We start from the raw sequence: 139,400 nt of genomic DNA, 5'->3' as shown, positions 1-139,400 counted from the left end.
AGGGGAATTAGTGTCGCAGCTGAAGTTACCTCCAGCAAACACACCTGCCCTGACGGCGAGGATGGGCACAGCCAGTGGGGCATCACCAGTGCCCCAGTCCTACGGGCACAGTGGGGGTGGGGGGACAGCGGGGATGGGGGCGGAGAAGTGGATGGACTTAATGGGCAACATACCGATAGATGGATTGAGGGGATGAATAGAGATGGATGGATGGTAGGGGGTGGATGGGGATGGATGGATGGATAAAGGATGAACGCATGGACAGATGGAGGGGGTGGATGGGGATGGACAGATGGATGAATAGATGGGGCGGATGGGGATGGATGGATGGATAAAGGATGAATGCATGGACAGATGGAGGGGGTGGATGGGGATGGACGGATGGATGGGATGGAGGGGGTGGATGTGGATGGATGGACAGATGGCGGGGTGGATGGGGATGGATGGGTGGAAGGGATAGATGGGGATGGATGGGTGGAAGGGATAGAGGGGGACAGATGGATGAACGGAGGGGTGGATGGGGATGGACGGATGGACGGATGGATGGATGGATGGACGGCTGACGGGTGGATGGGAATGGATGGGTGGAGGGGATAAATGGGGACAGATGGGTGAACGGAAGGGGTGGATGGGGATGGATGGATGGATGGACAGATGGATGGATGGGAGAGGGGTGTACGGGGATCACAAGGGTTCCCTGATGGCAGAGCTGAGCTGGGCTTACTCTAGGGGGGATTCTCCAGTGAAGCTGTGAGACCCTGCGGTTCCCTCAGGCTCTCCGGCCGCACAGGCTGCGCTGCCCACTGGGTACTGCCAGGAGGGGTCCTGTACACTGGGGCAGTGACACTGGTGCCAAACTCCCCCAAGGGCTCCCTCTGTCCCAGTGCTGAGCACTCTGACCCCCAGCACAGAGCCGGGGGCTGAGCCCTCACCCCAGGAGCCCTCCTGAAAGTCAAACACCTGCTGGGTCTGTGTTAGGGTAGCACTAGGAGCCCAGCCATGGCCCACAACCCCGTTGTGCTAGGTGCTGTACAATATTTATTAGGTGTATTACGGAAGCACTAGGAGCCCAGCCATGGCCCATGACCCCACTGTACAGACACAGAACAGAGATAGTCCTTGCCACAAAGGGCTCCTTTGGCCCAGGGTGGGATGGGCAAGGGGAGTCTGGCTCTCTCAGGGCAGTACTGAGCCCCCAGCCCTACAATGTTTATCTCCGCACCACACATATTTTCCCTCCCAACCCAGGGCACCAGTACTATCCCCATTGCACAGTTGGGGAAACTGAGGCCCAGCAAGACAAAGGCCAAGATTAGGTGCCTAAAGAGGCAGATAGGTGCCTAGTGGGCATTTCCAATGTGCCAAACTCTCATTGATTTCAGCAGGAATGAGGAAATCCTGCTAGGCTCCTCGCCCCACCATTAGACCCCGAACACCTTTATATACTGGGGCCGAAATCACTGCTAAACGTGGGGCTTCCCTGGCTGAGTCACACAGGCCAGCTCCTCCAAAAGACACCTAACTCCCATGGGCTTCACTGATGGGAGCTGGGCACCTAAACCCCTTTGACAGTTGGGGCCCGAGTGACTTGGCCAGGGACACAGAGGGTAGAACGAGGGTGAACCCGGGCTATCCAGGGCCACTGCACCACCCTTCTGGGCTGAGCCTGCCTGTACCCTGAGGACACGGACACCGCTTGGGCTGGTCCCAGTTTTGACCGGTGCTGGATTGGATCCCACTGGGTGCTGCTTTGGTTGGGAAATGGCCATGCCCCTCTGGGAGCTCGTTATGGCCCAGACGCCAATCAAACACTTGGGAGAAACCCCAAATCCGCTGGAAAGCCCCAGAATCTAGAAAAAGAACTCAGGGTTTTGACTGAGGGTTTTCAACTAAGCCAAGCAACCCCCAAAGGCAGCTCTGGAGCTTGCAGCTGTGGGGTTATTATTAATTGTCCATAATCACAATTAACAGCAATATAAGAGTGAAACAATCAGTCCTAATAATGGATAGCAGTGGCAATAATTGCTAATGAGGATGCCAATAATTATGATGTTAACAAATAATAATGATGCTAATAATTATGATGCTAATGACCAGTAACAATAAATATGCTAATAATGGTCATTATAATAAATTATAAGGATCCCAATAGTTAGGGTAAATAATAAAAATGCTAATAATTAGAATTGTAATAAAGAATAGTTATATTAAACAGAATAAAAAAGCAATAAAAAAGCTGATCATTAGAATTATTATTAATAACAAGGATGCAAATAATTATAGTTAGAATAATGATCCTGATTCTAATAACTAGCAGTATACTGAATAATCCTGACACAAAAATATAATGAATAATAAGGCTAATAATTATAATTATTATTATTAATAGGAATAATAGAGAATAATAATGCTGCCCATGACTATAATTGATACTAAAGAATAATAATTAATAATCATAAATAAAAGGTTCAAACAATAATAAATAAAGGGTGCAAATAATTATAAATAGAAAGAATTATGATAATGATGCTAATAATTATAATGACTAATGATGTCAGTCATTAGACGTTTAAGAAAGAAGAAGGCTAGTAAATATAATGAACAATAAGGAGTCTAATAATAAGGATGAAAATCATTATAATTAGAAAGAATTATGATAATAAAGAGGCTAGTAATTAGAATGAAAGCAAATAATAATGTTGCTTATCATTGAAATTGTAATGAACGACAATACATATGCTAATCCCTATAATGGCTAATTACAAGGATGGTAATAATTATAATTATGTCAAATAATAATGAGGATAGTAATAATTATAATGAACAATCAGAAGGGTCCTAATAATAATTAGTAATTAATTGAGGTTACAAATGATTAACAATCATGACAGTAATTACTAATACTGACAATAAATATCCATACCAATGGCAATGCTTTAACCCCTACTAACACCCCTAATTAATTATCACAATCCATCACAAGAACCAATAATAACAATGATTAATACTAATTATAATTACTAGCACTGCTCATAAATATTCACACTCATTGCGATAATTACTAACTGTTCTAATTAATTATGAGCCATGACATTGAGAATTGATGACAACATTGGTTAAGAACAATAATTATTTATACTAATGCTAATTGATAAGATTAGGAGTAATTAATAAGCAATAGCATCAATAATTAGCACTAATTAATGCTATTATTAAGTCTGAAATTAAGCCCTGTTCTAGTGCTTTTCCCCCATAGATCTCAAAGCACTTTACACAGGAGGGCAAGAGTCATGAACCCCACTTTACAGATGGGGAAACCGAGGCACAGAGCGACCAAGGCCCCACAGTGCCTAGAAAACCACCGCAAGCCACAAAGCTGAGTTAGGTCCCCGTGCTCCCAATACACTGACTGGGAGAGACGGCGCCTGAGAACAGGATCCACAAAAGACAGCGCGCTAAGCGGGGAGCTGCCTTCACTAGCCAGCAGGGGGCACCCATGAGAGGGGGGTGTCCCGGCCTAGTTCGGTGCCGAAAGCCGAGCTGCAGCAATGGGCTGGCGATCCGAAGCTGGCATTCGGGATGACCTGAGGGCTGGAGCTAGCGTTAGGCTGCCACCAGGGTTGAATGCAGGGCCAGGGTCAGACCTAATCGATCCCGGAATTTAGCGAACACTTTCTAACGAGCGTTGGAAAAGCCCAGTGTAGACGCGGCGCGCGGAACCCTTGGCCTGAGCTGGCCCAGCCCGGGTGACGGCAGGGAGGGCCCCAGGTCTGCGCCAGACGTGCCACGCGTGGCAGTTAACACGCGGTAACGTCGCACCTTTGGAGCCTCAGCTCGACACCGCTTTAGGGCGAGGGGCCGGTGTTTGGTAACAGTCCAAACGCAGGAGACATTTTCTGCTGCCTTACATTTTCCCTGCATGTGTGTGCGTGTGTGTCTGCGCGTTGTGTGGCTGTGGATGTGTGTGTTTGTGTGCATGGGTGTGCGTGCACACATGGGTCTGCATCAGTGCGTTTGTGTGTGTTGCGTGGCTCTCGGCTGTGTGCCCGTCAGTGTCGGCGCACAGTGTGTGTGTTTGTCTCCTGCTTGAAGATCTAGTGGGTTGGGGCGTGCAGCCATTAATAAAACATCCGCTCCCGGCCAGACGGAATTAAGCAAACAGCACCGGGCTGGGACGAGGCTGGCTCATGAATATCTCATTACAGCCTAGCCAGGGAAGGTAAAGGACAGTGCATTGTGGGAGGTCGATGGCAGGTTAAGCCGCTCACTCTGGAGTGAGCCTCATAAATATGTCAATAGCGGAAGAGGGGTGGCTCTGGGGTGGTGGGAGAATTCCTGCCTCTCCATTATACCTAGCTTTGGCCTGGGTCTGACGTCTATCCCCCGCCCCTTGGCTCTGTGGCGCCACCCAGAGGCCGGTGTGGGGAGGGAGCCAGGGCAGCTCCTGGTTGCGCTGGGCGGGTGATGGCCTAGAGGGAGGAGGTGGCCAGGCAACCCGGGGGCTTGTTCTGTCCTGCTCCCTGTGGGATCCTGTCCATCAGCCACTGAGGACACAGGACAGCCCAAGCCAGGGAGCGGGGTCCCCATGGGCAGGAATCGGTGTCACTCAACTGCCTTCAGAGCTGATTTACATGGTGTGTTTGTACGGTGCTGGGTAACAGTGAGTATCATGTGGGGTAACTGGGGGGATTGGCTGAGTAACACTGAGCATCGTGTGGAGTAACAGCGAGTATCACATGGACTAACTGGGAGTATTGGATTGAGTATCACCTGCAATAACTGGGGGGGGATTGGCACAGTATTGCATAGAGTAACGGGGGACTGGTAGAGTATCGCCTGGAGTAACTGGGGGGATGGTTGAGTATCACCTGGAATAACTGGGGGAACTGGCGGAGTATCACCTGGAGTAATTGGGAGGATTGGCTGGATAACTATGAGTATTGCATGGAGTAACTGGTGGTATCGGCTGAATAATTGTGAATATTGTGTGAAGTAACAGTGAGTATTATGTGGAATAACTGGGAGTATTGGGCTGAGGAATGATGTGTATCATCTGGAGTAACCGGCGGGGATTGATGGAATACTGCATGGAGTAACTGGGGGTATTGTGAGTATCACACCCACAGGAGACCCCCACAGACAGACACAGCGCTCAGGGTCTAACAAGGGGCTAAACACACACACACACCCCCGTTCACATTCATACCCACTCACCCACACACCGCCCCTTCCACAGATCCACACGCATTCTCCCTTCTCAGGGATATGCGCCAACATGCCTGCTCCACCAACACACATTCACATATGCACTCTCTGTACCCAGACACACACAGAGTCAGGACAGACCCCTAGGTTTTCACACACACACACACACACGTCAGGACAGGCCACCCTGGGGTTTACACACACACACACACACACACACGTCAGGACAGGCCCCTGGGGTTTTCCGGCAGCACTGCCTTGATTCTCAGGGAACTAGAGGTGTGGATGGGCCTGGGCCAGCTTCCAGGGTTCCAAACCCGCTTCCTGATTGGCCACATGGCCTTGACCCTGATTGGCTGGAGACTATATATAAACGTCCTGCTCCCCTCTGGCCTTGTCTGAGCAATGAGCTGTTGTCTGCTAGTGGCTGCTCGAACCCACCTGATCCCGCCAGCTGCCTCGCTCGCTGTACCTCCAGCTTGGGCTGCGTCGCCTGGCCGTCGGCTCCCTTGCGGGAACTCTGACCACTGACCAGGACCGGCCTTTGGCTCGCCTGCCTCCCGGGCATTATGGTTTGCTCAGACCACCCTTCGGTCTCCTCCTGGCCTCGCCCCTGCTCCATGGAAGCGGGCATGGAACCTGCAGGGGTAGCGTCACTGGTGCCCTCGAGAACAGCGAGTCCCCAGGAGAAGGTCGCCTCCTACAAGTGGAAAACCAAGTCCTACCGGCCAACATGGACCGGCTCCAGATGGAAACCTGCACCCTTCAGACATGGATTACAGGGCTGCAGATGGGGCCACCTTCCCCAGTCCCATGGCCCACAGCTCCCTCGGTATCCGAGCCCATGGTGCCTTTACAGGAACGTTATGATGATACTTGCAGCAAGTTTTGTGGTTTCATAAATCAGTGTAGACTCCTATTTATATTTTGGCCTCATGTCTACGTGACAGACCAGGCCACCTAGGCCTGGTCATTAGCCTCTCACTGGCGAAGCCCTAGATTCGGTATCTGCTCTGTTAGAACAGGTTCATTCTGTAATGGCTCCCTGGGACTCCTTCCTGGGGGCTTTTGCAACAATTTTCGATGACTCACGTTGGGCCTGCACCTCGGAGGCGGCCTGACAGAGGGTCCATCAGGCCCCAGGGTCAGCAGCGTCCTATCTGGGCCACTTCCAACACCTGGCAGCAGATATGCTTAGCCCCCATGAGGGAGTTGAACCCTACTGGGCAAGCCCTTCCAGGGATCCACCCACCTTCTCAAAATCCCTCCTCTCCTACACCTCTGACTTCAGGACTCCGGACAAGCTGTTCCCCTCCAGTGGGCTTTGATTCACTCCGGGGATGGAATAATTTCATGGATGCCAAGTACTTGGTCTCCCCATACAGCCAAGGCCACCAGGTATCTCCCAGCAGTGGCCCATCATGACGTGTAGCTCAACTATGGCTGAACCACTGCCTTTTGGCTCCCCGGCCTAAGTTCACAGAGTTCCCGGCCAGACTTCCCACCCAGGCTTGGGTATGGTGCGGGGTGCACAGGGTCCAGCAGCAGGATGGGCTCTCTTACTTCTAGGGTCAGTTGTGTCTCTCCCTATGAGGTATACCAAGATTTCACAGACATGTTCGTAAAAGGGAATGCATACACCTTGCCCCGTATCCTGACTCTGACTGCCCAATCAACTTACAGCTTGGCGCCAAGATCCCGTTTATGTGAATATGCTCCAGGTCTGAGTCTGAACTGATGGCTAGATCTAAAAAATGATTTCATCTGCCAGTCCACCTCTCCAGCTGGGACCCCCATCCACTTTCTCAACAAGAAGGATGGATCTTTGAGGCTGTGCATGGACTACCGTGTCCTAAACAAAATCACCACGTGAAATTGATACCCACTACCCCTGATCCTGGAGCTCCTAGACTGAGAAAGAACAGCCCAGATATTCACTAATCCGGATCTCAGGGCAGGAGGCCTACAGTCTGGTCAGGATCCAGCCAGGGGACAAGTGGAAGACCATGTTTCGTACACGATATGGCCATGTTGAATACCATGTGATGCCGTTGGGCTTTACCAAGGCACCTGCCCCCTTTCAGCACCTGATCAGTGATGTTTTGAGGGTATGTTGGAGCACTATGTAGTCGCCTAACTATATAACATGATCTATTCTGAGGATCAGCCCCCACACAAGCAGCATGTGCACAAAATACTGGGAAGACTTCGCCAACAGGAAAATGTATCTTCAAACAGCCCCGTAGATTTCCTCAGGTATGTACTGTCCCCGAAGGGATCCCCGTGGATCCTCATAAGGTAGAAGTGAAGCATTTGGGAAATCCAACTCTGTACTGGGTTTGCAAACGTCTACAGGCACTTTATACAGGGTTCGTCTAACATTCTGGCTCCGATCACCTCCTTGCTTCCCAAACTCACCAAATTCATCTGGCCATCAAAAGCCCAAAGTGCTTCCGAAAGCCTGAAAGAGACATTCATCGCCGTGCCCGTCCTCGTGCACCTCAACCCAAGTCTGCCCTTCAGCTAGGAACCCGATGCCCCTGATGCTGGTATCGGAGCAGGGTTGTCCCAAAGAGAGCATCCGCCCCGTCCACATTTCTTGTGAAAACTCTCCCCTGCTGAGCGTGAGTATGAGATTTTGGACAAGGAGCTGCTTGCTATCAAGGTGGCTTTCAAAACCTGGAGGCAATACCTGGAGGGGGCAAAATGCCTTGTGCAGGTATGTCCTAATAATCTGGAGCATTGGCACTCTGCTGAAACCTTGAATCAACAACAATGGCCCTGGGCTCTCTTCTCCTCATGGTTCTTCTCACCCTGACCTATCCAGCCGCCGCTCTGTGCCTCCTGCTTGGCTTGGATCTCCTGGCGAAACCCTGGGGCTGCCCTTTGACTTGCCCAACTCCTGGGCATGACACACCCATTCACACAGCACGCTCAGCTGCACCGCGATCAGCCATGCAGGAAATCTATACACCGTCCAAACATACCCAGGAGTTCCTCAGACATTGTGCCAGGTGCTGCACAGACCCCGACCGAGATCAGGGCCCCGTTGTGCCAGGTGCTGCACAGACCCCCACCGAGATCAGGGCCCCGTTGTGCTGGGTGCTGCACAGACCCCGACCGAGATCAGAGCCCCGTTGTGCCAGGCGCTGTACAGACCCTGACTGAGATCAGGGCCCCGTTGTGCCAGGCACTGCACAGACCCTGACTGAGATCAGAGCCCCATTGTGCCAGGCACTGTACAGACCCTGACTGAGATTAGAGCTCCGTTGTGCCAGGTGCTGCACAGACCCAACTGAGATCAGGGCCCAGTTGTGCGGGGCGCTGCACAGACCCTGACTGAGATCAGGGCCCCTGTTGTGCAAGGAGATCACCATGGGCATCAATCTGGGCACACCCAGCGTGGTCACCGAGGGCATCCCCTGCGCAGGTCCTGGGGGGTCACTGAGGACGTCAGATGAGGGCGATGCGGCCCCTTTCTTGTTGCCGATGCTGCAGGGCAAGGGAACCCTGATCTCGGTCGGGGTCTGTGCAGTGCCCCAGCGGGCCCCTGATCTTGGTTGGGGTCTGTGCAGAGCCTGGCACAACGAGGCCCTGATCTCGGTCAGGAGTCTGTGCAGAGCCTGGCACAACGGGGCCTGATCTTGGTTGCGGTCTGTGCAGTGCCCCAGCGGGCCCCTGATCTTGGTTGGGGTCTGTGCAGAGCCTGGCACAATGGGGCCCTGATCTTGGTTGGGTCTGTGCAGCGCCTGGCACAACGAGGCCCTGATCTCGGTCAGGAGTCTGTGCAGAGCCTGGCACAACGGGGCCTGATCTTGGTTGGGGTCTGTGCAGTGCCCCAGCGGGCCCCTGATCTTGGTTGGGGTCTGTGCAGAGCCTGACACAATGGGGCCCTGATCTTGGTTGGGTCTGTGCAGCGCCTGGCACAACGAGGCCCTGATCTCGGTCAGGAGTCTGTGCAGAGCCTGGCACAACAGGGCCCTGATCTTGGTTGGGGTCTGTGCAGCGCCTGGCACAATGGGCCCTGATCTCAGTCAGGGTATCCAGGTGCAACAATGATACGAAGAAGAAGAATTCGTCTCTCCCAGGTGATGAGGTGCTTTGCCAAGCAGGGCTCAGGCTCCGCTGGGCCGAGGCTGGAGACGCCCAGGGCCCAGAGGCAGTGGAGATGAGGGGGCAGCTGGGGCCCATGGCCAGAGCCGAGCGTGTGGAGTGCGTGAGCGTGAATGCTGGCTCCCTGGAGATCTCTCGCTCCAGCGCAGGGCTGCAGCCCTAACCAGCTTTTAATGAAGTTTCCCAGGGCAGCTTTATTGCATATTAACTGCCCAATTTTCCCTGTTCCACAGCGACTGAGACGGCTTGTCATTAACCCCTGCCTCTCCAGGCCCCGCACCGCGCCGTTCCGCAGCTAGCCGCTGAGGCCGGAAAGAAAGGGACGGGAGAAAGGAGGCGAAGAAGCAGGTGCCGTACGGAAAAGGCAGCCAGGCCCCTCCCCCGTACACACGTACACACTGGTCCGTATCTGGGGCATGTTCTGGTGATTCAATCAGCCCCGCTTCTCAGGCAGCATATATGGGGTGAAAATGTCCCCCCCAGCCCCTCATTGGGCCTCCCCAGCTGGTGTGGCTCTGTGCTCCCTGCCCACAGCGTAGATTGGAGATGTGGCCGCGGTGCCCTGTGTTATGGCTAGTCTCTGCCCCCCAAGCCCGGGCCCATAGGAGGGTGGACGGGGGGGCGTGGGTGGGGTGCCCTGCTCTGTGGCTATTCTCTGCCCCCCCAGGGCCCATCGGGAGGTGGAGGGGGGGCGTGGGTGGGGTGCCCTGTGCTGTGGCTATTCTCTGCCCCCCCAGGGCCCATTGGGAGGTGGACGGGACAGGGCGGGGCTGGGGAACCCTGTGCTGTGGCTATTCTCTGCCCCCCAGGGCCCATAGGGGGTTACGGGGACCAGAGCATTAACGAGAGCAACCCTGAGGCTCATCTGTGTGTCATAGGCCCTGCACTGCCACAGGAGGCTGCCTTTTAGCTCCGGTGGCCGGCAATTTTGAAGCAGAAGAGTCTGAATCCCAGCCGTGCTGCTGGGCTCTGATCAGCTGGTGGCCTCCCCAGCAGCATGGCCTAGTGGAGAGAGCAAGCGATTGGGACTCAGGAGACCTGGTTTCTCCTCCTGGCCCTGCCGGGTGACCTTGGCCAAATTACTTCCCTGCTCTGTCAAGTATCAGGGGGTAGCCGTGTTAGTCTGTCTCCACAAAAACAACAAGGAGTCCGGTGGCACCTTAAAGACGAACAGATTTATTTGGGCATAAGCTTTCGTGGGCTAGAACTTCATCAGATGCGTGGAGTGAAAATTACAGATGCAGGCATTGTTATACTGGCACATGAAGAGAAGGGGGTTACCTCACAAGTGGAGGACCAGTGTTGACAGGGCCAATGCGATCAGGGTGGATGTAGTCCACCTTTCCCCACAGCAGAGGAGTTTCTCTGGGCGATTGGCCCGTGAATAGGCTGGCAGGGTTCCACCCCTGAGTCAGCTTCATCTTAGCACTGGATGCAAGAACACTGTGCAGACAGTTGCCACATCCTACCCCAGAAGTGGCCGCATCTCAGCACCAGGCAATGTATCCCTGTAAACACTACCGGGTCCCTAGAATTAGTGGTTTTTCAGTGAGAGGCAAGGAATCCTTGCCTTGACATCCCGCACCGCACAGTCAATGGCATCTCAGCACCAGGCAAGGGGGGTCCCTATATACCAAGCCCCTACGCCCCACCTGAGAGGCAGCTGCATCTCAGCGCCGGGTGAGGGATTCCTGTATAAACAGCCCACCCCAGAGGTGGTTGCATCTCAGCATCAGTTGGTTAATACCTGTATAAACAGCTGCCATGCCCCCCACCCCAGAGGTGGCTGCATCACAGCGCCGGAAAACAGATCCCTGGATATGCAGTGACCACATGCCCGTGGTGCAGTGACTGAATGGTTAAAGCACTTCGCTACAGTCCCGAAGGGTGGGTGGGGGTTGAAGCCCCCGCCCCTCCCCGCCCCAGTTCACCCAGGTGCACAATGGAGACCTGATCCATCGGGTTAGGGCAGCCAAAGGAGGTGGGACATGAGCCCGGCCACCTCACTCCCTCAGCTAGAGTTGGCTTGGCCACTGATGTGCCTTAACCCAATGACCTGATGAGCTGTTGGCTCTGGGGAACTTGGGCTCTGATGTCTCACCCCAGAAGCAGCTGCATCTCAGTGCCGGGGGAAGGATGAACTGACAAGGGCACACACCGGGGAGGGGGAGGGTTTAATTCACACACACACACACCCTGATGCGGTGAGATGGACAAAGCCAGCCAGGCTGCACAGCTGGGCCGCACTCCAGCAAGAGAAGACCCGGGCGCCGCATCCCCCCGACTGCATGTGACCGCACGGTGAACCAAGGTACGAAAGTTGAACAAGAGGACAGACGTCTCCAGCCTCTCCCCAGCCGCCAGCCTGGCCCTTCAAATATTCAACACCCCACCCCCAGCCATGGACCAAATAAGCACAAGGAGGCAGGTGGCTTTAAATAGCTCTGACCTTCTCCCCGCCCCTGTCCCATACCCCACTGCCCCCCCCCCCCGCCATCCCGCTACACCATGCTGTCAGCCTTTATTCGTGCATCTCTGCCTAGTGCCAGGCTCCCCCCCATTAGCTCCCTTGCGACCCTCCAGAGGCCCCGGCTGCTCCCTGGTCTATTAAGTCAGTGACGTGTGGTTAATAATTCAGGAGGGTTGTGAAATATTCAGAGCAGCCCCCATGGAGCCGGAGAGTGGACGAGCCGGGGCGGGGGTGTCATGGGATGCTCTCGGCTGTCCTCTCCCCACCTGCCACCAAGGGTTTTTATGTCGCTTCCCAGCAGGGCCTGAGAAGGAGCCAGGCAGGGCGTGGCATGGGGGGGTTCATTTTTTCTCTTGGTGGTTGGCTCGTAAATGGGCAGGCAGTGTCCCACCCCAGAGGCGGCTGCATCTCAGCACTGGGGTAACAGTCCCTGCGTAAACAGCCCCTGTGTCCCACCCCAGAGGTGGCTGCATCTCAGCACAGAGTGCTTTTGCTCTGTCCAGTTTGTTCTATCTGGAAGGCTCCTGAAAGGTTCTCGCTACATCTGGGTTATTGATGAAGTGTTGGTGTGGCACAGCGGCAGCATTGCCTAGTGGGTACAGTGCAGTGCTGGGATACAGCACGCCTGGGTTTTAGTGCTGGCTGTGCTCTATGTGACCATGGGCAAGTCACAGCATCGCTCTGTGCCTCAGTTTCCCCACCTGTACATGGGGGGATTCAGCCTCTGTTTCCCATTCCCCACACCCTGAGCCAGCCAGTCCCCTGCCTGGGCCTGGATTGCCGGTGCCCCCTGGAGGGGAGAGACCCCATGTCCCATTCCTCGCCTCCCTGAACAAGCCAGTCCCTGTTTTCATTGACCCATATCTCCGGTTTGATCCCGCTGAGTCAGTGCCTGCCAGGTTTCAGGGGAGGGGGTTGCTGTGATCCTGGGTTTCCCCTCCTCTTCTTGGTACAGCTGAGACAGGTCAAAAGCCAGGGTATGAGCAGAGCTGGCAGGAGGCCTGATGCCGAACCCACCCAAGCCAAAGAGAAGGAGCAGGAGCAGGTTACTCGCAGGGCACAGGCTGGGCAGGAGTTGGGATCTGTGTCTGGGGTCCAGTGGTTAGAGCAGGGGGGATGGGCATCAGGACTCCTGGGTTCTCTCTCCAACTTGGGGAGGGGAGGGGAGGGGAGGGATCTCTAGTGGTTAGAGCAGATGGCTGGGAATCAGAACTCTTGGGTTATACCTCTAGCTCTGGGAGGGGAGTGGGGTCTAGTGGTTAGAGCAGAGGGCTGGGAATCAGGACTCCTGTGTTCTCTCTCGCTCTGGGAGGGAAGTGGGTTTTAGTGGTTAGAGCAGAGGACTGGGCGTCAGGACTCCTGGCTTCTAGTCCCAATTTACAAACTAGGTTGACATGAAGTGAAGGTTGTGAGCACCCCTGGGGTAACAAACCCTCAGGGGTGTCATCAAGAGCCCTCAAACCAGGTGTTAGAAACCCCAGGAATTCAGCATCAAGATTAAACGGAAACCCAGCCCAATTCTGCTATGGAAATGCACCTAGGGCACGGTCTGAACTCCAGCCTGTCATGTCCACAGAGGATTTCACACCGCGCTCCTCCCCGTGGCATCTGAGCGCCATCCAGCTGGGCAGCAAGCAACATGCCAGCGCATTTGGTCACGTGGCATTTGTTCCCGCACCCTCGCCCCAGAGGGAGAAGCGTTGGGCAGTGGAGCAGCGTGTTTTGGTGGGGTTTGTATCTGTTCATTTATATAATACATCTACCTATTGCTCTGGGCGGGCAGGAGGTGGGGAGGTTTAGAATGATCCTTAGTTCTTGGGGGGTGGGTTCATTCTCCAGCCTGGGCCCAGCCCCCGAGAAAGTCAGTCTCCTGCCCAGACCAGCTTTACTCTTGTCGTTGCGACTCCCACTGGGCCGTTATCGAGGATCACGGCCTTCATCCCGGAGTTTTAGCCCATGGAGGCTTTGGCGATTGTCCCCTGGGTGCGAAATTCGCTAGGCAGCCAGCGCAGGGCGCAGAGGAAGGGCAGCCGGCACTGCGGAGGAGCCACGCCACGGCAGTCACGCTGGCTGGCATTCCCCGGGGGCAGAAGGGTTGGTGCCCAGGTCCGTTACTGTGCCTGAGCTCTGGAGCCCAGCAGCTGATCCTAAGCTCCAATCGCTGCTACTGCAGCTCCTCGCCCTGTGCGCACCCGGGCGTGGGAGCTGGGCTGAACCGACCGATTGAGGGGAGGCTGGCAAGAGGAAAACGCTGCTCACCGCCGAGGGTGCAAGGCACAGGCAGGACATGGGAAATGGGAGGGAACAAGGGGGCAGTGCCAAGGCTGCGCCATCCGGGAAGGCAACGAACGTCATTAAAGCGCTGGGTGTTTTACCTGCAGGTCTCCGGCTCGTTGTCTGTGTGGAAAGGGACAGGAGCGGAGCCACAACCCGCTGCGGGAAGGCAGCCGAAGGCGGACGAAGGCACAGGTAACTGGAGCCAGCCCATCCTCCGCCAGGATGGGATGTGCGAGCCAGCCGGGGACGGCGGAAGACGTCACCCGTGGCCATTGCGATGCGAGAGATCTGCATCATCAAGGAATCCGAAAGTGCTCCTGGACTATGGGCTGAATTGCCCAGTTGTGGACAGGAACCTTTGCCCCATGGCTGCAAACTCCCCCGAATACTTTCCTCTGTCCATCACCATCACCTCTGTTTGGCTCAGCTTCAGCTTCAGCCCGCTGTTCCTCATCCAGACGCTGAGCAGCTCCAAGTGCTAGGCCTTCTTAGTGGTGCCGGCATGGTCGCAAGTGGGGAAGGATAGATCAAGGCGTGCCGTCTGCCCACTAGTGGTGCCATACAGTACCCAGACATTGCCCTTCACCAACCTGAACGCTGCCCTGTTGTGGGCCCAAGGTAGCTGGGCATGACTTTTAAAGCCATTTTTTCAAATGTTTCCAGAGTTAAGGCTGGAGAAGGCCAAATTTAAGATTGGTTGGGGTACAGTTAAGGTTGTCAGAGTAATTTAAGGTAATTAAGGTTGTTAGGGCACAGTTAAGGTTGTTTGGGTGCCTTAACTTGCACTGACATTTCATTCTAAAATGCTTCCTCTGGCTGCCTGAGCTGTCTGTGACTTTTAACTCCATGGAAAGTTACACTTGTCTGAGTCATTCCGTTATTAAGATAATTTGGAGCAAAACCAATGGTGTTAGATTTCCTACAGGACTCATCTTGAATTAATTTTTGCTCATAAACTAATTAGCCAATGTGCTCATAAAGGCTCAGAAAATTCACTCCATGCTTGGAGCGGATGCTCAGTGGTTTGGGGAAGGAAACACGGGTTTTTGTCAGCTGTAGGTTGGTGGGTTTGCCCCTGCTTTCCCAGCGTGGATTCACTGCAGAGTTACCTGGAGTGTTGCCCTGAACTTGAGTCCCATCCACACACACAGCTCCAGTGTGGGCCAGCCTGTGGGGGTGAGCTACGGGTCACTCAACCCGCCAGCCGTTCTGCAGTGTGAACCCAGGCTAGAGCCTCACACCTGCTGCCGGTCCTCCAGTGCCTTCCCACAATCCCCCGCGTGCACCCAGAAAGGACAGCAGAGCTCACCCACAATCCCCTGGGAAAGGATCCTTTGGGTGGTTCAGTGGTGCCGAGGACCCTGGGATGTGCCCCCAGAAGCCTCCTCAACCCCCAGAAGTGAGCGCAGAGCCTGGGGGGCCTGCAGCAGCTGGAGGTTGTGGGGCCACGCGGCCGCCCTCGCTCGGCAGGGGAACACCAGCCAGCACCGCAGTGACTTGCCCAGAGTGAACTTACCTCAGCCTGCAACTGTCGCCTCCCTAATAAGGTGGCTCAAACCCTGGGAGCCCGGACTCCTGGGTCCTATCCCCTCCCCCCAAGTTATAGAACAGCCTGATCCCAAACCTGGCCCCCAAGGAGCTTGGCCTTGTTTGGCCCTGGATCCTAACCTAGGGGCTTTTGGGAGGGGGGGTGACCTGGGGGGTCAGTGCCTGGAGCTGCCCGGCAAGATGGGATGTCCCAGCCTTGGGCAGCCGAAATCCGCTGGCCTTGGGCAGCCGAAATCCAGGCTGGGAGGTGAGGAAGGGGTTGCTTACCCCTCCCCCCACAAGCCAGAGCCCAGCTTCCTGCTCCAAAGCGAGGAGCAGCCCACAGCCACGTCCTCTAATTAGGGATTAATTAGCTGCGTTGCAGGTTATTATTTTCATATTAAAATTCCAGCTTTGACAAATTCCACCTCAGCTGCAAACAATGAGAGTGAAGAGCGGTATCAAGTATTCATGGGCCCTGCGCCAGCACACACCCACACACCCACACACACAACGGGCACTGCTGGGGGCTGGGCAATGCTGGTGGGGGTACTTCTGGGGGGCTGGGCACCACTGGGAGAGAGGAGCAGGGGTCAGGGTAGGCCCAGGGAATACACCTGGGGCAAGGTGCCCAGGGGTCCACTGTGTGTGTAGAAGCTGTGTGTGTTAGCAGAGCGTGTGTGTGTGTGTCTGTAGGGTTGTGTTAGCACATCATGCAGTGTCTGTGTGCACAGAGCTGTGTGTGTTAACACTGGGTGTGTAGAGCAGTGTGTGTTAGTACAGCATGCAGTGTGTGTGTGTGTAGAGTTGTGTGTGTTAGCCCAACGTACAGCATGTGTGTTTCTGGGCGGGCCCAGCCCAGGCTCTCCATACTCCTACCTCTTGTGCCATCATTTACACGAGTGCACAAGAGGTGTCAGTTCTAATCAGACTGATTTCAGAGCAGTTTGAACTCGCTTTGCACTGCCAGCCGTGACTCCAACAGTGCGGAGCAGAGAGCTGATTGGCTCCCCAGGGAGGGGGGAGTGTTTGTGAATAAGCGGAAGCATCACTTTACTCGCTGTCTTACAGTAACACCAGGAGGCCCCGACCGAGATCAGGGCCCCGTTGTGCCGGGCACTGCACAGACCCCGACCGAGATCAGGGCCCCGTTGTGCCGGGCACTGCACAGACCCCGACCGAGATCAGGGCCCCGCTGTGCCGGGCGCTGCACAGACCCCGACCGAGATCAGGCCCCCGTTGTGCCGGGCGCTGCACAGACCCTGGCTGGAAAACAAGAATTCCATTTTACAAAGCAAAGCCTGGAGGCTGGGAATCTTTGGCAATATTTCACCCAACAGTGCAGGAGATGAGTGTCCCCTCCCAGCCCAGCTCTCGGTGCACTCACCTAGGGTCTGCTCCTTGTTCTGCTTGACTGAGAGCTGGGGCTTGGTCCTCTAGGCTCTGCTGGGGTCTCTGGCATAAGCTAGACCAGCACAAGAGCTCTCTGCATCTCCAACAGGGGAGTGTGTCGGGGTGACTAAACCCCCACTGGGACTGAAGGGGTTAAAGAGCAGCTCCTGCCCTGGACGACCCTGCCCCACCGCATGAGCAGGAGAGCTCCCCATCCACGAGCAGGAGAGCGCGAGAGGGGAGGGCTCCTGCCTCAAACTGAGAAAGTGGGATGATCAGCGAGTTAAGATCTTAAGTGCTTGTACACAAATGCAAGAAGCCTGGGAATCAAGCAGGGAGAACTGGAAGTCCTGGCACAGTCAAGGAATTATGATGTGATTGGAATAACAGAGACTTGGTGGGATAACTCACATAACTGGAGTACTGTCATGGATGGATATAAACTGTTCAGGAAGCACAGGCAGGGCAGAAAAGGTGGGGGAGTTGCACTGTCTGTAAGGGAGCAGTATGACTGCTCAGAGCTCAAGTATGAAACTGCAGAAAAACCTGAGAGTCTCTGGATTAAGCTTAGAAGTGTGAGCAACAAGGGTGATGTCTTGGTGGGAGCCTGCTGTAGACCACCAGACCAGGGGGATGAGGTGGACGAGGCTTTCTTCTGGCAACTCACGGAAGTTACTGGATCACAGGCCCTGGTTCTCATGGGAGACTTCAATCACCCTGATATCTGCTGGGAGAGCAATACAGCGGTGCACAGACAATCCAGGAAGTTTTTGGAAAGTGTAGGGGACAATTTCCTGGTGCAAGTGCTGGAGGAACCAACGAGGGGCAGAGCTCTTCTTGACCTGCTGCTCACAAACCGGGAAGAATTAGTAGGGGAAGCAAAAGTGAATGGGAACCTGGGAGGCAGTGACCATGAGATGGTCGAGTTCAGGATCCTGACACAGGGAAGAAAGGAGAGCAGCAGAATACGGACCCTGGACTTCAGAAAAAGCAGACTTTGACTCCCTCAGGGAACTGATGGGCAGGATCCCTTGGGAGAATAACATGAGGGGGAAAGGAGTCCAGGAGAGCTGACTGTATTTCAAGGAATCCCTATTGAGGCTACAGGGACAAACCATCCCGATGTGTAGAAAGAATGGTAAATATGGCAGGCGACCAGCTTGGCTTAACAGTGAAATCTTTGCTGATCTTAAACACAAAAAAGAAGCTTACAAGAAGTGGAAGATTGGACAAATGACCGGGGAAGAGTAAAAAAATATTGCTCGGGCATGCAGGAGTGAAATCAGGAAGGCCAAATCACACCTGGAGTTGCAGCTAGCAAGAGATGTTAAGAGTAACAAGAAGGGTTTCTTCAGGTATATTAGCAACAAGAAGAAAGTCAAGGAAAGTGTGGGCCCCTTACTGAATGAGGGAGGCAACCTAGTGACAGAGGATGTGGAAAAACTGATGAACTCAATGCTTTTTTTTCCTTTGTTTTCATGAACAAGGTCAGCTCCCAGACTACTGCCCTGGGCAGCACAGCATGGGGAGGAGGTGATCAGCCCTCTGTGGAGAAAGAAGTGGCTCGGGACTATTTAGAAAAGCTGGACGTGCACAAGTCCATGGGGCCAGATGCGCTGCATCCGAGAGTGCTAAAGGAGTTGGTGGATGTGATTGCAGAGCCATTGGCCATCATCTTTGAAAACTCATGACTATCGGGGGAAGTCCCGGACGACTGGAAAAAGGCTAATGTAGTGCCCATCTTTAAAAAAGGGAAGAAGGAGGATCCTGGGAACTACAGGCCAGTCAGCCTCACCTCAGTCCCTGGAAAAATCATGGAGCAGGTCCTCAAGGAATCAATTCTGAAGCACTTAGAGGAGGGGAAAGTGATCAGGAACAGTCAGCATGGATTCACCAAGAGCAAGTCATGCCTGACTAACCTAATTGCCTTCTATGACGAGATAACTGGCTCTGTGGATGAGGGGAAAGCAGTGGACGTGTTGTTCCTTGACTTTAGTAAAGCTTTTGACACGGTCTCCCACAGTATTCTTGCCAGCAAGTTAAAGAAGTATGGGCTGGATGAATGGACTATAAGGTGGGTAGAAAGTTGGCTAGATTGTCGGGCTCAACGGGTAGTGATCAATGGCTCCATGTCTAGTTGGCAGCCGGTATCAAGTGGAGTGCCCAAGGGTCGGTCCTGGGGCCGGTTTTGTTCAATATCTTCATTAATGATTTGGAGGATGGCGTGGATTGCACCCTCAGCAAGTTTGCAGATGACACTAAACTGGGAGGAGTGGTAGAAACGCTGGGGGTAGGGACAGGATACAGAGGGACCTAGACAAATTAGAGGATTGGTCCAAAAGAAATTTGATGAGGTTCAACAAGGACAAGTGCAGAGTCCTGCACTTAGGACGGAAGAATCCCATGCACTGCTACAGACTAGGGACCGAATGGCTCGGCAGCAGTTGTGCAGAAAAAGACCTAGGGGTTACAGTGGATGAGAAGCTGGATATGAGTCAACAGGGTGCCCTTGTTGCCAAGAAGGCCAATGGCATTTTGGGCTGTATAAGTAAGAGCATTGCCAGCAGATCGAGGGACGTGATTGTTCCCCTCTATTCGACATTGGTGAGGCCTCATCTGGAGTACTGTGTCCAGTTTTGGGCCCCACACTACAAGAAGGATGTGCAAAAATTGGAAAGCGTCCAGTGGAGGGCAACAAAAATTATTAGGGGGCTGGAACACATGACTTATGAGGAGAGGCTGAGGGAACTGGGATGTTTAGTCTACGGAAGAGAATAATGAGGGGGGATTTGATAGCTGCTTTCAACTATCTGAAAGGGGGTTCCAAAGAGGATGGATCTAGACTGTTCTCAGTGGTAGCAGATGACAGAATGAGGAGTAATGGTCTCAAGTTGCAGTGGAGGAGGTTTAGGTTGGATATTAGGAAACACTTTTTCACTAGGAGGGTGGTGAAGCAGTGGAATGGGTTACCTAGGGAGGTGGTGGAATCTCCTTTCTTAGAGGTTTTTAAGGTCAGGCTTGACAAAGCCCTGGCTGGGATGATTTAGTTGGGGACTGGTCCTTCTTTGAGCAGGGGGTTGGACTAGATGACCTCCTGAGGTCCCTTCCAACCCTGATATTCTGTGATTCTGTGATTCTATGAAGATGGAAGTGGCTGTTAAAGGGAAACTGACAGCTCAGGATGGGGCTGACCAGGTAGGGGAAGGATGTTGCCCAGGGAGGGCTGCCCGGTGGCGTGGGGGGTCCCGGGCTCCTCTGCCACCCTGCCTCTGCATTCAGGACAATGCAGCCCACTATTAATCTCCGGTTCCAGCCAGCACCGATTAGCTGCTCCGGAGCAGCCAGCAGCAGGAGACTGAAGTAGAGAGCGAGAGCTGCCACACCACGACTGGCCAGAGGGAGGTGCTAGCAATGAGCTGAGCCTGTCACAGCGAGTTTGCCATCAGAGCTGTAGCCACAAAATGTGTCTAGCGCAGACCTGGCCATAGCGAGAGACAGGCCAGGCCCCAAAGAGCTAAGCAGACACAGGAAGACTCCTTAACCCCATGATGCAGCGGGGGAAACTGAGGCACAGAGGGAGGCAGTAACATGCCCAAGGAGACACAGGGGGGAGGTGGTGGTAGAGCTGGGAGCTGAAGGCAAATCTCCAGGCAGCCCCATAGCAAACCTGCAGGGGTGGCTGTTTGCTTGGGTGGTTGGAGGGGAAGCTAGAATATCAGGCTGCGTGTGAACACAAGGAGAAGTTCATTAGCGAGGAAGCATCATATCATTAAGCTCTTCCCCTGGATGTTCTGCAGCCGCCCCGCTCCTGGCATCCGTCTCCGATGCTGCTCACTGCTATTTATTTTTTCTCGTGCTGAGAGCAACGTTTTTTCTCTCGAGGGGGGAAAAACAAGAATAAATAGAGGGAAAATGAGACAGAGCGAGGGTGGAGGAGGGGAACCGAACAAGCCGAGCCACCGGCGCCGCGTGATCAGCCATTTCACGGGGGATGCCTGGCCACAGGGGACGCACAGACAGGGAAAAGAATTGGCGGGGGGGTGCTGTGCTGTGAGGTGAGGGGTCAGCAGGGGGCGCTCCCCTCTCGGTTAGCGCTGACCCCAATGCCCCAGTGCAGCACAAGGAGGCGCTGTGCTGCAGGGAGCAGGGTGTGGGCTCAGCAGGGGGCCCTCTCCCCTCTCCATCAGCGCTGACCCCAATGGCCTAACATGGAGTAGCAGTGCTGCCTTTTATATGCATCATAAAACAGACATCCTGCTCCCAGAAATGGGGCAGTTGCGGGGAGGGGGTAACAGAGTCCTTGCTAGAACGGGGCCAAAAGTTTGCAACAAATAATGTACTGGAGGAATGTCCCTTCTCTTTCTGTTTGCAACTTTCATAGATTTCTAGATTTTCAGGCCCTCCAGGCTGACCCACTGTATAGCAGACGCCAGAGAATCCGCCCAGCTACTCCTGCCTCCAGCCCATAGCTGATGGTTGAGCTCGAGCACGGAAAGCCAACCAGGATTCCAACCCATCATCCGAATAATTCTCCCTGTTACATGTTCCCAAACTGTGAGCTATTAACACACCAGAACCTCGAGGCCCTAGCTGAAATCAGGGCTTCCTTGTCCCCAATGCTGTACAGAAAGCCCCAGATGAGGGCCCCATTGTGTCTGGTGCTGCACAGACCCCCAACCAAGATCAGAGCCCCATTGTCTGCAGAAAAACACACTGAGAGACGGCCTCTGCCCCCAAAGACCTTACAATCTACTGTTTAGGAGGGGAAACGGAGGCACAGAGCAAGGCGGCGACTTGCCCAGATTAGGACCAGCCAGAACCCCAATGTCCTGACTCCTACCCTAGATGCTACCCACTGGACCACATCAGTCCTGGCTGGGGCTTGATCCAGAACAACTCCATTCAGCCATTTGGATAGGATGCAGGCCCCTCCTTCACTGTGGTGGAATGCGGGGGGGGGGGAGCTCTGCTAATTCCCAGGCTTGTGTCAGTAGCTAGGCACCAAAAATCAAGCCCAGAATTTCACCAGCAGCTGTAGGAAATGGATTCCCCCCCTGTTTTAAAGGGCCGGCGCCCCTCCCTGCTCACACTGCCCGTCACTAGCACATCATCTGTCAGAAGCTGTGATTATTTTTCCTCCTCCAAATGGAGCTATTCCTCCCCTCCCTTTGCCTGTTTCTGAGAGCCCTGGCTGCCGTGCTCCCCCAAGAGTCTGCCTCGGAGCAATATATGGCATTTTAAAGCAAATCAGAGAAGTAAAATTGGTATCAAAGAGCCCAATTTGCCAGACCAGGCAGCTGTGAGTGGAGAGTCAGGGCTGCCGGGGTGCATACAACTAGCTTTGCAGATCGGGCAGGGCAGGGAGAGATGGGCGCTGAACAGGCCAGTATGATGAGAATAGGACAAAATAGAGTCCGAGCTTCCAAGGGACCAGTGGGATCATCAGGTCCAACCTCGTGGAGAACACAAGCCGTAGAGCAGATCTCTTAGAACAGCATCCAATCTGGATTGAAAAATCAAGGTGGGAACAGTTTGTAGGGCAGAGACAGGAAAGGGCAATGGGAATCACCTACAGCCACATAAACAGGCCTGGATGGCATTCTAGGATCACGACCCCATTTACAGCGGTGGTCTAGAGCCACGGGGCGCAATGCTGCTGTGTTCTAGAACGATGGGCCCAGACACTGCAGAGTTCTCATAACGGGCCCCCATGTGCCCTGGCATTCTAGAGGCAGGGCTTCAAACAGTGTGGTGTTCTAGAGCCGCAACCCAAAAGCTCTGCTGTGTTCTGGAGGGCTGGTCCAAACCCGGCAATATTCTAGAGTCACGGCCCAAGGCATGGAGGCATTCCAGAATAATCATCCCGAGTGCTGTGACATTCGAGAGTCGTGTCCAGAAACACAGGGCTGGTCCAGAGCAGTCGCACCAAGCACTACGGCATTCTAGATACAATAATGAGGTGGGTCCGGAGGCCTAGTCCAAATGCTGTGGGATTCTAGAGTCGCAGCCCACAGTAACGTGGCTTTCTAGAGCAATGACGTAAAACAACATGCTCTTTCTGGACACTGGTATTCTTGAGTATTTGCCCCCACATCCTGCAGTGTTCTAGATTAGCTGCCTGAAACACTTCAGCCCACCTAGGCTGCCTGGCCTGATTGTCTCGTCGGAGCTCTGTATCGATTTAGCTGGAATACAGGGGCCCAAAGGCGGTAACAGAACCCAGTCCCTCTGCCACATTAAACAAGGTTCGGGCGCTGGTATCCAGAGACCGCATCCTGCTCAGTCCCTTGGCAAACACCCCACTAAAAGTCCTTCAAACCTCTTTGTAAAGATAAAGAAGAGAAGGGAAACCAGCGACTGCATTTGAGATGTGAAGTATTAAGCTGGGTTTTTGTTTCCACACTAGCTCTGGGTCCCTTTCCCTGGCGGTAGAGAGACGGTTTAGATGGAAACCCCCTTGTTTGACAGGCTCTGAAATGGTCATAACTGGGCTATGGAGCGGCACCTGTTCAGCCCAGGGCTCTGGTAGACCCAGGGCTGGAACCGTTGGCTTCTGAGTCACAGGGCAGAGTGCTGGCCCCTGGGCTGCATTGCCCCCGCTGCTTTCTGGAGCCAACCTCCAAAATGCTACGGCCGTCATCTCCTGTGTCATTTTGTTGCATCTATGTACAGTGCCGGGTGATCCCTGACCACACCCCAGTGTAAACACGAACAGCATAATGCCACGGTGTTCTAGACGTGGGCTCGAGAATGCTGCGGCATGCTCTAGATTGACACTAAAATGATGTGGGCTAGAACAATGCCAAAATACTATTGTGATCTAGGTTCTAGAGGGCCTTCGCCCCAATAGCCTAGATCAATGAGCCATGTGGTCTCGGGTGCTAGAACATGAGTCCAAAAGGTCACTGGGTTCTTGAGCAAGTCCCCCAAACGCTGCCGGGTCTGGATCACTGGTCCAAAAAGTGTAGGTGTCCCAGAGCAAGGGTCCAGCACTGGTGCCCCCTAGCGACGGAGGGAGCTGCTTTAACCACGGGCAGGGTTAAAAGACAGACCCAGGCACCAACTCTCCAGGGAGACTCGGATTCTTTCTTTCTTTCCTACATTTTTCATTCTTTTTCTTTGCCTCTTTCTTTCCCATTTCCGAGGCACCTCCAGGGCTCTGGTCTCTGTTATACTTGGGTCAGCCCCCAGCCCTCGGCCCTAACCCCACCCCGATCCTCCCCACTTTGCTCAAAACACCCAGGGAAATTAACGAGGATTTAAAAGCTTCCCACGTGGACAAACTCCAAGCTGATCAATGCCAGACACGCTGGCTCCTTCCCTGCCTGGCAGTCCTGCAGCTGCTTCCCGCACGCTGGGCTGGGGCAGCTGGGACTGCTAGGGGGTGGCCTTGGGGGGCTGGCAGGGAAGTGGGGGAGGGTCAGAGGAGCTCAGCCCCTGGGGCCCGGAGCTGATGGGAGGGGGGCTCATTCCCAGCACTGAGGGGTTTCGCTTAACTTGACTGTCCCGGGGGATCATGGGAGTTCTTCAGAGCGAGGCTGTGCGGGGGTCAGCACTGTCCCCCCTTATGGCTCTATTGATGCCCCACCCGCACCCACAGATCACCGGGGGGCCCTCAGCACTGGTCTGAGGCCCAGGGCCCCAGGCTCAGGACTGAGCGAGTCCCAGCCACCCCCAGAGGCTGCTGAACATGGGCTGGGCTGGGGTCCAACCCCTTGTCCCAGGACAGCTCCTGCATGTCAGGGTGGCGGGCTAGGAAATCTTTCACTTCCGGGGGGGGGGGGGGGAGGGGGTGTCACAGATCCCGGTCCCACCCTCCCCCTGCCCATCACAGGAGCAGGTGACAGACCACACCATTTTACTAGCCAGTCCCAGGGCGTCCCCCCCCCCGCCCCCCGGGTCACAGCCTCCAGCGTCAGGCCACAGCCACGGACCAGGCCTGACAGGACCCCAAGCCGTTTTCCTTTGGACATTTATGTGTTGGATCATCTTGCTCAGTGGCAAGAGCCTTTAACTGCCGTCCCTGTGCCCCTGGCATGGGGCTGTGTTGTAGGGAGCTCCTGGGGGTGCAAAGGGGACACGCCCCCCCCCAAGATCTTCAAGGGGCCCCAAATTCTCGTCCGAAAAGCCAGACGAGGGACCAGGTTCTGCGGTGTCAAGCAGCAGAAGTGCTGCAGCTGGGAGAGGTTTTATCCTTCGCACCAACAAACATCACATCACAGGAGCCAGACTGGACCCTAAACCCCACCATTTCCCAGGGGTCTGACTCGCCCCCTCCGGGAAGGTGGGGGGCTTTTGACATAGTGACCTGCCGGGGCCCCAAAAGAGCCACATGCTACCACCACCCCCACCGGGTCTGGGACCCAAGGCCCAGCCTTGAAAGGAGACCCACGGTCATTTGTGTGTTTGGCATCTGATTGCCCGGCTTGAAGCAATCCCTCTGGTTACCCCCAGCTGGGGGAAGGGAAAGTGGGGTGCACCTGCAGGGCCACACCTGGCCAGGAGGGGGTGCAGAGGGGTGGCCCCCTCCCTCGACAGTGGGGGTGCAGCTGGGTGGTGGGGGTGGGCGTACAGCTCGTGTGGCCAGAAAGACGAGGCTAGAACCAAACCCACCCCACAATCCCGTGTTGTTGCACAGAACAGAGGCCAGAACGAGGCTGCCCGGAATTGGTCCTGGCCTGGGAAGAGGGGGCGTGTGCCAGGCAGCTCCGGGGACAGCACAGAGAGAAAGACAGAAGGACAGACAGACGCAGCCTGGGATGGACAGAGGGGGGTGTCTGGGGAAGGATGGATGGGCAGAGGGGGATGGATGGACAGAGAGGGGTGTCCAGGGACAGATGGATAGAGGGGAGTGTCCAGGGAAGGATGGATGGACAGAGGGGGGTGGGGCTGAGGCTGGACAGAGCAAGGGGTGCAGTGGGGGGCCGTGGATGGGACATCTCACAGAGACGGAGCAGAGGGGACCTCCCAGCCCTGAGTCCCAGGCAGGGGACAGATCGCAAGGGGCTCCTGCTGCGGACGCACACCCTGCAGGCCCCCGGCTGCTAACGAGCCCCAGGTGTGCACCAGCTGACCCACAGCAGGGGTGGGGGATGAGAAGGGGGAAGCCAAGCAAGGGCTGATCAGGAGAGGGGGATGTTGGGGTGATGACTGGGGCATTTGGGGGGTGTGGGAGGGCCCCCCCCACAAGCCCCAGGTGGCTCGGCCGGGGAGGTGGGCTGCGGGGCCCCACAGGTGGTGGGCATCAGAGACCGCCCGGAGCCGGAGCTACGCTGGGGAGCAGGGCAGACGCCTGGTGACCCCAGAGAGCCCGCCCAGCCCAGCCACGCCCAGGGGTCAGGCGGGGGGGCGCTGGTGGTAAGAAGAGCGGTGGGCGGGGCCTCAGGAAGGGGAGGCGGGGCCACGATCCAGACACCAGGGCCCGTCTGAATGTGGGCCCGGCGCCATGGAGCCACTGGTGCCATGGTAAACCTGGTATTGCCTGGGTGGGGCAGAGATCCAAGCAGAGATGGGGGAGGGGGGTCCATTGGGAGGGGCCCAGGGAGGGGTTGTGCTCATTTGAGGGGAGGAGACCTTTCAGGGGAAGGGACCACTGGGGGCAGGTGGGGGTGAGGAATCATGGGAGGGGCGAGAGAGTAAGTGGAGTGAGTCTGGTGCGGGGACAGGACTGGGGGTGGTTCTGGGTTGGGATGCAGGGTCCAGGCTGGGTAACTCCCCCCATCACCAACAGAGGGACACTAGCAGCGTTGGGTGGGGGCAAGGCAGGGCTAGCAGGGGGCTGCAGGTCGGGAGTGAGGGGCACTGGCAGAGCTGGGGGAGGGGGCAGGGCTGGGCTCGCAGGGGGCTGCGGATCGGGATTGAGGGGCACTGGCAGAGCTGGGGGAGGGGGCAGGGCTGGGCTAGCAGGGGGCTGTGGGTCGGGAGTGAGGGGTACTGGTAGAACTGGGGGAGTGGGGAAGGGCTGGGCTCGCAGGGGGCTGCGGATCGGGATTGAGGGGCACTGGCAGAGCTGGGGGAGGGGGCAGGGCTGGGCTAGCAGGGGGCTGCAGGTTGGGAGTGAGGGGTACTGGTAGAACTGGGGGAGTGGGGCAGGGCTGGGCTAGCAGGGGACTGTGGGTCAGGAGTGAGGGGCACTGGTAGAACTGGGGGAATGGGGAATGGCTGGGCTAGCAGGGGGCTGCGGATCGGGATTGAGGGGCACTGGCAGAGCTGGGGGAGTGGGGCAGGGCTGGGCTAGCAGGGGGCTGCAGGTCGGGATTGAGGGGCACTGGCAGAGCTGGGGGAGGCGGCAGGGCTGGGCTAGCAGGGGGCTGCGGATCAGGATTGAGGGGCACTGGCAGAGCTGGGGGAGGAGGCAGGGCTGGGCTAGCAGGGGGCTGCGGATCGGGATTGAGGGGCACTGGCAGAGCTGGGGGAGGGGGCAGGGCTGGGCTAGCAGGGGGCTGTGGGTAGGGGTTGAGAGGCACTGGGGGAGGGGGGCAAGGCTGGGCTAGCAGGGGGCTGTGGGTTGGGATTGAGAGGCACTGGCAGAGCTGGGGCAGGGGGGCAAGGCTGGGCTAGCAGGGGGCTGCAGGTCGGGAGTGAGGGGTACTGGTAGAACTGGGGGAGTGGGGTAGGGCTGGGCTAGCAGGGGGCTGCGGATCGGGATTGAGGGGCACTGGCAGAGCTGGGGGAGGGGGCAGGGCTGGGCTAGCAGGGGGCTGCAGGTCGGGAGTGAGGGGTACTGGTAGAACTGGGGGAGTGGGGCAGGGCTGGGCTAGCAGGGGACTGCAGGTCAGGATTGAGGGGCACTGGCAGAACTGGGGGGAGGGGACTCCAGAAATTACCCCAGAAAATGTACTCCGAATGCTGGCCAGGAAAGGGTGCTGGGAGTGGGGCTGTGAAGCCAGAGCCCAGCTCAAGGACTCCGGGTCCCATTGGGCTCTCGGAACCGGTGTGGGGGGAGGGGGCTTGGCTCTGGCTCCATGGGCCATTGGCTTCCAAGGGGGCTGGCACGTGCTGTCTCCAGGGTGAGGAGGGAACAAGCAGCTGCAGCCTCCCAGACTCCACCACCTGCAATTAACGATCTCATCTTCATTAGACACCGTTACACTGTAATTATACCACAGCCACCCCCCCGAACAGCACCTAGCGCCCCCCGAAACCTGCCCGCTCCCTGCCACAGCATGGGGCACTGCTAACGGGGAACAGCAGGGGGCTGCGCATCGGGATCGAGGGGCACCGGCAGAGCTGTGGCGGGAGGGGAGCGGGGGGCTGCGCGTCAGGATTGAGGGGCACTGGCAGAGCTGCTATGAGAGGATAACCACCAGCATGGTACAGGTTGGAGGCCTTAGTGTGGGGATGGGTACATGGGGGATGATGGGTGTGTGAGGAGGGAGGGAAGGGGTGTGTCATGTGTGGAGGTGGATGGAGGCGTGGGGGGAGGGAGGGAGGGATGGGTGTGGGGAGGGATGGGCAGGTGTGGGAGTGGGCAGTGGGATTCTGGGATGGGTGAGGGGGATTCGGGAGGCAGGGACAGAGTGTGTTGTGTGTGGAGCTGGATGGATGCCTGGGTAGGGGGTGAGGGGGGCAGAGAGGGGGTGTGCCATGTGCGGAGGTGGATGGAGGCATAGGGTGGGGGGAAGGAGGGATGGGAATGTGGGGGATGATGGGAGCGTGGGAAGGGAGGGAGGGATGGGCAGGCATGGGAGTGGGCAGTGGGTTTGTGAGATGGGTGTGGGGGGGATTCGGGGAGGCAGAGGTGGGGTGTGTCGTGTGTGGGGGTGGATGGAAGCATGGGGCGGGGGGAGGGAGGAATGGGGGGTGTGCGGAGATGTGGATAATTCCCCTCCCCCTAGCGCTGAGGACGGAGGCATCCCCCCGCCGCCCCTGCCGTGGCCCTCGGCTTCCACTTTGCCTCCCCCAGCCCTTCTCCCTGCCCCACAGCCCGACCCGCCTGGTGCCCACCTCATTGGGCCTGCAGCCTGGCGGTGAGGCGAAGGCACCACCTGCTGGCCACAGGGAGGGTTGCACCCGTGGCCATTTCACTGCCTCCGGGCTCCGTGCGTTGGGGGGCAGGCGGGGTGCGTGCAGTTGCAGTATGAGTGGGGCCCGACCAAAGTCACGTCCATTTTGGTCGATTTCACAGTCATGGGATTTAAAAAATAGTAAATTTCATGATTTCGGCTATTTCGATCTGAATTGTCAGGGTGTCCTTGTCGGGGTCCTGACCCTAAAGAAGTTGGGGGGGAGGTCACAAGGTTATTGTGGGGGGGGGTTGTGGTATTGCTACCCTTACATCGGCGCTGCTGCTGACGGGGCACTGCCTACCGAGCTGGCTACCAGCCAACAGCCACCGCCCTCTGGCCCCCCTAAAATAACCTTGGGACCCCCCTGCAGCTCCCCTTTGGGTCAGGACCCCCTGCGAGAAACGCTGGTCTCCCCTGTGAAATCTGTATCTGGGCTCTCCCTCCTCCACCATCCAACCCGCCATGCCAGGCATCTGGAGCATGGGGGTGGGGGAGCGCGCCAGGCCGAGGGGCCGGGAGCTCCTGCCTTCAGCAGAGTGAGACTCACTGGCAGGGCTGACAAGCTGTCAGGTGCGCGGGGATCCCTGGCCTCAGCCCCCGCTCCCCCTGGCCGGCTGGGGGCCAAAGGGGAGCTGGGGAGGGAGCCTGGTGATGGATCCAATCGATCGCGGCTGCCCTGGGGCTGCTCACTCCGACAGCTCTGTGGGGCGGGGGGGTGCTGACCCCACCCCCTCGTCCCGCATGGCTGCCGGGCGCCTGCCTGTCAGTGGTGTGACAAGCCCCGCAACTGCCCCCCCCCCCCAGTTTGTCTGCAGTTTGTCTCTGTCTGTCCATCTGGTTTGGACAGCAGCCTCCTCGGGTGGCTGGGCGGGGGCCGGCTGGCTAGAGTGGGGGGTCACCGATGCTGGGGCTCCCCAGGCCTGATCCAAGCCCTGGAGTTTGGCCTGGTCTGAGTTAGACGGTGCCTGGTAGCAGAGTGTGTGCAGCTGTCTGTCCCCCTCCACACCCCTCTGTCCATCCCCCACCCCATCCATCCATCCCCTCTATTCATCTTCAAACACCCGCACCCATCCCTACCCCTCTATCCATCCCCACTGACCCCATCCATCCATCCCTCCATCCACACCCCTCTATCCATCCCTCCACCCACCCCATCCCTCCATCCATACCCCTCGGTCCAGTCTCACCCCATCCATTCATCCATCCATCCCCTCTATTCATCTTCAAACACCCCCACCCATACCTACCCCCTCTGTCCATCCCTCCACCTGCCCCATCCCTCCATCCACACCCCTCTATCATCCCCACAGACTCCATCCATCCCTCCATCCCTCCATCCATCCACCCCCCTCTGTCCATCCCCCACCCCATCCATCCATCCCTGCTATTCATCTTCAAACACCCTCATCCATCCCTACCCCTCTATCCATCCCCATCGACCCCATCCACCCATTCCTCCATCCAAACCCTTCTGTCCATCCCGCACCAACCCCATTCCTCCATCCCCCACCCCATCCATCCATCCCCTCTATTCATCTTCAAACACCCCCACCCATCCCTACTCCATCTATCCATCTACACCAACCTCATCCATCCATCCCTCCATCCACATCCCTCTGTCCACCCCCCACCCCATCCATCCATCTATAAACACCCCCATCTCTATTAATCGTCAAACATCCCACCCATCCCCACTGACCCCATCCCTCCCTCCCTCCTTTCACACGCCTCGATCCATCCCTCCACCCACCCCATCCCTCCATCCACATCCTTGTCCATCCCCCACTCCATCCATCCATCCCCTCTATTCACCTTCAAGCACCCCCACCCATCCCTACCCCTCTATCCAACCCACCAACCCCATCCATCCATCCCTCCTTCCACACCCCTCTGTCCATCCCCCACCCCATCCATCCATCCCCGCTATTCATCTTCAAACATCCGCACACGTCCCCACACCCTCTATCCATTTCCCCCTCCCCTCCCTCCACATACACCTCTTCTATCCATCCCCCGCACTTTCTATATCCATCTGTCTGTCCTGCACCTAACCATCTATTTAGCTACCCCACTCGTCCGGATTCGTTGTCTCAAGCCCAAGACTTGGCAAAGGGTAATAGTGCTTCCCCCACCCCTTTCCTCGCGACACCTCAGAGCGTTCATACACACGAAGGGATGAAGTCTCACAAACCCCAAGAGGTGGGTCCAGGTATCGATTCTTCCAGCATTTAAATCCAGCCACCTCTGGGGTGGGACATGGCAGCTGTGTAACAGTCACACAGCAACTCTGCGTGGGGATAGTTCACCCAGCACTGAAATGCAGCTATGTCTGGGGAGTGGCACAGCAGGTGTGTAACAGCCACACAGTAACCTGCACCGGGGTTGCTCGCCTAGCTCCATGCAGGGTGGGGCCTGGCATTCGCTGAACGGCCACACGGCAGACCAGGCGGGCAGCGAAGAAGAACCCTGGATCCGGCCCAGCCTGCAGGAGGGGGAAGTAGGGGAAGCGGAGGGGAGTTCCCCGAGCTCGGCTGGGTCAGGCACTCAGAGGAGAAGCCAGGGGGTGGATGCCGTGAGCCAGGAGGGGGCACTCTGCTCTCTGAGTCAGAGCAGACTCAGCGCGGCACTAGGGCAGTGCTCTGCCAATGCCCCTCGATCCCACCCCACAGCTCCCTGCCCCATGGCTTTAAATCTCGTCTGATGGCTGGCACCTCCAGCTGCCCCCGCACCCCACAGCGCCCCATAGCGCCTGGCTCCCACCAACCCCTGCAGGAATGTAACGCCCAGTCCCATATGGCCCTATAGGGCCCAGGCACCGCCCCCTACAGCCCCCCACCCAGGCTCCCCCGCCTCTGCCTCATCTCCCCTCCTGATTGGTCAGACTCTCCTCCCCCTCCTCCTTCCTCTTTCGTCCAAGCGACCTGGCTGGTTGTTGGCCGCCGGAATCCCAAAAATTGGCGCGCGCGCGGATTGGCGGGGAGCAATGAGAGGCGGACGCGGATTGGTCGCATCCGGCTCCCGCCAGGGACGGAGAGGGGAAAGCCGATTGGCGACTGAGGGCAGGGGCGTGGCGCTCGGCAGGAAGTGAGCGGGCCGGGCGGGGATTGGTCCCGGCGCGAAGTGCGGGGATTGGCGCGTCGGTGTGGGGCGGAGGTGGGGATTGGCGGAGGCCGGCGGGTGACACGCGCTGATTGGCCGGCTGTGCGCGTGGGCGGCCGCCGCAGGCGGCGCGCGCGGGCGGCGGGGCCGCTTTGTGGCGGGCGCTGCGGCGGGTTCGGGTCCCGGCGGCATGTCCCGCGTGTCGGTGCTGGGGGTGTCGGTGCTGGAGAACCCGAGCCCGTTCGGCCGCCCGCTGCGCTTCCAGGTGCAGTTCGAGTGCGGGGAGGCGCTGCCGCACGGTGAGTCCGGGCCGGCCGGGACCCCCCCCCCGGCCGGCCCCCAGCCCCTGACAACGGGCACCCGGCTGCCGCCCCCCCCCCGCCGGGAACCTTCCGGGTCCGGCCCTGGGACCTTTGAGGCCTGGGAGCCCCCTCCCCCCCCCGCCGCCATCAGCCCCTGCCCCCCCTCCCATTCCCGCCCTGGCCTGGAGCGGGCCCCCCACACGCTGGGGGCGGGAAGGGGGCGGGGTCTCCCGGGCGGGCGGGCGGGGAGTGGGGGAGGGGCAGATGCCCCGGGTTCAGGGGCCCCGGACTCCTGGGTTCCGGACCGCCAGTCCCCTGGCCCGCCGTCGCTCGCTCGTGCCCGCAGCAGGCCGGGCGGCTCTTCCCGGAGCGGGCAGGGGGCTGCGGGGGGGAGCGAGCCAAGGCCCAGACAGGAGCGGGGCGGGGCCGCGCTGGGGAAGCGGGCGGGAGGTGGAAGCGGGCGCCGGCGAAGGACCCCCCCCGCGCCCCGCCTCTGGCTCCACTCAGCGGGCTGCAGCGAGCTCTTTGGTGTCAAAATCACCCAGCTGCACTACCCCGATTAACCCTGCCAGCCCTGCCCCTCGCCGGGGGGGGGGGGGGGGGGAGATGAGACTCTTACCTGGCGGCCCCCAGGGAATTCTGCTTGCAAACTTCTGTTCCCTTGGTGCCAGTTTTTATCGACACCGAGGCTTAAATGGTACGTTATGCCCTGATGGGTAAGAATCACGTTGTGCCCAGCATTTCTGAAAAGCGGGCCACGCACAGCTTGATTCGGTGGCCAGAGAATCCTTCTGGTCCGGAGATGCCTCGGGGCAGAAAACTTTTGCCTTTTGCAGAGCATGGTGTAGCCAGACCAATCTTCCTGGGCTGAATATTTTCCAGCAATAAACACGTGAATGAGACATTACTTAACACAGCGAAGCGATGGCACTGAAAGGTAGAATAGTGGCAGTGATGTTTCCAGTTCTTTGTCTGCCCTCCCCCACTAAGATTTCCCATCCAAAAGACCCTAAACCCCCTCCTGCCCCTTCTTCTTAAAACAGCCCATCAAGGAAAAGGGCCCTTAGACTGCAGTTTTAGAGCCATTGTATTAAGAGATCTGAGTGCTTCTGAGGCATCTCTGGGAGGCTGGCTCCTCTCTCTGAAGAAAGGAGCCCAGGGGTTGAAAAGAGACTTTCCAAAGGGTGTGAGGATAGTGTGAGATGTCACGCCGCAGAGCGGTATTGTCACGAAAGCGTAGCTTGCAAAGCCCTTTATGGCCTAAGCCCTGAGCCTCTTAACTTCAGGGGGTGTCAAAGCTGTGGAGTGGCGGCAGCCAAATCTCTCTGCTGTCTTTGGGGCTGAGAAATTGGCATGTCTCATTGGCTTTGAAAATGGGCTGTTTGTGGAGTCTGAGCACAGCCCCGCTGAGTGGGGGCAGTAGGAACGCTGCCGCGCTGTTGGACCGTCCATCTTCTCCAAGGCGATCCTCCAGATACGGGCGGCACCACCCGCTGCATAGCCCGCCTAACTCTGCAGCTTGCCCTGTACAGGGATCTTTCTCCAGACAGGACGGGCCATGCCACTCTGGGAAACCTGTCTGCGAATCAATCGGATAAGCTTTCCAGTGCACTGGGGGGAGGATCAGCTCTCAATCAGACTGAATTTCCTCACTCTTAGGGGCTTGTGTGGGATCATCCCCCACTACTCTCTATTCTGGGAAGGGGGCTATAGCTTGTAGCGGCTTGAGGGTATATGCTGCAGTTTGTTCCTCAAGGAAGGCTTCCCTCTATTAGTAAGGTACTCTAGCCTATTATGTAATCTCTGGCTAATGCATCCCCTCTCTTGTAAATTACACAGCTTCTGTATGTTAAAAAGGTGCTGTTTCTGATTTGTTTTGAGAAACTACATAACCCCCTTCATCCAAACTCCCCCTGCTATGTGGCATTATTCTGCCTGGCAAAGGCCACCCGGATCCAGGCTCCTGGGAAATGTTTACATGTTACATAGCATGCTTCCCTCAGGTGTGGAAATGAAAACTATCCTTCCACCCTCCCATACGCACACTTGTTCTAGCTTGATGTCTGTGCATGGGGGCATAGGCCTGGCATTGGCTCAGGCTTGGACACGCCTGAACGCCTCTTAGGTTTGGGTACCAGGCTTTGGTAAAAGAAGGCAGATCCTGCTCGGAGCTGAAACTCATCCCTTGAAATGGACAGCTTGGCAAACCTAGTGCATGTGCTTGTATTCAGAGGAGCACTGATTATTAACTTGATTTAAAACCAGAGTTGAGCTTAATGTAATTAAGAGCACCCACACAGGAGGTAACATGACTCAGGACCCCATTGTGTCAGGTGCTGTACAAACAACAACAAAAGAAGGATCCAGCCCCAAAGAGCTTCCGATCTAAGTATCAGACAAGGAACTGCAGATGGAACCGGATAGACAGATGGGGGCTTGCAACGAAACCATTCTGGCTGTAACTGGTGCAGCCTTGAGTGCAGGCAATGCTTAAGATGATCCCTTGGCCCATAATCAGGAAATCTCTCATGAGCTTTAAAGAGCAGAGCCTGGCTCCCTTCCCACTGGGGCTGCACCTGTCGGAGACTCTGGTCAGTGCTTTGGTCTCATCTCTTGCCAAAAGGTCTCCCATCTCTTGGTGGTGGTCTACAGAATCTAACCTTCTGGGGTCCCCTGTGATCCCTATCCCTCGAAGAAATGGGTTGGCAGGAGGAGGGGAAGGAGCTTGCAGCTCAGAGGATGGTTTCATGTTTGAGGTGTTTGCTGGGGACTCAGGAGATCAGAATTCGGTTCTGGGCCATGCCACAGAGTCTATTGAATCTTGGGCAAGTCACTTAAGCTTGCTGTGCCTCAGTATCCCTGTAAAAGGGCATAATAACCCTTCCTTTATCTTGTCTGCTTTGTGGTGGTGTCCTAGATGTCTGGGCAGTGCCCAGCACAAAGGGGTTGGTGGTTGTGAGACACTGATAATTAAGTTCTGGATGGGGAACTGATGGAGAACACAAGGGACAGGGTCAGACCATCACGTTGGTGTAAATATGGGTGTTGTGCTCAGTTATGCTGGTGTAAATCCAGAGCAGAATCGGTTCCCCAGCATTACTCAGGGGCTGCTGCTGATTCTCACTGCGCTCCCCTTCCCTTTCAGACCTGGAGTGGAAAATCATCTATGTGGGCTCTGCGGAGAGCGAGGAGTATGACCAGGTGCTCGACTCTGTGCTGGTGGGGCCTGTCCCAGCTGGGAGGCACATGTTTGTGTTTGAGGTAAGAGGCATTAGTGAGAGACTTGGGTGGGGCTAGAGGGCCTGGTCTGGGGCTAGGAAGCAACTGGATAGGTGAAATGCAACCAAAGCAGCTTGGGGCTCTTAATCTGTGGCCGTATTTTTGAGTGGGGAGGCAGGATGAATGGGCAACGTCTTATTATGGTGGTGAAGACCCTTCCGAGCATGATGTCTGCAGAGAGCAATGTTAGCCAGCGGGAATCAGGAAGCCAATTGCTCACGAAAGCTTATGCTCAAATAAATTTGTTAGTCTCTAAGGTGCCACAAGTCCTCCTTTTCTTTTTGCGGATACAGACTAACACGGCTGCTACTCTGAAATTTGTTTCCCCTAGTGTGTTCAGGGTTATTTTTGTCCTCCCTGTTAAGCATCAGGGATTGACCACAGCTGGAGATGGACTGTGGACAGGGTGGGCTGGTATCCTGAGGGAGTACAGAGGATTTTCTCGGATGCTTGGCTGGTGCGTCTTGCTCCCGTGCTCACGGTCACGCTGATCTTCAGGTTTGGGGTCAGGAGGAAATCTCCCACCCCCACCCCGCCGTCAGATTGGCAGGGACCTTGGTGGTTATTCGCCTTCCTTTACCGTGCATAGCAGGGGTCCTTGCTCAGCTCGTCTGGTTAGATCTCGCTAAATCAATTCCCGGTCATCGCTAGCACCTCAGTCCCTCCTGTTTTCTCCCTGTGGCATTCAACCGTTGGGTCTCCCATAGTTTGGTCTGATCTGGGCTGTTGGGCTTGGTGATAGAGAGAAGGTCATACAGGGTGATCTGGTTGTCCCTTCTCGCTTAAAAACTCACCGATGTGACTGGCTTTTGGTGTCCCTCTGACGTGCTCTTTGATCTCCCCCTGGGGTGGGGATGTTGCTTCCTTTCCAGGCTGAAGCCCCCAACCCCAGCCTGATTCCTGAGAGTGACGCGGTGGGGGTGACTGTGGTGCTCATCACCTGCACCTACCTGGGCCAGGAGTTCATCCGCGTGGGCTACTACGTCAACAATGAGTACACGGACCCTGAGCTGCGGGAGAACCCACCCCTTAAACCAGACTTCTCCCAGGTACGAGCAGCTGGCAGAGGCGGGCTCTTGACTCACACCCTGCCCATGGGGTCTTTGTAAGGGGCACCTCGGGCCTTCTGGGCAAGGAGGCTCTTGCCACTGCAGAGCCCTGGTCTGACCCAGTTCCTCACGGGGTGGGGGGGGCTGGGATCAGGGAGCTCTCTGATGCTCTGAGCCCTAGTGCGGCATTTCAAGCTCTTGGTCCCTGCCTGGCTAGGGAAAGGGTGAGTCTCGAGGTCCCTGGTTAGGGGACTGGGAGTCAGCGCACCTGGGTCCCCTTCCTGGCTCTGTTACCGATTTACTTGTAGGTCCTTGCCCAAGTCGCTTCCCTGCTACCCTGTGCCTCGGTTTCCCCCTCTGTACAGCAGGGCTGCTGGTACTTTAGACCTTTACTAAGGGCTTGGCTACGCTTACAAGTTATAGCACATTAAAGCAGCCCCAGGCGCCCTAACTCATGACCCATCCACACTGGCAAGGCACTTAGAGCGCCTGGACTCTGCAGCTGGAGCGCTTCTGGTAATCCACCTCCATGAGAAGCATAACGCTTGCTGTGCCTCGGCTGAAACACCCCAGCGTCCGTGTGACCAAGGTGTTGGATTACTGCACTCTGATCAGCCTCCAGAAAGTCCCATAATCACCTTAAGTCAAGTGGCCACTCTTGTCATTGTTTTGAACTCCGCTATAGGAATGCGGATATGCCCTTTCAAAGCTCCGTTTCTGACAGCCGGCTGCTTATCTTTTCTGGGACAATGTTGCTTGCTGAGATTGTGTGAGAGAGAGAGGCTGGGGGAGGGGGGTCTGCTGTTGTCTGAACTTACAAGACAGCATGCTGACATGCTGACATGCTCTCAGCCCCCCACAAATCCACTCTCTCTCCCCCCACATACACACACCATGCTCCCTGTCACACTCCACCCCCACCCCCATTTGAAAAGCATGTTGCAGCCACTTGCATGCTGGGATAGCTACCACAATGCACTGTTCTCTGTGGCATTGCAAGAGCTGCTAATGTGGCCATGCCAGTGTGCTTGAATCTGACAGTGTGGACACACTGCAGCGCTTTCCCTACTGCGCTCTCCAAGGGCCGGGTTAACTTGCAGCGCTCTACATCTACAAGTGTAGCCATGCCCTTAGTTAAGGAAGAAAAGACTTGACTCCTGGTTATATCCCAGTGCTGTCCTACCCTCCCATCTCAACTGGCTTAGGCCAGGGTACGCCCTGGGGGCGGGAAGGCCCCACTTCTTTCCCCATAGCATGAAATCCCAGCAAGGGCCCCTACAGCCAGCTGGTTGACTGGAAATTTTCCAGCATCTCTCCCCCCATAGGGTTCTCCTACACAGGCTGGGGGGCTGTTAGGTGTCTCTAGCCCCCAGATTGCTGTATAACAAGCCCTGCAGCTGTCTGACTCCTCCTCCCCCTGCTTAGCTGCAGAGGAACATTCTGGCCTCCAACCCCCGTGTCACCCGCTTCCACATCAACTGGGACGGCCCCAGTGACCAGATGGAGGACATCGAGAACGTGGACCCGGAGCCTGAGGGCGTGCTGTCTGCCAGCTGCACCTCAGCCAAGGGGCCGGGCACTGCTCTCGGCATCCTGCCTGAGAACTCCATGGACTGCATGTGATCCAGGGCACGGCCAGACCTGGACACAGGAGTCCCAGGACACAGCCACTGCGTGGGGAAGGGGATCTGACTGGCTTCAAGGGGGCTGCATCCAAGTACCACAGTCAGTGGAGAAACCTGGACATGTTCTAGTGGGGTAACTAAAGGGTTAATGCCTCTCCTTAACCAATGGGGTGTCTGACTGTGGCCCTTCCCCTTAGCCAGTGGGCATTAGGGGATGATCTGTGAGGAGACTGGGGGCACCTGCTTTGCAGCTGGGCTAGGGAGGAATGGGAGCTGTAGGTCTGCTGGGCTCCTCCCCCACTTTCTCTGTCTCTGCACCAATCACTGCTGGCTCGGTAGGAATCACCCTTGACAAGCACTTAGTCCCACCCACCCTGCATCAGGCCACCAGCTCAGGGAGCTCCTGGGGCTTGGGTGGCTTGCCGGGAATGTGAGCCAGCTCCATTGGCTTGTCTCTGGGAACCATCCCCACCTCTGCGCTGACCCAGCTCCACTCCTTCCAGGGCGGCTGCAGCCATGACATGCACCTGCCTGGTATCCTTGGCCACAGTTGAGGCGGACTCCCCGTCAGACCCCTCCTTCACTGGCTCTAGCTGGGCAGTCGTATGCTCTCCCCTCCAGCCCCATGCTGCCCACTTTGGCTTTGCAGCGCTGGGAGTTCCTCCTCCTGGGAGCATCCCAATAACTCTAGAGCAGCTCCCTCCAGCTGGAGGATTGAAATCCCCACCCCTGGGGGGCTTCAGACTGTGTCTCGTCCTAGCTGCAGCACATCATGGTTCTACCAGCTCCTCTGGGGCACAACTCGCTCCAGCATCTCTCCTGTGTACAGCCTTTCCTGGGGTGAAGGGGCACCAACATACAGAGCCCTTGTGATCACATAGCTTGACCTCAGGGGTGGGGGGTATGCACGGCACCGTGTGGCAAAGAGCTGTCTGATCGGCATTAGGGTGCGTTAGACTCAGACCTTTCCTGCTGGATCGACTTCCTTCCTTCCCTCTCAAGAAGAACCTCTGATAACGCCGCTCTGGCAACACCTACTGGTCTGGTGTGTTGCGTTAGGAAACCCGCTTCTGTTCCACTAGACTGATCCATCTGCAGCCTGATCCGGAATGGAGCATGCCCCTGCTCATCCGGCTGTGGGATGGCAATTCTATTCGCTTTCTAGAGTAAATGGCCAGTTACAAACCCAGCCGGGATCTTGAGCCCTCTACCGGCCTGCGTGGGGGAAAAGAGAGATTATTTGGGGGAATCGCTAGTTCAGTTCTGTTCCGAAGTGCCCTGTTCTGACCTTGTCCGTTTCCCTCTCTGATGTGGTAGGAGTACTCTGCATACATGGATTTTTTGTTGTTGTTTTTTAACGATTGAAAGTGTCTTAAGTCAACATAGGAATAAAGCTCTTGGAATGATTTGCTGTCTCATGCACTGGAGCAAACAGCGTGGCATGAGTGCGGGGCCTGGCAGCACGGCCTCACCCACTTCCTTCATAGTCACGGTGCTTCTGGCTGGGGGCTATGCCAGCAGCATTCTTCAGAGGCGGCACGGTCCGATACGGTCTGTCAGCCGGTGAGTCGTGACCCTGGGGGTGGGGTCCTGAGACATTGACAAATCTTATTGCCATCTAAAGCAAAGAGAATCTCACTCCCTGACAACCCACGTAGCTGTCCTCTTCAAGGTAAGTATCCTGCCAGCCTCTCCACGCACATGCAGGCTTAGTGTTATCATCACTGGTGCTTTTTTTATTCTTTGTAGTCAACGTGAGACAGGGAGGGAGTCATGAAAATTTTTGACTTCAGGTAAGGGGTTGCCAACCTGAAAAGTTTGAGAAATGGGTGTGGTGGATGGGACACGAGTCCTGGGGTCTATTCCTAGTCCTGCCACTGACTCTGTGTGAACTTCGCCAAGTCCCTTGCCCCTCTGTGCCTCAGTTTCCCCTTCCACTCTTTGTCTATTTAGACTGTGAGCTCTATGGGGCAGGGGCTGTCTCACACTCTCTATGCAGCCTCTCAGTTGAGACTTCTAGGCTCCAGAATAATGCAGCCTGCAGAGGCCTGGGCATGCTTTATTCATCAGCAGCCAAGCGTGTTCTGTCGGTCTCTCCCAGGTTACGTTTCAGGTCCTGCCGAGGTGGGAGAACTGGCAAAAGGCTCATCCCAAGAGGGAAAGGTGAGCTGGCGAGCTGTGTCCACACTGGTGTTGCTGCCAGCGGTGCAAACCTCAAGTATAGGGGTGTAAAGCAGTTGCCCAAATCATGTCGGGGGGGGGGGGGGTGGACGGATTCTCCCTTAGAGCTGTGCTTTGTGCAGTTGTTAGTGCACAGGGAGTGTAAAAATGTTACTAAATTAACATACAGTGGTGGCGTAGCCATGTTGGTCCCAGGATATTAGAGAGACAAGGTGGGTGTGGTAATTTATTTTATTAGATCAACTGCTGTTGGTGAGAGAGACAAGCCTTTGAGCCACACGGCATCTAGAGCTCTGTGTGGCTCGAAAGCCTCTCTCTCTCTCTCTCTCACAGAAGCTGGCCCACTACAAGATATTACTTCACCTACCTACCTTGTCTCACTAAATTAAAATGGCGATGACCCGTCCCCAGCTCACATTGGTGTACATGACTGCCAGGTGCATGCTAGAAAGGTGCACTAGCTTAACTAGATTTTAAACCAGGGCATACCTCTAATGGAAACGCATAGCTTAATTTGCCAACGTTCTGGCGCTGGCTAAACCTGTCTGAGTGAGACTTAAACTGGTTTAAGGGTGTCTACATTAGGGGTTTGCATCAGTTTAACCAGATCACTTTTAAATCTAGATGGTCTGTGTCTGAACATCTTAAAATCTTGTTCAGTGTTTGTACAGCACCTGGCACAATTGAACAGTAAACAGCTGCAGCTTTCTAGTGCATGGTCAGACAAATCTCATCCTGGGTATGTGATCCCAGCACAGTAATCAAGACCTCAAACCGTGTCAGACCCTTTGGTGTTTTATAAACACCTGAACATCCATGACACCACCAGTGAGGAAGCAGCCTCCTTCTCAAGTGGCTCCGTCTCAAACTTTCTTCTGATCTGTAATCAATACCAGGGGAAGCCCCAGCTGAGTGTTTCTGATTATTTCTAAGGCTTAAAAAAAAAACAAGCAGTAAAACTTCCAACTTCTCAAGCCTGACTTCTCCATCAAAAAAAAGAAACGCGCCCTGATTTTATATGGATCCTTTCAAGGTCACCTTTGTATTAAAGCCCTAGTTGAGTCCAGAAAACGTGACTAAACTCTGTGCTAGAGGATTTTTTGGAACTTTCTCTGACGCTTTGCTTTAGCCTCGAAGCTGTAAAAGAAACTGTTTGTTTTTTGGGTGCCTGAGGGAGGATTTAGGGACAAGCATCCATTTCCCCCTCCCCCTTTTTTTTCCTTCCTCGCACATCTTTCCAATCACACGCACCCCCACACCTAGGGATTTCCTGTTGCAATTAACAAGCTTGTTTCCCAGCAAGGGAGAGGACTGGTACCACCATCTATGCAGCAACAGACCACTAGCTGAGTGTATTAAAAAGGTTAGTCGGCTTCCTCTGAAGCATCGGATATCACGGCAGGAGCTGAGATGGGCTTAATTATCTACTCTGCTATAGGAACTAATGAATCACTCTGGCTACTGATAAACAATTGCTGTGGACCGAAAGAAGGCCTTGATCCTATGTATGCATCCTTCTGCCCAGAGGGTGTCCCAGGGAAGTGTGTGCAAGGACTGAGGAAGGATAGACGAGCGGTTAAGACACTGGACTGGGACTCGGGAGATCAGATTCAGTTCCTGGATGTCGGTCTCCTTGTACACCTTGAGTAAAGCAGAATCAGGAGCTACCCCATGTCTAGCTAGTGTTGAATGTGGCCTCTTTTACAGTGAAAGGTGAATTGCAAAGGGGAAAGCAGGTATTAACAGGCCCTCTCTGCTGGAGGCACGATATTATACCTCTGCCCTCTCGTGCCTGGGGAAGAATGTGAAACAGCAGATCCTCTCTTTGTCAGAGGACTCTGCCAAGGCCGGTGGAGACTTGAATGCTGATGGCTCGTGAGACTGCAGCTTGGGCAGTAGTTCTCCCAGCTGAGGTTGGGGGATGATCTAGGTGGGTGGGGAGCTCCTGCCTGCAAATCTTTACCCACCAATCTCTGCTTGGTTTGCTCCCTGTTGCAGCTCTTCTCCCACGCGATTGTGAGGGATGTAGACTGGCAGGGCACCCTACCTGCCTCCTCCCTGCACCAATTGTTCACTCGAGCCAGGCCCCTAGAAGGTCCATGAATGAAGACGGGGCCAGAGTTGGTAGGAGTTTGTTCCCATGCTGCCTCTACTGTGCTTTGCATCAAGCCTTCAGTGAGCAGCCGCCAGGAGCTACCAAGCCCTGACAAAGGAGGAAAATTGCCGCCTTTTGTTGTGTTTGCGGTTTGTTTTGATCTTGTCTAATGGGAATCACGCCGGTGGCGCCGAACCAGCCCTTCAGCATGGGAGGGGTGGCCTGAGCCCTTAATCAAATGCTTATTTACCAATCTGAGCCTAGTCCCCAACACTGCAAATTAGTTTGTCTGTGCCTTGGCAGGCAAGCAACAGCCAGGAACTCCCAGCAAGGCAGGGAAAGTGCATTTCCCCTTCTTGGTGAGATCTCTGCTTGCATCTCTTCCTTCCCTGCTCCATTCGTGGGATCAGACCCATGGCCCATACAGCCTGTTTTCCTGACCGGCCAGCATCAAGCTGCGTAAGAGGAAGGTGGATGTACCCTGCACTGACGGCATAACCAAAGCATCCTCTGAAGTTGCAAGACTTAGAGGCTAGCTCATGTCCCTGGGAAGATTTAGATCTCTTGTTTGCTGCTTAAATCTTCTCTGTTCTCATTCTGGATGGTCTCATTAGCCACATAAATGTCTGATCTTTAAAGTAATAATAATCCAGCTAAGCTCTTGTGCTCAGTATCCAGTGGCAGTACGTTCCCCAGCTCACATGGGGGAGAAGGGAGTATTTCCTTTAATCAGTTCTGAACTTGTCACCTTTCAGTACCACAGAACGTGGTGTTTAATCTCACCCTTTACTGCGCGAAAGGTGAACCACACGGAGCGAATGGCTTTGCTGCCTCTTCTATTTCTACTTTGGTTTTGCTTCCTGATCGTCAGGCAGCCAGAATGATCTTTCTCTTTACATGAGGAATGTGGGTTTTGTCTAACTTATTTTTCCTGAGAGGCTGTATAAATTAGAGAACTGCCAAGAATGTCAGATCGCAGAAGCCAACCTAGGGCAGCCAGACAAGTTAAAAGAGGAAGTGACTTTTTCCACACTTGCTCAAAACTTTGTAATGCCTCTTTGACTCTACGGCCATATGGACACTTAGGGGGGAAAAAACGTCTCGGTTAGAATTTGACATGCAGTTCCATTGGGGGCCGTGAAATCACCACACTCGCTCTGGAGGACTTATCTCAGCAGTAGCAAGCAGCCACAAGAGTGGGAGAGCTGGGGACTGTTCCCAGCTGTGTGATCTTGGTCACGTCATTTCTGTGTTCCTGGTTTCCCCACCCTCCCTCTACCCTTTCTATTTAGATGGGAAGCTTTTCGGGCCAGGGATTCTCTCACTAGGTACATGCACAGCACCTAGTACAGTGAGGTGCTGATCTCAGTTGAGGCCTCAAGTTGTTCCTGCCGGATCACTAATGATATTCCCAAGGAGAAAATCAAGGAGGAAAATTCCCTCATTTAACAGGGTTTGGGTACGCTAACTTTTCAGACTTCCTTCCTCCCTCCATTGTAAAGAAAGAGCGCCCCACTCTTTCCGGCAGGCAGCTCGCTGTTAAGGGGTCAGTCTAAAAACACTGAACAGCTCTAGCCCTACAAAAATCAGACACTGCTGTGAGTGGGATAACAGATCACTTTGCAGTGTCAGGCTATCTTATTTTAGGAATAATGGAAACTGACTTGCTTCTTAGCCAGCAGTGTGGTGGTGCTCTGACACACAGGAGACTTGGCTACCATTCTCAGCACTGCTGCTGGCTGTCTGGGTGACCTTGGGCAAATCACTGCCCTTCTGTGTCTTTCCCCATTTTACAGATGGGGAAACTTCCTTTGCAAAGTGCTTTGAGATCTATGGATGAAAGGTGCTATATAAGAGTTAGATAGTGATATTTTATGTAGATAATCGTTAGATGTCTGAATCTACCTTAGGAACATAAGTGTAAAACTCCAATCTTACACACAGATTAGATAAAAACCTGAATTGCCTGGTTCTAACATAATATGACTTTGTTTCTCAGAATTCAGAACCCCACAAACGGAGAGAGACGAAGCAGGCTGCTCCCCAAGGCAGCAAGGCATAACTCGCCCGACCTCGTTCTAGGCTGGTTTGTTCCAGACTGGCTGCTTGCATGCTTCCCTTCGGAGCCCTTAACCCTGCAAGCAGGACCAGGAACCCCACCCTGTTAAAATGACAGCTTGTAATTCCAAGTAGTCCTCCATACACCATCACAGTTTCAGGGCAACCGTACCTGTATTCCCTCTTCTTGGCCAACCAAAGGCCCCCACTTTAGGTTTCTGGGTCCCAGCTGTCCCCTCTCTTGGGAGGACACCCACATTTCTCTCCCTCCTGACCAGAGGCTTCAAGGCTTCCCAGCTCCCTGCGTTACGCTGTACAGTCCTCAGCAACACAGACATCCCAAGAAGGCCACTGCCTATGCTTTGCTTTCTCTCCGAGGCCTGAGACGAGTGCCTTGCCTACAGGTGCAAGTTGCCACTCACCTCCTTCAAAGCAAGCATGTTTATTCTTAAGGGAAAAACATTACAGAGAAAACATTACAACAATAAAAGCATCTACACGCATGCTAAAAAGCTCACCAGAGGTCTCCCCAACTCCAACATGGGGCTCTGGCAGGTTTTAGTCCTTCAAAGCCCCACAACTGGGGTTTTTCCAGTGGTTACAACTTCACCCATCTTAGATCAGGAACCCAGGCCGGGCTGATCAGCTGTTTCTTTACACAGCTTTGGCCTTTGCTCTTGGCCTTCTGTGACAGGTAATGTAGCAGATGCTGCCCCTTTCCTCACAGCATAGCTTCACCAAGCTGGGTTTTTGGATAACTGGAGTTGGAGAAATTTGCATTCATGTTCCCTTCTAGGGATTCTCCAGGAAATCCACTTAAAATGTATTGTCCCAACAGTCCATAGTTGTCTGGCACATTTTTAATAGTCTTTTGAACTCCCCGGTCTCATATCTATCACATCTGCCCCCGGAGAGGTTATATACAACCCCAGCCCCCAATAATACATAAACCTCTCAAGGATATTGCAGGAAATTGCTGTCTCTGTCTCACACCACATTAACAGCCACCCAGTCCCATAGGGTCTGAGCATCTTCCATGTAAAGTCCCTAGTGGGCTTCATGGGAGCTCTACCTCTTCTCCAGTGTCAGGGCAAAACTCAGGGCTAAGGGGTTCTTTGTGTGTGATTTGTTACATATTTTTAGGGGGATAAATGTGGTCATTTGTGCAATGGTGATACTAGACTAAGCTGCTTGCCGTAGGGATGGTCTTTGTGTGTCTAGCCTCCTAGGTGTTACTACACTACAGGTAATGGTGGGAAGGGCTCTGTTGAAGAGGGAGATTTAGGCCCCCAAAGCATAACCAATACGTACCTCAAGTTCTGCAGCCCATCTGTCTTTAAAACCCCAGTGGCCTGCCCTCAGCTAATCGCACCTGTGTCTCTTAGATCAAATTGTCTTCTCAGAGGTGGTGCTGTTTGCTACACTCTTGTCCCTCAAGGTGACCCACAAGGTCACACTTTCTTGTCAGTTCCACTTCCTTCCTGGAGCCCAGGCTGTGGTTGGCTGCTGGGATAAGCTGAAATCAGTGAGTTCGCTTTCATTCCAGCAGGCTTCCTAAAAACCCATCTTGTATTGATTTAATGTTTCAAAACTGAATCAATTCAGAGCTTTTACAAAATCCCCTTTTGAGGTTAAACTGCCTAACTTCGACCTTCATTTCCTATTAAAGTCTGGGCCAAATCCCAGGCTGCTGTAAATCAGACATGGCTTCACTGGAACCTTTGGACCAGATCCTCAACTGCTGCGGCTCTACTGAAGCCAATGGAGTTATGCAGCCTTACAGCAGCTGCTCTGGTTTGCTATCTTGATCAAAAAGTCGATTGCCTCCTAGGTCATGCTGTGTGCAATCAATTTTAGTTTAGTTCAGGGCACGGTTTTCCCAGGCTGCGAGCAGGGGAAGGAGTGAGGGAGAGAGCCACGTGGACATAACTTCACCTCAGCTGCCAGCTGCACATCTCGTCTACCATCAAGCACAAAGTTTTGGTGGTCTGACTTTGCTTTTCAGTTATTATTTTGTGCCTGTCTCTTTCCTTTCTCCTGAGTGGGCGAGCGACCCGGCCCCTCGTTGGGAAGATGCAGCTTCTATTAAATGGAGGAGTTGCTTTTAGAAAGCCCGGAGCACTAAGCAGAGTCAAGGGAAAAGTATTGCTAACTGCAAGCATTCAAAAGGGTGAACTTGGCTTAAAAAAAACCCCATGAGCTTCTTTAAAATAAAGAGGGGGGTGATTCGTGTTTTGCCTACTGTGGTTTTGAGGCTTTAGAGGTCATGTTTTTCAACCTTCTCTCTGCAGCAACGAAGGCTAGGAACTAAACACTGAGTTTTTTGCATAATCCCACAAGTCCATGAGCAGAGGCTTTAAACATCAACGATCCCGCTTGTCATGCTAAAATTACAAGAGTTGGGGACACTAAAATATTACAGTTTAAGCAATTCATTTAATATTGCAGTAGTAATTCCAGGCTGCAGCTGGAATCAAGGCCTTGGCAGCATGGGTGCTGCGCTGACAGTAAGAGACATACGGTCCCTGCCCAGTGCTTTAACTATGGGACCAGCCTTTCTTGATGGAACGGCGGAGCTGGATTCTATTGTGATTCCCAGCAGCAGCCGGTATAGAGCTCTCCGGGGCATATGTGAAACTACAGCACCTAGCACGGGGGGCCCAAATCTCAGTTGTAGCAGCTGCTACCATAAGGCTCTGCCCAGGCCCATCAGCTTGCTGGATTGGGAGCAGCAGTGCAAATTTCTGTCCTCAGTGACACCTGTGTGGATTGAACAGCAATTCGCTAGGTTGCCGATGTCTTAGCGGGGGAATCCCACAAGTGTTCTTTCCTTTGGGTGTGTTAAATCCCCATGCCTGGGGGGAGGGGTGTTTAGGGAGAGTGTGCTGCAGAGATGGGGCAGGGACTCCAAGGGGGGAATCCTATTTCTGTTTAAACAGATGCTTTCTCAAAACAGACAGGTGGCAGCAGCTCCTGGGCAAAGGCTCCTGGATGAAGCTAGCTAAGTTTATACTTGGTTCAGGGGGTGGCGGATATATGTCTAGTGCCAGGGCTGCCTCCAGGCACCAGCTTTCCAAGCAGGTGCTTGGGGTGGCATTCAGAATGGGGCGGCAGTCCGTGTCCTGCGACGGCTTGGGGCGGCAAAATTGGTAGAGCCGCCCTGTCTAGTGCGATCTGAAATGGGGGTTCGGGCAAAGGGGGTGATCCTGCCCTGGGAAGTACCTGCCAGTGGATGCCATCCACATCACATGAAAGACAAATTACTCTGTAGACAGGTTTGAGAGTCAGGTGGGGGGGACAGGGCTAGGGAAATCTCTCCCCCCTCCCGCCCTTCCCCCCAGCTCATCACCCTGATGGTACATTGTGGCGTGTGGATGAAGAGCCCCTCTTTCCAATGTGTTGGGTTCCCTCCCCTGCACATCCAATCCTTAGAGCATTAGAATCTGTTGCAGCTCCCACCTAGTGGGACTTAGACTTTCTCAAGCTGTAGACAGAGGTTCTGAGTTTGGGACTGAGGCCCCACCAAGCTATTTATTTATTTGTACTAGAGTAGAACCTATGAGCCACTGACAGAGATTGGGGCCCCAATGGGCTGGGTGCTGCTGTGAGGGGCTCACAGTCTGAATAGACAGGGTGGGGGGAACACCTCCAGGGAGGAGAACCTGCCCCCCCCACCCCGGGGGCTGCACTGCAGCGGAAGCCCAGTTGCTGACTGGCCCCCAGTTGTGTGTCCGTTGAGGAATGATGCTTATTAAAACAGCAGGGTCATGGAGGCACATTCCAGGGGCAGGAGCTGGAGAGGCAGCAGATCTCCGCACGGCAGGTAAAGCTAATAGCAGTTCCTCTTCCCAGGCCTAAGGTGTCAGCTGCTCAACCCCCTTCCAAGAAAGGCTGAGTGAAGGGGGAGGGGCCACCAGGGTGCCCCTGGGCAACACCCACAAATGAGTCACCCAGTGGACCCCTCCGCTGTAGGCTCCCGGTCAGCCTGAATGGCTCTGTCACTCCTACACTCCCTGTCCCCATGGTCCCCCACGATGCCTCCTAGCCCCACTTCCCTGTCTCCATAGCACCCCAGGATGATTCCTGATCCCCCTGCCCATCCCCATGCCCGACCCAGGGTGGTTCCTAGGCTTCCTCCCTTGTCCCCACACCACCCCAGGGTGGTTCCTAGACCCCCTCCCCTGGCCCCATGCCACCCACCCCCATGTGTCTATATCGCTGTCCCTCTCTCCCTGGCCCCCTTCCTGTTTCCCCCACGTTTAGCTCCCAGGCCCCGCCCCTTTCCTCCCACGGCCCCGCCCCTCACGTTGAACATTCTTTCGAACGCTGTCTGGCCCGACGTTCTAAATATAGAACACCGCGACTTCAGCCCTCTGAAGCCAATCAGCGCCCGGGGGCGGGGCTAAACATGGCCGTCGGCCAATGAAAGCGGCCGAGCGAGGTGGACGGGCCCAGTCAGGGTCGGGGCGACGTCGAGGGAGCAGCGCGGAGCGTCGCGCGTCACGGCAGTCGGCCAATGGTGCGGCGGGGTACCCTGCTCGGCCAATGGGCGCCGGGCTCGCGCGGGCGGCTGGCGGCGGCGGCGGCCAATGGTGCGCCGGGCTGGGGCGGGGTCCGGAGCCCGAGGAGGAGCCGCCGCCGCCGCCGCCGCGGGGGGAGGGGAGGCGACACCGGTCTCGGCGGCTCCGCCTGGCGGCGGGGGGGGATCGGGGCCTGGCCGGGCCCAGCCGAGCCTCCTGCGGGCAGCGGGCGCCGGAGGGAGCAGCGGGGGCGGAGGGAGCCGCAGCCGGCCCCGCCCGGGCCCCAGCGCCGCGATGGGCAACGCGGCCACGGCCAAGAAGGGCGGCGAGCTGGAGAGCGGTGAGTGCGGGGGGGTCGCGGCCCCGGGGGGCCTGGCCGGGGGAGCAGCGAGCGGGGGGCCCTGGGGCGGTGCGGGGCCCGGCGGAGGGATCGGGGCCCCCAGGGGATGGGGGAGCGCGGGGCCCTGGGGCGGATGGGGCCCTGGGGGGAGTAGCGAGTGGGGGGGAGCGCGGGGCCCTGGGGCGGTGCGGGGCCCGGCGGAGGGATCGGGGCCCCCAGGGGATGGGGGAGTGTGGGGCCCTGGGGCGGATGGGGGCTGCTGGGGGGCCCCTGGGTGGGAGCTGGGGGATCGGGGCGAGTGGGGGGAGCAGCGAGTGGGGGGAGCGCGGGGGCCTGGCGGAGGGATCGGGGCCCCCAGGGGATGGGGGAGCGTGGGGCCCTGAGGCAGATGGGGGCCGGTGGGGGGCCCTTGGGGGGAGCAACGAGTGGGGCCTGGCTGGGGGAGCAGCGAATTGTGGGAGCGTGGGGCTCTGGGGTGGATGGGGGGCCCCTGTGAGGGATCGTGGGGAGCGCGGGGCCCAGGGGAAGGAGTGTGGGGGATCGGGGGTGGGGCGGGGGGCGCGGTGAAGACTGGACCCGCCCTGTGTTGGGCAGTGCCAGGCCCGGGGTCGTGGGGGCTGCAGGGAGCTGCCCGGGCCTGGGGGCGCGGGGCTCAGCGGCTCTGGAGAAAGGAGGGTTGGGCCTGGTGAGCCCGGGCCGGGTGAGCGTGCAGAGATCAGGCTGCTGCAGGGTGGTTGGGACCCCCGCCCCCTTCACCTGCCTGGGACACCCAGCAGCTCTGTGCCGCCCCGGCTGCATCTCCCCCCCCCCATCACACCCCGTGAGTCCATAGCCCTAGAGCCTCTATCATCTGTGTGCCCCCCCTGCCCTGTCCTTCTGTGCCCCACACTGCTGCTGCCTGCGCCCCACCCACCGCACCTCATCGTGTGTCTGGGACACCCCTCTCCATTCACACCTGAGGTGTCTCTTTCTGGCCCTGTGTCCCAGGGGAGGCCAGGTTGGGGCTGTGGGGACCCTAGGGCAGTGGTCCTCAACCTGTGGTCTGCGGACCCCTGGGGCTCCGCAGACTGCCTGTAATTTCCAAAGGGGCCTGCACCACCATTCAAAAATGTTTAGGGGTCTGCAAATGAAAAAAGGTTGAGAACCAGTGCCCTGGGGTATTGCACCCTGATCTCTCCAACCAGGTGTTGGACACATCTGCAGGGGTGGTTTTGTTGGGGTCCCCCATCTTCCTTCACCTTCCCACTCATCCCCTCGTAACGGCTGTGTCCCGTTCTCTCCTCTCCTCCCCCCCCCCCCCCCCCCCGTGAGCTGAGAACAGGTACCTGACCCTTTTGCATTGCCTGGATAGAAGTCCCACTGTCTGCAGCCTGTCTGGCCAGTTTCGGGTGCACCAGCCCTGGGGGGCGTGGGGCTCCGCTCCCCAGAATTTGCTAGTAAATGACTGTTTGCCGATCGGAGGCTGGTGCTGTAAAGGGAGAGGTGCAGCTGGCAGTATAAAATGGGACCATCCAGTGGAGTCTGACACCTCTGTGGGTGCTCTCATGGCTCCGCTCGCTAGATCTCTGTTCGTGTTCCGCTCTGGGAAGCGGCATGGGGCTCAGGGTGGGAGGGGGAATCGGCCATCGATGGCTGGCTGGCTTCATGCTTTTATTGACTGCTGGAGAATATGCTTCAGCCCTCAGAATACACCTAACTGGTCTAAGTCTCAAAATATTTTGTCTCAAGTGGATTGGGGGAGTGATCCCAAGCCTCTGGGTCATGATCTCCCTGCCGTTCCCATGTGATGTGGGAGCAGGGTCCAGAGGGGCACAAAGGAGTTAGATCTTGTTTTCTCATGATGTCCAGTTGCTGGTTACTTCACCGAGAGCCTCAAGTACCAAATGCGCATTGAAACTAACTTGCTTTTGTTGTGATTGCTCTTAGGCAGATGTGACAGGCTGCACTCAGGCGTTGACAATAGAGAGCTGGCTCTTTTAAAAACAAAGGAAGGGTCCAGAGCTCAGGACAGACAGACAGACGCACCCCCGTGGAAGATGGCAGGGTGGAGCTCAAAGTTGCGTTGCTCAGAGAGACTCTTCTGAACCCTCGGCTGGATAAGGAGACGAGCCGATCGGACAGATCCCAGGGGTAGCTTGTCTAGCAGCAGGGCAGAGTGCTGGTGCTGAGGCAGGTAGCGCCATCGCTTTGCCGGCAGCTGAATCCCGGCGCCGGTCTGTGGGGCCGCGTAGCCAGAGCTGAGGCAGCCCGAGCTGTTGCCAGGAGGGAGCTCAGGAAAGAGTAAAAGGTTCTGTAAAAATGAACATCGGTGCCGTGATTTTTCCTAAGGACGAAAATGATCTATTAAAATTGAGCCTCACAGGGACTTTTATTAGGCAGTTGGCTCTGTCTGAGAGCCTCCCTGCTAGGTTTGTGCCACAGGCGAATCTCCTTTCACGCACACAGGGTTTGCCATGCCATTGATCTGTCTGGTTGTGTGCTCTTCCAGGAGACTCTTGGCTAGTGTGGCCTCCCTGGATCTGAGCAACGGGCCCATCTAACACAGGCTTCCCTGCCACGCTAAACCAATGGCTCATCCAGCCTGATATTTCCCCAACCCCTGCCCCCATCTCAGATCAAACCAGTCCCGATCTCCCCTCCTCCCCCCATATACGCACACTTCCTGCCATGCCGGATCCAACCAAAGGGCCCATCTAGCCTGGTGTCCGCCCCCCATCTGCAGTACCAAATCCATCTAACTGGCATCCCTGCCTCACTAGGTCAGACCAATCTCTTCTTCTCCCCCTCCCCCCCCCACCACCAAATCCTGCCATGTCGGATCAGACCATTGGGTCCATCTAGCCCCTTATCCAACCTTCAACTGAGTCCAATAGGTGATGTCTCTGAGGAGGCAAATACGCACTAGACCGCTGTCCCACGCCCCCCCGCCGCCCTTCCTGGTGACTATATCTGTAGAGCAGTAGCACGTTGCAGCCTTGATCAGGGCCCCCCTTATGCTAGGAGCTTTGCACAACCATATAATAATCCCTGGCTCTTCAACATCTCTGTCCATTCATAGATCTCAATGCGCTTTACAAGGAGGTCAGATGGGGAAACTGAGGCACGGGCAGAGGAAGCGACTTGCCCACAGTTACCCAGCAGGCCAATGGCAGAGCCGAGAATAGACCCCAGATGTCTTGAGCCCCAGCGCAGTGCTCTACCCGCTAGGCAGTATCTGTAACACGAGAGAGTCCTGCACAAACACACACATACCCTGCTGTTGGGTGTAGCCAAGACTTGGGGCGCTGGAGTGGAGCCCCAGTTAATGGCCAATAGAGAGTAATCCTGCAGCTGGGATGGAATCTGGTGCCCACCTGCCGTGTCTTGCTGTCACCAGTCCCACACGAGTCCCATGCACTCTGCTGTGCCAGGAAGGTGGGTCTCCCTTGGCTGGGAGCCTTGTTTGGGGGCTGGTGATTTCAGGACCTACCTTCCCCGAGGCTCACTGGCCTCCTCCATTTTCCAGGGGTCGGGGTGGTCGGAAGGCTGGAGGGGCCGTGGAATGGTTGCATCTTGCCAAGCCCTTGTGAGGAGACGAGGGCGTCTGCTGCGATCAGACCCGGAGCTGTCACCGCACCCAGCAGCGTATGTCAGTGTTAGGCCCCAGTGTGCGTAGGATTGGGGGGTCAGTGGCCATTCACAAACGGGGAAAGAGGTTGGGGAAGACTGAGGCTACCAGGTGCAGTGATTTGCCTGAGGTCAAAGAGCAAGTTGGTGGCAGAGGCCAGTCCTAGTTGGCTCCTAGTTCTGCCCTTCTCTAACCCTTGGACCCCACTGCCCTCCTGTGGTTGGGAACAGAACCCAGGAGTTCTGACCCTCCACCTCATGCCCTGCTCTAACCCACTAGACCCCACTCTGTGCCCAGCAGTGACTTTTGAACTGTGGTAGCACCATGCTGAGATCAGTCCCAGGTACTGCACAGGTGCAGTGAGAGGCCGTCCCTGCGCCAGGAGCTTGCAGCCTGAATAGACCAAGATGGGCAAAAAGTTGAGAAAAAGGAAGTATCATTCACCTTTTCCTGATGGGGAATTGAGGCACGGATACAACCCAGAGCTCCTGATTCCAGCCTCTCCCCTCTAGACCTCACGCCCTTCTCAGAGCTGGGGAAAGAACCCAGGCATCCTGGCTCCCAGCCCTTCCTGCTCCGACCACCAGACCTCCCTCTCAGAACTGGAGAGAGAACCCAGCGTCCTTCTGACTCCTGTTCCTCCACCTTAGCCACAAAATAACCCCTGATGGCGTGGCGGAGGGTCAGATCAGGGGAGCTTGATTGAAACCCACCCTCCCTTCCCTTTAACTGGCGTTCGGAGCTCAGCTGGCTTTTCCTGCCTTGACTGCACTGTAGCCTAGCGGCGGTTCTGTGCATTGCGGAGCTACCGTGATCACCTTTACGTTCAGAGCCTGCAGGAAGTGTGTGTGAGAGAGAGACCTACCCTGGATTCAGCAGCGTCTTGGCCTCTGGCTGAAGCAGTACCATCAAAATGCCTGTGACTGATCCCACGGGTGACGTTCTATGAATGGGACAGAGAAAGTATATGGGGTGCTTCTGCGTAGGGTGTTGATATGGTCCTAATTATTGTAGTATCTGCGCACCTCACATGTGAGTACAGTTACCTTCACAGCATCTGTGTGGAAGGGGCGGTGCTGTTCTCTCTGCTTTACTGGCGCCATCCTAGGGGGATTTTGGAGATATTACAAAATGTCCTGTCCCGAAATCAGAGTTCGAAGTCAAACTCTTTGTGCGCTGGCCATCCGAAAGCTGACCTGGTAACAGGTCAGCTGCAATGCTTGGCCTTCATTTTGACCTTTTAATGTTTTTTGTTACCTTTTCAGTATAAATTCCTGGTGAAATGACGTGGTTTTGAACTAACGTGGAGCCGTTCAGAAATGTCGGAGCAGGGCGTTTGGGCAGCTTGGAAACGGTTTCCCAGTGATTCCCAAATGGGGATATTTGTCCAACCCCCCTGTCCTGCAAACAGCTCCGGCTTGGGCCAATTTTCACTTTGAGGAGGGGAAAAGATTTTCATCAAAAAATTCCCTCCCTCCCTGAACCTCTCCCTCCTTGCTGGGGTTCAGAGCCCGGCTCCAGCCCGAATGTCTACAGTGCAATTTTTAGCCCCTGAGCCAGCTGACCTGGACCAGCTGCAGCTGAGCCACGGGTCTTTTATTGCAGTGTAGACACACCCTCAGGGAGTCTGGCAGGAGCTGACACTTAAACCCAAGTCAGCCAGGTTAAGCACTCTAACGACTGGACCACCCTTCCTGTCTCAGCCTGCCTGGTGAGGCACAAACATTTGCCAGAATGGCAGCAAATTGAAAACTGAGCAAAGGGGATGCCCTGTTGTGCTATTAGTCATGTGGCAGTGAGTTCCACAGGTTGTCATACCATGTTGTGTTTCTGAGAGACACCAGGATTCAGAACCCAATAAGATATTTAGATGGACGGAGTGATAATAGTGAGGGGTAAGAAAACTAATCAAGGCAGCTGGAAAGGCTATTGACCTTCCCTCTGAGCTGCCCTCTGACGGAGGCCAGGAGGCATCTGCCCTCTGGCATGTGATCTCATTTCGATAGGGGTCTTGCACCTTCTCCAAAGCAGCTGGTGCTGGCAGTTGTCAGAAGATCCTGGGCTAGATGGACCCTGGGTCTGACCCAGTCCCTGTGGTTTAAAGACTCTCCATGTAATGAAGGTCGATTAACCTCTCCCCTGGTTGAGCCGACCCCTGGGCTGCCTTGCTAACCTACCCTGTGAGCACAGGTGTTCCTCGCTTCCTCCTCGTGACAGACAAAAAAGAAAAGGTGAAGTTGAGAAGCAGAAGGGCTGGGACGAAGCCTGGACGGGTCAGAGATTCCCCCCTAAGGCAGAGCCTGCTGGGATTACTGTGCGGCAAACGGTGACCTTGGCACGAGCTGGATGCTCCCCTCAGCACCCCTGGGCGATGGCCCTTGCCACGGCTGCGGGGCCACAGTCGGCTGCTGCCTTGAGCCTGGTGGGACTTAAGAAAACAAAATTAAGCATTGGAGATACAGGGCTGGCTCCCTGCCTGGTGCAAATCACCCTCGGTCCATTGGAGTCAAAGGGGCCAGATCCTCGGCTGGTGTAAGGCAGTTTTCAAGTCAATACGGCCATGCTGATTCACGCTAGCTGCGCCTCTGGCCCACTGATTTGGTGAAAGCACCGTCTGAGCTTTTTATGTTGTTGTTTATCCATTTTCTGTGAGGAACTGGGGCTCTGATCCTGCCAGGACACGTAACTCTCCTCCCATGAGTAAAGCTCCGCATGTGGCATAAGGGTTTGCGAGTCAGGCTGCGGGCAGTGCCATGCTGGATTGCCCAGTATACCACTGTGCACGTGCCAGTCGCCTCTCTCCCAGCTGGCTCAGAGGCAGGTGCAGTAACCTCTTAGTGACTTTCTGAGTCTAGCCTCTGCCCTGCTGGGATTAGGGGGTTCCTGTGTCCATGGAGATGCCAGGTTGGGGGAGGGGGGTGATTTGTCCGTCTCCCCCACCAGGGACAGCCAGCGTCCCAAGAGAACTGAGCCGCATCTGCTGAAAATGTCTGTTTCCTGCCACCGCTGCTCAGTTTCGCCTGGCAGCCAGGTCTGCAGCAGAAGCCTGGCTCTAACCAGCTCCCGGTGGAGGGGGTGGGCAGTGGTGAGGTGGTGATTGTGGGGTGCCCTGTGCCGGGGCAGGCGGGCTGTGGCACTGCCACATGTGGGCCTCTTTGCACTGGGCTTGGAGGTCAGTTCCCAGGCTGGTTTCTGACCGGTGGGCCCTGTTTTGTTGGGTGTGCGGGGTCAGGCTGCCGGGTGGGGCTGGGGATGATGATGGCTTTAAGGGAAGATATTAACCGATGTGGTTTAGTGCTTAGATTGGGATCTTTGGATGGAAAGGACACAGCGTCTTCCCAAGATGAGGCAGGATCAGCTCTGCTTACACATGGAGAAACTGAGACGAAGGTGAAGTGACTTGCCTAGATTTGGAAGAGAATTCAGGAGTCGGGACTCCTTGTCCCCCCTGCTCTGTCCCACTAGATCCAGAGCTGGGGATAGAACCCAGGAGTCCTGAACTTCCTCCCTTGCGTTCAGCACTGCTCACCACAGCTGAGAAATGGCTACTGCCTTTCCTGACACTGCCGTGCTCCCTGTGGAGCCCCCTGCATCACGCCAGGCTCTTCTCCTTGGCGTCTCCACAGGGCTGGCAGGGTCTTTCCCATGGCAAACAAGCTCTCGGCAGCCGCATCATAGTGTGAACCCGGGGGGCATCCACCATGTGGCCATGTCTTTCTGCCCAGAGCAGCTTACCCCGCTGAGTGCCTTGCTGTGCTGGTTGCAGGCCTTAGCCTGCAGGGGGCGCTTTGGGATCAGAAACTCGCAAATGGGGAAATCTGCTGGAGCCTCAGCGTTGGGCTCGCCTGAGGCAGCTGCCTCTGGGGTTGGCACAGTGGAACTTTCACCCCCCGATCACCCGTAGAGCGATGCCCAGAGAGCTGATCGCCCAGTGTGCGTGTGCTCCTGCCATCGTCTGGCTCCCACCGAGAGATTCCCTGGGGAGACGGGCATTTCCTCTTGCAAGTTAATTATTAAATGTGCCTGGGACAGGGCCGGCGCCGCCCTTCCATATTTTGATTTTAAAAAGACAGCTGTCCAAGGTTCTAGGCCGTACTACACCATCAACATGACTGCTTCAAACCCGGCAGCGTTACATGCTCGGTCCAGCTGGACCTGAGCCCGGCAGCCGCTGCCTGGGGCTCCCTTCTGCCGTTTCATCTAGGAAGCAAACCCTCAGCCCTCTCCCTGCTGGGGTTGCCACTGGTCCAGGTTTCCCCAGGATTGTCCCTGTTTTGAAGTAGCTGTCCTGGGAAATCAGTCAGAGGGCTCAGTATGCAAGGCCAGCTGGCCAGTTTTATGGGCTTGGGGTCATACTGGGTGTCCCATTTCTTGTACCTCAGAGGTGGCCACCACACTCCCCAGACCCTCTGGTGGGGGGGTGTCTCTCTCTTTCCCTGACGATCACTGGGGTGGGGAGCACGTTCCACAGTGTTGGTGACGTAGAAGAGAACTCCCTGCCAGCCGCCCCCTTCTTCATAGCTTGGGTGTGCTACTGCCAGCCGCTGGGGAGTATGGCGTCGGGGAGGACCGCACAGGAAGGCTGGCTCCAGGCCATGCAGGGCTTTATAGGCCATAAGCAGCACTGTAAACATCAGCTGGAGATTTTAGGAGCTCAGACGTGGGGGCAGATCTGGCACAAAGTGACTCTAATTTCTAGGATCATCCGAGCCTTTCGTTAAGGATTGAACAGGGTGTGTGGGGGGAGCTTCTTTCCTAGCAAAGTGCATTCTGGGCACATGTGGGGGACGTGTGGGGAGGCCTTGGGACCCTCGAGGGGAGTTGGTCTGCAATCCTTGCAGGGTTTGATGCATATTGGAGGAGACTGGGGTGGGCGGAGGTCTGCGCTGCCTGCATTGTCCCTGTCCTGGGGTTAAATGGGGGACCGTCTGCAGCTCTCGAGGGGGTGTCTGTATATAATGGAGAACCCGGAGGGCTTGCTGCTCGGCTGTGTGCTGGTGGGATGGGGTGGGTGCTCTGGCTCAGACTCACCAAGGGGCTGTCTCTGCGACAGCGTTCATTTGGCCGAGCTCGAGTGCATGGCTAAGACTCCTGGGAGCACCTCCCATGGCCCTTAGAGCTGCAGTAAACTGAGCCGCTGGTTGGATTTTCCCAGTGACCTGTGGGAGAGCTTGTCCGTCCTCTCTGGCAACCTGAAGGGGAGGGGGGAATCGTAGGAAGCCTATGGAGGACTAGTGGCACTCGAGGGAGGTTGGCCTTTGTCTATGCTACAGAGCAGTTGTCTTAGCAGCTGACGAGTTAGGCTAACTCGTGCTGTAGCCCGTAGCCTCTCTCAGGCCAGCTGACTTGTGGGTGGACTGGAGGCGACTTGAGTTAAGGGCTGCACCTGAGTTAACCGTGCAGTGAAGACCAGCCCTGAGCATGTATCTAAGCTGTCCCCATCTTGGAGCAGTTGCTTTCAGCTGGGCAAACTGGGCATAGCTCAAAGATGCTTGTATTGAGCAACAGTGCGAGGGCAGTGGGTGCTTGTCTCCTCCCCTATGGCTGCCTGAGGGTGAGGCTGAGCTGGGAGTTGCTCTGCCTGGGGTGGCAATTGGACAATCTGCCCCCTGGGTGTGGTGCGGGATTCGTATGTAAACGGCTGCCCACCCTACTCTGGCTCTGCTGGGATGATTCAGAGTCTGTGTGAGCCTTGAGGCGGTTGCTGGCATTGGGCAACTGAGCCACCAGGGCCTCTGACCTCTTGGGACATGCCTGAGTGAGTCCTAGGAGGGATCAAACCAACGACCGTTCCCCTTTGCCTGGACTGCACCTTCCCCCTACACCCTCTCGCTTCCTCGCTGTGAGCTGCTGACCTGGGTTCCTCTGTAGCAGCTACAGTAAAACAGGGGATGGGAGGGAGTGGGCCTAGGAATTTAGGACAGGAAGTGAAGATGAAGGAATCCCAGTTGAATTGTGGTGGGTATTTCAGGGAGACAGAATGGAATCATGCCAGGGTTCAACTTTGACTCTTCAGTGACTAGGAAAGGTTGAGGAGATCTCTGGAGAGGCAGCCAGAGCAGAAAATCGCAAAAAGGGTTAAGGGAAAACGGAGCTTTTGCAGACCTCAGGAGTAAACTAGGTAAGTAGCAGAGATGCATTGTCTTGTTGATGGAGAGGGAGATAAAATTAATGATCTTAAAATGACTAAGAGCCGCTGAGCTGCTCTTTCTTTAATGCTGTCGAACAAGAAATGGGGATAAAACATGTATGGACAATAAGGAAGTGCATTATCCTTCTGTCTAAGGTCCTTATCTGGCTCCGGTTATGATAGTATCCGAGCTCCTCACAACTGGTAATATATTTACCCTCTAACCCTCCCGGTGAGGCAAGGAAGTGTTCTCATCCCCCTCTGTAGCATGGGGAAACTGAATCACAGACTAAGTGACTTGCCCAAGGTTAGTCTGGGGTAGAGCAGGGAGTTGAGCCAGGATCTCCCAAGTCCCAGGCTAGCGCTCTAACCATTGCACCAGCCTCCCTCTATGACGCGAAAGATCTGGTTTAATAAAACTTGAGGGGTAAGTGGATGCTAGAGAGAGAAATTAGCCGGCTTGAGGGAAACCCTTGGTTCTTGGAGGAAGTTTGTTTGAAAGGCAGGGGAAGAATGCCAACCTGGCACCGATCGTCCTGAGGCAGAGAGCAGCGATCGCCGTCTGGCAAACCTGCATCACATGAGATTGCTGCTGCCGTCTCTCTGACAGGAATGGCCTGTCCATCGGTAGGACAAACACAAACACACCGTCTGGAGGGGAGGGGGAAGGATTTTTTTTATGCCACATGCTGCCCCTGCCCCGACCTGCAGCCCGTGAGGTTTGTGTGGCTTACGAGGGGGCAAGCAGACACCCCTTGGATCGCTCTGATTTTCCTCTGCTTTAAATCTGTCGCCCTCCCAGCCCTGTGCAGGGGCAGATCCCCTGGCCTCATCCCTCCAGCCCCCATGGGGCCAAGCCCTTGCGCCCACCCCCCATTGGCTCCCCTGGCCTGCCCCCCATCTATGGAATCCCGGAGGGCTCAGATCCTGGGTGGCTCCCACCCTCGTCTCCCAGCTACGGCTCCCTGGCGGGGTCAGTCTGCCCCACGCTTGGCAGAGCGCCGGGGGCCCTGGCTGAGAGCGAGCGCCTCTCTCGCCCCCTGCAGCGGCAGGCACAGGGCCCGGCTGGACTGGCCCTGCCGAGGAGCCGTAGGCCGAGGGCAGAGGAGGCCACAGGCTGGGCCAGCAAGATGGAGGCTGGAGGTGAGCCGGGGTGGGAGTGAAGGTCCTGGCGGGTGGGCGGGATGGGAATGGGACACAGGGCCTTTCCCCTCGAGGGGGTGCTGGTTATTGCCCCGCCCCGGGCCCTGTTCTGCCCCCTAGGATATGGGTCACTTCTGCTGGCCCCCAATAGGGCGTCAGGCCCCAATCCCAGCACTAAATCCACTAAATAATTGAAAGAAGGAAAATTAAGGGGTTTGAATTGGGGAAAAAAAAATTGGAATTGGTGGTTGCCGTGGGAACATGCTTTCATCTCCAGCCTGGGGCTGTGGGAGGAGCCTCCCAGAAAGGGGTGGGGCCTTGACTTTGAATTTCTTGATGGAAGGTGGTGAGTCTTCGAATGAATTTTGTGGCTTGGGATGTGTCGGGTACATGGCTGGGGTGGGGCAGGAGCAGGAATGGTCTCTTCTTTCCTCCAGTGATTTGAACGGTGATCTTGAGGGCAGTCCCTTCCCATGGGATTGTTAAACGCAGGTGATCAGTATTGGGGGTGGGAAGGCGTGTGTGGACCAGTCTAGGGGTTTGTATGGCTCCCATTGACATAGGATCTGAGCCCCTCACGGTCATTAACAGACTCGATCCTTGCAATAAGGCAAGAGAGTATTATCCCTATTTCACAGATTTGGACACTGAAGCATGAAGCAGGGTTGGGGAAGTGAATCTCCCAAGGTCACACAAGACAGATACAAGTAGACAGAGCTGAGGATTGAACTTTGGTCTCTTGAGTCACAATCCAGGTCCCATTGTCCCTGGGACTCAACCACCCCCAGCCGCTTCCTCTTCAGGGGTGAGCAGGCTGCGAGGGGAAGTGTATGAGATGTGTGGAGTCAGGGGCAGGACCAAGGAACAGACTGATTTCGGGGGCGGAAGGGGAAAAGCGACAAGAGACTGAATTGTCTAGAGGAGATGAGTGCAGCTCTTAGTTACGTTGCTGCCCTGCAGGGTTTGCTTCATGGCCTGGTCTTCGTTAGTAAATATCAAAACTGGGTTCAAATTTTTTTGTAGCACCGTGTAACTCTGCCGGGGGTGCCCCCATCGCCCTGGTAACTTTGGGGTTACACCAGTGTGACCTGTGGGAGAATGTGTCTCCCATAACTTCTCCAGTGTGACAGTTCTGATTTCTGGGATAATCTTTTAGTTCTCAGCAGGGGTGATGTTATAGCAAACCCTGTCCTGGTGGGGTTTGAACCCAGGATCCTCAGTGTTCAAGTGAGGTCCTCTACCACGTCACCTGAACAGGTGATTTCTGTTAGCTGGCAGCACTAGTAAGCTGTCATCCTCTATGCTGGCCACATGCTCGATGTGATACCCTTTTCACAAGCATGTTTTGCTATTACTTAAGATCATTTTTCCAGCCCCAGTGTAAGAGGATTCTGGCTCCTCCGTCTCTTGAGACAGGCGGGCTGAGGAAATTCAAGGGATGCTGTCAACATAAAACTCATATAAATGTGTCCTACTGTCTAAAAATGTTACCGATGTTCACAGTTGATGCTGTTTGGTTAATGTTCTGTTGCATTTGACTGAGCATGGGACAGGGAAATTCACCTGGCCAGTTGCACAATCTGTTTCTAGCCTTTCACCATCAAACTGCATCCCATTCTGGTGTCTGTGCTTTAAATCAGATGGGGGGTAGAGTGGGCTCAGAAAAGATCTACTAGGTCTCAGTGAGAGAGGTAAGAGGCTCAATCTGTTCAGTCTAACAGAAGGTGGCTTGATCACTATCTAAAAATACACTAGGAGAAGATTTCTGATAGCAGGGGCTCTTTCATCTGGAAGATGAAGGCAAGACAATTTATCAGTTGGAAGTTGATGCTTGACAAATTCAAACTGGGAATAATAAAGATCAAATTTTTAACAAGGAGTGGAATTGACCATGGAAACAGCTTACCAAGGGATGCAGTGAATCCTTCATCACTTGGAGTCTTTAATTCCAAGCTAGATGTTTCTTTCTAAAAGATCTGCTCTTATTCCATTACAGTTTGTTGGGCTGGATGCGGGCGTGACTGGGTGGAACGCCCTGGCCTGGGTTATGTAGGAGGTCAGTCTAGAATGATGATGATCATCAGCGATCCCTTCTGGCCTTAAACTCAGTGCACCCATGAATTATTTGAAGACGAGTGAAAATTTCCCCCCCCCCCCAAATTTCTCACCAGTTCTGAATAGTGGCTGGAGTCATGGCACGGCCCAGGCTGCCCAGGCCCACATTAACCGATGGTTGGAGCTGTCAGAGCCTGGTCAATGCTCTGGCTCCAGCTAGTTCTAAAGCTGGCTAGAAGTTTTTGGGAGGGGTGGAGGAGGGGGCATTTCCCTGTGTAGACAGGGCTGGGGTTGATTTAGACTTTGGGGTGTGTAACAACCTTGTTTTTACAACCCCTAAGTTCAAAGTTCCTAGAAATTAAGAAATTCCAAATTCCCCTGCAAACCAGACAGTACGGCCTTGTGTATAGAGCACGGGGACTTGGGAGACTTGGGTTCTATTCCCAGCTATGACCTTTAGCAAGTCCCTTCCCAGTGCCTCAGTTTCCCCATCTGTAAAATAGGGAGTGTGTTACTGAGCCTCCTTTATAAAACACTTTGAGATCTGCGGATGAAAAGTGCTAATTAAGAGCTCAGTGTTACCTCAGACTTTTGATAGTGTGGGGTTGAGGAGATCTCTGTGGGGCTCTCTGTTCCCATTGTGCCATCCCATCAAGCAGCTCCTCCTTCATGATCCCCTAATGTCTCAGGGCAGCAACAGCAACAGTTGATATGGAAACATAACCTGAACGTAGCAATTGCCAGACTGGGTCAGCCCTGAGGTCCATGTCGCATCAGCAGTAGAGGCAGCAGACGAAGGGTAACGAACCCACAGTAGTTGTGGGGCAAAAACTTTCCGCCGCCGTAAGTCTCATTCTGATGTCTAGTAGTTCAGCTTAAACTCTGAAGCAAAAGGTTTAATATCCATTCCAGAATTATTGTTGTAATTTAAATTATAGTCCTGGATAGTCTTTCTCCATGTGAATGTCCAGGCTGGTTTTGGTCTCGACTTCATGTGGTGGTGAGTTCCACAGGCTAACTGAAAAGTGTTTCCGCTTATTGGTTTTGATTTCCCTACCTTTTAATTCTATATGAGTGTCCCTTGGCTCTTGTGGGATGAGGCAGGAAGACCAGAAGCTCCTGATCTCCCTTCTTCATCCCAATTATTATTTTATAGATATTTATTATGGTCCCTCTTATTGGTCTCCTTTCTAAAGGTAAACAATCCTTTCAATCTCTCCTCATAGGAGAGTTTGTCCAGGCTCTAGATCATTCTCGTTGCCCTTCTCTGAACCTTCTAATTCTGGAGTATCCTCTTTGATTTGGGGTGACCTGTGCTGCAGACATTATTTCAAATTCAGATTAAGTCTTTAATGGGTTGATGCAGTTTAGTGGCTGGAAACAAGGAATCAGAACCAGCGGTTGCTGAGGTGTCTCCATCTATTGATCACAGTTCAGACTAGCTATGTGGAGTGAGTTAAGTACAGTACCAGAAGTGAAACTGACTCGAACTGGAGTGAAATTGACCAGCTGTAGTGGGTGTTTTTCCCCCCTATTTGTCCATGCTGAAATACCTGCAAAGGCAATAAGTGCAGAGGGATTTATATTAAAAACAAGCTTTAAGTTTAATAAACCCAGGTGCTGGTAACACAAGAAGGAAACACAGTTTTTGCTGTAATGTTTTTTTAAACCAGTAACGTCTCTCTAAATGCTCAAGCAAATGGGTTTTTTTGGACTGTATTTTCTTTTGAAATCCTGCAGCAAAATTGCTCTCTGCATTTGGTTTTTGAGGAACTCTTGGTTTGTAAATATACATGTTTGGGTGCTGAAAATAAGTGCAGTTCTCTCCTGCATCGGCATGTTTCTGATGTGAGTATCCCAGCTGGCTTCCTGCGTTCCTTCTGGTTAGTCTTCACCTGGTTAAGAATTGGATGGGTTTGTATTATTTGTATTACAGTAGTTCGTGATGACCCGATCCAAGGCCCTTGATCACCTAGTAAGAGTGTCTGCCCTAAAGGGCTTCGAATCAAAAGAGAGCAGACACACAATGGAGGGATTCATAGCCCCATTTTACAGACAGGGAGCTGAGTTGAAATGACTCACCCAAGGTTGCGTGAGGTCAGTGACAAAACTGGGAATGGAACCCAAATCTCCCGATTGCCAGTCCGCTGCCTTTACCACAAGGCCGTCTGTCAGAGATCCCAAAGCCAGCAGAGACCACCATGTTCATCTAGTCTGGTGGTTTTCAACCTGTAGTCGGCAGACTCCTGGAGGTCTGCAGACAGTGTGTAAGATTTCCAAGGGGTCTGCATCTCCATTTCAAATTGTTTAGGGGTCCGCAAATGAGAGAGGTTGAAAACTACTGGGCTAGTCTGACCTCCAGCATGGCACAGGCCATAGGACTTGCCCGTTTGACTTAGAGCAGATCTCTTAGAAAAGCATCCACATTCGTTTTGAAAATTGTCTGTGTTTGAGAATCCGCCACAGCCCCTGGTAAACTGTGACAGAAAGCTTGCTGTAACTTAGGGAGTGGAGGATTGTGTGCAGAGCCTAGATCTATATTTCATGCTGTCTCTTACCTTCCCCCCCACCCCCCACCGGTGCGTTACATCTTCCCTTCTCCCTGGTGTTCACAGACCCAGCTGGCTGCTGTTGGGGGAGCAGAAGTAGGGTTAAGGGGGGCGAGATGTGTATGTTCTACACCTGCAACTGCTTGGGTGGGCTTCAGTTGTTCAAAGATCATGAGTCCCTGTGGTGGCTTTTGAAGCAGGGTGGCTTGCCTGCTAGGCCAAAATGAACCTATCTGGGTTAAATGGCCCGTACTCCCAGTGGTGCTTCCTTGGGTGCACAGGGCTGTTCAGCAATAAACATTCAATGCTTCCCTGATGCGCCCACTTCTGGGGTGGAGCAGGGATTCCACTGCTGAAATGAACAACTAATGAGCTTCAGGCTGCCAGAGCAGACAAGCCCCTAGTTAGACCGGGTGTACCAAGTGGGGCTCTCACTGGTGCTGCCCCATGAGGCTGACTGCCCTGGGGTCACCATCGGTGGCCAGGCCATGGTGCTCCGATTGCTGAGGAGGGCAAAATGCCATCTGCTGTGTCCGTTTGTCCCTCCTGCTGCTGCTCGTTGCTGGCTGCAGGCAGATGATTTTTAGTGAGCACGCTGGAATATTTTAAACCTTTCGTGCTGAGCCTGCGGGACCCGCCACCTGAGATGGCAGAAAATCCTGCTGGTCCTGCTAAAGCTGTACCTGCACAAGGTTAACCCTTTCGGCGTCGCTCTCGCCAGCCTGTCGGATTGGCACGTGGTGGGGGCAGCCCCTCCGGCGTGCGGACTCAGCTACATATCTGTTACCCCCACCCCGATCAGCCAGTTAATTCCCTCTGCTGGTGCCTTCAGACGGGGCTGGCAATGGAATTGTTCTGACCTGAACAGCTTGAGCACCCCGGGTTCCATGGAAGGGGGTTTAGGCTCCAGCTCTGGAGGACGGGCACTGATGGCCTGCTCCAGTCCCTTCCATGGAGAGTGGCTTCCAATCAACCCCCTTTTAGGCCTTATATTGATGGGGGGAGCTCCAGCACAGGTCCCAGGTAGGAGGGGCTGTCTCAAGACCCACCCCCGGGGTGCTGAGCGTGCAGCAGCTGGTGGAGACCTTCCCGCCCAGCTGCTCAGCTGATCTGCTCTTGTTGGCTGGTCAACATCAAGGCTTCCATTCACCCAGATGCAGCTCAAATAAGCCGGTCGTGTTGCAGGCGGGAGCAGCACTGTCCTCAGCTGCCCCAGCTGGCTGTATTGAGAGAGACCAGATGAGTCAGGAAGATCAGACTCTCAGCCCTCCAATCCGGGAGTCCTGAGTCCTAGTAGCCCCGCTCAAACCCACTGCAATGTGAAAGGTGTTTGACAGGTGTCAGTCCAATTCCCAGAGGGATGGGCCTCCCCATCACAAAACCATCTCCCTCCCATCTGGGAACTGTGGCGAGACCCCAGCCCACCCCCAATCCCATGCCTGTAAGGCCTGAAAGGGGCTTGAATGGGAGCCCAGAAGATAATCTGCCCCTCACCAGCCTCTCTCACCAGAAGGGAAAGGTGCAGCGAACATGGCCCTTCCTCTTATGCAGTGAGTGGGGGCTGGGGTGTGTGTTAGGATGATTCTGTGATGGGGCGGTCTCTCCCTCTGGGAATTGGACTGAGACCTGCCAAATTAATTTCACATTGGACTGCGTTTGAACTGCTGCCCTAGAGATCCTGAAGATCCTCCCCTTCTTCCCTCCCTTCCTGAGATGAGGGAGTTGGCCATGATGGTCCGAGCTGCCGGGCCAGGTTCCATGGGATCCAGGGTGAAGGTTAGGATTTCACTCTCCTGTCCTGCCGCGTGGGCCAGCCCGTGTGCCGAGATTCCCGGGGAGCGCTGGTCGCCCAGTGGCTAGCTGCGGCGGCTGATGGAGCAGCTGAGAGCACATGTGGAGTAGAGAGCCGACGCCTTTAAGGGCTTCATGTGAACCTGGCGGTGTGCCCAGCCCTGGCTCTCCCTCCCCGTTTGAGGCTGCTCCCATGGGGCGCTTTCTGAAACAATACCTAGCGTGCTCCTCACCGGGGCAGGCTGAGCCCTGAGCCTGGGAAGCGACAGGAGCGAAGCCGGCTGCTTCCCACCCTGCTACCGTCCAGACATTTCTCCCCCGGAGATCCCGCTTCCCCCCCTCAAAGGGTCCCAGAGGTCCGGTTGGAAGCCATGCAGCCATGGGGGAGCCTTGGGTGGCGTAGATAAGGAGGGCAGCCTGAATCAGAATCCCGGCAGCCAGGAGCCGAGGTCTGCATCACCGGGGGTGGCAGCATGGAGCTCAGACTCAGCGACCTTCGTGGGATTGAGGAAAGCTCAGATTTCGACTTCCAGTTCTGGATCCAGCTCTTCCTGTGGGTGCACTTGTTTGGCCGGCTGGTCCATCACCTCCTCCGTGCCTTTGGGGGGCTCACAGAGTAGCCCCCTTATCTGTTGCACCCATGGTGAGCAGCTTCCTTTCCGGATTCCCCCCTGCCTCCTGCCTGCAAAATCCTGGTCTCTGCAGACCCCAGCTGTTTGGAAATTGAGACTCGCAAGGAAGGGCCTCCTCCTTTCCCATCCCACCCTCTTGCTTCTCCCCCAGAGCGCTACCCGGCTCTCTTTGGTTTCCGCTGACAGTGGCTTCCCGCTCCCAAGGTCAAGGAGCGCAGCAGTGCTTGTTTGGGAAAGGCAAAGTAAAGAAACCTCCAGGCGAGCAGTCCTGGGTCCCTCCCCTACCGGCGGTCGGTACCGCCTGGGACTGCACGGCACGAGAGTCAAACCCCATGGTGCTTCGAGATCTCCTCCCTGGGGTGCTGTTGCAGGGTGCCGCTGAGGGTTTCCGAATGTGGGTCTCTTTGAACGCCACTTGGAGAGCCGCCTTTGATGTGCTGCAACCCCCTGCTGTTCGTCTCTGCGAGCGGGGCCCGCAGCAGTGGATTTAAGGACCTGCACCCCTCTGACTCAGGCCTCGGGTGAGCTATAAGCCCACCCGCAGCCCCCCGATTTCTTTTGCAGCCCCAGTGGCTTGGCCCGGGGTGCACTGTACTTGTAGGATGGTGTTTTTTCCAGGGGTCTGCCCCCCAATGCAAGCAGGATCGGCAGTGAAGCCAGAGGGAGCCTCTCACGCTGCTTTCGGCCCAAGGATTTGAGAGGAGCGGAGACCCAGGGCGCTGTTTTAAGCCCTGCTGTGTGGGTGTTTCCCCTTGCCACTGTCTGTTGTTCTGGAAGACCCGTCCCAGCAGTTCTGAAGCAGAATCTGTCCTCTGTTCACCCTCCAGGAAGTGAAACTGACTTGGCTGGCTGCGTAAGTGACTGGACTCCCTGACTCCAGCTCCGTTCCCTCCACCAGGGAAGCCAACTCTCCAGACAGAGGTGGGAGAGAAGATACCGTTTCCAAGTCCCTGGGTCTTCCCCGCCTTGAGCAAAAGGCAGGGAGGAGTGTGCATGGATGTGACTGGCTGGCCCTGAAGAGTCGTGTGCAGGTCTCTGAGTTGACAGCCACGCTCTGGGGCTGCTGCAGGGCAGGGGAGCTGTTGGATGGAAATTCTCTCTCCGGGTTAGAAGTCAAGAGTGGTTAGAAGTCGAGAGCAATCAGCTCAAGCCCCCTGTCTCTGTCAGGAGTGGAGGAGTTTTGCTGAGGCTTGGGACCGCCCCTCTAGTCCCTGATCCTGCTGTCTTCTCCGCTGCTGGGAAATGGCCAAGGCCGGAGGATTCCTGGATAAGGTCCGAGCTTCGCATTGACTCTGGTTGTGAGGGCCGGGGAAGGAGGGAGATAAATAAATGAAGGGAAACATGAGCCATGGAGCAGAAATGACCTGCCCCAACCCCAGCAGGAACAAAGGCGCTAAGATGTCACCACTTCAGAAGCTGGAGAGCCTGGCTGGGCGGATCTTCTACTGGGGGCCACGCAGCGAGGCGGGGGCCCCGGCCGGCAGCGAGATGGCCCATGTGTCTGAGCACACTGCCGCCTGGAATGAGCAGAGTGAGTTGGCATGGGAGCCCTGTTGGTAGGACCACGTGCAGCCCCAGATCCCAGGGGGTCGGGCTGCCATGATTCAGAGCTGGGGAAAAGTGATGCAGCATCTGAGTCCTAGTGGGGATGCGGGGGGTGGGGGGTGTCCCTGTGATGCAGGTGCCATTGAAGTTTGTGGTGGCTTCTGTGGGGAGACCACGGATTGAGTCTGGTCTGCCCAGCTCCCCCCTGGAAAGGTTCCCTGCGGGGCAGGGTCGAGGTGAGGGGGAAGCTCACTCAGCGGATGAGGCCTTAGGAGCTCTCGGTTCCCAGTCACCGCTGGCAGCAGCTTGACATCAAGGGACTCGTCTTCCTGCCGCTCCTGAGCCATCGGCCGTGTTGCGCCAGCCACGCGAGCCTCTTGCCATGCTGAGGAGCTGATGGTGGCGCCGTGGAGGCGCGGGGTGGGACGTGGGCTCTGGAGATGGCAGCTCTTATGTCAGGAGGGCTGAACCCGCCAATCCGAGTGTGACTTCTCTCCTCGCTGAGTGTCTGCGCCGGGCGTCCAAACCAGTTTGTGCGGTGTGTGCTGCTCCATCGGCTCTCGCTGTTCTGCCGATGGTAGCTAATCCCACACACACACAACCCCTCCGAAGGGAGAGATTATCTTTGTTTTGTGATGGGGGGAAACTGACGTGCACAGAGGGGAAGTGACTTGCCAAAAGACTTGCAGACTTGGGGGCGGAGCTGGCTATGGAACCCAAGAGTCCTGGCTCCCGGTCTTCCATACTGGTTTAATGGTTAGAGCAGGGCCTGGACGTCAGGACTCCTGGGTTCTGTCCCCAGCTCTGGGAAGGGAGTGGGGTCTGTGGATTCTTCTCTTCCTCATTACTCTCTCTCTGTCTTTCTTCCCCTCTCTATTCCCACTCTCCCTCCATTCCAAAGGCCAGTCCCTGGTGTGTGGTACCTCCCGTTCCCCCCACTGCACCTGGGAAGCTGCAGGCCAAACGCCTGGTCCTTGATCGCTGCAGATCTTTGGTGTGGGTGGGAGGCTGGGCGCTCGGATCCCTTTGCCCTGAGTGGCACAAGGACCCACTGGCTCCCCTCCGTGGGAGAGTCATGGCTATTTCCCTGTGCTGCTGGGACAGATTTGTGCCCTCTCGTGTCACTTACTCTCTGACATCCTTTCTCTCTTTCTTTCTCATCCACTTTCACGTCCTCCTTCTCTTTCACTCTCCCTCTTTCTTTCCCTCATTCCTTCCTTTTATTCCTCTCCTCCCCAACTGTGACTATCAGAGATGAAAACTCCCCCCCGCTCCCTATTTGCAGCCTGTCAAGTGTTACCTTGGTGTTGATCAGCTCATACTCTTGAGTTAACGGCACAGCCACTTGGGTCGAGGTCACATCCCCACTCCGTGGCCCGGGCTGTAGTTTTGGGTGGGTGGGATTCCCATGGGGGATCTGGAAGTCCCCACGTGACCCTAAGCAGCTCTGCTCCCTCTACTGGGGGCTCTGGGTTAGCTCCGCAGGGGAGGGGAGGGGGGATGTGGGGGATGAGCTATCTCTGGCCTCCCGCCAATCCCAGGCCCCCTCTGGATGTTCAAACAAGGTTGTAACAATAGTGCTTGGCAGGGCAGCCAGGATTAAAATAGCAGATTGTAAAGCACCTGGTGCCAGCGGCTTCTCCGGCACCTTTAACCCTCTGCTGTCTCGGCCTTCTGAGCGCTGCCTCCAGATCCAGCGGGCATGGCGCGGGGGGCAAGTTTTGACTTCATAGCCTAGTGAGTAAGGTCTATACCCCACAGTTTGGTAGCACCAGGAGACGGTACTCCTGGGTTCTCTCCCTGGCTCGGAGAGGGCAGTAGGGTCTAGTGGTTAGAGCAGGGAGCCTGGGAGCCAGGACTCCTGGGTTTATTCTTTTGATCTAAGGTACTTCTGAGGGCCCATCACTGTAGCATCTGAGCACCTCAGTCAATGCATTTATCCTTACAGCTTGCCTGTGAGGCAGGGCTGTCATCCCCAGTGTACGAATCGGGAACCTGAGGCACAAAGCGACATCTCCAGGGTCTCATGGCAAGTCCGTGGCAGAGCCAGGACTCGAACCCAGGTCTCCTGATTCCCAGGCCAGAGTCTGATCCACTGGTTGGCACTGCCTCTGTCCTCTTATCTGACCCAGCAGAGCAAGGCGGGGGGAGGGATAGCTCAGTGGTTTGAGCACTGGCCTGCTGAACCCAGGGTTGTGAGTTCAATCTTTGAGGTGGCCATTTAGGGGATCGGATCTGGGGCAAAAATTGGGGATTGGTCCTGCTTTGAGCAGGGGGTTGGACTAGATGACCTCCTGAAGTCCCTTCCAACCCTGATATTCTATGATTCTAAGGCATCAGGCTTCTCGTTGGGGGCAGCGCTGTAGAAGCTTCTGGGTGGAGCATCAGCAGTTAGCAAGCCCATGCTGGGACTGGAAACCTCCAGGAAGGAGTAGGAGGGGCCCTTTGGGGGTGTTGCCTTCTTTGCTAGCTGCTGCCTGTTAAAGGGGACAGACCCTCTGTGTGTTAGTTACATCACAGCTGCCCATCCAGCTGCGATCTGGAGTAACTGTTGACTGCCTGGAGGCAAGGAGACTCCTCATGGATCACTGCCCAGTCGCAACCAAATCTCCCTCTGCAGGTTCCCGCCCGCCTCTTTGTCTCAGACATCCAGGCTTTGGTTAATTTCACACTAGATCAGCAGCCCTGGCCCTCCCAACTGAGAACCCCAACAGGGCTGCCATCCCTGCGCTGTCTGCCCTGGAGGGACCCTGCCTGTGGCTGGGACCAGGGACTGCTGGTGCCAGACCCTGCTCCCTCCTCATCTGAAGCTGCTACTGGACTGGCACTAGAAATCGGGGCAGTTCGCACTAGGACCCGGGCCAGCAGCCGCTGCATGAAACCAGTTTGCATCTCAAAGTGCCCTGGAGTTAGAATAAATTGCTCTGCCGACCTGGAGCCTGATTCCCACCTAGGATCCGCGTAGCAAAGATGTGCAGCCCCCTCGCTCCCCCGACAAGCTGACCCTCCTGGTCTGTGCTCTGTTTCCCCGCTGCAGCCAGGTGGAGCTGTGGGGGGGGGCTCACAGGACTCTAGCGGAGAGGAGGGGTTTTAACCATCTGAAACAGAGCTGGCTCCTCTCTGACCTTGGGTAACTGAGACTCTGCTTCTTGGCGTTAACCCCTTTCTGCCTGGGATGGCCTCTTTCCTCGCCCGCAGGTGGCAAAGCACGCTGGTCTGTTGCCTTGGTGGTGAATATTCAAGCCAGCGGGAAGCTGGATGCTCTGTGGGGGGGTTGAGGAGGAAGTTGGGTTTCCCAACCGTCATGCCTGGGAGCTCTCCTAGGAACTGCAGCGTGCCGCAGGGGTTGGGGGCTGACGCTTATGTCCCAGCGTGCAGCTCGGGGGTGCTGAGTTGCAGGGGGTCACTGCGCCTCGCAAGCAGTGCTGCACTAGGGGGCGCTGTGCTCCAGGCTGGGAGCTCGGTAGGCGGCACTCACGCCAGTGCTCCAGTGCGGCACCAGAGGGCGCTGTGCTGCAGGGAGCAGCGTGGGGGCTGCTCTCTCCCCTCCATCAGTGCTGAGCCCAATGCCCCAACTTGGTGCCAGGGGGCGCTGTGCTGCAGGGTGGTGCTCTCCCCTCTCAATATGGACTCCGGTGCTGGGGGCTGATGCGATGCCAATGGTGCTGTGACCCAGGCTATTCACAGGCTACGCCCAGGGTCGGCCCCAGCCCCAGCCCCAGCTCGCCTGTCTCCATTCTGCCTCCTTAACCCCTGCTCCTGCCATTCCGGGGTCACCCGCTGGCATGTTCCACCCCAGAGGTGGCTGCAGCTCAGCATCCCTGCATACAGCTTGTCTGTCACTAGCTTTGTGATGGGCTGGGAGGCCAAATGCTGTGTGAATACAAATGATGGCTGCTTTGCTGCGTGTCACCGGGAGGGGGCGCTAGCCAGGATCAGTGGAGCCGGTCTTGGGGCCAGGGGAGGGGGGGAAGGCTCTCGTATCTGGCTTCACTGTTTTCTGCAGGGCCCGTGTAACTGACCGCTGAGCATGCGTGAGGGGTTCCCCGTCTGTGTCTGATGTGCTGAGGATCTGAATCTCACCGGCCTAGCCGGGGAGCTGGGGCTCTTTAGCTCAAGCTGGAGCAGCCCCTGCTTTTATCTCTCGAGGCCCCTGGTTCTGTCCCCCATGCGCCAGGCAGCGCAGCAGCCAATAGCAGAGGTTTTGCACTTGAGCTGGTGGCTGGGCTGGGGGGGTACAGAGGTGCCACAGAATTAGGGTGTAGATGACATTGGGTCCTCGCAACAGCTGTGTAGGGACATTGAGAGAGTTCCCTCAAGCCATAGCCTGAGAGCCAGGACTCCTGGGTTCCATTCCCAACTCTGCGAGGGGAGTGCTGGCCCAGATTCTAAGGCTAGAGAAATTCACCCACCTGCATCTGTATGGGTCGTAGTGGTGAGAGGCTGGGAGGCAGGGCTCCTGCGTTCTGTCCCTGGCTCTGGGCGGCGAGTGTTGTCTAATGGTTAGAGTAGGGCTGAAGGAATCAGGACTCCTGGGTTCTGTTCCAGCTCAGGGAGAGCAGAGTCTAGTGGTCGGAGCAGGGACAGTACAGGGTATCTGTACTGAGGGACAGTATAGGATTGCTCCGGTATTAAGCATCCATGGGGAGGGAGCCTCCAGCCTTTCCCTTGTGGGCAGTGACCCTTCTGGCTATCCGATCTCTGGCTGGTGGCGGATGAATTTCCCCTTACGCTATTCCAGTCCCCCCCTTCCCCTGCCAGAGCCGTTGCTGCTGCTTCCCTTGTCTCAGAGCAGCAGAAAGCAGCTTCCCCTCCTTAGCCAGCCTGACACTGTCTCCCAGCGTGATCTGCAGGCGAGGTACAGCTGGGCAAGGGATTGACCAAAGAGGGCGGAGCTCTCTCCAGCTTTTAGCTTTGGCTTCTCTCCTCACGCTCATGGATCGGCTCCAGAGCTGTGTTTATTGAGTGTGGCATTAAATCTGGCCACTGGGAAATCGATCAGGGCTGCTGCTGCATCAGCTTTCCAGCCCTGGGGCAAAAGTTCTGTCCTTCATCTGTTCCAATAGCGGGCAGTGGGGGTGAGGCAGCGTGCTGGCATCGGGATCGGAAACTCCAGTAGCTCCGTGCAGGATCCGGCTGTAGCCTGGCGCTCTCTGGATGGGGGGATCCGGGCAGTGTTTGCCAAGGAGGGAAAAGATCCTGGCAATATCTCAGAGTTGAGAGAGTCAGGCTTCTCGTCAGAAATGCAGAAGGTGGCATGATGCCCAGTACTGGGATTGCCAGCCCTCGGATTGACTAGTCCAGGTGGCCACAGTGGCCAGCCCATCCTTCATGATGTTCGCCAGCCTCCAGCCAAGGAACTTGTAAGCACTTTTGTGAATGAACTCCGCCCCCCAGCACAATCCTCAGCCCCAGTTTACAGAGCTGGAAAATGACTTGGTGAACTCTCACAGTCAGGCCTCCTGAGTGCTCCTGGCTGTTACCTCACTGGGCGCAGGAGCAGGTCCCACTATAACCCTGACCAAATGCCAGCGTGGTTAAGGGTACGCCACCTCCTCTGAAGTCCGCCTCCCAGTGTGTTGGATCCTTCACTCTTCTGCACCGCAATGTGCCTGTTAAGCAGCTGCATTTTGGTGCTGGGGGAGCGGTCCCCATGCAGCATTGCTGTGCATTGTTGACCAGCTGCCATGACCCACCTCTGAGGTGGCTGCCATGAGTCCCATGTGTATAGAATGAATGTGTTTAGGGATGAGCGAATGTATGAAGGAGAGGGGGCAGGGAGGAACTTCAAGTCATGTCTTTGACCTTATCTCTTGGCATGAGGGTACAGTTACATGCCCGGGGACGGCCAGGCAGCAGGAGGCATTTGGCGTTCTTGGAATCCGCTGGAGCTTTTAACCACCCTGGCCCATGCTCCCGTGGGGGAGGAGGGGAGAGTGTAACCTAGTGTGTGTTGTGTGTCCCTGACCCATAGACGCTGCGAGTCTGTTCCTGCCCCAGCTGCAGAGCCTGACTGTGATGAAAAGCTGTAAAGACTCCGGCCTTTAGCTCCGCAGGTGCCTGGTTCAATCCTTGGTGTTGACCGAAACGGTGGCTGTCACAACCCCTTGGACTCCCTCTGGACCTGGCTAGCTTTGGTCTTGTGCTGGTCAATGGCAAGTTTCTCAGGGCTAAGCCAGCTCCTGAGAGCCTACAGGTGGGTCTGCAAAGCCCTGTCTGAGTAACTGTGTCTTCACTGACTCTGCACTTGTTCCAGGGGAAAATCCCAGGGCTCTTTGTGCTGAGACGCTCAGATTCTTTCCCTGGCCATCACGGGAGAACTTGTCTGCCCTGCAGGGGAATTGTGGGAAGGCCTTGGGGGTCTGTCGGCACACGAGGGTTTAGCCTCTGCAAAGTGGGTGCGTTCCAGCCCCAGTAAAAGCAGAGCCTAACCCCTACCCTGCCCCCAGCTAGGCCAGCTAGCCCCTCCCAATTGGGGTCAGAGGTGTTTGTGTGTGGAGAGTAGTGGGGTTATGTCAGGTATGCCTTCCGTGCCACTCCTGGCCAGAATTTAGGGGAGACCCCTAGTGGTGACACAATGTATTGCCGGCTTGGCAATGGCAATACTGTGTCCAGTAGCCCGGATAAGGGATCCCTATTTAGCATCCCTGCTTTGTGGGGTGCCCTATTGTGGCCACGAGGAGGATGATCTACTGAGTTAGAGCAGGAAAGGGGTGGGGGGCTTAGAGATAAGACTCCTGGGTTCTAGTCCCAGCACGAGGCAGGGAGGGGTGGTGTACTGCTTAGCGAAGGTGTGGAGAACCAGGACGCCTGGGTTCTGTTCCCCTTTTGCCACTGTTCTGCCATGGGACCTTCAGCAAGATTCCTTCCCTTCTCTCTGCCTCAGTTTTCCCACCTGTAAACTGGGGTTGATTGTATGCCATGGGAGTTCTGCTTTGAGATCCTCAGGGTGGGGGGAATAGAGACGGGCTTTCACAGCTCATAGGGGGATAGGGAGTTACAGTGAGGCAGCTGAAGTGGTGTGGGGGAGGAGTTGGGGGATCCTCTCTTCCTCCTCCAGTAGTGGATCAGGGCAGTGTCCAGATGCCCCAAGGGGTTGTGGGTGATGAGGTGTTGGCTAAGAACCCAGTTAGACCAGTGTGGGTGGGGTGGGGAACCTGCAGTTGTTATTTATAAATAGACCCCTGGAGCATCGCTGTGTGAACGTTGTCTCTCTTTATTTGCACTGCCACCCTGTGATCGGCTCTGTCCCTGTCCTCCCCACCCCCTCCCTGGATGTGCGTCCTCATGCCCAGAGCTCAGAACCCGTGGAAGGGCTGGCGGCAGGCGCTGCTTTCCGGAACCAGCTGCCCCACATACCGGGGCGGTGAAGGGACACTTTAGGGCATTGCCCTCGCCTCGTTGCTGTCTCCATCCCCAGGCAGGTGGGATTGACGGCACAGGCAGATCCACCTCTAGCGGCAAACAGGAACCCAGGAGTCCCGGGCAAGGCTGACCTTGGGGGCGGACACTGCTGTATCCAGGGGCAATAGGCGCTAACGGACACAGCCCCCCTGCGCCAAGGGAGTTTGAAGGCACCTGTCACCGGAGGATCCGGACACCGCGATGGGGCCCTCCAGCCTGGCATAAACCCGGCCCCTCCGATGCAGCCGAGGGAGTGGTGGTGCCATAGACACGCCCTGGAGCTGCACTGGGCCCTGTGCTGGCTCGGGTCTCTCCTCAGCTCGCCGGGGAAGCCGGGGTCGAAGCAGAGGTTGTGTTTGCTCCTGCTGCCTGGGACAAAGTCCCTGACAAGGCACCAGGCCAGATCTCCCTCTCCGCCTGCCATGACCTCCTAACCGCAGCCAGCAGCCTCCGTGGGTCACAGCATGGATGGTAAAGGGGGGCTTTTGGGGAGGGGATCCCAGGCAGGGCATGTGGTCATCTCCCGTCCCTTAGTATCCCTGATGGCTTGAAGTGCCAGGGTCTGTCCCTTCCTTCCTCTCTGCAAAGGGCGGCTGATGACTCACGGCAGGCACACGGTGATCCTGCCCCTACTCCCCCACAGCTCTGCCGTGCCCCCTTCCTCCCAACCCACTGCTCCCCCTGCTATTCTGGGCCCGGGGCCTCTCCCCACCAGAGACCAGCGGCTTGTGCTAGGCTTCGCACTGGCTCTGTGACCTGAGCTGCAGTTAAACCCATGTCTCTTAAAGGCAGGAGGTGAATTCTGCCGTCACCCAGATTTTCCCTGCCCTCCTGGGTTGTGACTAGGGGGAAATCGCAAAGCACAAGCCAGTTCTGGTCAATGGTCAGCTCGTTTGAGATTTGCTTTAACCCTCTGAGACCTGAACCCTCACCTCTACCTGCATGTGGTTACATTATGGTTGCTCTTAGGCCCTGACTGAGCTCAGGGCCCCATTGTGCAGGGCGCTGTACATACTCCTAGTCAGAGATAGTCCCTACCCTGAAGAGTACAGAGTCTAAATAGACCTGAGTAGGGAGGGGAAACTGAGGCCTGGAGCGAGGCAGTGACTTGTCCAAGGTTAGAACCCTAGCCGCTAGGCCACGCTGCCTACCTATGCCAGTTTCTGCTAGCAGCCTGTGGTCTCTTTGGGGCAGGGAGCGTGGCTTCTGTTTGTACAGCACCTAGCTCAATGCGGCCGGGCCTGCTGGGGGCCTTTCGGTGCCATCGAATCATAGGCTTGACATCATTGTAACCAATCCCCATGGGAGGTGAAAACCTGGCAGCTCGTTGCGCCCAGCGGCCATCCAGCAGGAGGATGTCAGGGTTCAGGGCTCCATATCCCTGGCTCCCACAGCCACCTGGCCTGTCCGCCCCGATCACTGTAGTGAAGGTCTCAGTACTCAGCTCTCTTCCCCAGCCCGAGCGAGAGGCAGGACGGTCGTGCACTGGCCCCTGCAATCGTTAGCAGGGTGCTGGGTGTAACACGGACCACGTGCACCAGACCGGGTTGTAATGTAGATCTTCATTAGATCCTTCGCATCAGGAGCCAGGCCCTGGATCGCTTACGCTCCAGCCCCATCACCTGCCCCCTTGGGCCTCTTTCCCCACTGGGCTCATTAAAGGAAATAAACCAGTTTGTTTTGGAACCTGCTTGGTGCTCACCAGAGAGAGACAGTGAGTCCTTAGTGGCAGGGAAGCTCTGGGTTTAACCCTTCAGCCACCAGCACTGGAGGGATGGGGAGGGGGTGGATTCTCCTTGGTTCTGCCCAGGTGAGATGCAGTTCACACTGTGGGAGATCGGGATCTGGAGCAGCTGGGGGCATGAGATGGGCGGGATGTAGCTGGAATCAGAATAAGGCCTGGGGCTGCACTAGTGACGGTTCTTTCCTGTGGTGCTTGCAGCTTGCCCCGCCCCTCCCCCCATCCTGGTCAGGCGTCATCCCAGTGGAAACCCTCCCGTGGCCAGAAATGGCATCCAATGCGGAAAGTGGGGCTGAGGCAGGTTGCTAACGTGCATCTAGTGGCCTGGGGGAACAGGCCTCAAAGGGCTTAAAATCTAAATCCATGATGGCAGGTGATGATGCTTGGCTAAGAGGGAGGACGGAGGGGAGTGGAACAAGCCCATGGGGGAGCTGTCAGCACGTTTGTTCCTATCGGACAGTCATCGCTCGGGCACGCAAGGGTGGAATCTGTGTGGGTGTTAACCCCAGTGCCATTCTCCCTCCCTGAGTTTTCGCCTGTAGTTTCAGGATCTCTTTGCTGTTGTACAGTGTCCTGAAACAGCTGCCCTGTTTCACCCCAGAGGTGGCTGCATTTTGGTGGCGGATGAAATGATCCTTTTAGTGACCACTTAGTATTGGCTGCTGTGGAAGCTTTGCCTTCAGGAGTCCTGACCTCCTGTCAGTTACACTCCAAATGGCAGGGGGAATGAGCCTGCTTTTAAATTCTGGCTGCGTTCCAAGGTGACCAGTCCCTGTAAACCTCTAATCTGCTCTTCACCATTCATGCCCTTTGTGCCTCTGGGGCGTGGTGAAATTCGATTAGTCAATTTCACTTTGTTTCTGATTTCTCCTGTGTTGATTTGCAGAGGCTGGGGGCCCAACACTGGTTTTGGGAGCAGGGACTTCAAAGTTTTGTCAAACCAGCCCCCTCCCTCAAATAGGGGGAAAGTTGTGTGACGTTTTGTAACCCTGGCCTTGTGCAACTCAGTTGTTTTTCTTACGCACCTGGCCCTGATTCTGCAACGGGATTTCAGAAACAAGCCTAATCTGTCCTCTCTAGGTTCTTATTCTGCTCTTATCACCGCAGTATCTGAATGCCTTCCAGTCGTGCATTAAATGATGTGACTTCACATCTGTCATGTGGCTTGTTCTCTCATCTTCTCCCTGAAAGGAGAAGTGAGGGCAGTGGAGTGTCTTGTCGTTTCTGAGGTTCTGGTAGGTCAAAGAAACGGGTCTGGATTTGGGATGGTCCCTGGTTCATGTGGCAGGTAGTTCCACAGTCAACAACCAGACCCTGAGGAAACTCTGTCTCCTGCACAGCTGAACTTCACCATGGTGGTAGGTGCCATTGTACCAATGAAGTAGAGTTGTCAGCCATTATCTTTCTGCCAAAGTCGTACGCTCATTTAGATCCCTCATGGCACAGGCCATGGAAACCTTGAAGATGGGGACTGAGAACTTGAACTTGGTTTGAAAGGCAGAGGCTCGAAGGTGAAGCATGAGGTTGGAAACTGCTACCCACAAGCTGGTGTGCGTTAGGTTTCTGTAATCACAAATGTTGGGCCTAAAACTTGTCATGTCTCTTTAAGAGCAGTCTGCCCTCTGATTAGGAGACTCAGCTCTTTTCCAGATAACTCTGATCTCTCCTAATTACAGATCCCTAGAGCCTTGGTGCTGGGCCCTGCTGAGCTTTGAATCAGGCGCTGATTTCCATTCTGCAGAGAATGGCTTTGTTAACTAGATCTGAGGCCCTAAGTGGTCTGACCTTCTCATGCATTTTCCTTTCTATGTACCGGGGTTGATCCCTGTCCCAGTTATTCGAATAATACCTCGTGCTGCTGCATCGGGTACAAGAGAACTGGATGCATTGTGATAAGCAAGAGTGCAGTCTAGCAGTCAGAGTAAGGAATGGGAGTTGGGATTCCTGGCTCTGGGATGGAGAGTGGGATCTAGTGGTTAGAGCAGGAGACTGAGAATCAGAACTCCTGGGTTCTATTCCTGAGAGTCAGGACTCTTGGTGCTCTTCTCAATTCTTCCACTTCCTGTGCAACAGTGGGCAAGGTCACAGCTGCCTGCCTCAGTTTCCCTGCCCATAAAAAAGGAAATAGTACCTACCTCCTTGAAGGTCTAAGGAAGTTAAGGTTTTGCTAAGTTCTTTGAAAGGTGGTACAAAAGATTAGCAGTATGAAAACGTCTCCATTAGCCGATATCCACTGGTGTTTTTCCTTGCAAAGGTCAGTTTGTTAGTCTATTGTGTAATTAGACACAGTCAATTAGTTTCATATGCCAGATTTGTGCCATCTGACAAAACTGACATGAATAGAAATGTGTTCATGGGTCTTTAAAGGGGCTCTCTCAGCTGAAAGGCCACTGAGCTGGAAAGGAATGGCTACAAAATCTCGGGGTTATTAAAACGAGAGGATTCTAAAAATCCAGTTTGCCATTTACTATTTACGAGTTACCGTCAATGGCATGCAGGCTCCTAAAGCCTATAAGCCCTTTGGAAAATGTTACCCTGTTCCCGCTATTGCTTTTGCTCATATACTAGGGAGCTGGGCATCCGTATAAAACCCTGAGATAGGTACGTCTGTCTGCTTAGCAAAGGAGATCTCAGTGGTATCAATTTCACTCCTGCTGAAAGTCAGTTTCACTCTAGGCCCCTCTGAGCTGCAAGAGGGGTGAGGGACCCTTCGTCTGTTTCAAGTGGGACTTAGTTTAAAAATAATTGGAATATTTCAGGATTTGTTTTTAGACAGCATTGGGGGGTGGGGGTTAACCAAAACTTACATTTTTGGAGGCCAAATTTGAATTGGCTGCTCGTTAAATGGTTTTTTAATTACCGTAGCCCCCAGAGATATTGATTGCAACCAAGGACTCCTTGTGCCTGGGTTCTGTACTTTCACCAGGGGGAGAGCTGTGTGTGCAGTGGAGGTGTTGGTTTTCGTAGGGTCTCTTTTTATATGCCTGTGCTGTGCTGTGTTTAGCACATAGCACTAGGAGGAAGAGGTGGGGAAGTTTGAGATGATCCTTAGATCCTGTGGCAGTCAGTTCCACCCTCGTGGATGGGCTCCCAAAGAAGCTCTGTCCCTCTCACAGATGAGCTACACCTGGGTGGTAGAAAGTGCTGTGGGACTGGAGGAGTGGGGCTGTCAGCCACAATCCCCATCCCAGAGCTTTCGGCTCTAGGGGTCCATGGCCCAGGCCCAGGGCCTTGAAGAGAAAGAACGAGAGACTGAGATGAGACAAGCCCAAAAAGGGAACAAATTATTGGTGTTGGGCCAAGTAAATTAGAGGCTGGTGATGCAGAGAAGATTCCTCCATCACTGTCTGGGGCTGCCCCCAGTTTATGTAACTGATTAGCAGAGCCTCACAAGTCTTCCTAGACCTCCAGAAGAAGGCAGAATGGCTGATCTCCCCTCCCAAGGCATTGATCTGGTGTGGATGATGCCAGGGAAGAACAGTGGGGGGAGGGGTGTCGCAGGTCAGGGCAACTGCACCTGTATTTGCCCCTCATGGTCCAGCCAGGGAAGCCACTTAGGCTTCTGGCTCCCAGTCATCACCTCTCTTGGGCAGAGACCTGCGTGTCTCTCCTTCCTGCACGGGGGATTTCCAGGCTGCACAGCTCCCTGCCTACACTGTGAGTTCTCCAGCAAGCCAGACTGCCTCAGCCGGCCTGCTTTTCCCTCCTTCCTCAGAGGCGACAAACAGCCCAGTCTCCACGGGTATAAGGTACCACACAGCTGTTAGCAAGCACATTGATTCTTATGGTAAAAGCATTTCAGGGAAAACCTCTTAAAAACCAGCAAAGAACCAGCACGCCTGCTAATAAGCTTTCCAAAGATCACCCCGCTTCCAGCCAGGTAACTCACAGGCAGTGGGTTTCTCCTCGGTGAGCGGCTTCCAGCGGCTGAGGTTTTGCACAACCAGAGGCGTTACGTTTGCATACCCCTCCCCTTAGAGATTTCCTGGGAAATGTACTTAACTTTAAAAGTCCCCATAGTTTCAGATGGTCCCTCAAAGCCCATAACCCTTCCCTGGGTTTCCATCGGCGACGTCACATACGGTCCCACAATAATACATAACCGCCTGCCTTTGTAATACAATGAACTCCTAAGCTACTTAAACTTAGTTCTGTAAGGTACGGCCAGGATAGTGCAGGAAATTGTCTTCTCTGTCCTGTGTCCATGCAAGGATCCCTCTTCCCCGCCCCCTTGGGGCTGGGATCGATGGTGGGAGACAGTGGCTGGTGAACCAAGCCTGTTTCTATAAATAATCCAGAGAGAGTAGGAGACAAAGTGAAAGTAGGTCAGACAGACTGAACGTCTGGGGGGAAGCAGATGTGAATTCAATCCCGCTCTGTGGGGCTCCACGGGAGATGGGCTGTGGGGACTAGAGGGTGAAGAGAGTGTGGGCGGGATAGTTAGCCAGCAAATAGCTGATCCCCAGAAACCTTTCAGGGCTGCCCTGTCCTGTGGGATCAGGGGAATCCCCGTAATCTTGGTCTCCTTCCCTCCAGCAGTGAATCAGTCACATCTGTAGGATGTTGTCCTGCTTCACTGGTGCATTTCAGGCCCTCGCCTGACCCATTTCTCAGCCCTTTCTTTAGGGCAGGGATGACAGGACTAGAGCGCGGTGATGCCGGGTTTCCACAGAAGTGTTGCTATTTAGTGATTAAAGTGGGGGGCTCCTGGGGTTCTGTCCCCAGCTCTGGGAAGGGAGTGGGTTGTAGTGGAGAGAGGGGGCCGGCAGGGAATTGACTCCTGGGTTGTGCATCTGTGACCCCCAAGAACTGCAGCACCCAGATCTGGATCTAGGCTTTGAGCTTGTCCCCTCCCTGGCGTCTGAGCACCAATGATCCCTGGGGGAGGCAGTTAACTTTATACACCTCCGGTGTGGGGGAGACTTGCCTGTGATGGTGGGGGCAGGGGTGAGCTCTGGGTTCAAAGCCAGTCCCCTGCTGCTGCTCTGTGCTTGGCCTCGCTGCTGCAGCCATTCAAATCCCGTGGGCATCTCTTGCACTGTGAAGAGCTGCGGGACTTGTCCCTGTTGGGAGCAGCAGGAGGCAGCGAAGATAAAAGGGGCTCTCGGTACCAAATATCCCTCCAGATGCTGCAGATTGCTCCAACCCCCATCCCGCTTCCTCCCTCCCATGGTTCTGGGATCTGGCAGCAAGGACAGGGAGCCCGGCTGGCGAAGGAAGGATCACCTGGCTGGATGCCAGAGAGCGGGACACTTGGCTGGTCCCAGGCTGCTGCTGTGGAGGCTGTGGCAGGTTGTTTTAACCCCTTTGTGGGCAAAGCCCAACTGGGGTTTGCGACTTTCACGGCTGCCTTCTGCAGCTCTGTGTGTGTGCACGGAGCACCCCCTTGTGGGCTCTTGGTGTCATTGATCTGCGATGCCTGCATGGTTGAGAGAAGGCTACACACAGGCCTCTGCCCTTTGAGCTAAGGGGGAATCTCCTTCCCCTTCACCCCCCTTTGCTGGCAGCAGTAGTAGATCCCGTATCCTCCCATTAGGGCAACGTGATCCATGCATCTTAACGTCATTTGACTGGAGGGTTGTACAAGTGTCTTCTTGTGAGGTGCAGGTTCTGTGTCGAGGGGCGTGGAACAGGCACCCCAAGTGGCATGTTCAGTGGGGGGATAGAGGCACAAGTGCACCCCCTTGATAGGCGCTGAGGGCTGCATTAGCCCTCCCTGACGAGGTTGTTCGATGTGTCCAGAGGAAAGCACAGGGGTGGGGGTGTTGCGGGAGCTCCCCCACATGGACCTCTCTCTAGCCAATCCGCAGCTGAGCCACCCTTTGTATCCAATCTGGCACCACCATCCCGCTGATACGTTTAAAATCCTCACCTGCTTTCTGACTGCGTGCCTTTTCGTTTGGGGGGGGGCTGAAATGGGAGCTCTGTCCACCAGGCTGGGTGCCCCCCCTCCTGACTCCTCACGCTGCTCCCTCTCTCTTTCCCTTACAGTGAAGGAGTTCCTAGCCAAAGCCAAAGAAGACTTCCTCAAGAAATGGGAGAGCCCCTCTCAGGTACTGTGCCCGCAACCCAGATCACCCCCCACCCCAGCCCAGTCAAGGCCTTTGCAGCCCCAGGCTGATTACTCCACAGTCACCCCCTGGATCTCTTTCCCCATCACTGAGCCACCTTGCCACACAGCCTCCTCTGATGGTCTGGGGGTTGTTTTTGCTCCTGGGGGGGTGGGGCTGAGTGGACCATGTTGCTCTTCCCTCCCCCCTTCCCCAACCTGCCCTCTGGTAGCTGGAGGGCCAAGAACTCTGTAGGTTCCACTCCACTCTGCTGAGGGAGGGGGACACTAACCATGTGGGACTCCTCCTGATCCAGCCTGTCTCCCCCTCCCCCATCCTCCTTCCGAGGCTCCAGTGTGGTCGTCCAGCCCAGCCCCGCCCCAGATTGGCTCCCAGGGGGGTTGTGCTAACAGGGACCCTGTTCAAAGGGCCTCCATTTGCTGCCTGCGCTTGAGCGCAGTGCCCCAGTGCCCTGGGTCTGTCCCTGCTGGAAATCCCGCCTGGGGTGGTTGTGGATAATTCCTGAGGCAGAGCTGCTGGTCCCTCTGCAGCACTGTCACTTTGCTCGTCCTCCCGCACACCCTGTGTCATTAACGCCATGGCACAGATGGGGAAACTGAGGCCCAGAGGGGAAAGGGACTTGGTCATGGGTATAGGAAGTTGGTGGCAGAACTAGGAAGAGATCTTTTGACTCCTAGTCTCCTGCCCTCTGACCACTACACTTCACTCCCTCTCCTCACAGACCGAGGGCTAGAACCCAGGAGTCCTGACTCCCAGCCCCGCCCCTGCCAGCCCCACTGAATGGAGCTGGGCGGGTCACCTGTCTGCAACTGGAGTTTGGTTCTGCCCAAGGAGCAGGGAATCCCTTGTCAGTGTCTCCTTAAAAATGTAGTGGCTTCCTTTGGCGCCCTCTGGTGGTGAAATGTGACATGTACTTCATATGGATGTTCTCAAGAACAACCCCAGTGCGGGGCTAGGGGGTGCTGTGCTGCAGGGAGTGGCGGGCTCAGTAGGGGGCGCTCTCCTGTCAGCCAGTGCTGACCCTGGAGGGGCTGCCATTCTGATGAGCTATAAAAACCAAAGCTCTGACCCCCTTGTGGTCATTAAAGACCCCTCCAGTCTTGGTGTGCAAATCCCACTGTCATGAGCAGATTCCTTCCTGATGCCCCCAGGACCAGTCTGTCTGTCTCTTCCCCTCTTCCCCCCCAGTCAGGTTTGTTTTCCCCCTTCCAGAACACGGCCAGTTTGGATCAGTTTGATCGAATCAAGACCCTGGGCACGGGCTCATTTGGGAGGGTGATGCTGGTGAAACACAAAGAGACCGGGAATCACTATGCCATGAAGATCCTGGATAAACAGAAGGTAAGACGCTGGGGGCTGCCACAAATATCTGGCCTGGGGCTGTGGACTCCCCAGTGTGGGGGAGGGATTTGGGACTGAACCCTGCGTGGGGACGCCGGAGAGGGGAGTGCGTGGGAGGCGCAGGGGGTGCTGCGCCAGCAGAGGAAGATCTGATGTTGCTACTTTCTTTTTTCTCCCAGGTAGTGAAGTTGAAACAAATTGAGCACACCCTCAACGAGAAACGGATCCTCCAGGCCGTCAACTTTCCATTCCTCGTCAAGCTAGAGTATTCTTTCAAGGTAGGTGTCCTTCGCTTGCCAGCCCGGCCCTGGGCTGTGTCTCCCCCCTGACTCCCACAATCCCCTTGATTTGTTTCCTATTTAAAACCAAAGCTGTGCTGAAGGGATCGAAGGGCACAGTCTGCATCTCTTGTATCCTGAGAACAAACCTTTCTGGCGTGACGTCTGGGATCAGGTTTGGAGCTAAGAAAAATCAGTTTGGATCATTCCCCCTTTTCACTCTCTTCTGTTCTGCTTTTGACTCCAGGTTTTGAACAGTGATAATTCCCCCGCAACCTGGTCAGTTTTGCTTTCGTTCCTAGTCAGTTTCAGTTTCCGGCTCCCACGCGCTGGCCCTAGGGCATGAGGTCTGGCTTGCAGGGGAGTCTGAGGAAGTCCTAACTTAACTTCATGCAAATTTGGCTTTGTGGAGACTTTGAAACCATCACGTGGGATCGTTTCCTCCTGATGGAGTTTCTGTGAAAGCTAAAATTCAGGCCCCAGCGATGCGGCTTGGACCCTCTTCCCTGAACCTGGATTTTGGGGCCTGTGAGCTACACCCTGTGTGTAGGGGGGAGAGCAAAGGTAGTTGTGCCTTAGAGCTCCACAGCACCCCCTGTGGCTGGCCTGATTAAAGAGGGGCTGGTTCTGAAGAGAGACCTGTCTCCTCTTCTGTAAGCCTGTGGTTAGTGGGTTGTAGCAAGGAAGAGTTGTCAGCTCAGAGGAAGCTGCAGGATAAATCGCAGCCCCTGCAGGAGCCTGGAGGCTAGGGTGAAGGGCATGTTAGCAGGCAGTGCTGGCAGAGTCATTTTCTTGGGGCTCCTCATCGTTCCAGGGTTAAATAGCTTTGATCTCTGGCTCCTTGTCCACGGAAGCTGCTACAATAGAAATGTCCCACCTGCTCCGTGCCAGCTGCTTGGGGCTGGGCTGTGTAGTCTCGGGTGACACAGTGGCACTGGGGCCAGCTGCTGCTGTCACACAGGCTGGCTCGCTGAGCCAATCGCTTCTCCTACGACAGCGTAAAATGAATACCCCATGGCTGAATCCGTGGGTGTACCTGTGGGAGAACGTCATTGAAATCAATGCGGCTGCTCTGGATTTACCCCACTGAGCTAGGAGTCTGTCCTGGTACATGCTGACTGGGCCCCATCAAGGTACCACTAGGGCGTTGGGGCCTGTCTAGTTGGTAGAGGGTCAGGAAGGCCTGTGTCATGCAGACCAGAACTGCCTGAGCAGGGAGACCAAGGATGGGCTGAGCTCCCTTCATCCCCTTAGAGTACCCCAGGGTTCAGGCATTGTTCCCCATACACTCAAGGGTACCACCTTTTCCCTGTCATGGGGCTCAAGGCGTAACCCCCTTAATTTAGGAACCCACCCTCATCCTTCCCTGGGTTCAGGGCATCACCTCACACTCTGGGTTCGCTGGGTCTTTTCCCAGTGAAAGAGCCTCACACCGTAATATCCTTAACCTCTATTTATTAACAGTTACCAGACAGAATACACCCGCTCCCCATACAATGCCCATCACTCCCAATAAGGCAGACCAACTTTCCCTGGTGTCCAGTCGGGATCAGGTCGTGCTGGGTCTCCAGCTTCTGCCCAGTGTCATTGGCAGGGTGTTGAGGTCTGATATTGGGCTGTGTCCTGGAGCTGGTTCCAAGAACTTCCTTTTGGACCCCAGTTTATAGAGTGAAACTTGAGTCCTGCTTAGCTCTACCTTAACCCATCATTTTACTGAAGTATTACAAAATACTTCTCTGACCAATCCGAACATAGTATGAAACAATTCTTTACCCAGGCGTACCTCGCCACCTTTGTTGATGTACACCTGGCAAAATTAGTTATGGAACAGAAACAATCAAAGAACCAGACCGATAAACAACAGAGAAGCGGGGACCAGAAAGGGAAAACAATCAAGAAGTAGAGATTTCACACCCACACTGCTGCTAAGTGATTCCTTTGAGCATCCTAAGATCTGTTTCTTTGCCTGGTGATGCTGGGCACTCTTCGGACAGGAGTCTTCTTAACAGCCTGATATTACATTGTTTTGATATAATTTAGATGGAATGTGAGGATGTGACTTTCTGCTTCTTGGCTCCTGCTCTCCTAATGTGGCTGCAGAAAAAGGTCTCTGACCATCCAGCATGGGGTGCTGTGCCCATGCCCCAGCTGGACCCTCTCTCCAGGGCTAGCTGGAAACTGACCCTGGGCTCGAGGGCAGAGGCAGTGGTCTCCGCGTGCGCGGGTGCTTAGTGCTCATGTTCTCATCACTGAGCCGGGTCGGGTCTCACTAGCGGAATGGCTTTGTTGGGCTCAGCGAAGTTACTTCGGAGGCTGCTCTTTGACTTTGCAGCCGTGAGAGAGGATGGAGCCAGCCTGGTCAATTTCACACTCTGCTTTTGACAAGTTTCACTTCCTGCTTCTGCTCTTTTGGGGTGTCCGACCTGGCGGCACATTGGGTTTCCCCTTTGATCATAGACGTCGCAGCTGGGAAATCCATCTTGTCCCCGCCCATCCCTGCCCCTAAACCAGAGGAGGGGGAGGGGTTGAATTTTCTAGGGCTCTAGTACGAAATACTCCAAGCAAATAAAGCTTGAGCCCTCTCATTAGTGAGTCTGTTCCCCAGCCACGTCTGTGCAGCAACTCCCACTGCAGGTGTGTGCCTGGGACCTTCGGCACCAAGCGCAGCCCCTCTGGCCCTTGAGCCAAAGGAGTAACAGCAGCAGCTGGTGGCAGTAGTAGGCTGTTATCGCCCAGACAGCGGGTTCACTGCATTGTGTGCTATGGGGAAGCCAGACCAGTGCATCAGGCACCCTTGAGGCATGTGGGGTTAGTGTTTTGAAAAGGATGGGGCTAATAAAGGAGCAGGGGTGTGGTGAGCAGCTTCATCCCAGTGTCACAGGCACTGACGGGGGGCCGGAGTGGCTCCATCCCTTGCACTCAGTTTCTGCTGCATTTCCTTCTAGGATAACTCCAATCTGTACATGGTGATGGAATACATCCCGGGCGGGGAGATGTTCTCCCACCTACGGCGGATCGGGAGGTTCAGGTGAGTGTTGCCATGGGAGCCGATGTTGGGGACAGTGTCACTAATGGTTAGAGCTGGGTGGCGGTTAGACTCCTGGGTTGTACCCCTGGCTCAGGGAGGACGGTGGGATCTAGCAATTAGAGCAGAGGGACTGGGAATCAGGACTCCTGGGTCCTATTCCTGCCTCTGCCATTCACTCCTTGTGGGAAGGGGGGAGAATCACTCTGTGCCTCAGTTTCCACAGCTGTAAATTTGGGATTTAGTTCAGTAGACAACTAGACCTTTTATCCACTAGCAGCATCTGCAGCAACGCTGGCTTTGATCCTCCTGCTGCAGGGTGTGACCTGATCCCCAGCTGGGCTGGTCAGGAAGGGATTCCCCATGGGGAGAGCTGCTGAGGTCTTCTGCCAGCACTAGCCACAGTCAGTGGCAGGGATGCCAGGGCTAGATGAGGCCAGGCTGGATGGAGCTGGGGGTCTGTGTGTGTGTGTGTGTGTTGAGGCTAGCAGGGAGATGCTGGTCTGGGAGGGACTTGCCCTGGGTTGCCAGGCTGGATGGAGTCAGGGATCTAGCAATGGTGGGTGGGATGTGTGCGCTAGGGCAGATGGGGCCACCAGGCCTAGAAGGTTTGGGGCATCTTGCCTGGGGATCTATAAGGAAGGTGAAGGTGGGGGCGGCAGGGGACCGAGGGTGCTGGGCTGGCTGAGAGGGGGCGGATCTGGCCTGGGATGCCCACATTCTTCTCCCACCTCATTGCAGTGAACCTCACGCCCGGTTCTACGCTGCTCAGATCGTCCTGACCTTCGAGTATCTGCACTCGCTGGATCTCATCTACCGAGACCTGAAGCCAGAGAATCTCCTGATAGACCAGCAGGGCTACATCGAGGTGACGCTGCCGCCCCTCTCCCACTCCTTCCCGTCCCCGTCCCCATCCCAGCGCTGGCTCCTGGCTCCCTGGAGTGATCTCCTGCCTGTCTAAGTCTCTCTCTGTTGCCATCCCCTTCCCAAAGCCAAGACACCCCCAGAAATGTAACACGGACAGAATATATCAGTCATCTGCTCCCCCCCTTCACCTCCTGCTGTCACAGCCCCTGGGCTGATCCAGCTTCTCCCCTCTCTGTGTTTTGGCTCCAGGTGACGGATTTTGGTTTTGCCAAGCGGGTGAAAGGCCGAACCTGGACTCTGTGTGGGACCCCGGAATACCTGGCCCCCGAGATCATCCTCAGCAAGGTGAGCTGGGGAGGGCCTGTCCGCTGCCTGATCTCTAGCTGATCCCTGGCCACCAGGTGGTTTCCCCCCACACCTCAAATATTCAGTGCGTGACCGTGGTCTGCTTTCCCCGGGTAGGGTTATAACAAGGCTGTGGACTGGTGGGCTCTGGGTGTCCTCATCTACGAGATGGCGGCTGGTTACCCCCCATTCTTCGCGGACCAGCCCATTCAGATCTACGAGAAGATCGTCTCTGGCAAGGTATTTGGGCTGTGGGAGGAGACACTTGTGTGATATTTTGAGGGGGGGTTCACCAGCAAAAGTGCGGTGCCAAGTCTCAGCAACGGATCAGAGAGATGCTCACACACTGCACCCCACACATGCTAATTCCCTCCCATGCTCCCCCAATCCCCAACACATGGGCATCCTCCCTGTCATGTATCCCATTCCCCTGCACCCCCACACATGGACCCTCCCTTGCCACATACCCCTGTTCTCCAACACATGGACTCCATCCCCCACCCCATCACCATTGGGCTCCCTGTAACTCTCATGGGGACTCCTGGAACAGGTGCCTTTGGTTTTCTTATACACTGTTGTGAATTGCAAAACTCTCCTCAACCCTGCTACGTTTCAAGACTAAACGTTCCTTAAACACATCAGTCACCTCCAGGTACCTCATCACCATAGTAACCAAGAGCCCATAATATTCCTCTGCCCGCCCCAGCGCCTTCTCGCCAAGGATCTCCAAGCACTCGTGGTGGACACGGTCAGCTTTAAACCTAGTGGGGTCTTAAAAAAACAAAGTTGTGTGGCCTAGTGGAACTCAACAGGCCTGGGTTCTGTTCCCGGTTCTCCTACCAGCCTGCTGAGTGACCTTGGGCAAGTCACGTCTCCCTGTGCCTCAGTTTCCCCTTATGTAAAATGAGGATAGTGATGCGGCAGCCCTGCTTTGAGATCTGTGGAGGAAAAATGCTCAATAAGAGCTGGAGGGCTGCTGCTAATGAACCATTTCAGCTCCTGTGTCAGTCCTCAGTAGCCGCCCCCACTTCTTGTCCACTCATTGTCCTGGAGTGTTTTTAAAGGGCTTGTTGTTTATTATTAGGTGTATTACGATAGTGCCTACAAGTCCCAGTCATGGAGCAGGACCCCATTGTGCTAGGTGATGTACATATTAGGTGTATTACGGTCGTATCTCAGCCCCCAGGCATAGCCCAGGACCCCCCTGTGCTAGGGGCTGTACATTACTAGGTGTATATGTGAATCTAGCCACGAGGGCAGGGCAGGTAAAAGCCAGACCTCTGTGTCTCCTCCCCACCCCAGGTCCGGTTCCCTTCTCACTTCAGCTCGGACCTGAAGGACCTGCTCCGGAACCTGCTGCAGGTGGACCTCACCAAACGCTTTGGCAACCTCAAGAACGGGGTCAACGACATCAAGAACCACAAGTGGTTTGCTACCACCGACTGGATCGCCGTCTACCAGAGGAAGGTAGGAGGGCGGCGGCAGGCAGAGGAGAGCCTGGGTAACTCCCACCTGGTGCAGCCTCTGTCAGCAGGAATTGAACCTGGGATCATCAGTGCCCAGGCCTGTGAGAGCGCATTGGTTACTGGGACTCTGTAGCAGGGTGTTGTGGCTGGGTCCAACCACTAGGGGGAGATATGCTCACCCAGCATTGGTTTAAAGTCGGGAGCCCTCAGTCACCTGTTTGTAACATGGTGGCAAAAGCAAGGTCCTGTCCCCACCCCCTAAGGATAACAGCCTCCTTCTGCTGCTGCCAGCTAATGGCGTTATTCCTCCATGTCTGGTGGGAGAGGGCTGGGCTGCAGGTCCTGATTAAAACCCTCCTGATGATGCAAGTGGGGGTCTTACGGGGATCCCAGGGGCTCATGACCCCCTGCCCTTCCCTGATTGCAAAATGAGAGGAGGGGGTTCTGGCTAGATAAAAGGGGGCTTGAGGAGGCGCTGATCCTGCATCCCTCATCTGGTTGCGAAGGGGCCCGATCCTGTATCCTTAAGAGTGCTGGGGGCCCTGCTCGTGGGCTCCTAAGCGGGGTCATGGGCTCCCCCTTCCATGATTGCAAAGTGTGCGGGTTTCTGGCTGGAGAGTAGGCGGTGGGGCGGGGCTGATCCTTGCCTGCCTTGTTGCAAAGTTGGGGCCTGATCGTGCACCCCTAGCAGACCCAGGAGTGGGGGGGGGGGATGCAAATGTTGATCCCTCACCTCGTCCCCAACCTCCCCCTCCCCTCCCTTTGCAGGTGGAAGCTCCCTTTATACCAAAGTGCAAAGGCCCCGGCGACACGAGTAACTTCGACGACTACGAGGAAGAGGAGATCCGGGTCTCCATCACTGAGAAGTGCGCCAAGGAGTTTGCTGAGTTCTAGGGCCAGCAACAGCCTTCCCCCCCCTCCCCCCGCTCGGGAGGGTGCGCACGGAGCAGGTGGGGGCGGGGTTGATTTTGATCAGCAGAAAGACCCGAGTTCCTTGCCTGTGTGTTTTATTTTTGTGGGAGGGGGGTAGGGATTTGCCTGGATCTGGTTTGGGGGGGAGCGGGAGACCCCTTATTCTAAACCTGTACTGAGTAAACGACAGTGGAGAAGGGCAGGAGTCTAATTTCTCCCATGCGCACCCCTGATCCCCCCACTTGCACATGCTTTCCTCCCCCCCCGCCATCACAAGCCTGCAGCTCTCATTATCCCCCCCTCACCGGGGGTTTAAACAGATCCCCCACACACACACACACACTCAGCTCCCACTGGTTACTTTCCACCCCCTCGCACCGATCCGGTTACCCCCACGCTGTCTCTTAATCCACACGTGCTGTACCCCCACCGTCCTGGCCGGCTTTATTGGTGGCTTTTAGTTTTTGAAGGGGGGGCAGGGGGCGTATTTTGCCATCAAATTCCTCCCCCCCCCCCCCCCCCATCTTCATGGCTATTTGCAAAGCCTTCTGGGAGCAGGGTGTGGAGCAAAGATGCACTGTCATGACAGATCAACATCTTGGCTTCCAGAATAGCTTTGAATCCCCCCCCCCACACACACACACACAGACGGGGAGTTGGTGGGGAGACAAAATCCCAGCCCCCCACCACCACTCTGGAAAGAGGAAGAAGGAGGGAAATCTTGTCTCATTTTATAAACTTGGGGGGGGGGGGGGGGGGTTGCTTCTTTTTTTTTTTTTAAATGAAAAGTAAGTAAATTAAACCTTATTTTCCTTTGGGGCATGGGGGGGAAGAGGTTTTAAAAATCCAGGCTTGGGGCTGGGCTACCTTACCCTACATCAGCCCCCGCCATCCCTGGTGACACCTCCCTTCCCCTCTTCTTCCCCCCCCCCCCCCACCCCGAATTTTAACTCTCCAAGCTTTGAATGTGTCTAGGTTTTAGCAAGGAAAAACGAGAGAGAGATCTGGTTTTTTTTCAGGTAGAATCTGACCTTATTTCCCCACCCCCACTGCTCTCTGCAGGGTGTCTGGTTTGGGGGTATCTTACACCGGCGGGGGAAGATCTGGGGGTCTGTTACAGGCTGGAATGGAGGTGCTGGGAGAGGGGATCTCCCTGGTGGGTTTTGGATTTTTAGCTCCCCTTGGAAATAAAATGCTGCTTTTTGAATATGGGCTATGAATGTGAGCAGCCCCCCACCCTCACCCCTTCTTTGGTCTGTCCTCTTGTGTGTCGGGTTGGGGGGTGCAGGAGGATCTGGTTCTGGGGCACTTGGTTATTTTCGCCCAGGTCAGTGGGGGCTTGTACACTCTTCTCCCTCCCTCCCCCCGTAGGCCAAATGGTGCCCTGCAGAAATAACCTTAAAGGATTTTCTGGTGGGGGGCAGGGTTCTCCCCTGGGGCTCCATTCTGTACCTCCGATTTTATGCTTTCCATTTACATTTTAAGATGACAAGGCGGGAGGAGATACCAGCAAATGGGGAGGGGGGGGGGGGCAAGGAACACAGGATCCCAACTAGGCCCTGATCTCCCCACCTCCCCAGGGAGCGACTCCATTAGATCTGTGGTCAGGTTGGAAGGGGTGGGGGAAGGGTGCTGATACCTAGCCATGATCCTGCTTTATGTGGGAGGAGGGAAGGTGCGTGTGGGGGGGGCTCTTGTTCTGTTCATTTACTTTTCTTCCTGTCTGATTCTTTACTTATCCTCCCTCCCCCCCCCCAATGCAGTGCATCAGTGGGGTGGTCCTGTTCTGACCCCCCCAGCCTGTCTCCCACTGTGTATATTCACCAGCCGGTTGAATTTCTTGTTTCTCTCCGGGGCAAAGGTGTGTGAGCTTCTTTTGGTTTCATAGATAAATTATATATATTATAAATACATGAGCGCTGTCAGGAGCGGAGGGGGGAGTCCTGTGGCTAGCCCTCCCCCCTTCCCCTCAAATCCCCCTTTCCCACAAAGAAGCTTGAGAGTCCAGTCGGGGGGGGGGGGGTATCATCCGCCCCGCCCTGGGAAACACATCTGTGTCCTCCGACAAAACTTGTTTCACTGGAAAAAACAAAACGACCCCCCCCAGCCCCCACTTCCTCTTTAACAGTGTGCTTTGTTGTCAACATATTTGAAACAATTACCAATAAAGTTTTGTTTAAAAAAAATAAAATCAGACTGGCGTGTGGGCTGTTGGGCTCCAGGGGACAGTTGTTGTGGCTGGGATGAGCCGGGAGCTGTTTCTCTCCCTGGAGGCCCAAGGAGTTCAGGGCTGGAGCCGGGGGGCCGGCGGCTGCCATAAGCGGGACCTGAACTCGCCTGGAGTTGGAAGCCCCAAGGGGCGAGTGTCCGCGCGTCAATGAGGGGGTGGGGGCCGTCTGGCCGATGGATAAACGGGCAGCGCAAGCAGCAGCGGAGCGGTTATTTTATCTCGGTGTCTGGCGGGGGGCGACAGCTGCTGGAATACCATGGCCAGGTCTGACACCCACAATTCGAGAAGGAAGGGGAAAAATTGGAGAGGGGCAGAGAGTTGCCATGAGAACGATTAAATGGGGGGAAACCTGCCTTATGCTGAGAGGCAAGGAGCTTCTTAAAGCGAAGGTTAAGGGGTGCCGTGAGCCCTGTCTCCAAGTACCCACATGGGGAATAAAACTGTGATAATGGGCTAGTCCCGCTAGCAGACAAAGGTCGAAGGAGAGCCAGTGGCTGGAAGCTGAAACTAGAAACATTCAGACTGGAAAAAAGGGCAGATTTTTAACTGGGGTGGGGAGAGGGAGGTGTAATTAGCCGTTGGAACAATTCACCAAGCATCGTGGAGGATTTGTCATCACTGACGCTGTTTAAATCGAGATGGGAGGTTTTTCTAAAGGATCAGCTCCAATTCCAACAGGAGTTGATTCAGGGAAGTCCTGTGGCCTGTGTTACGCAGGTCAGATGAGGTGCTCACAGTGGTCCTGTCTAAATCGATAATCTAGCCTTATGAGGCCGGGGCAGGAGAGGTGAACAGCCAGGCCGACCCCGGTGTGCAGCAATGCAGGGGATTGCCAGAAGCAGAATACTCTCCTCAAAGTGTGGATATGTGCACTCCTTCCTTACTGCAGGGGAACTCCTGCCATGTGTGTGAATCTGCTTCCAAAGGGGATCAGGTAATGAGAGGCCAGCTAATTCCCAGTGTGGTGGGGGGGGAGAGAGGAAACCCCTGTGAATGAAAGGTAGTTGATCAGGAATAAAATGAAAGTGATGAGCCCTTCCGTACAGCCCCTCACACAAGGGAGTTCCAAGTGTGATCAGGCTGGAAACCAATTGTGTTTTGAGAGAGAATTTGAGGGTTTCAAATTCGATCCCATTCTACATTGGAGTGAGTCAGACACGGGAAATGGGCCTTTGATGTGCGCCTCCTCAAGCCCCCTTTTATCTAGCCAGAACCCCCTCCTCTCACTTTGCAATCAGGGAAGGGCAGGGGGTCATGAGCCCCTTGGATCCCCGTAAGAGCCCCCACTTGCATCATCAGAAGGGTTTTAATCAGAACCTTCAGCACAGCCCTCTCCCACCAGACATGGAGGAATAACGCCATTAGCTGGCAGCAGCAGAAGGAGGCTGTTATCCTCAGGGGGTGGGGACAGGACCTTGCTTTTGCCACCATGTTACAAACAGGTGACTGAGGGCTCCCGACTTTAAACCAATGCTGGGTGAGCATATCTCCCCCTAGTGGTTGGACCCAGCCACAACACCCTGCTACAGAGTCCCAGTAACCAATGCGCTCCTAGAGGCCTGGGCACTGCTGATCCCAGGTTCAATTCCTGCTGACAGAGGCTGCACCAGGTGGGAGTTACCCAGGCCCTCCTCTGCCTGCCGCCGCCCTCCTAGCTTCCTCTGGTAGACGGCGATCCAGTCGGTGGTAGCAAACCACTTGTGGTTCTTGATGTCGTTGACCCCGTTCTTGAGGTTGCCAAAGCGTTTGGTGAGGTCCACCTGCAGCAGGTTCCGGAGCAGGTCCTTCAGGTCCGAGCTGAAGTGAGAAGGGAACCGGACCTGGGGTGGGGAGGAGACACAGAGGTCTGGCTTTTACCTGCCCTGCCCTCGTGGCTAGATTCATAGATACACCTAGTAATGTACAGCCCTTAGCACAGGGGGGTCCTGGGCCATGCCTGGGGGCTGAGATAGGACCGTAATACACCTAATAATGTACAGCCCCATAGCACAGAGGGGTCCTGGGCTACACCTCGGCACCTAGGCACTACCGTAATACACCTAGTAATGTAGAGACCCATAGCACAGGGGGGTCCTGACCCATGACTGGGGCTTGTAGGCACTATTGTAATACACCTAATAATAAATAACAAGCCCTTTAAAAACACTCCAGGACAATGAGTGGACAAGAAGTTAGTCCTCAGGCTACTGAGGACTGACACAGGAGCTGAAATGGTTCATTAGCAGCAGCCCCCCAACTCTTATTGAGCATTTTTCCTCTACAGATCTCAAAGCAGGGCTGCCACACCACTATCCTCATTTTACATAAGGGGAAACTGAGGCACAGGGAGACGTGACTTGCCCAAGGTCACTCAGCAGGCTGGTAGGAGAACCGGGAACAGAACCCAGGCCTGTTGAGTTCCACTAGGCCACACAACTTTGTTTTTTTAAAACTCCACTAGGTTTAAATCTGACTGTGTCTGAAACGAGTGCTTGGAGATCCTTGGCGAGAAGGCGCTGGGGTGGACAGAGGAATATTATGGGCTCTTGGTTACTATGGTGATGAGTGCTCTACCAGTGCCTGGAGATGATGGATGTCTTTAAGGAATGTTTAGTCTTGCAACACAGCAGGGTTGAGGAGAGTTTTGCAATTCACAACAGTGTATAAGAAAACCAAAGGCACCTGTTCCAGGAGTCCCCATGAGAGTTACAGGGAGCCCAATGGTGATGGGGTGGGGGATGGAGTCCATGTGTTGGGGAAGTAGGGGTACGTGGCGAGGGAGGGTCCATGTGTGGGGGACACAGTGGGGAGGATGTCCATGTGTTGGAGAACAGGGGTATGTGGCAAGGGAGGGTCTATGTGTTGGGGTGCAGGGGAATGGGATACATGACAGGGAGGATGCCCATGTCTTGGGGATTGGGGGAGCATGTGAGGGAATTAGCGTGTGTGGGGGGCAGCATGTGAGCATCTCTTTGATCGGTTGCTGAGACTTGGAACCCCCCTTTTGCTGGCGAAATTCCCCCCCACACACACACAAAATCACACAAGTGTCCCCTCCCACAGCCCAAATACCTTGCCAGAGACGATCTTCTCGTAGATCTGAATGGGCTGGTCTGCGAAGAACGGAGGGTAACCAGCTGCCATCTCATAGATGAGGATGCCCAGAGCCCACCAGTCCACAGCCTTGTTATAACCCTGCCCAGGGAAAGCAGGCCAGGGTCACTCACCAAATATTTGGGGACCGGGAGGAACCACCTGGTGGCCAGGGATCAGCTAGAGATCAGGCAGCAGACAGGCCCTCCCCAGTGTACCTTGCTGAGGATGATCTCGGGGGCCAGGTATTCCGGGGTCCCACACAGAGTCCAGGTTCGGCCTTTCACCCGCTTGGCAAAACCAAAATCCGCCACCTGGAGCCAAAACACAGAGAGGGGAGAAGCTGGATCAGCCCAGGGGCTGTGACAGCAGGAGGGAAAGGGAGGAAGCAGATGACTGATGTATTCTATCCGTGTTATGTTTCTGGGGGTGTCTTGGCTTTGGGAAGGGGATGGCAGCAGAGAGAGACTTGGACAGGCAGGAGATCACTCCAGGGAGCCAGGAGCCAGCACTGGGATGGGGACGGGAAGGAGTGGGAGAGGGGCGGCAGCGTCACCTTGATGTAGCCCTGCTGGTCTATCAGGAGATTCTCTGGCTTCAGGTCTCGGTAGATGAGATCCAGCGAGTGCAGATACTCGAAGGTCAGGACGATCTGAGCAGCGTAGAACCGGGCGTGAGGTTCACTGCAATGAGGTGGGAGAAGAATGTGGGCATCCCGGGCCAGATCCGCCCCCTCTCAGCCAGCCCAGCACCCTCGGTCCCCTGCCACCCACACCTTCAACTTCCTTATAGATCCCCAGGCAAGATGCCCCAACCCTTATCGGCCCGGTGGCCCCATCTGCCCAAGCCAGACCACTAGCCCTAGCACACACATCCCACCCACCATTGCTAGACCCCTGACTCTATCCAGCCTGGCAACCCAGGGCAAGCCCCTCCCAGACCAGCATCTCGCTCCTAGCCTCAATACAGACACCCATGGACCCCCAGCTCCTTCCAGCATGACTCCATCTAGCCTGGCATCTCTGCCACTGACTGTGGCTAATGCTGGCAGAAGACCTCAGCAGCTCTCCCCATGGGGAATCCCTTCCTGACCAGCCCAGCTGGGGATCAGGTCACACCCTGCAGCAGGAGGATCAAAGCCAGTGTCGCTGCAGATGCTGCTAGTGGATAAAAGGTCCAGTTCTCTACTGAACTAAATCCCAAATTTACAGCTGTGGAAACTGAGGCACAGAGTGATTCTCCCCCCTTCCCACAAGGAGTGAATGGCAGAGGCAGGAATAGGACGCAGGAGTCCCGACTCCCAGTCCCTCTGCTCTAAGTGCTAGATCCCACTGTCCTCCCTGAGCCAGGGATACAACCCAGGAGTCTAAACGCCACCCAGCTTTAACCATTAGTGACACTGTCCCCAACATTGGCTCCCGTGGCAACACTCACCTGAACCTCCCGATCCGCCGTAGGTGGGAGAACATCTCCCTGCCCGGGATGTATTCCATCACCATGTACAGATTGGAGTTATCCTAGAAGGAAATGGAGTTATCCTAGAAGGAAACTGAGTGCAAGGGATGGAGCCACTCTGGCCCCCCGTCAGTGCCTGTGACACTGGGATGAAGCTGCTCACCACACCCCTGCTCCTTTATTAGCCCCATCCTTTTCAGGGCACTAACCCCACATGCCTCAAGGGAGCCTGATGCACTGGCCTGGCTTCCCCATAGCACACAATGCAGTGCACCTGCTGTCTGGGCAATAACAGCCTACTATTGCCACCAGCTGCTGCTGTTACTCCTTTGGCTCAAGGGCCAGAGGGGCTGCGCCGTGGTGCCAAAGGTCCCAGGCACACACCTGCAGTGGGAGTTGCTGCACAGATGCGGCTGGGGAATAGACTCACTAATGAGAGGGCGCAAGCTTTATTTGTTTGGAGTATTTCGTACTAGAGCCCTAGAAAATTCAACCCCTCCCCCTCCTCTGGTTTAGGGGCAGGGATGGGCGGGGATAAGATGGATTTCCCAGCTGTGACGTCTATGATCAAAGGGGAAACCCAATGTGTCGCCAGGTCGGACACCCCAAAAGAGCAGAAGCAGGAAGTGAAACTGGTCAAAAGCAGAGTGTGAAATTGACCAGGCTGGCTCCATCCTCTCTCACGGCTGCAAAGTCAAAGAGCAGCCTCCGAAGTAACTTCGCTGAGCCCAACAAAACCATTCCGCTAGTGAGACCCGACCCGGCTCAGTGATGAGAACATGAGCACTAAGCACCCGCGCACGCGGAGACCACTGCCTCTGCCCTCGAGCCCAGTGTCAGTTTCCAGCTAGCCCTGGAAAGAGGGTCCAGAGCTAAGCAGGACTCAAGTTTCACTCTATAAACTGGGGTCCAAAAGGAAGTTCTTGGGAACCAGCTCCAGGACACAGCCCAAGATCAGCGCTACCAGACCTCAACACCCTGCCAAGCACACCGTGCAGAAGCTGGAGTCCCAGGATGACCTGATCCTGACTGGCCAGCAAGGAGAGGTCATCCGCCTTATTGGGAGTGATGGGCATTGTATGAGTAGCACGTGTATTCTGTTCTGGCAACAGTGATGAAGTGGTGGGGGGGGTTCTCTTGGTTTTTCCTTGTTTTCTTCAATGGTTTGCATGCAGAGGGGGTGGGACTCAGTTTCCCTGGGTGTTACTGGTTGAACGAGGTGACGGGAGAGGGAGTTTCATAGAATCATAGAATATCAGGGTTGGAAGGCACCTCAGGAGGTCATCTAGTCCAACCCCCTGCTCAAAGCAGGACCAGTCCCCAACTAAATCATCCCAGCCAGAGCTTTGTCAAGCCTGACCTTAAAAACTTCTAAGGAAGGAGATTCCACCACCTCCCTAGGTAACGCATTCCAGTGTTTCACCACCCTCCTAGTGAAAAAGTTTTTCCTAATATCCAACCTAAACCTCCCCCACTGCAACTTGAGACCATTACTCCTTGTTCTGTCATCTGCTACCACTGAGAACAGTCTAGATCCAGCCTCTTTGGAACCCCCTTTCAGGTAGTTGAAAGCAGCTATCAAATTCCCCCTCGTTCTTCTCTTCCGCAGACTAAACAATCCCAGTTCCCTCAGCCTCTCCTCATAAGTCATGTGTTCCAGACCCCTAATCATTTTTGTTGCCCTTCGCTGGACTCTCTCCAATTTATCCACATCCTTCTTGTAGTGTGGGGCCCAAAACTGGACACAGTACTCTAGATGAGGCCTCACCAACGTCGAACAGAGGGGAACGATCATGTCCCTCGATCTGCTGGCAATGCCCCTACTTATACATCCCAAAATGCCATTGGCCTTCTTGGCAACAAGGGCACACTGTTGACTCGTATCCAGCTTCTCATCCACTGTAACCCCTAGGTCCTTTTCTGCAGAACTGCTGCCTGGCCATTCGGTCCCTAGTCTGTAGCAGTGCATGGGATTCTTCCATCCTAAGTGCAGGACTCTGCACTTGTCCTTGTTGAACCTCTTCAGATTTCTTTTGGCCCAATCCTCTAATTTGTCTAGGTCCCTCTGTATCCTGTCCCTACCCTCCAGCGTATCTACCTCTCCTCCCAGTTTAGTGTCATCTGCAAACTTGCTGAGAGTGCAATCCACACCATCCTCCAGATCATTTATAAAGATATTGAACAAAACTGGCCCCAGGACCGACCCTTGGGGCACTCCACTTGATACCGGCTGCCAACTAGATATGGAGCCATTGATCACTACCCATTGAGCCCGAGGATCTAGCCAGCTTTCTATCCACCTTATAGTCCATTCATCCAGCCCATACTTCTTTAACTTGCTGGCAAGAATACTGTGGGAGACCGTGTCAAAAGCTTTGCTAAAGTCAAGGAACAACACGTCCACTGCTTTCCCCTCATCCACAGAGCCAGTTATCTTGTCACAGAAGGCAATTAGATTAGTCAGGCATGACTTGCCTTTGGTGAATCCATGCTAACTGTTTCTGATCACTTTCCCCTCCTCTAAGTGCTTCAGAATTGATTCCTTGAGGACCTGCTCCATGATTTTTCCAGGGACTGAGGTGAGGCTGACTGGCCTGTAGTTCCCAGGATCCTCCTTCTTCCCTTTTTTAAAGATTGGCACTACATTAGCCTTTTTCCAGTCATCTGGGACTTCCCCCGTTCGCCACGAGTTTTCAAAGATAATGGCCAATGGCTCTGCAATCACATCCGCCAATTCCTTTAGCACTCTCGGATGCAACTCGTCCGGCCCCATGGACTTGTGCACGTCCAGCTTTTCTAAATAGTCCCTAACCACCTCTTTCTCCACAGAGGGCTGGCCATCTACTCCCCATGTTGCGATGCCCAGCGCAGCAGTCTGGGAGCTGACCTTGTTAGTGAAGACAGAGGCAAAAAAAGCATTGAGCACATTAGCTTTTTCCACATCCTCTGTCACTAGGTTGCCTCCCTCATTCAGTAAGGGGCCCACACTTTCCTTGGCTTTCTTCTTGTTGCCAACATACCTGAAGAAACCCTTCTTGTTACTCTTGACATCTCTTGCTAGCTGCAGCTCCAGGTGCGATTTGGCCCTCCTGATTTCATTCCTACATGCCCGAGCAATATTTTTATACTCTTCCCTGGTCATATGTCCAACCTTCCACTTCTTGTAAGCTTCTTTTTTATGTTTAAGATCCGCTAGGATTTCACCATTAAGCCAAGCTGGTCGCCTGCCATATTTACTATTCTTTCGACTCATCGGGATGGTTTGTCCCTGTAACCTCAACAGGGATTCCTTGAAATACAGCCAGCTCTCCTGGACTCCCTTCCCCTTCATGTTAGTCCCCCAGGGGATCTTACCCATCTGCTCCCTGAGGGAGTCGAAGTCCGCTTTCCTGAAGTCCAGGGTCCGTATCCTGCTGCTTACCTTTCTTCCCTGTGTCAGGATCCTGAACTCGACCATCTCATGGTCACTGCCTCCCAGATTCCCATCCACTTTTGCTTCCCCCACTAATTCTTCCCTGTTTGTGAGCAGGAGGTCAAGAAAAGCTCCCCCCCTAGTTGGCTCCCCTAGCCCTTGCACCAGGAAATTGTCCCCTACGCTTTCCAAAAACTTCCTGGATTGTCTATGCACCGCTGTATTGCTCTCCCAGCAAATATCAGGAAAATTAAAGTCACCCATGAGGATCAGGGCATGCGATCTAGTAGCTTCCGTGAGTTGCCGGAAGAAAGCCTCATCCACCTCATCCCCCTGATCCGGTGGTCTATAGCAGACTCCCACCACTACATCACTCTTGTTGCTCACACTTCTAAACTTAATCCAGAGACACTCAGGTTTTTCTGCAGTTTCGTACCGGAGCTCTGAGCAGTCATACTGCTCCCTTACATACAATGCTACTCCCCCACCTTTTCTGCCCTGCCTGTCCTTCCTGAACAGTTTATAACCATCCATGACAGTACTCCAGTCATGTGAGTTATCCCACCAAGTCTCTGTTATTCCAATCACGTCATAATTCCCTGACATCACCAGGACCTCCAGTTCTCCCTGCTTGTTTCCAAGGCTTTGTGCATTCGTATATAAGCACTTGAGAGAACCTGCTGATCGCCCCTCATTCTCAGTATGAGGCAGGAGCCCTCCCCTCACAGACGTTCCTGCCTGTCCTTCCTCCCGGTATCCCGCTTTCCCACTTACCTCAGGGCTTTGGTCTCCTTCCCCCGGTGAACCTAGTTTAAAGCCCTCCTTACTAGGTTAGCCAGCCTGCTCGCAAAGATGCTCTTCCCTCTCTTCGTAAGATGGAGCCCGTTTCTGCCCAACACTCCTCCTTCATGGAACACCATCCCATGGTCAAAGAATCCAAAGCCTTCTCTCCGACACCACCTGCGTAGCCATTCGTTGACTTCCACGATTCGACGGTCCCTGCCCTGGCCTTTTCCTTCCACGGGGAGGATGGACGAGAACACCACTTGCGCCTCAAACTCCTTTATCCTTCTTCCCAGAGCCACGTAGTCCGCAGTGATCCGCTCAAGGTCATTCTTGGCAGTATCATTGGTGCCCACGTGGAGAAGCAGGAAGGGGTAGCGATCCGAGGGCTTGATGAGTCTCGGCAGTCTCTCCGTCACATCGTGAATCTTAGCCCCTGGCAAGCAGCAGACTTCTTGGTTTTCCCGGTCAGGGCGGCAGATAGATGACTCAGTCCCCCAGAGGAGAGAGTCCCCGACCACCACCACCCGCCTCCTTCTCTTGGGAGTGGTGGTCGTGGAACCGCCAACCTCAGGACATCGCATCTCATGCCTTCCAACCAGCGGAGTCTCCTTCTGCTTTCTCCCCCCAGATGTATCGTCTGGTCCACTCTCTGCAATGGTACCTGTGGAGAGAACATGAAAGCGGCTAGTTACCTGTGTCTGCGTTGCTGGAACCCGGACATTCCCCCTTCTTCTTTTGGAGGTCACATGTTGCCAAGCTTCTTCACTGGCCTCTTGGCTCCGCTGTGCAACCTGCTCTAAATCTTTAGAGCTTTGCGCCTGTAGAAGCATATACTGACGTTTGTCCAGAAAATCCTCAGATTCTCGTATGCAACGCAGGGTCGTTATCTGTTGCTCCAGACCTTCAATCTTCTCTTCCAATATGGAGACCAGCTTGCACTTTGTACAGACAAAGTCGCTTCTGTCCTGTGGAAGAAGACAAACATGGCACATCCAGTGCAGGTCACAACAGCTGAACCCCCCCCCCCCTTCCATATCACTTTCCTACTATGAGCTTCCTCAGAGAAGTTGACAAGATGTAAGCCTCCCTGGGCTCACTCCAGGTGAACTCCCAGGCAAACTCCTGCTGTGTGCTGCTCTGCTGTCCCCCGCTGCTCAGCTGGTTCGCGAAGCTCTGGCTATTTTTAAACAGCCAGGCTTCCCTGAAACAAACAGACAGACAGCCCCAAGGCCCGCCCCCTGCAGGCTACCAGCCAATCAGGCACTCGCTCAGGCTCTCACACTGCCCTCCCAACAAACACACACACACTCGGATACTTACTCAGCAAACAAGCACTCGGATACTCACCAATCCCAGGCAAACTCCTGCTGTGTGCTGCTCTGCTGTCCCCCGCTGCTCAGCTGGTTCGCGAAGCTCTGGCTATTTTTAAGTTTGCCCATCCCTGGCCTAGATCAATGAGGTCACTGGGTTCCTAAGCAAGTCCCCCAAACGCTGCCGTGTCTGGATCATTGGTCCAAAAAGTGTAGGTGTCCTAGAGCAAGGGTCCAGCACTGGCGCCCCCTACTGACGGAGGGAGCTGCTTTAACCACGAGCAGGGTTAAAAGACAGACCCAGGCACCAACTCTCCTGGGAGACTTGGATTCTTTCTTTCTTTCCTACATTTTTCTTTCATAGAATATCAGGGTTGGAAGGGACCTCAGGAGATCATCTAGTCCAACCCCCTGCTCAGAAAGCAGGACCAATCCCCAATTTTTGCCCCGATCCCTAAATGGCCCCCTCAAGGATTGAACTCACAACCTTGAGTTTAGCAGGCCAATGCTCAAACCACAGAGCTATCCCTCTCCCCTTTGCTTCTTTCTTTCCCGTTTCCAGGGTGAGGCACCTCCAGGGCTCTGGTCTCTGTTTCACTTCGGTCAGCCCTCGGCCCTTACCCCACCCCGACCTTCCCCACTTTGCTCGAAACACCCAAGGAAATTACCGAGGATTTAAAAGCTTCCCACATGGACAAACTCCAAGCTGATCAATGCCAGACACGCTGGCTCCTTCCCTGCCTGGCAGTTCTGCAGCTGCTTCCCGCACGCCAGGCTGGGGCAGCTGGGACTGCCGGGGGGTGTCCTTGGGGAGTCGGCAGGAAAGCGAGGTTGGGTGGGAGGTCAGAGGATCTCAGCCCGTGGGGCCCGGAGCTGATGGGAGGGGGGCTCATTCCCAGTACCGAGGGGTTTCGCTTAGCTTGACTGTCCCGGGGGATCATGGAAGTTCAGAGCGAGGCTGTGCGGGGGTCAGCACCGTCCCCCCTTATGGCTCTATTGATGCCCCATCCGCACCCACAGATCACCGGGGGGCCCTCAGCACTGGTCTGAGGCCCAGGACCCCAGGCTCAGGACTGAGCGAGTCCCAGCCACCCCCAGAGGCTGCTGAACACGGGAAAGGCTGGGGTCCAAGCCGTTGTCCTAGGACAGCTCCTGCATGTCAGGGTGGCGGGCCAGGAAATCTTTCACTTCCGGGGCGGGGGGCGGGGTTCACAGATCCCGATCCCACCCTCCCCCCGCCCATCACAGGAGCAGGTGACAGACCACACCATTTTACTAGCCAGTCCCAGGGCACCCCCCCGCCCCCCTCCCGGTCACAGCCTCCAGCGTCAGGCCACAGCCATGGACTAGGCCTGACAGGACCCCGAGCCGTTTTCCTTTGGACATTTATGTGTTGGATCATCTGAACTTGGGCTCAGTGGCAAGAGCCTTTAACTGCCGTCCCTGTGCCCCTGTCATGGGGCTGCGTTGTAGGGAGCTCCTGGGGGTGCATAGGGGACACGCCCCCCCAAAGATCTTCAAGGGGCCCCAAATTCTCGTCCGAAAAGCCAGAGGAGGGACCAGGTTCTGCGGTGTCAAGCAGCAGAAGTGCTGCAGCTGGGAGAGGTTTTATCCTTCACACCAACAAACATCACATCACAGGAGCCAGACTGGACCCTAAACCCCACCATTTCCCAGGGGTCTGACTCGCCCCCTCCGGGGAGGTGGGGGGCTTTTGACATAGTGACCTGCCAGGGCCACAAAAGAGCCACATGCAACCGGGTTGGGATTGAGGGGCATTGGCAGAACTGAAAGGGGGAGCCCAGGGCTCGGCTAGCAGGGGGCTGCAACAGTGCGAGGGCAGTGGGTGCTTGTCTCCTCCCCTTTGGCTGCCTGAGGGTGCGGCTGAGCTGGAAGTCGCTCTGCCTGGGGTGGCAATTGGACAATCTGCCCCCCTGGGTGTGGTGTGGGATTAGTATGTAAACAGCTGCCCACCCTACTCTGGCTCTGCTGGGATGATTCAGAGTCTGTGTGAGCCTTGAGGCAGTTGCTGGCATTGGGCAAACTGAGCCACCAGGGACTCTGACCTCTCGGGACATGCCTGAGTGAGTTGCAGGAGGGATCAAACCGGCGACCTTTCCCCTTTCCCTGGACTGCACCTTCCCCCTGCACCCTCTCGCTTCCTCGCTGTGAGCTGCTGACCTGGGTTCCCCTGTAACAGCTACAGTAAAACAGGGGATGGGAGGGAGTGGGCCTAGGAATTTAGGACCGGAAGTGAAGATGAAGGAATCCCAGTTGAATTGTGGTGTGTATTTCAAGGAGGCAGAATGGAATCATGCCAGGCAGCCGGAGCAGAAAATTACAAATAGGGTTAATGGAAAACGGGGCTTTTGCAGAGCTCAGGAGTAAACTAGGTAAGTAGCAGAGGTGCATTGTCTCGTTGATGGATAGGGAGATAAAATTAATGACCTTAAAATGACTAAGAGCTGCTGAGCTGCTTTTTCTTTCATGCTGTCGAACAAGAAATGGGGATAAAACATGTATGGACAATAAGGAAGTGCATTATCCTTCTGTCTAAGGTCCTTATCTGGCTCCGGTTATGATAGTATCCGAGCTCCTCACAACTGGTAATATATTTATCCTCTAACCCTCCCGGGGAGGCAAGGAAGTGCTCTCGTCCCCCTCTGTAGCATGGGGAAATTGAGGCACAGACTAAGTGACTTGCCCAAGGTTAGTCTGGGGTAGAGCAGGGAATTGAGCCAGGATCTCCCAAGTCCCAGGCTAGCGCTCTAACAATTGCACCAGCATCCCTCTATGATGCGAAAGATCTGGTTTAATAAGTAACCCTTCTGCCTGTCAGAGTTGGCGGCAACAAGGGCCGGGTTCAATATCTAGGGGATTCATTCCAATAACACAATGCAAACCGGCTCGAGCCCCCACCCAGTGACCTGGGACAAATAGATACCACCCCCGCTGGGCGCCTCCAAGAGGCAATACTTCCACTCTCGCAAGCACATAGTCTGAGTGTAGCAAAAAGCCTTTTAATAACAGAGAGAAACAATGTGGCATTATGTTGGGGAAACACCACCAACAGGATTCGTAACACAACCCATAAGCAAAAAAAACCCACCCCAAGCAAATTGGGGCATGCCCTTTCCCTTTGGTTCTTGAGTCCAGCAACCCCAAATCACCCAAAGTCCCAAAAGTCCAGTGACCCAAAAGTCTCTGTCCCTGGTCAGGGCAGCCCCAGAGTTCGAAAGTTTATCTGCAGAGCTTTACCTCCCAACCTGGGTGGAGATGGGGCGGGGGAGGGAGGTAAGGGGCACCTTACATGATCTGAAGCTGACCACCCCACAGCTCCATAGGCCTTCGCTCCGCCAGCTGCCCCACGAACTGCTTCACTCGGCTCTGCTGCTCCACCAGCCAGTCCACGAACTGCTCCGCTCCACGTCCCACAAGCAGCTCCCACCGTCCTATGAACTGCTCCACCAGCCTGTCCACAAGGCACTCCAGCCGTCCCCACAAACTGCTCCACAATATATCTTCAGGCTCCCCCCCTACTTAACACAACGCTCAGTGATTTCAGCTCTTAGTCAGTTCAGCTCTTTGGTGAATTCAGCTTGTAGTTGGGGAGCCTCAGTGCTGGTGCACCATGAAGTGAGCTGTAGCTCACAAAAGCTCATGCTCAAATAAATTGGTTAGTCTCTAAGGTGCCACAAGTACTCCTTTTCTTTTTGCGAATACAGACTAACACAGCTGTTACTCTGAAATTAGCCCAAAGTGAGCTCAGCAGCCTGTAACTAGACTCCTAATAGAATCAAAATTAGCTCTGATATTTCACATTGGAGAGAGGAAGAAAAGCAATTAGCATGTAAGGCCCTCATGTAGGGGCCCATGCCACCAAGTATTAATACTTGTCCCCAACCTCTCTCAATTCACAGAGTTTTGGAACCCATGACCCTTGCCTAGCGAGTGCTACTTAGTTGATGGTTAGTCCCTCCATCATAACAAAAGGCCAAGTACAGTTCCAAGCACAGTTCCCATAATCAGGGTAATAACAATTTATTTTTCCTGCCCCAATAACAGAGACACTGGGGATCCCACAGCAGCCAAAGTGACCATTTGGGCAGCTATGGCCTCATTCTAGGCGGGGTGGGTGTGCCTATGCAAATGAGATCGGCCCCTGAAGTTCTTTTCCACAACTTGCCACACCTCACCACCAGATGTCAGGGTGGAGCTCAGCCTGACACTGCTTACAAATAAAACTTGAGGGGTAAGTGGATGCTCCAGAGAGATTTCGGCCGGCTTGGGTGAAACCCTCGGTTCTTGGAGGAAGTTTGTTTGAAAGGCAGGGGAAGAATGCCAGCCTGGCACCGATCGTCCTGAGGCAGAGAGCAGCGATCGCCGTCTGGCAAACCTGCATCAGGTGAGATTGTTGCTGCCGTCTCTCTGACAGCAATGGCCTGTCCATCGGTGGGACAAACACAAACACATCGTCTGGAGGGGAGGGGGAAGGATTTTTTTATGCCACGTGCTGCCCCTGCCCCGAACTGCAGCCCGTGAGGTTTGTGTGGCTTACGAGGGGTGTCTGCTTGCCCCCTCGTATCGCTCTGATTTTCCTCTGCTTTAAATCTGTCGCCCTCCCAGCCCTGTGCAGGGGCAGATCCCCTGGCCTCGGCCCTCCAGCCCCCATGGGGCCAAGCCCTTGCACCACCCCCCATTGGCTCCCCTGGCCTGCCCCCCATCTATGGAATCCCGGAGGGCTCAGATCCTGGGTGGCTCCCACCCTCGTCCCCCAGCTACGGCCCCCTGGCGGGGTCAGTCTGCCCCACGCTTGGCAGAGCGCCGGGGGCCCTGGCTGAGAGCGAGCGCCTCTCTCGCCCCCTGCAGCGGCAGGCACAGGGCCCGGCTGGACTGGCCCTGCCGAGGAGCCGTAGGCCGAGCGCAGAGGAGGCCACAGGCTGGGCCAGCAAGATGGAGGCCGGAGGTGAGCCGGGGTGGGAGTGAAGGTCCTGGCGGGTGGGCGGGATGGGAATGGGACACAGGGCCTTTCCCCTCAAGGGGGTGCTGGTTATTGCCCTGCTCCGGGCCCTATTCTGCCCCCTAGGATATGGGTCACTTCTGCTGGCCCCCAGTAGGGGTCACTTATACTCTGTGGTGGCAGGTCAGGGCTGGCCCGAGGCTTCCTGTGATGCCCCGTTCACCGGCCCCTGGAAAGGGTTTGGGTCTCGGTCAGTCCGAGCGGCATGGATGTCCAGTGTCACCACCCCATGGGCACTGACTGGGCCCCTGGCTGGCAGAGAGACCAAGGATTGGATGGGCCCTCGGGACCGAGCCCCCATCTGTGTGTGTGGGGGGGGGTGGGATGCCCTCCTGCCTCTGTTTTAGGGGGAACCCAGAAGCCTCATTCTCCAAGGCTGGGCGTCAGGCCCCAATCCCAGCACTAAATCCACTAAATAATTGAAAGAAGGAAAATTAAGGGGTTTGAATTAAAAAAAAATTGGAATTGGTGGTTGCCATGGGAACATGCTTTCATCTCCAGCGTCGGGCTGTGGGAGGAGCCTCCCAGAAAGGGGTGGGGCCTTGACTCTGAATTTCTTGATGGAGGGTGGTGGGTCTTCAAATGAATTTTGGAAAAAGAAAAGGAGTACTTGTGGCACCTTAGAGACTAACAAATGAATTTTGTGGCTTGGGATGTGTCGGGTACATAGCTGGGGTGGGGCAGGAATGGTCTCTTCTTTCCTCCAGTGATTTGAATGGTGATCTTGAGGGCAGTCCCTTCCCATGGGATTGTTAAACGCTGGTGATCAGTATTGGGGGTGGGAAGGCGTGTGTGGACCAGTCTAGGGGTTTGTATGGCTCCCATTGACATAGAATCTGAGCCCCTCACGGTCATTAACAGACTCGATCCTTGCAGTGAGGCAAGAGAGTATTATCCCTATTTCACAGATCTGGACACCGAAGCACGGAGCAGGGCAGGGGAAGTGAATCTCCCAAGGTCACACAAGGAGCTGGGGATTGAACTTTGGTCTCTTGAGTCACAGTCCAGGTCCCATTGTTCCTGGGACTCAACCACCCCCAGCTGCTTCCTCCTCAGGGGTGAGCAGGCTACGAGGGGAAGTGTATGAGATGTGTAAAGTCCAAGGCAGGACCAAGGAACAGACTGATTTCAGAAGGGGATGGGGGACGAAAGGGGAAAAGGGACAAGAGACTGAATTGTCTAGAGGAGATGAGTGCAGCTCTTAGTTATGTTGCTGCCCTGAGGGGTTTGCTTCATGATCTGGTCTCCGTTAGTAAATATCAAAACTGTGGGTTCAAATTCTTTTGTGGCACCCGTGTAACTCTGCCGGGGGTGCCCCCATCGCCCTGGTACCTTGGGGGTTACACCAGCGTGACCTGTGGGAGAATCTGTCCCCCATAACTACTCCAGTGTGAGAGTTCTGATTTCTGGGACGGTCCTTTAGTTCTCAGCAGAGGTGATGTTATAGCAAACCCTGTCCTGGTGGGGTTTGAACCCAGGATTCTCAGTGTTCAGGTGAGGTCCTCTACCACGTCACCTGAAGGCATAATCTCTATTAGCTGGCAGCACTAGTAAGCTATCATCCTCTATGCGGGCCACATGCTCGATGTGATACCCTTTTCACAAGCGGGTTATGCTATTACTTAAGATCATTTGTCCAGCCCCAGTGTACGAGGATTCTCGCTCCTCTGTCATAGAATCATAGAATATCAGGGTTGGAAGGGACCCCAGAAGGTCATCTAGTCCAACCCCCTGCTCGAAGCAGGGCCAATTCCCAGTTAAATCATCCCAGCCAGGGCTTTGTCAAGCCTGACCTTAAAAACCTCTAAGGAAGGAGATTCTACCACCTCCCTAGGTAACGCATTCCAGTGTTTCACCACCCTCTTAGTGAAAAAGTTTTTCCTAATATCCAATCTAAACCTCCCCCATTGCAACTTGAGACCATTACTCCTCGTTCTGTCATCTGCTACCATTGAGAACAGTCTAGAGCCATCCTCTTTGGAACCCCCTTTCAGGTAGTTGAAAGCAGCTATCAAATCCCCCCTCATTCTTCTCTTCTGCAGACTAAACAATCCCAGCTCCCTCAGCCTCTCCTCATAAGTCATGTGCTCTAGACCCCTAATCATTTTTGTTGCCCTTCGCTGGACTCTCTCCAATTTATCCACATCCTTGTAGTGTGGGGCCCAAAACTGGACACAGTACTCCAGATGAGGCCTCACCAGTGTCGAATAGAGGGGAACGATCACGTCCCTCGATCTGCTCGCTATGCCCCTACTTATACATCCCAAAATGCCATTGGCCTTCTTGGCAACAAGGGCACACTGCTGACTCATATCCAGCTTCTCGTCCACTGTCACCCCTAGGTCCTTTTCCGCAGAACTGCTGCCTAGCTATTCGGTCCCTAGTCTGTAGCGGTGCATTGGATTCTTCCATCCTAAGTGTAGGACCCTGCACTTATCCTTATTGAACCTCATCAGATTTCTTTTGGCCCAATCCTCCAATTTGTCTAGGTCCTTCTGTATCCTATCCCTCCCCTCCAGCGTATCTACCACTCCTCCCAGTTTAGTATCATCCGCAAATTTGCTGAGAGTGCAATCCACACCATCCTCCAGATCATTTATGAAGATATTGAACAAAACCGGCCCCAGGACTGACCCCTGGGGCACTCCACTTGACACCGGCTGCCAACTAGACATGGAGCCATTGATCACTACCCGTTGAGCCCGACAATCTAGCCAGCTTTCTACCCACCTTATAGTGCATTCATCCAGCCCATACTTCCTTAACTTGCTGACAAGAATACTGTGGGAGATCGTGTCAAAAGCTTTGCTAAAGTCAAGAAACAATACATCCACTGCTTTCCCTTCATCCACAGAACCAGTAATCTCATCATAAAAGGCGATTAGATTAGTCAGGCATGACCTTCCCTTGGTGAATCCATGCTGACTGTTCCTGATCACTTTCCTCTCATGTAAGTGCTTCAGGATTGATTCTTTGAGGACCTGCTCCATGAGTTTTCCAGGGACTGAGGTGAGGCTGACTGGCCTGTAGTTCCCAGGATCCTCCTTCTTCCCTTTTTTAAAGATTGGCACTACATTAGCCTTTTTCCAGTCATCTGGGACTTCCCCCGTTCGCCACGAGTTTTCAAAGATAATGGCCAAGGGCTCTGCAATCACAGCCGCCAATTCCTTCAGCACTCTCGGATGCAACTCGTCCGGCCCCATGGACTTGTGCACGTCCAGCTTTTCTAAATAGTCCCTAACCACCTCTATCTCCACAGAGGGCTGGCCATCTCTTCCCCATTTTGTGATGCCCAGCGCAGCAGTCTGGGAGCTGACCTTGTTAGTGAAGACAGAGGCAAAAAAAGCATTGAGTACATTAGCTTTTTCCACATCCTCTGTCACTAGGTTGCCTCCCTCATTCAGTAAGGGGCCCACACTTTCCTTGGCTTTCTTCTTGTTGCCAACATACCTGAAGAAACCCTTCTTGTTACTCTTGACATCTCTTGCTAGCTGCAGCTCCAGGTGCGATTTGGCCCTCCTGATATCTTTCCTACATGCCCGAGCAATATTTTTATACTCTTCCCTGGTCATATGTCCAACCTTCCACTTCTTGTAAGCTTCTTTTTTATGTTTAAGATCCGCTAGGATTTCACCATTAAGCCAAGCTGGTCGCCTGCCATGTTTACTATTCTTTCGACTCATCGGGATGGTTTGTCCCTGTAACCTCAACAGGGATTCCTTGAAATACAGCCAGCTCTCCTGGACTCCCTTCCCCTTCATGTTAGTCCCCCAGGGGATCCTGGCCATCTGTTCCCTGAGGGAGTCGAAGTCTGCTTTCCTGAAGTCCAGGGTCCGTATCCTGCTGCTTACCTTTCTTCCCTGCGTCAGGATCCTGAACTCAACCAACTCATGGTCACTGCCTCCCAGATTCCCATCCACTTTTGCTTCCCCCACTAATTCTACCCGGTTTGTGAGCAGCAGGTCAAGAAAAGCGCCCCCCCTAGTTGGCTCGTCTAGCACTTGCACCAGGAAATTGTCCCCTACGCTTTCCAAAAACTTCCTGAATTGTCTATGCACCTCTGTATTGCTCTCCCAGCAGATATCAGGAAAATTAAAGTCACCCATGAGGATCAGGGCATGCGATCTAGTAGCTTCCGTGAGTTGCCGGAAGAAAGCCTCATCCACCTCATCCCCCTGGTCCGGTGGTCTATAGCAGACTCCCACCACTACATCACTCTTGTTGCACACACTTCTAAACTTAATCCAGAGACACTCAGGTTTTTCCACAGTTTCGTACCGGAGCTCTGAGCAGTCATACTGCTCCCTTACATACAGTGCTACTCCCCCACCTTTACTGCCCTGCCTGTCCTTCCTGAACAGTTTATAACCATCCATGACTGTACTCCAGTCATGTGAGTTATCCCACCAAGTCTCTGTTATTCCAATCACGTCATAGTTCCTTGACATCACCAGGACCTCCAGTTCTCCCTGCTTGTTTCCAAGGCTTTGTGCATTTGTATATAAGCACTTGAGATAACCTGTTGATCGCCCCTCATTCCCAGTATGAGGCAGGAGCCCTCCCCTCACAGACATTCCTGCCTGTGCTTCCTCCTGGTATCCCGCTTTCCCACTTACCTCAGGGCTTTGGTCTCCTTCCCCCGGTGAACCTAGTTTAAAGCCCTCCTCACTAGGTTAGCCAGCCTGCTGGCAAAGAAGCTCTTCCCTCTCTTCGTAAGATGGAGCCCGTCTCTGCCCAGCACTCCTCCTTCATGGAACACCATCCCATGGTCAAAGAATCCAAAGCCTTCTCTCTTGAGACAGGCAGGCTGAGGAAATTCAAGGGATGCTGTCAACATAAAACTCAAATAAATGTGTCCTACTGTCTAAAAACATTAGCGATGTTCACAGTTGATGCTGTTTGGTTAATGTTCTGTTGCATCTGACTGACGTGGGACAGGGAAATTCACCTGGCCAGTTGCACAATCTGTTTCTAGCCTATCACCATCGAACTGCATCCCATTCTGGTGTCTGTGCTTTAAATCAGATCGGGGGTGGAGTGGGCTCAGAAAAGATCAACTAGGTCTGAGTGAGAGAGGTAAGAGGCTCAATCTGTTCAGTCTAACAAAGAGAAGGTGGCTTGATCACTATCTAAAAATACACTAGGAGAAGATTTCTGATAGCAGGGGCTCTTTCATCTGGAAGATGAAGGCAAGACAATTCAGTTGGAAGTTGATGCTTGACAAATTCAAACTGGGAATAATAAAGATCAAATTTTTAACAAGGAGTGAAATTGACTGTGCAAACAGCTTACCAAGGGATGCAGTGAATCCTTCATCACTTGGAGTCTTTAAATCCAGGCTAGATGTTTCTTTCTAAAAGATCTGCTCTTATTCCACTACAGTTTGTTGGGCTGGATGCGGGTGTGACTGGGTGGAATCCCCTGGCCTGGGTTATGCAGGAGGTCAGTCTAGAATGATGATGATCATCAGCACTCCCTTCTGGCCTTAAACTCAGTGCACCTATGAATTGTCTCACTGCAAGGGAAGATATTAGAGAGATTTATTTGAAGACCAGTGAAAATTTTCACCCAAATTTTCACCGGTTTTGAAAAGTGGCTGGAGTCATGGCACGGTCCAGGCTGCCCAGGCCCGCCTTAACTGATGGTTGGAGGGGTCGGAGCCTGGTCGATGCTCTGGCTCCAGCTGGTTTTAAAACTGGTTGGAATTTTTTGGGATGGGTGAAGGAGGGGGCATTTCCCCATGTAGAGAGGGTTGGGGTTGATTTAGACCTTGAATTTAGGGGTTGTAAAAACAAGGTTGTTACATACCCCAAAGTCCCTAGAAATTAAGAAATTCCAAAGAGAACAGTTTGTTTTTTAAACCTTCCCCTGCAAACCAAACAGTGCAGCATTATGACAGTGCAAGCTGCTTTGGCAAGCAGTGCAGCAGTGCATAGAGCAGATGGACTTGGGAGACTTGGGTTCTATTCCCAGCTATGACATTTAGCAAGTCCCTTCCCTGTGCCTCAGTTTCCCCATCTGTAAAATGGGGCGTGTGTTACTGAGCCTCCTTTATAAAGCACTTTGAGATCTGCGGATGAAAAGTGCTTATTAAGAGCTCGGTGTTGCCTCAGACTTTTGATAGTGTGGGGTTGAGGAGGTCCCCATGGGGCCCTCTGTTCCCATTGTGCCATCCTATCAAGCAGCTCCTCCTTCATGATCCCCTAATGTCCTGGGGCAGCAACAGCCAACGTGGAAATATAACCTGAACGTAACAATTGCCAGACTGGTTCAGCCCTGAGGTCCATGTAGCATCAGCAGTAGAGGCTGCAGAGGAAGGGTAAAGAACCACAGTAGCAGTGGGGGCGGGGGGACAAACTTTCCACCGCCATAGGTCTCATCCTGGTGTCTAGTAGTTCAGCTTAAACCCTGAAGCACAAGGTTTAATAGCCATTCCAGAATTATTGTTGTAATTTAAATTATAGCCCTGGATAGTCTTTCTCCATGTGAATGTCCAGGCTGGTTTTGGTCTCAACTTCATGTGGTGGTGAGTTCCACAGGCTAATTGAAAAGTGTTTCCTCTTATTGGTTTTGAACTCCCTACCTTTTAATTCTATTTGAGTGTCCCTTGCCTCTTGTGGGATGAGACAGGAAGAACAGAAGTTCCTGATCTCCCTTCTTCATCCCAATTATTATTTTATAGATATTTATTGTGGCCCCTCTTATTGGTCTCCTTTCTAAAGGTAAACAATCCTTTCAATCTCTCCTCATAGGAGAGTTTGTCCAGGCTTTAGATCATTCTCGTTGCCCTTCTCTGAATCTTCTAATTCTGCAGTATCCTCTTTGATTTGGGGTGACCTGTGCTGCAGACATTATTTCAAATTCAGATGAAGAAAGTCTTTAGTGGGTTGATGCAGTTTAGTGGCTGTAAACAAGGAATCGGCACTAGCAGTTGCTGAGGTGTCTCCATCTGCTGATCAGGGTTCAGTGTAGCAATGTGGAGTGAGTTAAGTACCAGAAGTGAAACTGACTCGAACTGGAGTGAAATTGACCAGCTGTAGTGGGTGTTTCCCCCCCATTTGTCCACGCTGAAATACCTGCAAAGGCAATAAGTGTGGAGGGATTTATATTAAAAACAAGCTTTAAGTTTAATAAACCCAGGTGCCGGTAACACAAGAAGGAAACATAGTTTTTGCTGTAATGTTGTTTTAAACCAGTAACATCTCTCTAAATCCTCAAGCAAACTTTTTTTCTTTACTGAATTTTCTTTTGAAATCCTGCAAAATTGCTCTCTGCATTTGGGTTTTGAGGAACTCTTTTTTTGTAAATATACACAGTTTTGGGTGCTGAAAATGACTGCAATTCTCTCCTGCATCAGCTTGTTTGTGATGTGAGCATCCCAGGTATCTTCCTGCATTCCTTCTGGTTAGTCTTTACCTGGTTAAGAATGGGCTGGGTTTGTATTATTTGTATTACAGTAGCACGTGATGACCCGATCCGTGGCCCTTGGACACCTCGAAAGACTCTCTGCCCTAAAGAGTTTTGAATCTAAAGAGAGCAGACAGACAATGGAGGGATTCACAGCCCCATTTTACAGACAGGGAGCTGAGTTGAAATGACTCGCCCAAGGTTGCGTGAGGTCAGTGACAAAACTGGGAATGGAACCCAAATCTCCCGAATGCCTGTCCCCTGCCTTTACCGCAAGGCCGTCTGTCAGAGATCCCAAAGCCAGCAGAGACCACCATGTTCATCTAGTCTGGTGGTTTTCAACCTGTAGTCGGCAGACTCCTGGGGGTCTGCAGACAGTGTCTAAGGTTTCCAAGGGGTCTGCATCTCCATTTGAAATTGTTCAGGGGTCCGCAAATAAAAAAGGTTGAAAACCACTGGGCTAGTCTGACCTCCAGCGTGGCAGAGGCCATAGGACTTGCCCGTTTGACTTAGAGCAGATCTCTTAGAAAAGCATCCACACTTGTTCTGAAAATTGCCTGTGTTGGAGAATCCACCACAGCCCCTGGTAAACTGTGACACAAAGCTTGCTGTAACTTAGGGAGTGGAGGATTGTGTACAGAGCCTAGATCTATATTTCATGCTGTCTCTTGCCTCCCCCCTGCCCCCCCGTGCGTTACATCTTCCCTTCTCCCTGGTGTTCACAGACCCAGCTGGCTGCTGTTGGGGGAGCAGAAGCAGGGTTAAGGGGGGCGAGATGTGTATGTTCTACACCTGCAACTGCTTGGGTGGGCTTCAGTTGTTCAAAGATCACGAGTCCCTGCGATGGCTTCTGAAGCAGGGTGGCTTGCCTGCTAGGCGAAAATGAACCTATCTGGGTTAAATGGCCTGTACTCCCAGTGGTGCCTCCCTGGGTGCACAGGGCTGTTCAGCCGCTTCCCTGATGCGCCCACTTCTGGGGTGGAGCAGGGATTGCACTGCTGAAATGAACGACTAATGAGCTTCAGGCTGCCAGAGCAGACAAGCCCCTAGTTAGACCGGGTGTACCAAGTGGGGCTCTCACTGGTGCTGCCCCATGAGGCTGACTGCCCTGGGGTCACCATCTGTGGCCAGGCCATGGTGCTCCGATTGCTGAGGAGGGCAAAATGCCATCTGCTGTGTCCGTTTGTCCCTCCTGCTGCTGCTCGTTGCTGGCTGCAGGTTAATAATTTTTAGTGAGCACACCGGAATATTTTAAACCTTTCGTGCTGAGCCTGTGGGACCCGCCACCTGAGATGGCAGAAAATCCTGCTGGTCCTGCCAAAGCTGCACCTGCACAAGGTTAACCCTTTCGGCGTCGCTCTCGCCAGCCTGTCGGATTGGCACGTGGGGGGGGGGCAGCCCCTCAGGAGTGCGGACTCAGCTACATATCTGTTACCCCCACCCCGATCAGCCAGTTAATTCCCTCTGCTGGTGCCTTCAGACGGGGCTGGCAATGGAATTGTTCTGACCTGAACAGCTTGAGCACCCTGGGTTCCATGGAAGGGGGTTTAGGCTCCAGCTCTGGAGGACGGGCACTGATGGCCTGCTCCAGTCCCTTCCATGGAGAGTGGCTTCCAATCAACTCCCTTTTAGGCCTTATAGTGATGGGGGGAGCTGCAGCACAGGTCCCAGGTGGGAGGGGCTGTCTCAAGACCCACCCCCGGGGTGCTAAGCGTGCAGCAGCTGGTGGAGACCTTCCCGCCCAGCTGCTCAGCTGATCTGCTCTTGTTGGCTGGTCAACATCAAGGCTTCCATTCACCCAGATGCAGCTCAAATAAGCCGGTCATGTTGCACGCGGGAGCAGCACTGGCCTTAGCTGCCCCAGCTGGCTGTATTGAGAAAGACCAGATGAGTCAGGAAGATCAGACTCTCAGCCCTCCAATCCGGGAGTCCTGAGTCCTAGTAGCCCCGCTCAAACCCACTGCAATGTGAAAGGTGTTTGACAGGTGTCAGTCCAATTCCCAGAGGGATGGGCCTCCCCATCACAAAACCATCTCCCTCCCATCTGGGAACTGTGGCGAGACCCCAGCCCACCCCCAATCCCATGCCTGTAAGGCCTGAAAGGGGCTTGAATGGGAGCCCAGAAGATAATCTGCCGCTCACCAGCCTCTCTCTCCAAAAGGGATAGGAGCAGCTAAAATGGCCTTTCCTCTTATGCAGTGAGTGGGGGCTGGGGTGTGTGTGTGTGTGTGTGTGTTTAGAACGGGGGCTGGGAGTCAGGACTCCTGGGTTCTAGTCCTGGCTTGGGGAGGCAGCATGGTCTAATGGTGAGAATGAACCCAGGAGTCCTGTCTGTCAAGGATGATTCTGTGACGGGGCGGTCTCTCCCTCTGGGAATTGGACTGAGACCTGCCAAATTAATTTCACATTGGATGGGGTTTGAACTGCTGCCCTAGAGATGCTGTAGATCACCCCCACCCCTTCTTCTTCTCCTGAGATGAGGGAGCTGCCAGGCCAGGTTCCAGGGGATTCCACCCTCCTGTCCTGCCGCATGGGCCCATGAGTTGAGATCCCCGGGGAGCACCGGTCGCCCAGTGGCTAGCTGCAGCGGCTGATGGAGCAGCCGAGAGCAGATGTGGAGCAGGGAGCCGACGCCTTTAAGGGCTTCATGTGAACCTGACGGTGTGCCCAACCCTGGCTCTCCCTCCCCCTTTGAGGCTGCTCCCGTGGGGCGCTTTCTGAAACAATACCTAGCACGCTCCTCACCGGGGCAGGCTGAGCCCTGAGCCTGGGAAGTGACAGGAGCGAAGCCGGCTGCTTCCCACCCTGCTACTGTCCAGACATTTCTCCCCCGGAGATCCCACTTCCCCCCCTCAAAGGGTCCTAGAGGTCCAGCTGGAAGCCATGCATCCATGGGGGAGCCTTGGGTGGCATAGATAAGGAGGGCAGCCTGAATCAGAATCCCGGCGGCCAGGAGCCAAGGTCTGCATCACTGGGGGCGGCAGCATGGAGCTCAGACCCAGCCACCTTTTTAGGTTTGAGGAAGGCTCAGATTTTGACTTCCAGTTCAGGATCCAGCTCTTCCTGTGGGTGCACTTGTTCGGCCGGCTGGTCCATCACCTCCTCCGCACCTTTGGGGGGCTGACACAGTCGCCCCCTTGTCCGTTGCACCCACGGTGAGCAGCATAGGCGTGCGCAGCACATTTCATTAGGATGTGCCCCCAGGGAATTTTAATTTTTTTTTTAAGGCGAACATTTATTGAATAGCCAATCCTAAAGGACATTATTTTTATTCATCAAACAAACTAAAGAAACTAAAACTTAACTGAACAATGTTTTTTAAATTAACAACTAAACTTTACTTAAAAAATACAAACTTGAAAAATGAGACACAAAATACCAAATTTTTGCTGTAGTGATAACCAGGCATATACAAAGATAAAGATCATGGATATTGACTGTATCTTTAACCAGATAATAAGCTAACCCAAATTGACCAAAACAGATTAAGGTTTCTTCATCTTCCTGTCCTAGAGAATGAGACGTCGCTCACCAGGTGTTATGGACTTAAATTCCTCAATCACATTGTAATTAACTGATGAAGCCAATTCTTCTTCAATGTACAAAATCATGAGTGAGTCGAGGCGCTGTTGGGACATTGTACTTCTTAGTTTGTTTTTTACATGTGCTAGTTTTGAAAAGGCTCTTTCACATGAACAGCTTGTAACAGGTAAGACTGCAAAGTATTGAATAGATTTGTAAAAGGCCTGGAAGACCGATCCGATTCCTTTAGCCAATCAAGCCACTCTCTGGTGGTGTTCGTAGTGCTACCTTTAGGAACAGATCTGTCATAACCCCGAAGCAATCCGACTTCAGCTTCCAGCTCATCCAAGGACACTTTAAATTTGTTGGCAATTATTCTCACATCGTCCCTGCCAATGTCTAAGCTCAGTAATTTTCCCACTGCAGTCACAATTTTACAAGTCTCCTGTTCAAATCACTGGTCAATGGCAGTAATCATTGAGTCTAGGAGTGGGTAGAATGAAGTTAATCTCTCCTGCTCCTCTTTTGTATCAAAATGATGCTGGGACTCAAACGCGACATCAATACGAGTGGACGTTTTTCTCTTCTTAACTGGAGGAATCGATATATCATTCTCTACACATATTTTCACACTGTCATTGAAAATAGATTGAAAATATTCTGGGCCACTTCTCATTGCAGCCGAAGAGTTACACAAGCTTTTCACCCCGTCATTGCAGTAAGTAAGTTGAGATCTGGAGCCTGAAGAGCCTTACTCACTTTTACCACCATCTGGAGAATAGGGTGCATCATGTGAAGGGCAAAGATGAACTTGAATGAATTTAGTTCATGGATAAGGCCCCTGGCTTTTATTTTAGCGTCACAAAGGCGAGTCGTTTCAATAATCTCTTTTAAAGCTTGTAAAATGATGGAGTAGTTTTGTTTTACAGCAGCCACTCCTTCTGCTCTGCATGCCCATTTGTGTTTGACAGGGACTTCAAAGTCTTCAACTGGGATCCTGCTTCCTGTGAAATCTTCTCCATTACTGAATATCGCACAGGACTGCCCTCCATGAAGGCATAAAGAGTCTGAATAACATGAAAAAAATCAAAGACAGTTCTGTTTTGTTTACTTGCAGTGCATGCATCTTCTAGGACAAGGTTCAAACAATGCGCATAGCAGTGTACATAGAGTATTTCACTGTTTCTTTCTTTACATTTCATTTGAACTCCCACAGTACATTCAGACATAGTAGATGTGCCATCAAAACAGACAGACATCACTGATGACCAGTCAATTTTAAGAATGCCAAGGATGTCATTTAACTGGTCAAAGATAGACTGAGCATCAACTGTTAATAGTCTCTGAACAGCCATAAAATGTTCAACTGGGCTATGTTTTTCATTGTCCAAATACTGCACCACAATGGACATCTGTTCATGGTGTCCACAGTCAGTAGTGTTGTCTGAAATTACTGAGACCATTTTCCCATTTAGTGAAGACACAATCTTTTGTTGGCATGAAGGTGAAGCATGAGGTTGGAAACTGCTACCTACAAGCTGGTGTGCTTTCGGTTTCTGTAATGACAAATGTTGGGCCTAAAACTTGTCATGTCTCTTTAAGAGCAGTCTGCCTTCTGATTAGGAGACTCAGGTCTCTTCCAGATAACTCTGATCTCTCCTAATTACAGGTTCCTAGAGCCCTGGTGCTTGGCTTTGAATCAGGCGCTGATTTTCATTCTGCAGAGAATGGCTTTGTTAACCGGATCTGTGGTCCTAAGTGGTCCGACCTTCTCATGCATTTTCCTTTCTGTGTACCGGGGTTGATCCCTGTCCCAGGTATTCGAATAATACCTCGTGCTGCTGCATCAGATACAAGAGAACTGGATGCATTGTGATAAGTAAGAGTGCAGTTTAGCAGTCAGAGTAAGGAATGGGAGTTGGGATTCTTGGCTCTGGGACGGAGAGTGGGATCTAGTGGTTAGAGCAGGGGGCCTGAGAATCAGAACTCCTGGGTTCTATTCTTGAGAGTCAGGACTCTTGGTGCTCTTCTCAATTCTTCTACTTCCTGTGCAACAGCGGGCAAGGTCACAGCTCCCTGCCTCAGTTTCCCTGCCCATAAAAAAGGAAATAATACCTACCTCCTTGAAGGTCTAAGGAGGTTAAGGTTTTGCTAAGTTCTTTGAAAGGTGGTACAAAAGATTAGCAGTATGAAAACGTCTCCATTAGCCGATATCCACTGGTGTTTTTCCTTGCACAGGTCAGTTTGTTAGTCTACTGTGTAATTAGACACAGTCAATTAGTTTCATATGCCAGATTCGTGCCATCTGACAAAACTGACATGAATAGAAATGTGTTCATGGGTCTTTAAAGGGGCTCTCTCAGATGAAAGGCCACTGAGCTGGAAAGGAATGTTATTAAAACGAGAGGATTCTAAAAATCCAGTTTGCCATTTACTATTTACAAGTTACCGTCAATGGCATGCAGGCTCCTAAAGCCTATAAGCCCTTTGGAAAATGTTACCCTGTTCCCGCTATTGCTTTTGCTCATACACTAGGGAGCTGGGCATCCATATAAAACCCTGAGATAGGTAAGTCTGTCTGCTTAGCAAAGGAGATCTCAATGGTATCAATTTCACTCCTGCTGAAAGCAGATTTCACTCTAGGGCTCTCTGAGCTGCAAGAGGGGTGAGGGACCCTTCGTCTGTTTCAAGTGGGACTTAGTTTAAAAATAATTGGAATATTTCAGGATTAGTTTTTAGACAGCATTGGGGGATGGGGGTTAACCAAAACTTACATTTTTGGAGGCCAAATTTGAATTGGCTGCTCGTTAAATGGTTTTTTAATTACCGTAGCCCCCAGAGATATTGATTGCAACCAAGGACTCCTTGTGCCTGGGTTCTGTACTTTCACCAGGGGGAGAGCTGTGTGTGCAGTGGAGGTGTTGGTTTTGGTAGGGTCTCTTTCTATATGCCTGTGCTGTGCTGTGTTTAGCACATAGCACTAGGAGGAAGAGGTGGGGAAGTTTGAGATGATCCTTAGATCCTGTGGCAGTCAGTTCCACCCTCGTGGATGGGCTCCCAAAGAAGCTCTGTCTCTCTCACAGACGAGCTTCACCTGAGTGGTAGAAAGTGCCGTGGGACTGGAGGAGTGGGGCTGTCAGCCACAATCCCCATCCCAGAGCTTTCGGCTCTAGGGTCCCTGGCCCAGGCCCAGGGCCTTGAAGAGGAAGAACGAGACTCTAAGATGAGACAGGCCCCAAAAGGGAAGAAATTACTGATGTTGGGCCAAGTAAATTAGAGGCTGGTGGTGCAGAGAAGATTCCTCCATCACTGTCTGGGGCTGTCTCCAGTTCATGTAACTAATTAGCAGAGCCTCACAAGTCTTCCTAGACCTCCAGAAGAAGGCAGAATGGCTGATCTCCCCTCCCAAGGCATTGATCTGGTGTGGATGATGCCAGGGAAGAACAGTGGGGGGAGGGGTGTCGCAGGTCAGGGCAACTGCACCTGTATTTGCCCCTCATGATCCAGCCAGGGAAGCCACTTAGGCTTCTGGCTCCCAGTCATCACCTCTCTTGGGCAGAGACCTGCGTCTCTCTCCTTCCTGCACGGGGGATTTCCAGGCTGCACAGCTCCCTGCCTACACTGTGAGTTCCCCAGCGAGCCAGACTGCTTCAGCCGGCCTGCTTTTCCCTCCTTCCTCAGAGGCGACAAACAGCCCAGTCTCCATGGGTATAAGGTACCACACAGCTGTTAGCAAGCACATTGATTCTTATGGTAAAAGCATTTCAGGGAAAACCTCTTAAAAACCAGCAAAGAACCAGCACGCCTGCTAATAAGCTTTCCAAAGATCACCCCGCTTCCAGCCAGGTAACTCACAGGCAGTGGGTTTCTCCTCGGGGAGCGGCTTCCAGCGGCTGAGGTTTTGCACAACCAGAGGCGTTACGTTTGCATACCCCTCCCCTTAGAGATTTCCTGGGAAATGTACTTAACTTTAAAAGGCCCCATAGTTTCAGATGATCCCTCAAAGCCCATATCCCTTCCCTGGGTTTCCATCGGCGACGTCACATACAGTCCCACAATAATACATAACCGCCTGCCTTTGTAATACAATGAACTCCTCAGCTACTTAAATTTAGTTCTGTAAGGTACGGCCAGGATAGTGCAGGAAATTGTCTTCTCTGTCCCGTGTCCATGCAAGGATCCCTCTTCCCCGCCCCCTTGGGGCTGGGATCGATGGTGGGAGACAGTGGCTGGTGAACCAAGCCTGTTTCTATAAATAATCCAGAGAGAGTAGGAGACAAAGTGAAAGTAGGTCAGACAGACTGAGCGTCTGGGGGAAGCAGATGTGAATTCAATCCCGCTCTGTAGGGCTCCACGGGAGATGGCTGTGGGGACTAGAGGGTGAAGAGAGTGTGGGCGGGATAGTTAGCCAGCAAATAGCTGATCCCCAGAACCCTTTCAGGGCTGCCCTGTCCTGTGGGATCAGGGGAATCCCCGTAATCTTGGTCTCCTTCCCTCCAGCAGTGAATCAGTCACATCTGTAGGATGTTGTCCTGCTTCACTGGTGCATTTCAGGCCCTCGCCTGGCCTATTTCTCAGCCCTTTCTTTAGGGCAGGGATGACAGGACTAGAGCGCGGTGATGCCGGGTTTCCACAGAAGTGTTGCTATTCAGCGATTAAAGTGGGGGGCTCCTGGGGTTCTGTCCCCAGCTCTGGGAAGGGAGTGGGTTGTAGTGGAGAGAGTGGGGCGGCAGGGAGTTGACTCCTGGGTTGTGCATCTGTGACCCCCAAGAACTGCAGCACCCAGATCTGGATCTAGGCTTTTAGCTTGTCCCCTCCCTGGCGTCTGAGCACCAGTGATCCCCGGTGGAGGCAATTAACTTTATGCACCTCCGGTGTGGGGGAGACTTGCCTGTGATGGTGGGGGCAGGGGTGAGCTCTGGGTTCAAAGCCAGTCCCCTGCTGCTGCTCTGTGCTTGGCCTCGCTGCTGCAGCCATTCAAATCCCGTGAGCATCTCTTGCACTGTGAAGAGCTGCGGGACTTGTCCCTGTTGGGAGAAGCAGGAGGCAGCGAAGATAAAAGGGGCTCTCGGTACCAAATATCCCTCCAGATGCTGCAGATTGCTCCAACCCCCATCCCGCTTCCTCCCTCCCATGGTTCTGCGATCTGGCAGCAAGGACAGGGAGCCCGGCTGGTGAAGGAAGGTTCACCTGGCTGTATGCCAGAGAGTGGGACACTTGGCTGGTCCCAGGCTGCTGCTGTGGCTGTGGCAGGTTGTTTTAACCCCTTTGTGGGCAAAGCCCAACTGGGGTTTGTGACTTTCACGGCTGTGTGTGTGTGTGTGTGTGTGTGTGTATGGAGCACCCCCTTGTGGGCTGTTGGTGTCATTGATCTGTGATGCCTGCATGATTGAGAGAAGGCTACACACAGGCCTCTGCCCTTTGAGCTAAGGGGGAATCTCCTTCCCCTTCACCCCCCTTTGCTGGCAGCAGTAGTAGATCCCGTATCCTTGCATTAGGGCAACGTGATCCACGCATCTTAACGTCATTTGACTGGAGGGTTGTACGAGTGTCTCCTAGTGGGGTGCAGGTTGTGTGTCGAGGGGCGTGGACCAGGCACCCCAAGTGGCATGTTCAGCGGGGGGATAGAGGCACAAGTGCATTAGCCCTCCCTGACGGGGCTGTTCGGTCTGTCTAGGGGCAGGCACGGGGGTGGCGGTGTGGCGGGAGCGCACCCGCATGGACCTCTCTCTCGCCAATCCTCAGCTGAGCTGCCTTTTGTAGCCAATCAGGCACCGCCATCCTGCTGATACGCTTAAAATCCCCGGCCCTGTTGTGACTGCGTGCCTCTTCGCTGAGCCGGGGAGGGGCTGAAAGGGGAGCTCTGTCCGTCAGGCTGGGTGCCCCCCCTCCTGACTCCTCACACTGCTCCCTCTCTCTTTCCCTTACAGTGAAGGAGTTCCTAGCCAAAGCCAAAGAAGACTTCCTTGAGAAATGGGAGAGGCCCTCTCAGGTACTGTGCCCCCAACCCAGATCACCCCCCACCGCCGCCTAATCAAGGCCTTTGTAGCCCCAGGCTGATTACTCGGCAGTCACCCCCTGGATCTCTTTCCACCTTGCCACACAGCCTCTGCTGAGGGTCTGGGGTTATTTTTGCTCCTGGGGGGCAGGGCTGAGTGGACCATGTTGCTCTTCTGCCCCCTTTCCCCCCCCCAATCTGCCCTCTGGTAACTGAAGGGCCAAGAACTCTGTAGGTTGAACTCCTCTCTGCTGAGGGAGGGGGACACTAACCATGTGGGACTCCTCCTGATCCAGCCTGTCTCCCCCTCCCCCATCCTCCTTCCGAGGCTCCAGCGTGGTCGTCCAGCCCAGCCCAGCCCCAGATTGGCTCCCAGGGGGGTTGTGCTAACAGGGACCCTGTTCAAGGGGCCTCCATTTGCTGCCTGCGCTTGAGCGCAGTGCCCCAGTGCCCTGGGTCTGTCCCCTCTGGAAATCCCGCCTGGGGTGGTTGTGGATAATTCCTGAGGCAGAGCTGCTGGTCCCTCTGCAGCACTGTCACTTTGCTAGTCCTCCCGCACACCCTGTGTCATTAACGCCATGGCACAGATGGGGAAACTGAGGCCCAGAGGGGAAAGGGACTTGGGAGACAGGCCAGTCCTTGCCTACAGACAGCCCCCAACCTGAAGCAAATACTCACCAGCAACCACACACCACACACCAGAACCACTAACCCAGGAACCTATCCTGCAACAAAGCCCGTTGCCAACTGTGTCCACAGATCTGTTCAGGGGACACCATCACAGGGCCTAATCACATCAGCCACACTATCAGAGGCTCGTTCACCTGCACATCTACCAATGTGATATATGCCATCATGTGCCAGCAATGCCCCTCTGCCATGTACATTGGTCAAACTGGACAGTCTCTACGTAAAAGAATAAATGGACACAAATCAGACGTCAAGAATCGTAACATTCAAAAACCAGTCGGAGAACACTTCAATCTCTTTGGTCACTCGATTACAGACCTAAAAGTGGCAATTCTTCAACAAAAAAACTTCAAAAACAGACTCCAACGAGAGACAGTTGAATTGGAATTAATTTCCAAACTGGACACAATTAACTTAGGCTTCAATAAAGACTGGGAGTGGATGGGTCATTACACAAAGTAAAACTATTTCCCCATGTTTATTCCCCCCCCTCCCCCCGCCACTGTTCCTCACACATTCTTGTCAACTGCTGGAAATGGCCCACCTTGATTATCACTACAAAAGGTTCCCCCCTCCCCCTGCTCTCCTGCTGGAAATAGCTCACCTTACCTGATCACTCTCGTTACAGTGTGTATGGTGACACCCATTGTTTCATGTTCTCTGTGTATATAAAATCTCCCCACTGTATTTTCCACTGCATGCATCCAATGAAGTGGGCTGTAGCCCACGAAAGCTTATGCTCAAATAAATTCGTTAGTGTCTAAGGTGCCACAAGTCCTCCTTTTCTGTCTTCATATCAATGTTCTCAAGAACAACCCCAGTGCGGGGCTAGGGGGTGCTGTGCTGCAGGGAGTGGCGGGCTCAGTAGGGAACGCTCTCCCATCACAGTCAGTGCTGACCCTGGAGGGGCTGCCTTTCTGGTGAGCTATAAAAACCGAAGCTCTGACCCCCTCATGGTCAGTAAAGACCCCGCCAGTCTTGCTGTGCAAATCCCACTGTCACGAGCAGGTTCCTTCCTGATGCCCCCAGGACCAGTCTGGCCCCATATCAGGTTTGTTTTCCCCCTTCCAGAACACGGCCAGTTTGGATCAGTTTGATCGAATCAAGACCCTGGGCACGGGCTCATTTGGGAGGGTGATGCTGGTGAAACACAAAGAGACCGGGAATCACTATGCCATGAAGATCCTGGATAAACAGAAGGTAAGATGCTGGGGGCTGCCGTAGAGATCTGGCCTGGGGCCGTGGACTCCCCAGTGCGGAGGAGGGATTTGGGGCTGAACCCTGCTTAGGGACGCTGGAGAGGGGAGTGCGTGGGAGGCATAGGGGGTGCTGTGCCAGCAGAGGAAGATCTGATGTTGCTACTTCCTTTTCTCTCCCAGGTAGTGAAGTTGAAACAAATTGAGCACACCCTCAACGAGAAACGGATCCTCCAGGCCGTCAACTTTCCAGTCCTCGTCAAGCTAGAGTATTCTTTCAAAGTAGGTGTCCTTCGCTTGCCAGCCCGGCCCTGGGCTCTGTCTGCCCCCAACTCCCACAATCCCCTTGATTTGTTTCCTATTTAAAACCAAAGTTGTGCTGAAGGGGTCGAAGGGCACAGTCTGCATCTCTTGTATCCTGAGAACAAACCTTCCTGGCGTGACAAGTTTGGAGCTAAGAAAAATCAGTTTGGATCATTCCCCTTTTTCACTCTCTTCTGTTCTGCTTTTGACTCCAGGTTTTGAACAGTGATGCTTCCCCCCGCAACCTGGTCAGTTTTACTTTCGTTCCTAGTCAGTTTCAGTTTCCGGCTCCCATGCGCTGGCCCTAGGGCATGAGGTCTGGCTTGCAGGGGAGTCTCAGAGGAAGTCCTAACTTAACTTCATGCAAAATTGGCTTTGTGGAGACTTTGAAACCATCACGTGGGATCGTTTCCTCCTGATGGAGTTTCTGTGAAAGCTAAAATTCAGGCCCTAGCGATGGGGCTTGGAACCTCTTCCCTGAACCTGGATCTTGGGGCCTGAGAGCTACACCCTGTGTGTAGGAGGGACAGCAAAGGTAGTTGTGCCTTAGAGCTGTGGCTGGCCTGATTAAAGAGGGGCTGGCTCTGAAGGGAGATCTGCCTCCTGTCAGCCTGAGGTTAGTGGGTTGTAGCGAGGAAGAGTCGTCAGCTCAGAGGAGGCTGCAGGATAAATTGCAGCCCCTGCAGGAGCCTGGAGTCTAGGGTGATGGGTGTGTTAGCAGCAGGCAGTGCTGGCAGAGTTGTTTTCTTGGGGCCCCTCATCATTCTAGGGTTAAATAGCTTTGATCTCTGGCCCCTTCTCTGTGGAAGCTGCTACAATGGAAATAAGAAAAGGAGTACTTGTGGCACCTTAGAGACTAACCAATTTATTTGATCATGAGCTTTCGTGAGCTACAGCTCACTTCATCGGATGCATACTGTGGAAATTGCAGAATACATTATTATATACACAGACACCATGAAACAATACCTCCTCCCACCCCACTCTCCTGCTGGTAATAGCTTATCTAAAGTGATCATCAAGATGGGCCATTTCCAGCACAAATCCAGGTTTTCTCGAGAGTGGGGTGGGAGGAGGTATTGTTTCATGGTGTCTGTGTATATAATAATGGATTCTGCAATTTCCACAGTATGCATCCGATGAAGTGAGCTGTAGCTCACGAAAGCTCATGCTCAAATAAATTGGTTAGTCTCTAAGGTGCCACAAGTACTCCTTTTCTTTTTGCGAATACAGACTAACACGGCTGTTACTCTGAAACCTGTTACAATGGAAATGTCACTCCTGCTCAGTTCTGTGTAGCTCTTGGGTGACACAGTAGCACTGGGGCCAGTGGCTGCTGTCACACAGGCTGGCTCGCTGAGCCAATTGATTCTCCTATGACAGCGTAAAATAAATACCTGAATCCGCGGGTGTAAATGTGGGAGAACTTTGTTGAAATCAATGAGACCGCTCTGGATTTACCCCTCTGAAGTAGGAGTCTGTCCTGGTACGTGCTGACTGGGCCCCATCAAGGTACCACTAGGGTGTTGGGGCCTGTTTAGTTGGTAGAGGGTCAGGAAGGCCCATGTCATGCAGACCAGAACTGCCTGAGCAGGGAGACCAAGGATGGGCTACGCTGCCAAGGCTGAGCTCCCTTCGTCCCCTTAGAGACAGCAGGGTTCAGGCATTGTTCCCCGTACACTCTTGGGCACCCACCTTTACCCTGGTCCTGGGGCTCAAGTGGTAACCCTCTTAATTTAAGCACCCACCCTCACCCTTCCGTGGGCTCAGGGCGTCTCCTCACACTCTGCGGGTTTGCAGGGTCTTTTCCCAGTGAAAGAGCCTTACACAGAAATATCCTTAACCTCTATTTATTAACAGTTACTGTCACGGACTCACAGGTCGTGCTCACTCTTGGCCCCGTGCAGTCCCTGGGGGGAACCCCTTCAGTGCGACAGCCCTTCTCCAGCCCTTCTCGGGGGTCCAGTCTCTCTTGGGGTTAAGCCCCTCCTTCTCCTGGAACCGCACCTCTCTGAGCCTTAGCACACCTGTCTCTCACCGGGGGCCCCCTCAGGGAGTCCACTCGCTCTGGACCCCCAGGGCCTCCACTACCAGGGGAATAATGCAACCCTGTTCTCTAGACCGGAGCGCCTCTCAGCCGGCGTAAAACAGGAGGGTTTATTGAGCATCTGAACACAGCATAGGAAACTCTCAGGGCCCTCGGGCCTGCCCTCCCCCAGCACAGCACATCCAAGTCTCGCCTGCATCCAGGTGAGCTCTGCCTGTTCTCTCTCTCCAGTCCCGAGGCCCCCTGCTTCCCAGCTGGGCATCTGATATCACTTCCTCCAAACCCCGCCTCTGTCCATTGTCTTCTCTCCTGGTAAACAGGGTCGACTGGGCCTCCTCTCCTCTCAGCCCTCCTTTGGCCCCCTCTGGCTGGAACTGCCTGGTCAGGTGACCCGGGTCCTCTCTTCACAGCCCATTGTCTTCCCTCTGGCCAGAACCAGCTGTGACTCCTGAGCTGGGCCTTCTGGTCACCAGGTCACCAGTCGCTGGGGTATCCATTCTCCAGGCCATTGGCCGGGGTCCCAAGTTCCATCCCTGGTCCTCTGTAACAACAAACAACAAAGCCTGGGAATCAAGCAGGGAGAACTGGAAGTCCTGGCACAGTCAAGGAATTATGATGTGATTGGAATAACAGAGACTTGGTGGGATAACTCACATGACTGGAGTACTGTCATGGATGGATATAAACTGTTCAGGAAGCACAGGCAGGGCAGAAAAGGTGGGGGAGTTGCATTGTATGTAAGGGAGCAGTATGACTGCTCAGAGCTCAAGTATGAAACTGCAGAAAAACCTGAGAGTCTTTGGATTAAGTTTAGAAGTGTGAGCAACAAAGGTGATGTCCTGGTGGGAGTCTGCTATAGACCACCGGACCAGGGGGATGAGGTGGACGAGGCTTTCTTCTGGCAACTCACGGAAGTTACTGGATCGCAGGCCCTGGTTCTCATAGGAGACTTCAATCACCTTGATATCTGCTGGGAGAGCAATACAGCGGTGCACAGACAATCCAGGAAGTTTTTGGAAAGTGTAGGGGACAATTTCCTGGTGCAAGTGCTGGAGGAACCAACTAGGGGCAGAACTCTTCTTGACCGGCTGCTCACAAACCGGGAAGAATTAATAGGGGAAGCAAAAGTGGATGGGAACCTGGGAGGCAGTGACCAGGAGATGGTCGAGTTCAGGATCCTGACACAGGGAAGAAAGGAGAGCAGCAGAATACGGACCCTGGACTTCAGAAAAGCAGACTGTGACTCCCTCAGGGAACTGATGGGCAGGATCCCCTGGGAGAATAACATGAGGGGGAAAGGATTCCAGGAGAGCTGGCTGTATTTTAAAGAATCCTTATTGAAGTTACAGGGACAAACCATCCCGATGTGTAGAAAGAATGGTAAATATGGCAGGTGACCAGCTTGGCTTAACAGTGAAATCCTTGCTGATCTTAAAGATAAAAAAGGAGCTTACAAGAAGTGGAAGATTGGACAAATGACCGGGGAACAGTATAAAAATATCGCTCGGGCATGCAGGAGTGAAATCAGGAAGGCCAAATCACACCTGGAGTTGCAGCTAGCAAGAGATGTAAAGAGTACCAAGAAGGGTTTCTTCAGGTTTATTAGCAACAAGAAGAAAGTCAAGGAAAGTGTGGGCCCCTTACTGAATGAGGGAGGCAACCTAGTGACAGAAGATGTGGAAAAAGCTAATGTACTCAATGCTTTTTTTGCCTCTGTCTTCACGAACAAGGTCAGCTCCCAGACTACTGCACTGGGCAGCACAGCATGGGGAGGAAGTGACCAGCCCTCTGTGAAGAAAGAAGTGTTTCGGGACTATTTAGAAAAGCTGGACGTGCACAAGTCCATGGGGCCGGATGCGTTGCATCTGAGAGTGCTAAAGGAGTTGGCGGATGTGATTGCAGAGCCATTGGCCATTATCTTTGAAAACTCATGGCGATCAGGGGAGGTCCCAGATGACTGGAAAAAGGCTAATGTAGTGCCAATCTTTAAAAAAGGGAAGAAGGAGGATCCTGGGAACTACAGGCCAGTCAGCCTCACCTCAGTCCCTGGAAAAATCATGGAGCAGGTCCTCAAGGAATCAATTCTGAAGCACTTAGAGGAGGGGAAAGTGATCAGAAACAGTTAGCATGGATTCACCAAAGGCAAGTCATGCCTGACTAATCTAATTGCCTTCTGTGACAAGATAACTGGCTCTGTGGATGAGGGGAAAGCAGTGGACGTGTTGTTCCTTGACTTTAGCAAAGCTTTTGACACGGTCTCCCACAGTATTCTTGCCAGCAAGTTAAAGAAGTATGGGCTGGATGAATGGACTATAAGGTGGATAGAAAGCTGGCTAGATCCTCGGGCTCAATGGGTAGTGATCAATGGCTCCATATCTAGTTGGCAGCCGGTATCAAGTGGAGTGCCCCAAGGGTCGGTCCTGGGGCCAGTTTTGTTCAATATCTTTATAAATGATCTGGAGGATGGTGTGGATTGCACTCTCAGCAAGTTTGCAGATGACACTAAACTGGGAGGAGAGGTAGATACGCTGGAGGGTAGGGACAGGATACAGAGGGACCTAGACAAATTAGAGGATTGGGCCAAAAGAAATCTGAAGAGGTTCAACAAGGACAAGTGCAGAGTCCTGCACTTAGGATGGAAGAATCCCATGCACTGCTACAGACTAGGGACCGAATGGCCAGGCAGCAGTTCTGCAGAAAAGGACCTAGGGGTTACAGTGGATGAGAAGCTGGATACGAGTCAACAGTGTGCCCTTGTTGCCAAGAAGGCCAATGGCATTTTGGGATGTATAAGTAGGGGCATTGCCAGCAGATCGAGGGACATGATCGTTCCCCTCTGTTCGACGTTGGTGAGGCCTCATCTAGAGTACTGTGTCCAGTTTTGGGCCCCACACTACAAGAAGGATGTGGATAAATTGGAGAGAGTCCAGCGAAGGGCAACAAAAATGATTAGGGGTCTGGAACACATGACTTATGAGGAGAGGCTGAGGGAACTGGGATTGTTTAGTCTGCGGAAGAGAAGAACGAGGGGGAATTTGATAGCTGCTTTCAACTACCTGAAAGGGGGTTCCAAAGAGGCTGGATCTAGACTGTTCTCAGTGGTAGCAGATGACAGAACAAGGAGTAATGGTCTCAAGTTGCAGTGGGGGAGGTTTAGGTTGGATATTAGGAAAAACTTTTTCACTAGGAGGGTGGTGAAACACTGGAATGCGTTACCTAGGGAGGTGGTGGAATCTCCTTCCTTAGAAGTTTTTAAGGTCAGGCTTGACAAAGCTCTGGCTGGGATGATTTAGTTGGGGACTGGTCCTGCTTTGAGCAGGGGGTTGGACTAGATGACCTCCTGAGGTGCCTTCCAACCCTGATATTCTATGATTCTATGAAACTCCCTCTCCCGTCACCTCGTTCAACCAGTAACACCCAGGGAAACTGAGTCCCACCCCCTCTGCATGCAAACCATTGAAGAAAACAAGGAAAAACCAAGAGAACCCCCCCCACCACTTCATCACTGTTGCCAGAACAGAATACACGTGCTACTCATACAATGCCCATCACTCCCAATAAGGCGGATGACCTCTCCTTGCTGGCCAGTCAGGATAAGGTCATCCTGGGACTCCAGCTTCTGCACGGTGTGCTTGGCAGGGTGTTGAGGTCTGGTAGCGCTGATCTTGGGCTGTGTCCTGGAGCTGGTTCCCAAGAACTTCCTTTTGGACCCCAGTTTATAGAGTGAAACTTGAGTCCTGCTTAGCTCTGGACCCTCTTTCCAGGGCTAGCTGGAAACTGACACTGGGCTCGAGGGCAGAGGCAGTGGTCTCCGCGTGCGCGGGTGCTTAGTGCTCATGTTCTCATCACTGAGCCGGGTCGGGTCTCACTAGCGGAATGGTTTTGTTGGGCTCAGCGAAGTTACTTCGGAGGCTGCTCTTTGACTTTGCAGCCGTGAGAGAGGATGGAGCCAGCCTGGTCAATTTCACACTCTGCTTTTGACCAGTTTCACTTCCTGCTTCTGCTCTTTTGGGGTGTCCGACCTGGCGACACATTGGGTTTCCCCTTTGATCATAGACGTCACAGCTGGGAAATCCATCTTATCCCCGCCCATCCCTGCCCCTAAACCAGAGGAGGGGGAGGGGTTGAATTTTCTAGGGCTCTAGTACGAAATACTCCAAACAAATAAAGCTTGCGCCCTCTCATTAGTGAGTCTATTCCCCAGCCGCATCTGTGCAGCAACTCCCACTGCAGGTGTGTGCCTGGGACCTTTGGCACCACGGCGCAGCCCCTCTGGCCCTTGAGCCAAAGGAGTAACAGCAGCAGCTGGTGGCAATAGTAGGCTGTTATTGCCCAGACAGCAGGTGCACTGCATTGTGTGCTATGGGGAAGCCAGGCCAGTGCATCAGGCTCCCTTGAGGCATGTGGGGTTAGTGCCCTGAAAAGGATGGGGCTAATAAAGGAGCAGGGGTGTGGTGAGCAGCTTCATCCCAGTGTCACAGGCACTGACGGGGGGCCAGAGTGGCTCCATCCCTTGCACTCAGTTTCCTTCTAGGATAACTCCATTTCCTTCTAGGATAACTCCAATCTGTACATGGTGATGGAATACATCCCGGGCAGGGAGATGTTCTCCCACCTACGGCGGATCGGGAGGTTCAGGTGAGTGTTGCCACGGGAGCCAATGTTGGGGACAGTGTCACTAATGGTTAAAGCTGGGTGGCGTTTAGACTCCTGGGTTGTATCCCTGGCTCAGGGAGGACAGTGGGATCTAGCACTTAGAGCAGAGGGACTGGGAGTCGGGACTCCTGCGTCCTATTCCTGCCTCTGCCATTCACTCCTTGTGGGAAGGGGGGAGAATCACTCTGTGCCTCAGTTTCCACAGCTGTAAATTTGGGATTTAGTTCAGTAGAGAACTGGACCTTTTATCCACTAGCAGCATCTGCAGCGACACTGGCTTTGATCCTCCTGCTGCAGGGTGTGACCTGATCCCCAGCTGGGCTGGTCAGGAAGGGATTCCCCATGGGGAGAGCTGCTGAGGTCTTCTGCCAGCATTAGCCACAGTCAGTGGCAGAGATGCCAGGCTAGATGGAGTCATGCTGGAAGGAGCTGGGGGTCCATGGGTGTCTGTATTGAGGCTAGGAGCGAGATGCTGGTCTGGGAGGGGCTTGCCCTGGGTTGCCAGGCTGGATAGAGTCAGGGGTCTAGCAATGGTGGGTGGGATGTGTGTGCTAGGGCTAGTGGTCTGGCTTGGGCAGATGGGGCCACCGGGCCGATAAGGGTTGGGGCATCTTGCCTGGGGATCTATAAGGAAGTTGAAGGTGTGGGTGGCAGGGGACCGAGGGTGCTGGGCTGGCTGAGAGGGGGCGGATCTGGCCCGGGATGCCCACATTCTTCTCCCACCTCATTGCAGTGAACCTCACGCCCGGTTCTACGCTGCTCAGATCGTCCTGACCTTCGAGTATCTGCACTCGCTGGATCTCATCTACCGAGACCTGAAGCCAGAGAATCTCCTGATAGACCAGCAGGGCTACATCAAGGTGACGCTGCCGCCCCTCTCCCACTCCTTCCCGTCCCCATCCCAGTGCTGGCTCCTGGCTCCCTGGAGTGATCTCCTGCCTGTCCAAGTCTCTCTCTGCTGCCATCCCCTTCCCAAAGCCAAGACACCCCCAGAAACATAACACGGATAGAATACATCAGTCATCTGCTTCCTCCCTTTCCCTCCTGCTGTCACAGCCCCTGGGCTGATCCAGCTTCTCCCCTCTCTGTGTTTTGGCTCCAGGTGGCGGATTTTGGTTTTGCCAAGCGGGTGAAAGGCCGAACCTGGACTCTGTGTGGGACCCCGGAATACCTGGCCCCCGAGATCATCCTCAGCAAGGTACACTGGGGAGGGCCTGTCTGCTGCCTGATCTCTAGCTGATCCCTGGCCACCAGGTGGTTCCTCCCGGTCCCCAAATATTTGGTGAGTGACCCTGGCCTGCTTTCCCTGGGCAGGGTTATAACAAGGCTGTGGACTGGTGGGCTCTGGGCATCCTCATCTATGAGATGGCAGCTGGTTACCCTCCGTTCTTCGCAGACCAGCCCATTCAGATCTACGAGAAGATCGTCTCTGGCAAGGTATTTGGGCTGTGGGAGGGGACACTTGTGTGATTTTGTGTGTGTGTGGGGGGGAATTTCGCCAGCAAAAGGGGGGTTCCAAGTCTCAGCAACCGATCAAAGAGATGCTCACATGCTGCCCCCCACACACGCTAATTCCCTCACATGCTCCCCCAATCCCCAAGACATGGGCATCCTCCCTGTCATGTATCCCATTCCCCTGCACCCCAACACATAGACCCTCCCTTGCCACATACCCCTGTTCTCCAACACATGGACATCCTCCCCACTGTGTCCCCCACACATGGACCCTCCCTCGCCACGTACCCCTACTTCCCCAACACATGGACTCCATCCCCCACCCCATCACCATTGGGCTCCCTGTAACTCTCATGGGGACTCCTGGAACAGGTGCCTTTGGTTTTCTTATACACTGTTGTGAATTGCAAAACTCTCCTCAACCCTGCTGTGTTGCAAGACTAAACATTCCTTAAAGACATCCATCATCTCCAGGCACTGGTAGAGCACTCATCACCATAGTAACCAAGAGCCCATAATATTCCTCTGTCCACCCCAGCGCCTTCTCGCCAAGGATCTCCAAGCACTCGTTTCAGACACAGTCAGATTTAAACCTAGTGGAGTTTTAAAAAAACAAAGTTGTGTGGCCTAGTGGAACTCAACAGGCCTGGGTTCTGTTCCCGGTTCTCCTACCAGCCTGCTGAGTGACCTTGGGCAAGTCACGTCTCCCTGTGCCTCAGTTTCCCCTTATGTAAAATGAGGATAGTGGTGTGGCAGCCCTGCTTTGAGATCTGTAGAGGAAAAATGCTCAATAAGAGTTGGGGGGCTGCTGCTAATGAACCATTTCAGCTCCTGTGTCAGTCCTCAGTAGCCTGAGGACTAACTTCTTGTCCACTCATTGTCCTGGAGTGTTTTTAAAGGGCTTGTTATTTATTATTAGGTGTATTACAATAGTGCCTACAAGCCCCAGTCATGGGTCAGGACCCCCCTGTGCTATGGGTCTCTACATTACTAGGTGTATTACGGTAGTGCCTAGGTGCCGAGGTGTAGCCCAGGACCCCTCTGTGCTATGGGGCTGTACATTATTAGGTGTATTACGGTCCTATCTCAGCCCCCAGGCATGGCCCAGGACCCCCCTGTGCTAAGGGCTGTACATTACTAGGTGTATCTATGAATCTAGCCACGAGGGCAGGGCAGGTAAAAGCCAGACCTCTGTGTCTCCTCCCCACCCCAGGTCCGGTTCCCTTCTCACTTCAGCTCGGACCTGAAGGACCTGCTCCGGAACCTGCTGCAGGTGGACCTCACCAAACGCTTTGGCAACCTCAAGAACGGGGTCAACGACATCAAGAACCACAAGTGGTTTGCTACCACCGACTGGATCGCCGTCTACCAGAGGAAGCTAGGAGGGCGGCGGCAGGCAGAGGAGGGCCTGGGTAACTCCCACCTGGTGCAGCCTCTGTCAGCAGGAATTGAACCTGGGATCAGCAGTGCCCAGGCCTCTAGGAGCGCATTGGTTACTGGGACTCTGTAGCAGGGTGTTGTGGCTGGGTCCAACCACTAGGGGGAGATATGCTCACCCAGCATTGGTTTAAAGTCGGGAGCCCTCAGTCACCTGTTTGTAACATGGTGGCAAAAGCAAGGTCCTGTCCCCACCCCCTGAGGATAACAGCCTCCTTCTGCTGCTGCCAGCTAATGGCGTTATTCCTCCATGTCTGGTGGGAGAGGGCTGTGCTGAAGGTTCTGATTAAAACCCTTCTGATGATGCAAGTGGGGGCTCTTACGGGGATCCAAGGGGCTCATGACCCCCTGCCCTTCCCTGATTGCAAAGTGAGAGGAGGGGGTTCTGGCTAGATAAAAGGGGGCTTGAGGAGGCGCTGGTCCTGCATCCCTCACCTGGTTGCGTAGGGGCCCGATCCTGTATCCTTAAGAGTGCTGGGGGCCCTGCTCATGGGCTCCTAAGCGGGGTCATAGGCTCCCCCTTCCATGATTGCAAAGTGTGAGGGTTTCTGGCTGGATTGGGGGCAGGGGGCTGATCCTTGCCTGCCTTGTTGCAAAGTTGGGGCCTGATCGTGCCCCCCAGCAGACCCAGGAGTTGGGGGGTATACAAATGTTGATCCCTCACCTCGTCCCCAACCTCCCCCTCCCCTCCCTTTGCAGGTGGAAGCTCCCTTTATACCAAAGTGCAAAGGCCCTGGCGACACGAGTAACTTCGACGACTACGAGGAAGAGGAGATCCTTGTCTCGATCACTGAGAAGTGCGTCAAGGAGTTTGCTGAGTTCTAGGGCCAGTTCCCCCCCCGCGAGGGTGCGCACGGAGCAGGTGGGGGCAGGGTTGGATTTGATCAGCAGAAAGACCAGCGTTCCTTGCCTATGTGTTTTATTTTTGTGGGAGGGGGGTAGGGATTTGCTTGGATCTGGTT

The 139,400-nt window shown here is 54.3% G+C and overlaps 4 protein-coding genes across 7 annotated transcripts; 3 read left to right on the top strand and 1 right to left on the bottom strand.

The window, feature by feature from the left end:
* Positions 1-32,211: 32,211 nt before the first annotated feature.
* ASF1B (anti-silencing function 1B histone chaperone) lies at positions 32,212-39,745 on the top strand. Its single transcript, XM_074935721.1, has 4 exons — positions 32,212-32,390; positions 35,539-35,654; positions 36,545-36,721; positions 38,147-39,745. The coding sequence occupies exons 1-4, from the start codon at positions 32,282-32,284 to the stop codon at positions 38,342-38,344; spliced, it is 600 nt and encodes a 199-aa protein (XP_074791822.1). The 5' UTR covers positions 32,212-32,281; the 3' UTR covers positions 38,345-39,745.
* Positions 39,746-49,419: 9,674 nt separating this feature from the next.
* LOC141974959 (cAMP-dependent protein kinase catalytic subunit alpha) lies at positions 49,420-93,153 on the top strand. Of its 4 annotated transcripts, none has more exons than XM_074935038.1 (10): positions 49,420-49,540; positions 84,129-84,190; positions 85,421-85,549; positions 85,729-85,827; positions 88,773-88,855; positions 89,594-89,720; positions 89,969-90,064; positions 90,182-90,304; positions 91,367-91,531; positions 92,299-92,917. In XM_074935038.1, the coding sequence occupies exons 1-10, from the start codon at positions 49,495-49,497 to the stop codon at positions 92,422-92,424; spliced, it is 1,056 nt and encodes a 351-aa protein (XP_074791139.1). In that variant the 5' UTR covers positions 49,420-49,494; the 3' UTR covers positions 92,425-92,917. The 4 variants fall into 4 exon arrangements, with proteins under 4 accessions (XP_074791139.1, XP_074791142.1, XP_074791138.1 ...); XM_074935041.1 differs by lacking the exon at positions 49,420-49,540 and adding an exon at positions 68,447-68,719 and having other exon boundaries at positions 92,299-92,910; XM_074935037.1 differs by lacking the exon at positions 49,420-49,540 and adding an exon at positions 68,762-68,978 and having other exon boundaries at positions 92,299-93,153.
* A 1,365-nt stretch (positions 93,154-94,518) lies between these two features.
* LOC141974819 (cAMP-dependent protein kinase catalytic subunit alpha-like) lies at positions 94,519-104,615 on the bottom strand. The gene is made up of 7 exons (XM_074934807.1): positions 104,445-104,615; positions 104,090-104,362; positions 99,179-99,261; positions 98,301-98,427; positions 97,963-98,058; positions 97,724-97,846; positions 94,519-96,492 (listed from the first exon to the last, which is right to left on the bottom strand). The coding sequence occupies exons 2-7, from the start codon at positions 104,225-104,227 to the stop codon at positions 96,196-96,198; spliced, it is 864 nt and encodes a 287-aa protein (XP_074790908.1). The 5' UTR covers positions 104,228-104,362; positions 104,445-104,615; the 3' UTR covers positions 94,519-96,195.
* Positions 104,616-108,914: 4,299 nt separating this feature from the next.
* Positions 108,915-138,754, top strand: LOC141974786 (cAMP-dependent protein kinase catalytic subunit alpha-like). The gene is made up of 10 exons (XM_074934745.1): positions 108,915-109,112; positions 109,577-109,673; positions 126,587-126,648; positions 128,416-128,544; positions 128,724-128,822; positions 135,446-135,528; positions 136,280-136,406; positions 136,649-136,744; positions 136,861-136,983; positions 138,215-138,754. Exons 2-10 carry the CDS (start codon positions 109,661-109,663, stop codon positions 138,509-138,511), a joined length of 1,029 nt encoding a protein of 342 aa, XP_074790846.1. The 5' UTR covers positions 108,915-109,112; positions 109,577-109,660; the 3' UTR covers positions 138,512-138,754.
* Positions 138,755-139,400: the final 646 nt, after the last annotated feature.

Source organism: Natator depressus, chromosome 20 (genome assembly GCF_965152275.1).
Source record: "Natator depressus isolate rNatDep1 chromosome 20, rNatDep2.hap1, whole genome shotgun sequence".
NCBI lineage: Eukaryota > Metazoa > Chordata > Testudines > Cheloniidae > Natator > Natator depressus.
The sequence above is the reverse complement of the archived record's forward strand: the minus strand, read 5'-3'. Positions and strand labels throughout refer to the sequence as shown.

Coding starts and splice junctions, on each gene's coding strand:
- ASF1B (XM_074935721.1), top strand. CDS start 32,282: ATGTCCCGCGTGTCGGTGCTGGGGGTGTCGGTGCTGGAGAACCCGAGC. Junction 35,655..36,544: donor GGCACATGTTTGTGTTTGAG/GTAAGAGGCATT, acceptor CTTCCTTTCCAG/GCTGAAGCCCCCAACCCCAG. Junction 36,722..38,146: donor TTAAACCAGACTTCTCCCAG/GTACGAGCAGCT, acceptor CCCCCTGCTTAG/CTGCAGAGGAACATTCTGGC.
- LOC141974959 (XM_074935037.1), top strand. CDS start 68,777: ATGAAGGGAAACATGAGCCATGGAGCAGAAATGACCTGCCCCAACCCC. Junction 68,979..84,128: donor TGCCGCCTGGAATGAGCAGA/GTGAGTTGGCAT, acceptor TTTCCCTTACAG/TGAAGGAGTTCCTAGCCAAA. Junction 88,856..89,593: donor CGGCGGATCGGGAGGTTCAG/GTGAGTGTTGCC, acceptor ACCTCATTGCAG/TGAACCTCACGCCCGGTTCT.
- LOC141974819 (XM_074934807.1), bottom strand. CDS start 104,227: ATGCTTCTACAGGCGCAAAGCTCTAAAGATTTAGAGCAGGTTGCACAG. Junction 99,262..104,089: donor TTCCAGCAACGCAGACACAG/GTAACTAGCCGC, acceptor ATTTCCTTCTAG/GATAACTCCAATCTGTACAT. Junction 96,493..97,723: donor AGAAGATCGTCTCTGGCAAG/GTATTTGGGCTG, acceptor TCCCCACCCCAG/GTCCGGTTCCCTTCTCACTT.
- LOC141974786 (XM_074934745.1), top strand. Junction 128,545..128,723: donor AGATCCTGGATAAACAGAAG/GTAAGATGCTGG, acceptor TTTCTCTCCCAG/GTAGTGAAGTTGAAACAAAT. Junction 136,407..136,648: donor ACCAGCAGGGCTACATCAAG/GTGACGCTGCCG, acceptor TTTTGGCTCCAG/GTGGCGGATTTTGGTTTTGC.